We start from the raw sequence: 119,001 nt of genomic DNA, 5'->3' as shown, positions 1-119,001 counted from the left end.
AGGAGGGGCTAGCAGATTACCATAAATTTAGCAGCTTCCATTGGTCATTAGCCCAGGTACAGCTTAGATGGGTCCTTTGTGCAGGGTCCAACCAGGCTGTAAACAAAGTGTTGGCTAGGCTCCTTCCTCCCCTCCCTGGCCTCCCCTCCCCTTCTCTTCTTTCCTTTTGGCAGTGCTGCGATTGAACCTTGCATATGTAGGCAAGTGCTCTGCCACTGAGCTACACCCCAGCCCTGCTAGGCTGCATTTTTATCTGGAGGCCCACCTGGGAACAAGTCTCTTCCAAATCATTCAGACTGTTGGCAGAATTCAGCCAGGCATGGTGGTGCACACCTGTAATCCCAGGGACTCTGGAGGCTGAGGCAGGAAGATCTCAAGTACAAAGTCAGCCTCAGCAATTTAGCAAGGCCTTAACAACTCAGCGAGACCTTGTCTCCAAATAAAATATAAAAAAGGGTTGGAGGGGCTGGGGAGATAGCTCAGCTGGTAGAGTGCTTGCCTTGTAAGCACAAGGCCCTGGGTTCGATCCCCAGCACCAAAAAAAAAAAAAAAAAAAAAGGGTTGGAGATGTGGCTCAGTGGTTAGATGCCCCTGGGTTCAATCCCTGATTCCTAAATAGGAACAACAATAAAAAAAGATTATTGGCAGAATTTGGGGATCCATTCCTGGGGGCCTGGCTCTTGTGCTGGCTCTCAACTGCAGGCTCCTAGACCTGCCTGCCCGCAGCTCCTTGCCCAGAGTTTCCTAGCATGGCTGCTTACACCAACCAGCCCACAAGAGTTTCTTACCTACACTCTCTTGGAAAGACCTTTTCATGATTAAATCAGAATAATCTCTCTCTCTCAATTAACTTGGACTCAGCTGATTTGGAACCTTAATTACATCTGCAGAATCCCTCACCGTGGCCATGTTTTACTGGCTCTGCCCACACTCAAGCGAGGAGATGTGGAAGGTTATGAACACCAAGGAATGGGGATGATGGGACCACCCTAGGGTCTGCCTACCACAGAAATATTCAGATCAATACAAGCAAATGAGGGCGGAGTTACTGTGTAGAGGAAGCAGCTCCCAAGGTTGAGCTGGGCAGCCTGGTGGGAAGTGGAGCTGGGCCTCCAGATGTAGATACAGAGCTGCTGCTCTCTCCTCTGCATTCTCACTTGAACTTACTTATTCACATTTGGAGCTGGGGGCGGGGAGTGAACTGAGGGTCTTGTGCACGAGAGCAACCCTCTCCTTTTTAAAAGAGCTTTTTAAGGCCAGGTGCAGTGACGTGCATCTATGATTCCAGTGACTTGGGAGGCTAAGGTGGGAGGACCGAAAGTTCGAGGCCAAGTTGGGCAACCTAACAGACGATCCTGTCTCAAAATAAAAAGTAAAAAGGACTGGAGATGTAGCTCAGTGATAGAGTGCCCTAAGTTTGATTTCCAGTAAAAAAAAAAAAAAAAAGTTATTTCCTTCTTCCCTCCACATCCAAGATTCTAAAAGAATCAAGAAGCCAGTACACTCCTGTGATCCCAGCAACCTGACTTGGGAGGCTAAAGCAGGAGAATAATAAGTTCAAAGCTAGCCTTAGCAATTTAGTGAGGCCCTAAGCAACTTAGTGAGACCCTCTCTCAAAATAAAAGATGGGGCTGGGGATATAGCTTTGTTGGTAGGTGTTTGCCTCGCAAGCACAAGACCCTGGGTTCCACTCAGTTTTTAAGCACCTGGGTGCTCAATCCCTGGTACCAAAAAAAAAAAATCTAAAAGATTCACTATTCAATTTGTTTCAATTCACTCTCATTTTTCACCCAACTAATATTGTGCATAATAATAAAAGTATTAAAAGTCAAATAGTACTGCAAGGCTTGTAATAAAAATATAAATTTCCAGGTTAGGGCTGTAGCTCAGTGGCAGAGCACAAACTCCTGCCCTGATAAGAGCACGGCAGATGTGGGCTCCAATCTTTGCCAAGCCACTTCCCACCTCTCCCACCCTGTTTCTTTCCCTGTAAAATGGTGGCATATGCCTATAACCCCAGCTTCTTAGGAGGTTGAAGCAGAGGGGTTGGAAATTCAAGACCAGACAGGACAGCTTGGGAGACTCTGTCTCAAAATAAAATATAAAGGGCTAGACGGGGGCTGGGGAGATAGCTCAGTTGGTAGAGTGCTTGTGTTGTAAGCACAAGGCCCTGGGTTCGATCCCCAGCAGCACCAAAAAAAAAAAAAAAAAAAAAAAAAATAGAGCTAGATAGAGCACTTGCCTAGCCTGTGTGGGGCCCTGGGTTCAATCCCCAGTACTTTAAAAAAAAAAAAAAGCCATGACACGGGATTGCTCCGAGGATTGCTCCGAGGACGCGGCAGGAATGCAGGGGGATCTAGTATTGTAAGACGCGGCTTCTGCCCCAGCCATCGGACAGGAAACCGTGGCTGGAGGAGTTCTTGAGGGATAAGGGAAATTTGAACAGGAAGCAAAAGGAAAGGGTGTTATAGAAAACAACAGAAGTGCAGACTGAAAGGCAGGATGCTCGCGGCGTGTTTGAGAACAGTAACGGGAGGCTGATGTAACCTGAGGGTCAGGTTCGTTTTAGAGGTGGGAACTCCGGTGGGGTTGGCAGCGGTGGAAAGCCCTGCCAAGGTGCCAGGGTGCTGCTGTGGGGCGGGGTGAAGAGCACCCGCAGCACATGAGGAGCATTTGTTTTTGAGCAGCAGGCAAAATGGATTCAGGGGAGGGAAGACCCAGGTGTGATCAAGCTTTGCCTGATGCTCCAGACTCGGTGCTGAGAGTTTGCAGAGGAGTGACTTAAACAGAGCCTCAGTAAGAAAGAGTAAAATGGAGCTGGGGTGGTGGTGCCCACCTGTAATCCCAGGGACTTGGGAGACTGAGACAGGAGGATCAAAAGTTCAAGGCCAGCCTTAGCAATTAGCAAGGCCCTGAGCAACTTAGCAAGATCCTGTCTCAAAATAAAAAAGTTTTGGAACTTAGTGGTGGAGCACCTCTGGGTTCAATATCCAGTACAAAAAAGAAAAGGAAGAAAGTTTGAGGCCAGCCTTGGCAACTCAGAGACAGCCTGTCTCCAAATAAAAATAAATAGGGTTGGAAATGTAGCCTAGTGGTAAGAGTGCCCTGAGCTCAATCCCCATTACCCCCCACTCCCACGCAAAAAAGTAAAATGTCCTAATCTATGATTTCCAGCATTATAGAACTGATACGGTGACAGTGAAATACAGGAAAAGAACTGGGCCAGGGCTGTAGCTCAAGGTACAGGGCTTGTCTAGCATGTGCAAGGGCCTGGTTTGATTCCTAGTATGAGAAAAAAAAAATAATTAAAATGTTTTACAAGTAGTATCAATGTGACTTGGTCACCATTTGGATATTGGAGGGGGAAAAATCATCAACAGTGCGTCAATAGTGTCTGAAGTTTGCAGATGGATGTCTGGGGGATTGAGGCGCTTGTGATAAGGAGGTGGGTGGTGGGATTGACAGTAAAACATGCAAGGGACAATTCTACTCTGCAGAAAGAACATGCCAGAACAGTGCTGTCTCCAGGATATTAAACCTCTGCCTGACACTCTTCCTCCAAACCGTCCGCCTGTTTTCAATCCTCTCTCCCTTCAGGCCACTCTCTCAATGATATCTCCCCTGATCAATAATAAAAGTCCCCGAACTCCCCCCACCCCGCCCGGCTTACTTTTCTCTATAGCATTTAACACCTGGCCACTGTGTGTAATTTATTCACTAATTGATAGACAGCCTAATGTGACGACCATGGAGGAAGCAGCATTCAGGGGGATCTTAAAGTTGTGTTAGAGAGCTTAAGAAACACAACTAATAGGGATATAGAAAATAAATCAAAGGCGGGAAAGGGAATTATTTAACACCAGGAGAAACTAGAAAAGCACTGCTAGAAAGGCAGTGTCATCATAGATCCCTATTTGATTCAATAGAGAAAAATACAATAATAATATATTCACTGAATAATAATTCGCCCACAGAGGAGCAATGAAAGGACTGGTCACACATCAGGGTACCTGTCAATCTCATTTTCTCTGAGAGTTTACCCACTTACCGACTTGTACTTGTATCTGAGCAGATTGCTCTTTTTTTCTTTTTTTTTGGGGTGGTGGTGCTGGGGACTGAGGTGCAGGGATGCCTTACCACTGAGCCACATCCCAAGCCCTTTTTATTTTATTTTTATTTTTTGCGGTGCTGGGGATTGAACCCAGGGCCTTGTGCTTGCGCGACAAGCACTCTACCAACTGAGCTATCTCCCCAGCCCTTTTTTCTTGTTTTGAGAGAGGGCTTTGCTGAGTCGCCAAGGCTGGCAATCCTCCTGTCTGAGCCTCTGGAGTTGCTGGGATTAGAGGGATGCGTCCCTGGGCCCAGCAAGGAGGTCAATTTTTGTGCTGCTTTTAAGTTGTCAAAGTTGTAGCCGCTTGTTATGACAGCAGAGAAAACAAACAGCCAGGGTGGACAGTTCCGTGCCAGTTTAGGCTTGCGTCACACTAGCCCGCCGGCCTCAGACACACACGGCGCCTGCTGTTGTTCGTTGGCTTGTTTTTGCTGGGGAGGAAACGCAGGCGTGTTTGCCGGGAAGCACTCCACCACTGAGCTGCGCCCCCAGCCCTTTTTTTTTTTTTTCCTTTAACTTTTGAGACAGCGTCTGACTGAATTGCACAGGCTGGCCTTGAACCTGCCATCCTCCCAATTACTATGTGTTTATGTATCAGTTTAAAAATAAATTTAAAGCCAGGCTTCTCTCCAGAGGAGATCTCCCATGAGACCCTGTCTCTAAGTAAAACACAAAATAGGGCTGGGGATGTGGCTCAGTGGTTGAGTGACCCTAAGTTCAATTCCAGTACCCAAAACAAATAAACAAACAAATAAATAAATTTAATTTTAAAGAGTCCTGTTGGAATCAAGACCTCATTATTTACAGCAGCGATGTTCACAATACACCATTGAGCCAGACGCAGGAGCATGCTCCTGTAGGCCCAGCTATTTGGAGTCTGAGGTAGGAGAATTGTGTGAGCCCTGGAGTTCAAGACCAGTCTGGGTATCATAGAGAGATCCCATCTCAAAAATAAACACAGAGCAGGCACAGTGGAACTTGCCTATAATCCCAGCTACTTGGGAGACTAAGAGGAAGATCGCATGTTCCAGCCTGTTTTAGTCAGCTATTTTGCTGTTGTGGCTAAAGGACCCAACCAGAACAACTATAAAGGAAGAAAGGTTTATTTAGGGGCTTATAGTTTCAAAGGTCTCAATCCACAGACAGCCAGCTTTATTCCTCAGGTCTCCAGGTGAATCAGAACAACATGGCAGAAGAATGTGGCAAAGGAAGGCAGCTTACATCATGATCATAAAGCAGAGAGAAAGAGAGAGAAAGAGAGAGAGAGAGAGAGAGAGAAAAGGGGGATCTCCACTTGCCAGATATGAATATATACCCCAAAGTCATACCTACCACTTTAGTTATCACTCAGTTAATCCCTATCATGGGATTAAATCACTGATTGGTTGTGACTCTCACAGTCTAATCACTTCTCCTCTGAACCTTCTTGCATTGTCTCACATGTGAGCTTTTGGGAGACACCTCACATCCAAACCAAAACATTCCGGCTCTGGCCCCCAAAAGTTCACAACCATCTCAATGCAAAATACATTTAGTCCATTCCCAAGAGTCCCCATATTCTCAACAGTTCTAAGATTGCTGAAAGTTCAAGTCCAAAGTCTTCTCTGAGGCTCAAGGCAATCTCGAATTGTAAAATTAAAAGCAATTTACAAGTATCCAATATATACTGGTACAGAGCATACATTTACATTCATAAAATTAGGGCATAGAAAGAAGGGATAGGAGCAAAGCAAGGTCGAAATTCAGCCAGGCAAAAGAGTCCTGCAGCTCCACCTCTGGCATCTGGGGCACATGGCTTCCGGATGTTCTCTCCAAAGGGCTCCTGTAGCTCCGCCCCTGTGGCCTTGTTTGTTGAAGCCCAAGTGGCCCTTCTATTGACTTGTCTCTGCTCAATTCCTGTCTCTTTCCTAGGACAATGTTCCGTGTTACTGGCATTTCTTAATCTCAGGGGTCTCCACTGCAGCTTCAGCTTCCTCTTCAAATCTCCACTTTGCCTTCTCGGGGGGTGCCCACAGGGACTCTGACCCCATTGCACTTCGCCTGGCCTCCCAGGCCTTCCTTTGAAATCCTGGTGGAAGCCTCCATGACCCCCTAACTCCAGCATCCTGCATTCCTGCAGAACCAGCACCATGTGGTTGATGCCAAGGTCTGTCACCATCTTGAGCAGCAGTAAAGCCTCCAGGTACCCTGGTTGCAGCAGCCTCTGAGTGCCTGGGTGGCTGAGCACATTGAAAAAACTTCCTCGGCCCCTTGTGCAAGAAGGTCTCCTCACTGGTCTCTTCTCAAGAGAATTTTCACCTTTACTCCCTTGAGCCTGAGATGGGTGTGGTCTTGACAGCTCCTGAGATGCTCTCAAGCCATCTTTCTGATCGTCTCTGGGCAAAGTCTTTAGCATTTCGTTAGTGGCAGTGTTGTCTTTAACCACTGCATCTTCCTTAGCCCCAGATTTACTCCTGCCTTTCGAGTTTAAGTTTTTGAAATCTTTCTGTTTTGCTTTCTGCTCCTGATAATCACAATAAATTTGCCTAAAAGCCACCAGCAATACCCATGCCACCACCTGAATGCTATGCTGCCTAGAAATTTCTTCTGCCAGATTAAGAAGTCCATCACTTTTAAAATCAGTCTCATAGAAAGTTTCAGGACACAGGCAAAATGCAGACAACTTCCCAGCCAGAATATAACACGTAAAAATGTGGCAGAGGTAAGCAGCTCACATCATGATCATAAAACAGAGAGAGAAAGAGAGGGGGGAGGGTCTCCACTTGCCAAATATAAGTATATACCCCAAAGCCATACCCCCAATTCCCACCTCCTCCAGCCATACCCTACCACTTCACTTATCACTCAGTTAATCCCTCATGAAATTAAATCACTAATTGGGTTAAGACTCTCACAACCTAATCACTTCTCCTCTGAACCTTCTTGCATTGTCTCACGTGTGAGCTTTTGGGGGACACCTGACATCCAAACCATAACACAGGCCCTCAGATTACTTAGGGAGACCCTGTCTCAAAACAAAAACAAAAGAGCCAGAAGTATATCTGAGTGGTAGAGTGCCCTTGGGTTCAATCTCCAGTACTGCAAAAATAAATAAATAATATATAATAAAATTAAAAACCCAAATGCACCATTAATCTGGCTTTTCTTTCTTTCTTTTCTCATTCTTCCCAATGTTCCTGCCCCTAAGGCTCTGGATCTCTGCTTAAGATCCAGGGGCAGTCAATAAAGCCTGCTCCATCTGCTCATCTTCCTCACACTAAAAGGTAACTTCACACTTAAACTAGGACTCGAGTGAACTAAAATCAGGTTTCCAATATCACCAATTCTCTCTTTTGCTTGTCCCTTCTCCTGCAATGGTCTCACCTTTAGAGAATATTAAATCTATCCCCTGTATCAGAGAGAAAAAAATTCAGAGGATTGTAATTGATGGGTCAGTGCCCAGGACTGGTACAATGGGAGATAGGGTGCTATTATTGGTTCATCTTGAGTCAGAATTCTAGCCCTGGATCAAACAATGATGGCCAGGTGGCAACGTCAAGGACTCCAGAAATGGCCAATGGTGACCACCATTGTGTTTCAGGTCGATCTCTGAAGGAGTAGAATGGCCAAGAACTCAAGAAATCTACTAGTCATCCAAAACTGTCACCACCCACTACCAATCTTAATCCCTCTGTAATGTTTGTAATGATTCTTTCTCAATTTCCTGTTTAAAGAAAATCAGTGGGGCTGAGTGCAATGGTGCATACCTGTAATCCTAGCGACTCTGGGGACTGAGGCAGGAGGATGGCAAATTCAAGGACAGCCTCAGCAACTCAGTGAGACCCAGTCTCAAAATGAAAAATAAAAAGGACTGGGATGTAATTCAGTGGTAAAGCACCTCTGGGTTAAATCTCAGTTCAGAGAGAGAGAGAGAGAGAGAGAGAGAGAGAGAGAGAGAAGAAGAAGAAGAAGAAGAAGAAGAAGAAGAAGAAGAAGAAGAGGAGGAGGAGGAGGAGGAAGAGGAGGAGGAAGAAAATTAGTGGATTGGGGATACAGTTCAGTGGTAAACTCCTTGACTGGCATGTGTGAAGCCCTGGGTTCAAACCCCAGCACCCAATAAATAAATAAATAAATAGATAAATAAATAACTATTACAGGAGGTCACTGTTTTGGATTGAGAGTCTGCACTGGGCCCTAGCAGACCAAGCTAAAAATCAACATGGAGTCACCTTACCAAGCTAAAACTAAGCTGTTTATCTGACCTTCCAAGAAATCAGGATTACAAAGGTAACAGCTAAATTTCCCAAACAGACCAGTTTCAATTGAAATGATAATGGTTACACAAAAAAGTAACCTGAAATAATCTGATGCTAACTATTGCTCTCTCTACTCCTGCCTTATAAGGAAAGTAATTTTGAAATGACCAGTCTGATTTTTGTTCTTTAGTTTCTTTCTTCAGCCTTTGTCTGTAAAACACTCCTCTTCCACTCAGTCCAACAGCACATAGTCTATTTTATGGAATGAAGTGTTACCCTGTTCTAGAATAAAAAATAAAGTCAATTAAGATGTTTGAGCTATATTGTTCTAATTTTGTCCTTTGATACCTTTACAGGCTCTTCCCCTCTCTGCTCTTGATGCTAGAGATTGAAGCCAGGGTGCTTTACCCTGTGTCTCTAGTCCTTTTTATTTAATTTTAAAAAGTTTGAGACAGGGTCTTGCTAAGTTGCTGAGGGGCTCACTAAGGTTGTTGAGACTGGCCTGAAACTTTTGATCTTCCTACCTCAGCATCCTGAGTTGCTGGGATTACAAAGCGCGGGCCACACGCCCAACCTATAGGCTCTCTTCTGCTGCTTAACCTCTAAATAATGTTGAAAGTTACATCCTTATTCCTTTTCTTTTCTCACTCTTATTCATTCCCAGAAGAGTTATCTCACTCTTTGGCAAACGTTATGGTATTCTCCCAAACATTAAACCACTCCAAAAATTTAATCTAATTTCTTCATGGTAATTCCATTCTCTTTGTCTGCAATTTGGGATGAGCAGGCCTAAACCAGATAAAACCGGTAAGATTCAAGATGTTTGCTTAGACTTCTGGGAAAGAAAAATTACTCTTACTGTCCATTGCCTGCTGGACTGGGAAAAGGAATCAGTTGCTGTAGCAGTCATTTTGTGAAATGAGGGGAGCTAGTTTAAGCATGAAGTCAACAGTGGGGAATGTTGACTCACTGCAATGAGTTAGAAATATCTGGGTTCCAAATGACATTGTTGGGCCAGGGAATCTACCCACCCTGCCCTGCCAGTGGACTTTGTGAGTTGATGCATTTCCATATTGCTTCAGCCAGTTTCAATAAGGTGCCTGTGACTTGGACCTGAAAGCATTCTACCTCATTTACACTTACAACCATGAATTTGTCAAACACTCTCCTGGCCTTACAGATTTACAAACATTTCCCAACCCTGCTACTCCTTTTCATGGGTTCCCCACAATTTTCTTACTTAAGAAAAAAGAAGTGGGTGGTTTCTATTACACCAAACTCTTGTAGACTGCAGATAGAGTAGTGTGTGAACAGTGACTCTCATCACCGGCTACTATCTACCATCATGGTAGGTAACAAACAGAACTACTTTCTTACAGTGTGAAACAATGAATAATGTGAGTAGAAGCCCAGTCAATGGTGAGTGAAAAACTGTCCACAGAATATCACTCCAGGGTTTGGTATTCACTGAACAAACAGACCTAGGAATTGGGTGTCAGATCCCGTTCTAGAGCCCTTGGTATCTAGGGGCTGGGGATGCCGCTGGGTTGGTAGAGTGCTTGCCTCAGGGCTCAATCCCCTGCACCACAAAAATAAATAAATAGATATCTAGATAGATATGATCTAGGTCTGCCCTCTGGAGCTCAGAACTCAGAAAGAATGGGGAACAGGTAAGTGTTTTGTCAGACACTGTACAAAGTGTTTTAGGGAACCATCTCTTTTAATCCTTACCAACTGTAGGATGTTCTCTCAAGAGAGAATCCAGGGATGACAGCAGCCTAAGCCCAGCAGTCTGGGCAGTGCAAAGAGCTCTGGAGAGCAGATCCTGACCCTTGGTTTAGGCTTGGTCATTGTGACCTTGCGCAAGTCATGGTCTTGCAGCTCCAAGGCCATAACCAGTGTCTGCAGAATGGGGTTTTCCCGACGCCCCGCTTCCTAGGCTTCCGAGGCTGCCTTGGGTGTTAGTTGCAGGTTCTGTGGCAAATAAGGATGGCTGGTGACTGAGACCAGTGGGAGGGGTATAGTGAAGTCAGTAAGGAGGGGTCGATGAAGAAGGGGGTCCTTGGGGCGAGAGAGCAGTAGATACCCACTTTCTTCCCCACCCCGCCCTCTGCTCCCCTCATCCCTGCTCCAGCGCTGCCACCCCGACAGTCTCCTGAACTCCAGAGGTCCGCATTTCCTCTCCCGCGCCGGGCGCCTGCACTCCGCTGTCCCAGCAGCGTGACTTAGGTTCCCACTCCTTTGGCCTGGAACTCGCAGAGCTGGTCTCAGCTCCTGTCCAGTCTCCCCCTCAACCCGTCACCATTTGGTCTGCGCCGCCTGCATTCTCTGTGTGCCGGGCCCGCCCGCACTGCGGGGAGAGTCCGGGAGCCGCCCACGCCGCTCCCGGCTCCGCGCTGTCGTCTCCCTGGGTCGCGCGCAGGCGGCGAGGCGGTGCGAGCCGGAAGGGCGGCCATGGCGCTGCTCACCGGGAGGTAGCGGGACTGGGCCGGGGAAGCGGAGGGACCGCCATGGCCCGGCGGCGGCGCCGCGCCTGCATCGCGCTGTTCCTGGTGCTGCTCTTCGCCTTCGGCACTCTCATGGGCCTGCGCACGCTCAAAGCTCCGGACGGACTACCCGCGCTGGGCCCGGGCCTGGAGCTGGCGCCCTTTGAGCGACGTGCGGAGGGAGCCCCCGCGCCCGCCGCCCGGGCCCCGGCTGCCCCCGCCGCTCCGCCGCCGCCGCTGCCGCCCCGCACCGCAGAGCCCCGCAGTTCTCCCGGGCCGGTCCCCGCGGAGGCCGAGCCCGCCCCCGGGCAGAGTCTGCGCGTCTACTCGGACCTCCACGCCTTCTACTACTCGTGGTACGGGAGCCCGCGGCGCGAGGGCCACTACATCCACTGGGACCACGTCATGGTGCCGCACTGGGACCCCAAGATCTCGGCCAGCTACCCCCGCGGCCGTCACAGTCCCCCAGATGACCTGGGATCCAGCTTCTACCCAGAGCTGGGGCCCTACAGCTCCCGGGACCCCGACGTGCTGCGGGAGCACATGACCCAGCTCAAGGAAGCCGCCATCGGTGAGCTCCCCCCCCCCCCCCCCCTGCCGGCCTGTCCCACAGCCTCCCTGCTGTCCCTGTCACTGGGCCTTTGGTTTTATTCAACCTCCAGCTTGACTTTTTAGCCTTTCCTTCCCACTCTTACCCGGACCCACTATGCGACACCGCTCCTTCCTCTTAGTATTGATTGCCTTCCTGGGCCCTTCTGACCCCCAATTCCAGAGCCCTTCTATAGGGCAGAGCTGCTGGGAGTTTGTACCAGAGCTGTCCTGGGTAGGGACAGCAAAGAGAGGGAGGCAGAGACTTCAAATCTGTTGGGCTTTCAGGTTCCAGGGAAGTGAAACCTGGGTATCTTGGTTCCTCAGGAGTCTGGGGTTCAAAGGAATAGAGCGTGGGACGGTCTCTGCTTTCACAACAGGTGCAGGGGAGAGCAGCAGCCCTTTTTGCTTTTGCTGACTGTACAGGAGAAACTTTGCCCATTTGTATGATAGACCCTGCTTGGGGCGAGAAGGAGCTTTTCATCAAGTGCCTGTCTACAGGACAGGCTCTGGGAGTCTCCTTTGTAGGTTGGCATGGGAAGCTCACTTGGTTCAGATTTTGGCACTAAATTCTGATACATTTTACAGTACATTTTAATATCATACCTGGACATGGTTTGTGAAAGAGGGGGGAAATAGGGAACGACAAAGAGGGGTGAGAAGAATACAAAGATAAATAAGACAGGGGCCATCCTTCAGGTTTACAGTCTAGAGACATAGTCACAGTAAATGCCCCAAGAAGCACCAAGATGCATTTTTGCACAGGGCTCTTCTCCGTGTGGGACCTCAGAGATCCTCTTCTTGGGAGGTAGGACTGGGGCTTCTGGGTGGGTGTGGCATTGCCACCCTCTCCACTTTGTTTTGCTATTTGCGGATGGAACCAAAAGTCGTCTGACCTGCCTGGTGCTCTATAGCTCTCCTGGCCAGAGCGATTCAGCACTGCAGGCATGGACAGCTCCGAAGCTCAGGGATTGGTTTTGCAGGAAATGAACCTGGCAGGTTTTCATGAATTGTTTCTCAGTTGAAGATGATCTGTGAGGAAAGAGAAATCTGTTGAGGAGTACTGTACCTTTAAAGTGGCTTCTTTGTTGTGTTTCAGGCGTCTTGGTTCTGTCCTGGTACCCACCTGGTATGGCTGATGATAATGGGGAACCCTCAGATGACCTTGTACCTGCTATTCTGGATGCAGCCCATCAGTTTAACATCCAGGTGAGTCTCAAGGAAGAGGTCATGTGCTCTCATTCTGGGGATTTCCCCTTCTCTGCCTACAGGGTTAAAGCCCTAGAGAAGTTCTTGGCTGTAGTCCAGTGTGGTAAATAGGTAGCAAGTGTGGTGTTGGGGAGGGTTCTCCTAAGCATTACCTGTGTCACACTTACTTTCCTGAATTGAGAAAACTAAATATAGGACAAATGGGAGACTAAATAAATGCCACTTTTTAATTAAATAATAATAGAAGTTAATTCAGTGGCAGAGCACTAGCCTAGCATGTGTGAGGCACTGGGTTCAATCCTCAGTACCACATAAAAATGAAACAAATAATATAAAGGTATGCCATCTATCTACAACTACAAAAAAAGAACAATTGAAGAAGTTAATTTGGAGATCCTGACCTTGGATAAGGGGTAGGCAAGAGCTAAGTGGATCTGCAGACAGAATTCTGGACCCAACTCCCTGGCAGACGGGAGTGCTGGGCCTCACAGAGTGCAGCACAACACAGGTCATCAGCTGGCAGGCTCACCTTCAAGTGGAAGGACATGAACTAAGCACAGTTATTTCACTAAATGTACCAATTAAGTCAATCTCCACTTCTGTGGCAAAGAGAAATGACAGAAAGGAGCTACATGCCCCGTTCCTGAGTCCACCACTGACACATTTACCAGATCAAGGCACATTTGCCCATCGACACAGCTTCCCATTGTTTCAGGCAGTTAGTGCCGATCACTTAGAGCTGGTACACAGGTTGAACCTGTTAGCCATCCTGTGGCAGCCCACCAGAATGGTTCCTAGATGCCCAGTTGTGGAAGGTGGGGAAACTTCTTGGCCTTCCTTTTTTTGGTCTACAAGGGTAATGGCAGTCTTAACTCTATCATGCCCACCACTGCCAGATTTTCTCCTGAACTCAGCCTCTCCTACAGACGTGGTTGGAGCATGAGCCTTATTTGTGGTGACCCCTGAACAGATACTCTCTTGACCAGTAACTCCTCTGTTTATGGCAGGTGGCTTTCCATATCCAACCCTACAAGGGCCGGGATGACATCACTGTACATGACAACATCAAGTACATCATTGACACGTAAGGCTGCTCTGGGGACTGGAGTTTTGATGGGGATCAAAATGGAGAGAAAGGGATAGAAAGTTTGGAGGGCCAGGTCAAGAGATACAAGGGTCAAATGCAGGTATTCCCAGCAGCTGTTTTGCAGTAAGAAATTACTGGGCTTAGCTGGGTGCAGTGGCTCATATCTATAATCTGTCACTTGTAAGACTGAGGCAGAATTGCAAGTCCAAGGCCAACCTCAGCAACTTAGTGAGGCCCTGTCTTAAAATTAAAAAATAAAGTGGGGGGGGGCCTCTGGGGATGTAGCTCAATGGTAGTGTCCCTGGGTTCAATCCCCAATAGGAAAGAAATTACTGGCTTGAAGTCAGACAACCTGGGTTTCAATTCCAGTCCTGTGGACTCTGTGATCAGAGGCAAGCTGAATCTGTTAGGTACCTTTCCTTTGGACTTCTCGGTTTCCAGAACTGTGAGAAGAAATGTTTAATTGAAAACAAGTGTGTTTGTTGGGGGTGGGGTGGTGGTGGTGCTGCTGGGATTGTAGCATGTAGCTTGCTTAACACATATGAGACCCTGGGTTCAATCCCAGCCTCCCTCACCCCAAAAGCTCTGCAAAGATGGGGGCGGGGGGAATTCTAGAGGACTGGCAAATGCCAAGGCCCTAAAATGTGACAAGCCTAACATGACAGGGAATAGAAAGGCCAGATGGGTAGTGGAGATGGGTGAGATGACAGGAGTGGTGGTAGGCAGGGTCAGATCAAGCAGGTGGGGTCTTATAGGTAGTGATAAACTTGCAGTCAGATCTGGTTTACACTTTAAAAATAAAGACTGTATTATAAGAGGGCAGAAATGGAAGCCTGGTCAAGAGGTTAAATGGCTAGTGCTGCAGTCCATATGAAAGATGGTGGTGGTGTGCCTTGGGTGGGGAAGTGAGGTTCAGTAAATGGCAGGGCTGGGGAAAGGCAGTGAGGAACAGGTTCTTGCTTAGAGGTTTGATAAGTTCAACTGTGTAGACTAATTAAATCCCAAATTGTGCTGTGCACACTGAGAACAATTCCACCTGTGCTGCTTCTAAGGTTGTGCTAGTTTCTTGCATCCAACTCAGGATCTTTCCTCCTGCTCCTCAGGTATGGATCCCATGGTGCATTTTACCGCTATAAGAACAGCATGGGCAAGAGCCTCCCGCTCTTTTATATCTACGACTCATACCTGACGTCCCCTGAAGCCTGGGCCCACCTCCTGACACCAAATGGGCCCCACTCAATCCGCAACACTCCCTATGATGGGGTCTTCATAGCACTGCTGGTGGAGGAAGGCCATACCCACGACATCCTTGCTGCAGGATTCGATGGCATGTACACCTACTTTGCCTCCAATGGTTTCTCCTTCGGGTCCTCCCACCAGAACTGGAAAGCTGTGAAGAACTTTTGTGATGCCAATAACCTCATGTTCATTCCCAGTGTGGGGCCTGGCTATATTGACACCAGCATTCGGCCCTGGAACAACCACAACACTCGGAACAGGGTCAATGGCAAGTACTATGAGACAGCCCTGCAGGCAGCCCTAACTGTGAGGCCTGAGATCGTCTCCATCACCTCTTTCAATGAGTGGCATGAGGGTACCCAGATCGAGAAGGCCATTCCCAAGAAGACACCAACACGCCTGTATCTGGACTACTTGCCTCATCAGCCCAGTCTGTACCTGGAGCTGACCCGCCGCTGGGCAGAGCACTTCATCAAGGAGAAGGAGCAGTGGCTGATGTGAGGGACCCATGAACAAGAGCATGAGGTGCTGGTGTCCAAGCCTCACTGGAAGATGTGTCCATGTGGCTCAGCTAAGGCTGTAGGCGCTCACTGGTCCCCAAGTTGGCAGCTGGGTGCTTCTGGGTGGGCCATGAAGCCAGGGCCCCTGTAGAACAGTCTGTTCCTCAGGCAAGCAATGCTGGGGTGCTCTGCTGCGGTGGAAAGTGAGGTGCTGTTCCCAAAGGAAGAGTAGAGGCTGGCATGTGACTGTACTTGGCCCAGGCAGCTCCATACCCTCAGAACACTTTCATATATCCTCTTCTAGCTTTGAACTCTGCTGCAGGTGGTGGCTGTCTAGTGGAGTCACCTAGTCACTGCTCTTGGAAGGATTTCAGGGTTTTGAGCTAGCATGCACTCTGCTCCCATCTGCCAGCCTGTCCTCTCTTCAGGCTTCCTCCCCACATTGTCTTCTTGGAAGACAAGCAACCACTTCTGAGACTTTCTAAAAGGGAACTTACAGGAACAGGTTGAAGCTCCTCCCAGTAGATTCCTGAACCCAATTACCAGGAAGTCATCTTGAGCATTCACACATTTATTCAACACCCACAAACTGAGCACCTTACTATGTGCTAGGTGCTGGGGAAAACTTGAATGAGGAATAGCTCCTGTCCTGAAACTTACAGGAGCCAGCTTTTCTTATTTGGTGTGGCCTTGTAGCTAGTGCTTGGGCACAGTTTTATGTTTTTCTTTTTGGCAGTTGTACCCAGTGCTGACAGTTCGGTTCTTTTTCCTCAAAGAAAATACCTCTGTGCTCCAAAGCCTATTTTTTTTCTGGGATGAACTTTCAGTTCCAGGCAGAGTACTAGATACCTTCTCCTTTAGCTGCCTGAACTGAACAAGGTCCACTTGTCAGAGCTGCTTTCAATGCTACTGTGATTTGTATTAATGAAATTATCAAGCAGTATTTTCAAGTTCACACTCCTTTTGCCCTCAAGACCTGTTTCTGACCTCAGTCAGATTCTGGACAAACTGACATACGGGCTGGACTGGCTAGTTTTAGCACAATGAAGAGTGGGTTTGCTTAAGAAATTACTAGTTTACCTAAGATTTCTAGGGGGAATAGTTAACAAACCAGTGTTTATTCACAAATAAACTAATATGCTAATTGCATTAAAGCAGGACCCTGGAACACCTTCTTGACAAGGTTTTTAGAATATACTTGAAATAATCTATGTTGGAAACTCCAAAAGTGAAAGGTTTATAACACTGAACACAATTCTGAGAAATAGATTACAAGTGCAAAGAGAAGGAAGTGGACCCTAGGTCATCTCGAAAACATTTAACTTCAGTTAGATAACTGGCATTAAACCTATCGGACAGGTGAGCAGCTTTGGCCACCTAGCTTGTGACTTAGTTGGGGAAACCAAGATAGGCAGGGACATTTGAAAGTGCTGTAGCAATTTCATTTCATACACATACAATATGAAAAACACAGTAGGGCCAGCAGGAAGGGGCAGCCACCCTCACATAGATGATTTAGTTCTTTTGAAGGCTAATCTACAACAAGAGCCATAAAAGCATATATAATTTTGACCTAGTAACCTTACCTTAAGGAATTAAGTCAAAAGGAAAATAAACCATTTACAAATACGTTTAATAGCATTTTTAATAGTAAAGAAAAACAAAGTTCAAATGCCCAACAATAGTTATGTTTAACATTTGGTATACATATGAATAAAAATAAAAGGCTGCTGAGTAAACACTGGAGTTAAATAAAGGCATATACATATAATTAACTATAATTTATTTTATGAATAAATAAGAAAAAGTCACTGGCTAAAAAGGATTTGGTTTCTAATATTATTTAATTTGGAGTCCCCCACTCCCCAGCAAATTTCCCATTAGGCCAAAATGACAACTCTCCCTGCCAGGCATCACAACATACCATACCACTGGCCCCACAGATTTGGAGGAAAATGTTTGGTCTACGGTTCTACAATCTTTATTCTAACTTGGTTCCAACTTCAGGAGCAAACCCTTGCTTTTGGTCACCTGACTTCTTCTGGTACTGGTGATTAAATCCAGGGGTTATTAACCACTGAGCCACACCCCTAGTCCTTTTCAGATTTTGAGGCAGGTTCTCACTAAGTTGCTGAGGCTGGTCTTAAACTTGTGATTCTCCTGCCTCAGTCTGCTGGATCACTGGGATTACAGGCTTGAGCCACAGGGACCAGCTTGCTTTTCAATTTAAAAGAGAGAGGGAGGGAGAGAAGAAACTTATCAGAATTAAGGCCACCCTAGGAATGTTCTTAACCTCTTTATTCAGCTTTTGGCTGATTTTTGCAACCACAGAATAAATATAACCTTCCCACAAAATGGCAGGCTAAACCAGCAGGTTCTGGAAAGATGTGTTGCCTAAAGGGTAGGGCTAGTGATGTGGCTCCAGTGGCCTCTGCAAATGAGGCCTTGCCAACAACCAGGGGGTAGACACATAGTATCCAGCACCGTCCTTGGGTCCTTCTCCTGATTTTCACGGGCAGGACCTGTGTGAGGGGAGTAACCCGTACTTCTGTTGGAGAATGGCTGTAGTGCTTTCCAGGGCACTGAGGAGGATACAAAGGACAGTTACAATCTGACTTCTCAAAGCCCTGAGTCTACCACAGCCTGGTGACCAGAGATCTCTCAACTTACTAGTCTAATGTTCTGTTTATCAAACACTTAATGAAACCTAAAAAAGTCAGCAAACACCAGCAAATTTAGTTCCACTGCACCTGCTACTTCTCCATGCCTATCAGCACCCCCTCATGACAAGACAGCAGCGATAACGTCCATTTTGTCAAAGCTGTTTTTCATCTTCCTAACCTCCCTCAAATTCTATTCCTCAACTTACCAGCCTGGACGAATGATGCCAAACCTTCCAGACACAGATAAGTCAACCACAGTAGAACCGAGGCGACACTCAGGGCTCTGACCATCCCCAATTGGTCCCCCATCAATGACTAGGGACAAATGAGGCCAAAGATCTTGGAACTCCTGTGGAGGCAAAGGAGGAGCATGGTCATAATCTGGCATCTGCAATGAGGTCACACTGCGCACATGGCTCATAAATAAGACACAGGCTTGAGTTTTAAAACAGGAAACATATCCCTCTGGGTAGAGGAAGGAGGCCCACTTAGTTAAGGTCAGCAGTGCAAAGGACCCTGTGTTAGCACCTAGGACACTGCATCCTTTAGAGTCTGTAGCATTCCTGGGTTAGTATCCCATGCAACATCTGTCTAGAACTTAAAGAAAACCTTGCTGTGCCAAAAGGAATTTTCATGCATTGCTTAATTAGGGATGTGTAAGTATGACTGGGCTAGTGATGTGTAGGAGTTAAGATGGGTAGGAGTTAAGATGTGGCCTTAAACCCTGGAGACTGTGCAACACATGCAAATCATATTATCCAGGCCTATAAAATAAGGGGGCTGGACTAGATGACCAAGGATCCTTCCAGCTCTAGCACTCTGATTCTGGACCTTAGTGAACTCTGGATTAGGGCAGGGAGAGGAAAATAGATACATGCCACTGCACTCAATCCTTGGGGTATGGGAAGGATACTCCTACCACAACTGTGAACTGGATCATTAACTGAACGACAGCTTTTTCCACCCCCTAGTGAAGACACTGCAGTGCAATTAGGACTGGGAATTCAGGATGGGGATCATAAATGCCAGTTATTGTTTTGGATGGGTCTACTCATTGCTGACAACATACAGAGCCCATAACATCTTATAGCACACCATATTTGTGTTTAGTAAGAAAAGTGAAATTTGCATCCTCATCCATTTTTATTTTTTCCTTTTCTCAGTACTGGGGTGCTTTATCACTGAGCTACTTGCCCAGCCCTTTTTAAAATTTTGAGACAAGGTCTGGCTGTCTTTAAGGTCAGGCTAGTCTTGAATTTGCAATCCTTGTGCCTCCAGAGTTGCTAGTTTACAGGAATGAGCCACCACACCCCACTGTGTTCTTATTCATTCTGATCTATGTAGCCAAAACGGGATTAGGATTGATCCTTTCCCTGACCTGGCTTGTGGCAGAATTACAAGAGAAAGATGCAAGCTTTAACCTCATCTACCTACCTACCTTCCTTTCTTCTCTTCTCTCTCTCCCCCATCATACTGCTCTTTAGCTCCCTTTTTTGTTGTATTGGGGACTGAACCCAGGTCCTTGCACATGTTAGGCAAGGGCTCTACTACATCCCCAGTCCTTTTTAAAAAATTATTTTGTCTTGCTAAGCTGCCTAGGCTGGCCTCAATCTTGCAATTCTCCTGGCTCAGCCTCTGGAGTAGCTAGGATTAAAGTTGTGTTCCAGGAACCAGGAACTTGGTTTCTTCATCTTTTTTTTGTTGTTGTTTTTTAAACAGCACTATTATTATAAAAAGACTTACAGTCTAACTCTTTTTTTTTTTTTTTTTTTTTTGGGTGCTGGGAATCAAACCCAGGGCCTTGTGCTTACAAGGCAAGCACTCTACCGCCTGAGCTATCTCCCCAGCCCCACAGTCTAACTCTTTAGTCTCCAATAACTGCTTACAAAAATAAAAAAACAATGATTTTTTATTTATCATAATCTTTCTTATTACAAGACAACACGATGAAAACACTAGTTCTTCCCTGGCCTCTCAAACTTTGAGATAAAACCTTTCCATGTTTCAGATGCCCTCCCCCAACCCATGCCTTCCCTCTGCTGGACCCAAAGAGCAACTCTCCCATTGGTTCAACTGAGTGTTTGGTCTGTTGGGGTTAAGTACCAGGTGACTCACCTCAACATTCAGAGAACTGGCTTGGGAGCTGAGGTTGGCACTGGTGAGAGCAAGAGGTCCCCCAAACATCTGAGCCAAGTCCTGCATGAAGGCATGGTCAGGAATCCGGATACCTACAAGCTATGAAGCAAGGGTAAAAGGGGGGGATCAACAGGAAGGTTGGAAAGGGTAGGGGTTACCTCTGGTCTGGATCCCAGTGAAAGCAAAAATGGCCAGGAAGTCTGGAGAAAATTTGACTTACAGGGGTAAAGGGGTTCAGGTCTTTGTTGAGCTCTTCCGAGCGTTCCATCACCAGGGTCACTGGACCTGGCAACAGGTCTTTGAGGAGTTCCTCTGGCACTCTCACTTGGCAATACCTGGGAAACAAAGCAGCGAAATCCACTCAAAATGAAGAGCCACTGGTGTGGTTCTTTCCCAAACTCTAGGCAAATCCAGGAAAGGGGGTTTTGGGGCCTACGATGGGATCTGCCTGTCTCCCTGCTTCCCCTCCCGGAGAAGGGAGGTCTCAAGAGAGGGACCGCAGGCATGGCGTCCAGTGCCTGTCTCAGGAACTTCAACAGCTGTATGGCAATATCAAGCCCAGCGTTTTATCTTCTGCAACCCACTCGCTGCTAAATTAAGCTACCTTGTTTCCTTTCCCCCCCGTGGCCTCCCCATGCGCACAAAGGCGCCAAGAGAATAGGGAACTGCCTGCCTCTCTTGTTCGGGGCATGGCATACGTTAAGTGCTCAGTACACATTTCCAGTTCCGGATTCCTTGGTGAGCCAGGACAAGCCCCTCCCGCTCTCAGCGCCTCAGTCTCCCAAGCCTGTCACCGGAAACCCCTCCCGCGGTGCCGCCCCCAGCGGGGCCGGGTCGGGGCGGCCTCACCTGTAGACGTCGGCCACGCGGCCCAGGCATACGGCCAGCGGCTTGGCCTCGCTGCGGCCCTTGAGGCGGTACACTGCGTCCAGTGCCGTCGAACAGCTCGCCGAGCAGGCCAGGCCGTACAGCGTGTCGGTGGGGACAGCCACCACGGCGCCGGCGCGCAGCTCGGCCACGGCGGCCCGCAGCGCCTCGGTCCAGCCAGCGCGCTCGGGGCTTGCGGCCCGCACGGCCCCATTCCCCGGAAGCCGCAACAGTCGGGCCCCCGGCGCCGCTAGAGCCGGGCTCGGCGGGCGGAGAAGGCGTCCGCTGCGAGCGGAGCCCGTCGGCCCCTCGCCCAACCCTATGCTGGCAGCCACTGCGGCCCTCAGCCCCGTGCACGGTCGCGCAGGAGACATCCGCCCAGGCCTGCTTCCGGGAGGAAGTGACGCATATAATCAGTTTCCGGTCCGGGAGGCTGGGCCCCACCTCCGCGCCGGGCAGCTTAAAGGGACCGCGACCCCCAGGAGGATTGAAGGAGACCGGTGGGGACGGGGCGGGGCGCAGCTTTGCGGAGCCCTAGCGCAGCGCTGGGGAGGGGGGGCGGCCGAAAGGGGGGCGGTGGTCGGGCCGCGCAGGCGGAGATGGAATGGGGCCCGGGCTCAGACTGGTCACGGGGGTGAGAGGGGGCCCGACGGGGCGGGGGGAAGGGGCTCGGACCCCGCGCAAGCGCCGGCCCTGACCATCTGTCTCGCTCTCTCCCGGGCAGGGAGGCTGCCGGCGTGGACCGCGGGAAGGCGGGGCTGGGGCTCGGCGGGAGGCCACCCCCGCAGCCGCCCCGGGATGAGCGCGCCCAGCAGCTGCTGGACGCGGTGGAGCAGAGGCAGCGGCAGCTCCTGGACACCATCGCCGCCTGCGAGGAGATGCTGCGGCAGCTGGGCCGCCGGCGCCCGGAGCCGGCTGGTGGCGGGGTCAGTGCCCACCCCGGGCTGGGCCTGGGGGGTGGGGTCTGCCCACTTGCTAAACTGACCAAGCCCTAGCTTCCCCTGGAGGGTGGAAGAGCGTCCCCAGCGCTTTACCCTTAACCTCCTTTGGTCTGGGAGAGGTTTTGAAAAAGTTAAGTACTTGATCCAAATGCCATATCTTTGCGGGGCCTAATCCAAGGCCTTTCCTCCCAAGCTCACTTTTTTCCCTTGTGTTCCAATTAGAACGTCTCAGCCAAACCCGGAGCGCCCCCCCAGTCAGCCGTCTCCACCAGAGGTGTCTTTCCAAAGGATGCTGGTGATGGAGCTGCGGAACCTTGATCATCCCCGAGCTGGGCACCCTGACTTTTCTCCCTCCCCAGGGCTGGTGGCTGGACTCTGAATAACTCCCTTCAGTAAAGGGGCCAGTCTTCACTGAGTGTGGCTGATACTTGGCCCTCAGCCTGGGGTGGCAGCTCTGCTAGCAGCTGGGTTCACTCCTACTTTATCCTGGCTGAAGGCAGTGCTGGGCTTTGAAATGTAGCCAATGAATACCCAGTCAGATTACTCGGATTTGGGCTGACCGGCAGTGCTCGCCAGAGTGGTCTGGCCTGCTTTGGGGGTTCCAGGTGGTATTACATGTCCATTTCATGCTTTGGGGGCTCTTAGCCCCACAAAACACTTTGAGCAGAGCCTTGATTAAAAGGAAACCTGCAGACTCTCCTGGTGACTGACCTTTCCTTTCTGTCCCCTCTCCGAGACTGATGACCGAGCAAGGGGGAGTGATAGAAAAATGTCATCCACAGGCAGGGGTGGGAAGAAATGCCACAGATACTACCAAATTTAAATAAGCATTTAATTAGGATTTCATTAGTATTTAATATTGCTTTTTCAATTCCAAAAAGTTAAATTTTCACTTCTTAGCAGATATTTTAAAGTACAATATTAAGTTTATACAAAATGAGCAATTAAGCAAACACCATTATTTCACATTCTTCAAAAATACAAATTCATATTTATTCTTTTTGGGTTTGGAGGTTTCTTCCTTTGGAAGTACTGAACCTGTAACGTTTTCATATCGCTCAGTGGAAGTCTATTGTTCCCATGTTTCACACTTAAATAAATTTGATAGACTTTTACATAATCCAAATAAAACTATTTGGGATTTAAAAAACTGTCATCAAGACTACCGGCCAATGATTAGTGTGTGTCAAAAGAGAAGGCTCTTGGGGGCTCTTGCCTTTCCTGGCTAGAAGATCTGAGCCAGAAATCCAGCAAAAACCTGTTTCCAGCCATCTGCCCCGAAAAGGGCCTAGGGGCAGTTCACAGGAAAAGGGTACAGTCACTTTGAACTCTGAACCCACCCCTACTTTCTCCAAAACAACTGAAGATGTAGACTGTTGAGTCAAACAGCCCTTGGGAGGCCTGAGAACATGAGGGAAAGGGCAAGAGAAGCCTCTGACTTGGCACCACTACAAGGACAAGGATATTGCAAAAACACCCCTGGGTTTTGGTGAAAAAAGATTTTTATGAAAAATTTTCCCATAAGAAAAAGTAGAAACTGCATTGAGCTGAGAAAGTGACATGACATTATCACCCAATTTTTTGGCCCAGCAGGCACACCACCAAAAGGGCAGTGTGTGGTTTTAAACCTCACTTCCAGTAAAAAAAAGCTTGTACTATGTACACCTTGACATAAAGATCCAGTTTAATTTGCATTTTTCAGTGCAGACTGAGAAGTCCTCTGGATCAGGAGTAACAGAAATGCCCAGACTGATCATCAGCTCCCCTAAAGGGCAAAAGAAACAACAGACCCTTTTCCTCTCTGCCCCAGGAATATGCAAGAAGAAACAGGCTAAATGGACTGACCAATCAGAAATATGTATTATTCGGTTTTGTTGCCAACCCGCTCCCCCAAATGTTAAGGATTGGACAGTTTCCCCCTCCGTATTAGCAGAACCACTTGCACATTATATCTGTGAAAATTTTTCTGCTTTGGCTGAAGTGTATTTAAAACTTCTCTAGTCTATAGCCTGAGAATTGAAGATTACATGGGAGGAGGTGAGGGAAGAGGAAGATAATGGATAAAGTAGATTATTAACTGTTTTGTTTACTGGATTTAATGAAGGCTGGAAGCCTTTTTTTTTTTTTTTTTTTTTAAAGAACCAACAGAGGTGGTATGGGGAGCAGTACAGAAATGGCTCATGTTGACCCCCCCCAAACATATTTCTGATTGGTAATATAAGAAAACTGTAAACTCTTGAGCAATATTGTAGTTCTACAAATCAATGGTTCCTGTGACGCTGGAGAAGTTTTTAAGATTAAGGACAATGGATGTGATTACAAATACAAAAGTCTAGAAGGTGCCAGGTTTCTACCTAGGAACAACCTGTTCCTTCCTTTCAGGCATCACTTGATAATGGTGAAGAGGGGAAAGATGGCAAGGGACCAAGAAGTGGTGAAAAAGGGCCTCAACAGTCGGCAGAAGAAAACACCCACAGCAGTTCTTCCGAGAGCCTGAGGGGGCGCCAGGGCGCAGGGAAGGCTTGCATAGATTGAGCAGCTGCTGGGGATGCATAATAGTGTTTCCCTATGGACAGCCTCATAGCACAGGGCTCATTGAGCGGAAAATGTGGCCAGGCCGGGGCCACATGGGACAATGACCGTCAAGCTACACATATTGCACCAAGGTAAGTGCTTTTCTTTTCACACCTCAATTTAACTTTTTATTCTGAGCAAAAAATAAAACTTTGTGAAAAGTATATATATGTATATATATACACACAACAGAAATTGCAGCAATTGGGTTAAAGATAAAATAACCTAAAGTGCTTTTTTATTTTATTATTTCTTTAATATACCAATATGAGGTTCTGCAAACTTGTCCCTCTGGATACATTCAGCATTATACAAAATCTCTCAGGAAAACCCACCTACCCTCCATTATCCCCATCAGTCCACTGCCTTGACCCTGAAAATAAATCTCCAATCTCCTGACTCTCCCAGAGGTGGTGAAGAGAAACCCCTTGCCTTCCACTCACAGAGGTCTTCACCTCTCAAGGTCTCTCCTGGGCTCTGTACCATTACCTCCTTCTAAAGGCAGGTGGAATTCAATAAATGACACCACTCCTGTCACCAAACCAGTGATGCCCTGTGAGATTGGCCAGACCATGTCAGGAAAGACTGGGTCACCTTCCCAATGCCCAACCTGCCTGTCTGGGAAGGGCCAAATTCACTAAGGCAGTTTGGTGGTGCCAGTTAGTTTCCTACCACACCTCCTAAGCCTATGAGCTCCACTCCCTAGTGCTGACAGTACCCTTTGAAGGAGCAGTCTAACAAGATGATAGCAGGAACTGGAAGTATTGGTCTACTGGGTGAAATGGTTAATGTTAGCCATGGGAAGGAAAAGAGGCTTGATTCCGCCTGCTAGAACTCACCCTTTGTAACCTTACCCTAGGTTCATTCCCTGGTTCCGGAAACTATACCTTTCCTGAAGGTTCTTTCTGGCTCCACTTTGGCCAGAAGCCTTCTCTTCTCCAAGGTCATTGGCATTAGAGGCTAAGTTTATAAAAAGAGGATGGGGAGAGAAAGAGTTCTGGATGAAGACAGAAGGAAAGTCTATCTGCCCTGTGGAATAAACCTGCTCTGCACAACCACTTGTAGCATCTGATTTTTCAAAAGCTGATCTGATAGTCTGTCATTTAAAATCACCCATAAAAGGCAGATACTTCAACTTCTACAACTAGAAAAATCTGTCAACCAAAACACTGTTTTAAACTGTTTCTTCACCGACTTCCAAGCTGTAGAGTGAAAAAGCCACTAACCTGGGTAGGGCCCCAACATGAGTACAGCCCTGGCTAACCAGGAAGAAGCAGTATTTTAGCTTCGGATGCTTCACATGTCCTTTCTGGGGCTCCTATTTCCCACCTCAGTTCCCCGATAGGCAAGTGGGAGAGTCATTACTACTCTCTGATACACACTAACTTTGGGGTCCCACTTGCTGCTCTCTCAGAAGCTGTAGAGAAGATCACAAGGGCCATGCTCAAAGCTTCCTATGAGGCCCAGAGACAGCCAAGGACAACCCATGCTCAGCAGCTGGATTCCCCGGAGTGGTAAGCAAAGAATCCTCCTGTCTCATTAATTTCTGCTGGGGTCAATGGTTGCCAAAACCCACCAGCATTTTGGAAAGGCATGCAGAAGGTCACATAGAGATCCATTGTCCCGGCTAGACTCCTAGAATGAAATCAGCTGCTTAGTGAAGCCCTGTTTCTCCTCATGGCAGTAACAGCACTCCACTACCACCTACCTCCCTCTTGTTCACACTGAAGGTGGGGCCCCTGGCTCTAAGGTAAGTTATCTGCTCTGGGCACTTTCTTAGCTGGCTCTGAGTCACAGCTCAGACAGCAGGAGTGACCAATGCAGATCTCTCCTGTCCTCTTTGTGGAACCCTGCTCTTTGCTGAAGGGAGGGAAAGGGTTCTGGGCCATGCTCAATAGCCTGATGAGAGACACTTTCCATTCTAGTGTGGATTGTATTTTATGTTTTATTTTAAGAGGCAATGACTTGAAGCCAAAGGCAGACAGATGGATATACTTCTATACACAAATCAAAAAAAATTTTTTTTTCCTATAACACAACTTAATTAAACATTCCAAATGAGATAACTTATTGCAACATTTCAGGCTTTTTGGTGGAAGGGGAATTTTTTATTTTGTTTTACCCTGAGTAGAAGATCATCGTTTTTTTGTTTTGTTTTCTTTTCTTTTTGTTTAGAAATCACATGACTAAGCTGAGCAAGTCACATCCTTGTTTGCACTGTACTAAGCTGTATGCAAAATCCAGAAGGCGAGGGCTGGAGAAAGGAGAGGGCAACCAAAAACCTGGCTAGAACCTGGAACCAGAACACCTGGCCTGCCAATTACCTGCCACCTCATATACACTCCCTTCAATTTGCACCTTCTCCTGATAAGCAAAATGCAGCCATTCTGCTGAGGAGGAAAATGCCATTAAAAGGAAGGCAGACCACCATCTGGCAACTGGGCGTAAGTTACAAGTACACTCTAGCACAAAAGAGGGAGGTTCCCCAAGGAAAATTCACTGTGACCTGCAAGCCCTGGCGAGCAAACTGAGATGGAAAGAACCAGGAAGGCAAAGACTGACTGTGTAGCTAGAGCCTGCTCCACACACACCATGGACACATCAGTCAACTATTTGCCTGGGCTCCATCAGAACCAGATCATCCTACAGCTGGTGGACCAGGCTTTAAGCTGCCCGTCTGTGCTGAGCAGGCTGCAGGACAGTCCCTGCAGTATCCACCCTGAGCTCCACCGACACCAAGAGCAAACAGCAAAGCCATCTCACCTGAACCCTGTCCAACTTACAGCTTCTCACTTGCCCTTGCCACTGCCCACTTTGATGGAGTGAGGGTCTGGCCTTCTGAGCAGGAGCCTCAGAGTAAAAGACACACAGGGAGGAGGAGCACCGCCAACACACTGAACTCTACTGCCCATCCACAAAGAGCCCAGTGCCAGTGCTGGGCAATACCAGATTGATGGAAACCACACCCTTTCATTTAGAATTTTTATGCATACGAGTAACCTTAATTTCCAAGTTCACATGACAATAAGCAAAAGTGACATACAGTGCAGCCAAACAGTTCATTTATAACTTAGCTTTTTTTTTTGTTTTTTTTGTTTGTTTGTTTTTTTTTTTTCCAAAGATCAGTTCCTTAAAATGGATGTTCCTGGGATGTGAATAAAGAAAATATGTCTGAAAGGTGAGGCTTTCAAACAGCAGATTTCTTCATCCTTCTGATTTCTGACCCCATAATGGCAGGCATCACACCTCATGCTTCCTGCTTGCCCTCTTCCTGGAGGTGAGCACACAAGGGCCCTTCACTTGGAGAAGCTGGTTGGGCCCATCTCCTCCTCCCCCTGCAGTAGTGCTTCAATGGGAATCAGATTGGACGGGGTGTCCAGGCTCTGGAGGGACAGGAACTCTGACACATCCATGGCACTTAATATTTCTTTCTGAGGGTCTGAAGGAGCCTTGGCCTATCTGCTTTGCTCACAGGAAGAGGGTCAGTGGAGGATGATGACAGGCGACAGGGGTGAGGAACAAGTATGGGGTGGTAGCTGTGGGCTGGGACCATCAGGAGGCTGGGGTTCAGCTCTGGAGGAGGGAGAACCGCCCTTTCTCCAGTCAGCCGCCCACTACTTTGCAGAGTCCCGGCACGCACACTGACACTGACACGCCTCCTCTTGTTTGATGATGATCACAGGAACACTGAGGCCAATCTGCTGGACAGAGCTCCCTGCGAGAGAGGCGAGAGAGACTGCTCTTCAAGTAGCTGAGGGTAGAGGCGTGAGGGGCAGAGGGGTGGACGGCCTAGGTGGGGGCTGAGTGCTGGAAGGACGGGTGCCACCCTCCAGGCTTTGTTCTGCTTTAAACTGGACCAGGTTCCTTCTCAGGGAAAAAGCTCTGACACCCCCCATCCCTCCAAGACGAAGCTTCTTCCTTAGAGGGCCACAAATCCCACATAGATCTGCACCTTCCTTCTCTGCTGTGCCTCTAAGCCAGGCATGGTTGATGACTCTCTTATCCTGACACCTTCTTCATACCTCTGGGTCTCTGGGATCTTCCTTTTGCCTAAACTCCCCCAAGATCATTGTTTTTCTGCAGAACTCAGGCTCATCTTTCAACACCCAGCTAACTCCCCTCCTCTTGCTGCCCAGGTAGTGTTTCCCTGCAGGCTGTACAGAGGGCTGGTTTGGGGGAAGTGTTCCAAGCTGCCTGGCACCCATGCCCAGCACTGCTGCCTTCCACCTGTGGGCCTCTCCGTAGGCACAGGACCTGTTCAGACTGAGTCCCTCAGGCCATCTCGCTCCTGTGTGGCCCCAGTGTCTGACACGTGGTAGACAGAGTGGCTTTCCATTTACATAGCCAGCCTGGCATGAGTACCCATTCATATTCACTCTCATTCTCTCTCTCATGTGTGCTGTGCACATACACACTCTGAATTCAGCCAGGCTCTGTGTCTCAACAGAGATAAAGAACAAGGAACAGGAGAACAGGGTGGGGCCAAGGAGGCCTGGTACTCTGGCTTTCCCACAAGTTCACTTATAACCTTGAGGGAGTCATTTAATTTGAGTCCCAGTTTCTTAATCTATAAAAGAAAGAGTTTAAAATAAAAGAATCTTGCAGCTATACATTAGACTCTGACCCAGATGCTATTTCTTCCTTATTGTAATTAGAAAAGATTCCAGTGAATTAACAACTGCCCTCTTTAGCATTAACTGTGATTCAAACTTTTTTCTGGTTATGTTTAAAAGGTGTATCTGAAAGGAAAAGAACTGTAACTAGGTAAAACATCAAGGCACCCAGAGAATTGGCTTTCTTTTAAAGCTGACATAGAATTACATACCTGTGCTACTGGCTACTGGTACTGCAGTGGTAAAAAACACCTTCTCAACTTTAGATGCTTGTTGCTGGGGGGAAAAAAAAAAATTACACTTATGGCCAGTCAAATATGGCACACATCCAAGGTCCTGAAGCCTCCCATCCAAGAGGACAGAAACCCTTCAGTGTTTAGGGAATTTTATACTGAGTGATGTTCTGTTTGTGCTCTGACATGAGGTCACTGTACTGTTTGACATTCCATCCTGACAATGTAGCTAGCTAGCTGTCTCCCAGCTGCCTAATCCAGTGGGTTCTGCGTATTCAAAGGCTTCTCTAACGTTGCTTTTTCTCAAGCTGATGGTCTCAGGGGGAGCTCTGGGCTAACTTTCCCTCTAAGCTATCCACCCCTCTACTCTATCCTGTCAAAGCCAGAAAGTTCTTTTTTTCCTCTCAGGGATTAAGATGCATGCTAAGGAAGGCTAAGGCTTCTTCTCTTGGGCACATAGCACTGACCAGGGAAGTTCAAGAATAGGCCCTAGATTCAGCCACACCTGATTAGAGTCCAAGCTCTGTCACTTATTAGGTATTGATATCAGGCTAGTACTTCAACGTTTATTTATTTTTTTTGGTACTAGAGACTGAGCCCAGAATGCTTTACCACTGAGCTACATTCCAGCCCTTTTCATTTTTTGAGACGGGGTCTTGCTAAGTTACTAAGGCCGGCTTTGAACTTGCAATCCTGCCTCAGCCTTCAAGTCTCTGGGATGACAGGTATGTGCCACCATACCCAAAGTAGGGATGATAACTGAAGATCCTCTCAAAAGACTCTGAGGATGGAAGGAGATGATGCACGTAGAGTGCCTGGGTCACGATGAACATCTGGAACGTCAGCAATCTGTCTTGTTACTAAGGAGGACTATAAAACTGTGCCCAGGCCAGGCACGGTGGCGCATGCCTGTAATCCCAGTAGCTCGGGAGGCTGAAAAAGGAGGATTGCCAAGTTTAAAGCTAGTCTCAGCAATGGCAAGGCACTAAACAACTCAGTGAGACCCTGCCTCTAAATAAAATAGAAAATATAGCTGGGGATGTGGCTCAGTGATAAAGTGCCTGAGTTCAATCCCCAGTACCCCACCTCCAAAAAAAAAAAAACCTGTACCCAGAACATCACCTTTATCACATTAGCATACTTCCTATTAAATTGGCTACGGGGTTTCTGTATTCTTTGTTTTTAATCCCTTTAAAAAAATGCCTCAAGATGAGTCTGGAAGAAAGTGAAAGCTTCTGGCTAAGTTACATGAGATGACACTATAAAACAAGTTGAAAACATAAGACCCCTATTAAATACATGAAAATGAACTCTGTGGAAAAAGAATGACACTAGTTTCATGCAGTTCCACAGGGCAAGTCTGAGGGGTGGGGTGGGGGGAACACAAACTACATGGAGGCAGACTGGGTCACCACGCTGGAAAGGCCTTTTCATGACTCTGCCTATCTGTAATGGAAACAGGCTGCCTTGAGAAGTGGCTGGCATGCCATTTCTGAAATTGGTGTGTTCATACTATTTAGCCCTGAGCTACCTTTCTAGTTTGTCTATATCCACCAGCAAATTCTCCTACCTGCTATATCCTTTTCTCTACTTAATTTCTACCCCTATGTTAAGGCTCACCTGCTCTGTGTGGCAACCCAGTGGAGCCCCTTAGTGTCTGAATCCCTCATCTAGCAGCACAATGTAATAACCAAGAGCACAGCTTGGGGTGAGTCTGCCTGTGCTTGAATCCCAGCTTGGCCTCTGCAAGCTGCGTCACATAACCTCTGGAGCTTAGCCACCCACTGCTAAAACCATACCTGTCTCCTAGGATTGCTGGAATATGTTAAGTTCTTGGTAACACAGTGTGTGACATACAGAGGTACATACAGAGGCAGCAGAAACTTGCGGGGGAGGCAGGTAAAGGATAAATGGGCACTATCTGTTCAATAAAATCTAAAAATCGTGTAATTAAAAATTATGTATGTATATAAGTGAGGACTGGCACATGTTAGATCTTCAATTTATACAAATCTTAGTCCAGTGTGGTAGCATGTGCCTGTAGTCCCAGCTACTGGGAAGCTAAGGCAGGAGAATTGCTTGAGCCCAGGAGTTCAAGATCAGCCTGGGGGAAACACAGTGAGACCCTGCCTCAGGAGAAGGAAGGAAGGAGGAAGAAGAAAGAAAAAAAAAGAAAGGAAAAGAAAAGAAAGGGTTCAATAATAAGAGTGTTATTTTTTTTTAATCACTGTTATTGTCATTTGGCACTTTACTGGTAATATCAACTTTCTTTTAGGCATTTTAGCAACTTTAACCTGAATGTAAGTCTTTATGAAAAATGAATCATGTTTCTCACTTTTCTGCATGTGTCAGAGAATACAATGTGTAACCAGGTACACACTCCGCTCCCAAAGGACACTGAAGTGAATGAGTCATCAAGACCAAATGCTTCCTTAGAAAATGGTTGCAGCTGGGCATGGTGGCACACACCTGTAATCCCAGTGGCTTGGGAGGCTGAGGCAGGAGGATCACAAGTTCAAAGTCAGTCCTAACAAAATTGAGGTGGCTAAGCAACTCAGTGAGACCCTGTCTCTAAATAAAATACAAAATAGGGTTAGGGATGTGGCTCAGTGGTCAAGTGCCCTGAGTTCAATCTTTGGTATCTGACCCCACTCCACACACCCCCTCAAAAAAAAAAAAAAAAAAAAGAAAGAAAGAAAGAAAATGGTTGTAAGGGAGCTGGGGTTGTGGCTCAGTGGTACAGCACTTGCCTAGCATGTACAAGGCCCTAGGTTCAATCCCCAACGCTGTAAAAAAAAAGAAAAGAAAATGGTTCTAATGGTTCTAGGATAAGCTCTGGGAGCCACAGATTATTTGTTTGACTTGGTCATTGCTGTCTAGTTCTATGTGACTCAATCACATCAGTCCCTCACATCAGTCTGACTCTACCTTGGGACAACCCGATTTTCTGAAATATTTTTGGGCCTCTGGAGTCTTTTGATTGCTTTTCTGTACTAGATGATGTGCTTAGACTGTAGGAATATTCTTACCTGCTGCTAGGTAAACTTAAAAGATATGTTTTTCTGCCTCTTCATCACAGGTACTGACCACAGCATTCCCTGGATTTATACCATTTGATTATAGAGAAAATGACTACAAGGGAGAATTACACATTTCAGGGTGGATTTGCTAGCCACTTCCTTTTTGCAATAAAAGCCTCTGAACACATCTCCTATATAAGTACACTTCACCCCACTGGGTATATTTACATGGAATACTTACAATTTGTTCTTGGTTTTGTGGTGAACTCGTGGCACCATTTAATATCCATTGTAAGTTCTGTTCTCCCATAACTAGGCTGGGCTGCAGGATAGCCGTGTTGGGAGTTGGGGTAATAGTTATGGTGGGATTATTAGTTAGGACAGAGTTGGCACCCAGAGGCAGAGTCTGGACCATGGCTGGCAAGGGCTCAGTAGTACTTTGTGGTGGGGCTGGTGCTGCCATGGCCGATGCCGCCGCTGCTGATGCAGGAGCCCCAGCAACAACGGAAAGTCCTGGTACGATGGGCTGTGGTGCCTGGGGATGCGGAAGAAACTCTTGATGATTAGCAGCAAACTGCGCGCTGTGGGGAACAGGCACTTCTGGAGGTTGTAAGAGAGCAGGGGGGTTGCCAAATGCAGCTTGCTGGGAACCAGGTCCTAGGGAAGGAGCAGGTGGAGGAGCGGACGGAGCTGAGGCTGGCAGCAGAGGCTGGGGTGGCTCGGAGAGGCCAGGCTGCAGTACAAGCGGAAGAGATAAAGATGCTGAATTTCCTGCAGGTGGTGGAACATCACTGACTGATTCTGCATCACCATTAAAACTTTCAATCAAGGCAGCTGGCAAGAAAAAGAAATAGAAACATATATCCATATCCCAAGCCTCACATGAGCCACAAAAACACACATTATGGGCTAAACAAGACAGTGACGGTCCATTGCAGCCAATTCCTTTACAGCTAGTAGGCTAGCTTTCTGCTTTCATTTAGTGACACCTCAGGTCAAAGTACCAGATTTCATGATCAACCATACTTCCTAAATGTAATGACCTAGTAAAAGTTTTATGATTTAAAAAAAATGTGTACTAAGGCTTTTCTGAAAGACTAGGCATCCTTTTCTGGACATGACTAGTGAATACATTTTGCAATTACTGTGAAGCTTTATAGACAGATTCCTGGAAAGCCTGGTTTGTGGGTCCTACTCATGTATGAACAGGGTATCACATCTAAAGTAAAAGTTCACAGCTCCTCCTCTTTTTAAAGTCAACAAGAGATTCTGGAAAAAGAAACCTTCTTCTTCCAGAGCCAAGAAAAGTTACAAGAACAGATGGAACTGAACTGAAAGGCCCATACTTCTCTGACCCTTCAAAGAAGATCTGCTTCTTTTAAGCTAATTGAAATATTTCATTCTGCCTATAATTTGGTATGTCAACAAGTGAACTCACTTTCCCAGGGCTGAGATGTGAGCAGGAAGAGAGTCTGTGTAACAAACCTGTCTGCTGAGGATCTTCCTGAATTGCTGTATCATCCGAATTCTGGAACATTGATTCAAAGATGACTGCTGGTGAAATTGTGCTGAGGTCCTGGCCCTGTGTCTGATTGAGACAGACAGAGATGTGAGACTCTCCATCCTGAGACAATTCCTCACCACTAGAGAATATATTTAGGGTAGCAGAACTAGAATGATCTTTTGGAATGCTGTTTCTACCTTCTCATATTTCAAAGTGACATGCATTTTCCTAGAACTTAGATACTGATGATATGGGTCTTTAGGAGCTAGCAAGCTACAACTTGTAGGCTGATCTTCTGTTTTTATAAATAAAAGTTTTACGGGAACACAGGCACACTTGTTCATTTACAGATTACGATGATTTCATGATACATCTGCAGAGCTGAGTAGTTGTGATAGAGATCATGCGGTCCACAAGTTCCAAAATATTTACACCTGTCCTTTACAAAAAAAGCTTGCCAATCTCTGTTCTAAAAGACAAAATCCCACAAAAAATGGGATTATATAATATCCATTACTGCTATGGCTTGTCCTCTCTGAAACTCATGTTAGAGTTTAATTCCCATTATGAGGTATTAGAGGGTACCTCATGATGGTGCTCAGAGGGAGAGCCTTTGGATGGTGATTAGGATTAGACAAGGTCATCTGGGTGGGACCTCCATGATTAGATACTAGTGGCTTTACAAGAGGGAAAGAGACCAGGATATACAGACACACACACTTCCTGTCACCACATGATGCCCTGCACCACCTCAGGATTCTTCCAGCAAGGCCATCAACCAGAGTGGGCCCTCGACTTTGAACCTCCAGAAGCACCAGCCAAAGTAAAACACTTTTCTTTAAGAGTCTGGAGCTGGAAACAGTGGTGCATGCCTATAATCCCAGTGCTCCAGAGACTGAAGCAGGGGGACTGCAAGTTTGAGAGCAGCCTCAGCAACTCAGCAAGGCCCTACACAACTTAGTGAGACCCTGTCTCAAAATTTAAAAATAAAACAACAAAAGAAAAGGACTAGGGATGTAGCTTAGTGGTAAAGCCTCCTGGGTTCAATCTCCACTACCAGAAATAAATAAACAAATAAAACTTAGTCTGTGGTACTGTGTAATTACCAACAGAAAATAGACCAAGACAACTGCCCTGCAACTTGCCTTTCTCAGGTAATAATGACATTCTGTAAATTTCTTTCAGGGTCTTTACATATTATCTGTGATATTCTAATATGTACACATGGTAAGAAAGCAAACAATAAAAAGAAACTTAAATAGTGATACCCTTATGCTTAATAAAAGCTAGCAGCACTTAAAAAACAGGGTGGAAGTGGGTGGGAGAGAACAAAGCACAATGCCCCAAGGGCCTAATTACTGATACGCACTAAATAAAATGACCACTCTTCATTTTGGTTAAGGGAAGGGGAAAACTGTAATTCTTTTCTCCACAATCCACTTAAGCCCTGGCACTGCAGAAGTCCAGCAAGCAAGAGAAGTCAGCGAAGCTGGAGGCTATGGCACACAAAGCAGATGCACCCCAGTCGTCCACAGGGCTTCAGCTGAATGCTGCCTGGAACTATGCAGGCCAGGATCACCAGAGCTCAAGAACAGGCTGAAATCTGGATTTTTATGTGAAGTCTACCAACTTATGAACAAAAGCAAGTAACTGAAAATAATCTAAGAGCACTGTAACGACCACCTAAACTATCTTCAGGCTAGACCGCCCCACTGCCAACTGGAGTTTTGGGGTTGTTCTGCAACAACTCTGCTTCTGGGAAGAAGAACTCAAGGAATGCTTAGGACTTGGTAGAAGCATGGGAAACTGAGGACAGCTCTCCAATCTGGAAGTCCTGAGATGAAGCTGTTCATGAGAGCCAAGAGGGACCAATTGATTGTGTAAATTGTTTATAAAGGAATCCTTTTTTTTTAAACAAGTTATTATTTTCTCCTTATATCAGGTATCTCCCATGGTGACCCGAGGACTCCAGAAAGCTCCTCAGTCACATGTCACAGTCCTGACCAGAGTGGATGCCCTAACTTGTCACAGTCCTGACCAGTTAAATGTTAAAGGAATATTATACCCAAAATCTTAGGTTAGGTAACTTGTAGGGCATCTAGGCCACCAAGCATGTAAATTTCTTTCAGAACATTAGTTCTGAAATAGGAATAAAGTGAAATATGCATAAAAATCATATGAAGTACTTATTTAATCTTTGTTTAAATTTAATATTTAATCTCTTTGTTCTTCAGATTGATCTGTCTTCAACTTAACAAATCATTCCTTCTTTCCTTCTGTTTTGGTACTGGGTATGGGACCTAGGGCCTCAAACAGGCAAGACAAGCACTCCACCACTGAGCTACATCCCTAGACCTTTATAGTATTTATTTTGACACAGGGTCTTGCTAAGTGACCCAGCCTGTCCTCCAACCTGGGATCCTCCTGTCTCAAGCCTTCCAAGCAGCTGGGAATGCAGGTGTGTGCAACTGTACCTGTTGGTCTGTTGGTTTTTGAACCAGTGTCTTCACACAGTTGCTTTTTATATTTTATTCAGTGTTTATATTTGTTTTCTGTGGGAGGGCTGGTTTCATAAGAGCAACTCTGCCATTACCAGACAGAGAACCAAGGCCATGGGGTGCTTATGTAAAACTGCAGTTCAGAGGCCATTCAGTAGGTTTAGGAAGAGGCCCAAGAACCTACATTTGTAATTAGCTTTGTAATTACTTTTTTTTTTTTTTTTTGAGATGGAGTCTCCTTATGTTGTCCAGGATTGTCTCAAACTCCTGGGCTCCAGTGATTCTGTCTCGGCCTCCTGAGTAGCTGGGACTATAGGTGTGCACTATCATGCCCAGTTAAGAACCTGCATTTTAGGATGTGCTGCAGTTGACGTCACTAACCACACTTTAACAAACACTTTTTCACAGTATTCCTAAATCCTTCAGTTTTTATTCAAATACTTTCAATTACATTTATTCATTATGTATACAGTGACAGAAAATCTAGACTAAGCTATATTTATTTTCCAGGAAAAAAATCAAACTCTAAATTAGTGTTGGCAACACAGGAAAATATTCAGATTCTATGAAAGAAGACCACATAAACTCAGACTCAATGCAGTGGTTTGTAAGAAATATCATGGAGTCATGGAAATGGCAAACAACTCCCTATTGGTGTGAATCAATGCAATCAGATTGAGATATAGTGGGTTTGTCCTGTAACAGGGTCCTCTATGGAAGGTTCCCTTCAAAAACCCATTAAGGTGAGTTTAAAGGAGGAAAAAGACTAAGCCTGATCAGTCAGATAGACTTTGAGAAAGTCTGGAAATTGGATTTTCTGGCTACATCTTACAATGCTAGACTTCAGGCTCCTAAAGGACAATCCACACCACCTTTGTTACTGCTATCAGCTCAGCACTGGCACAATGCCTGATTAAGCAGCATTCAATAAATATTTGCTAAATGAATAAAAAAAAAAAAAAAGAAAGAAAGAAACTTTATGGGGCTAAGAGGCTATCAACTGAGTGACCTGGGTCCAAAGGCATTAGGTAACAGAACAACCTCTCATGATAGAACTCTGATCAGCAGAAGGAAAAAAAGAAATCCTAAATTCAGTGATTAAACACAATGAAATCTAGAAGACTTCAGTCTGGACTTCCTCAATTACCCGCCAAAGGGAGTGCTTGATTCTTGCATCTATTTTTCTAGCACCCACACCCCAGGTACACTTACTGTATTGGAATTTTCTTGCAGTTCAGAATCTGTGGACAGAAGGCACAAGTCACTCAGGTAAAGTGAGTGATTTGTATCCTGAGAAAAAGAAAAAAATGTGAATTAAGTAACAAAACTCATGCTTTATGTAGCATGTTGCATAATAAAACACTTGGTTATAAATTCCTTAAGGTTCTAAATGTCTGTGTGTTACTTGGAGAGTTATGAACCATCCAAAGAAATGGCGAAGTAGATTATTTCACTTTTAAAAATCTCCATATCCTTTTTTTGGAAGGGAGGGCACTGGAGATTGAATCTAGGGGTGCTTAACCACTGAGTCACATTCCAGCCCTTTTAAAAATTTTTATTTGCTTCTTATTTTGAGTCAGGGCCTTGCTAAGTAGCTTAGGACCATACTAAGTTGCCCAGGCTGGCCTCTGAATTATGATCCTCTTGACTCAGTCTCCTGGGCTGCTGGGATTATAGGTGTGCACCACCATGTGCCCGGCTAAAAATCTTCTTAAGAGAACCTCTTAACATTTCTTAAAGATGGTTAATAAAGAATTTTTTAATTATCTTACAACACAGGTTCCAGAGTAACAAAAGCTATGTCAAATTCATAATATTTGTATAATCTGTCATTTACAAAGTGATATCACATAATTCATTTGCTTTCCATATAAAACTTGGAAGTATTATTCTCTACCCCCACTTGAAATATGAGAAAATTAATGCTATGACAATTGGAGTGATATGTCCCAAACACAAGCTAATTAGCATTAGATAAACCTAGGGCTTCTGACTGAAAAGTCAATGCTCCTTCCATTATACCATTGTGTCTCCAACATGGGTACCTCAGAGTTCCTTACTCAGAACAGTACTGAGGAGTAAATCTTCAAATTCTGTTGCCCAGGCTAACTCTGAGTTCTGGATTCTAGAATGTCAGTCTCAAGTCATACGCTTTAGGTGGTAACCCTGCTGACCTCAAATGGATCAGTCTCACTCGAGCATGCACTCAACCAGTACAGGGGTCCTCCCTTATCCACAGTTCTGCTTTTTATGTTCAGTTACCCAGGGGCAACTTTGGTCCAAACATGTCAAATTCCAGAAATAAACGACTTGTAAGTTTTAAATTGTGCATCATTCTGAGTAGTGTGATGAAATCTGTGCCATCCATTTCCGCCCCCTTTAGCCAGGCTGCACACTCTACCTGCCTCCTAGTCACTCTGTAACCCTCTAGGTAATGAGATCAAATGTTGCAGTGGTACAGTGCTTGCAGTCAAGTAACTCTTATTTTACTTAAAAATGGCCCCTAACACAAGAGTAGCAATGCTGGCAATCTCACTACAATATGTTGTTACTACTGTTATATTATTATTGTTGCCAATTTCTTAACTGTGTCTAATTTATAAATTAAACTGTGTCTAATTTATATATGTGTAAGTACAGAAAAAAAACATAATATTTATAGAGTTCAGTGCTACCTGCAGTTTTAGGCACCCACTAGATATCTTAGAACATGTCCCCAAAAGGTAAAGGGGGACTACTGCACTCACTGAGCATCTAAGATGTATTAGGCGCTGTTCCAGGTCTAGGAATACAATCGTAAACAAAACTGAGTCTCTGCCCTACTCAGCTTACACTCTAGTGAGGACAAATAATAATAAGTATACAGTATGCACGATGATGAAACTGCTGTGGAGAGTAAGAGGAACAGGGAATGCAGGGGTAGTTGTTCTTGTATTAGATGGCTAGGGAACGCCCCTCAGATAAATGAGATTTGAGCAAAGAGAACACTGGGGGGCTGGAGTTATGGCTCAGTGGTGGAGCGCTTTCCTGGCATGTGTGAAGCCCTGGGTTTGATATCCAGCACTGCATATGAATAAATAAAATAAAAGATTCATTGACAACTTAAAAAAAAAAGAGAGAGAGAGAACATGGGCCATGCATGTATCTGGGAAAAGTCTTCCAAGCAGAGAGTACAGCAAACCTGGTGGTAGGAGTGGGCTTTCCTTGGTTCAAGGAACCAAACAGAGGACAATATAGTTAATGCAAGAGGAAGAGAAACAGATGAGATCAGATGAGTGATAGGGCCAGAGACCACAGGACCACTCTAAGATTTTGATTTTTTTTCTAAATGATACAAGAAGCTTTATGAGCAGGCAACATACATTATCTGTGTCACAGTCTAGAAGACTGCTCTGGTTGACTGGGGTGGGAAGTGGGAGAAGAGGAGAAAAGGCTTAGCAAGTTATTTCATTAATCCAGGCAAACAGCTGTTGAATGAAACAATCAGAAAAGTGATTAGATTCTAGATATATTTTCAAGGTGGAGCTGATAGTCTTTGCTAGTGGACATCAGGTGTGAGGAGAAAAAAGGAGTCAGGAAGAACTACAAGAATTTGGGGGGCTGGGGAGATAGCTCAGTCGGTAGAGTGCTTGTTCCATCCCCAGCACCCAAAAAAAAAAAAAAAGAATTTGGGGTTGTAGTTCAGTGGTAGAGCACTTGTCTAGCATGTGTTCAATTCTCAGACCTCATATAAATAAAAAATAAATAAATAAAAAGGTTCATTAATAATAATTAATAATTAATAACTAAAATATATTAAAAAAAGAATTTTGGCCTCTGTCATTAGAAACATAGTTGCCATTTACTAAGATAGAAGGACTGCAGAAGGGACAGGTTTGGACATGTTAAGTTTTAGAAGAGCAGATATTATCTGGGTGGAGGCGTTGAGTAGGTGGCTTAATATGCAAGTGTGGAGATCAGGGAGAGACAAGACTCAAGATATCAACATAGGACTGGAAGGCAACACAGATGGCACGTAAGGCCTGAGATCAGGAAACATCCCTCTACTGGAAAATGACCAAGGATTCTGAGAAGATGGGCTCTTAGGACTGGTCACTGATGCACTCCAATGCTCAGAAGTTGTTGGCAGTTAAATTAGCCATGCTACAAAAATGAGAAAACTGATTTACTTAGTAAATGCAGTTTAGTACAGAAAGACTCCCAAATTTAGATTTTTTTATTTGTCTTTTATAGATGAAAAAACTAAGGCACAAGAAGTCATTTGTCATGTGATTAGTGACTGAACCTGGATTTGAATCCAGGCAGCTGTGCTCCAGGGGCTGCCCTCTTCACAGCTAAGGTTATTCTATCTAGTACAACACAGGGGTTAAGAACCAGGTTCTGGAATCACACTGCCTGCCCAAATTAGACTAATTATAAGTTCTGGATACTTAGGCAAGTTATTTAATTTCTCCTTGCCTCAAGTTTCTTAATCAGTAATATGGGGATAATAGTAGTAACAACCTCATAGAGTTCTTGTAGATAACATACATAAAAGCACTTAGCACAGTACCTGGCACATATTTAACATTCAATAAATAATTAGCTATTATTACTAATGAAACTTGGGGATAGGGGAAAAGTCCTTTTAAAAGGATCCTTTAAACTTTAGAAACAAAACTCTAAGTTTTGTTTAAAACTTAGAAACTATAGAATTAGAATATGCTGTCTCTCCCAAAATAAAAATCATGCTACATATTTTAAGAATATTCCAAAGAGGGTCAATGAATTTGCAAGAGAGACCCAGGCTGGAGACATCAATGTGGGAATCAAAGGCAATAGAGATGGCAAATGAGGCCTGAGAGTAGAGGAGATTCCCTCTCCTGGAGAATGAACAGGGATCCAGAGAAGATGGGGTGGAAGAGTGGTGGGGAGGTGGAAGTGAGGAGGAAAAGCTGCTAAGCCAATAATCCAGGTTGGGCTGGAGGGGAAAAAAAAAAAAAAGTGGATTGAACAAAATGTAATCAGAATAAATCATCAGATTCTACATATATTCTTAAGGTACAACTGAAAGACTTTGCTCTATCAGCTTCAGTTTCTTTTTTTTTTTTTTTTTATTAAAGTTTAATGAATACTGTGTTTAATTTCTCTCCATATTAACTTCCTGTATGTGTAGTGTTTTAGTCTTTAATAGAACATGTTGATGAAACTTAATTTCTTGTTTATTCCATTAATAGTTCATTATTTTAATTGAAAATTAGTTGATAGTCATGTAGAAATGTTTTAATTTGTTTTTTATCAGCTTCAGTTTCTTTATCTATAAACAGTTAAGACAATAATGGCACTTTCCAGGCTTAATAGGTCAGTGCTTAAAACCATATTAGAAGTAACAACGGTTAAATACTGATCTCAAGATCTTTCTGGAATGGAGCTTTCTGAAATGGAGCGGGTAGATTTAGGGGACCAGGAAATAAGAAGGGTCCTGGTAAAGAAAAACAAAACCACCTAAAACTCCTCAGAGGCTTATTCTGTGGCTCAGTGTCCTAAGCCAGTCACTCTCAAACACTTCAAACAGGCCAGGGCAAGGGATTCTTCTCTAGACTCTTTGCTTGGCTCTCCAATGACAAGTTGTGTGAAGTCACATAAATTTATGTCCCAAACTCAAGTATATATTTGCCACTTGATAGGTACAAATGGGAAGATGACACTCTCTTAGAGCATCTGGTTGACCCTCTGAAAGCCACTCTGAGACCTCACAGTTCATGGGCACCTTCTTCCATCAAATCTGATGGAAATGAGGCAGAGCCAAAGAAGAGACTAAAGGACAGGATGTCTGGTGAGATTTCTGGCTTCATCAGTACCCTATTGCAAAGTCATAGATCTTGACCTTGATTTCTTCCCTCTAATAACAAATATATAAAGAAGACATTTCAACCTTTTTTTTTGGGAGGCACAAACAATTGCTGTTTTGTGGTGCTCAGATCAAAACAAGAGACAAGAACACTGCGCACCTCTGATCCATTGTGTTGTGGAAGTGCATTGTATGAGTGTCCTTTGTTATCGTGACCTTTCATGTGACTTTTGAGACTGTATTGAGTGCTGAATGTTTTCTCACAGCCATTACTGGGACAGAAGAAGGGTCGTTCACCTGCAAGAATGACAAAGTAGTATTAATTTCACCATAAACTCATTTCGTTGGGTTAAGAATCTTACCTTTCCCTAACAGAGGGAAGTAAATATTCTTATGAGGGTTCTGGTAATAGCTATTTTTTTTTCCCTGCGATGCCAGGGATTGACCCAGGACCTTACTGAGCTATATCCCCAGCCCCTGGGAATAGTAGGCTCACTCCCCCTATCTAGTTTAACAGGTCTCAATGGAAACACAGATACTTAGTTTCAGGCTTGATGAAGGTTAAAATGAATTATAGAAACCAGCCTCAACTCACCAGTATGTGTACGAACGTGAGTTTTAAGGTGGTGGCTCGCTGCAAATGCTTTTCCACAGCCATCGTGATCACATCTAAACAAGGTGTTGAAGCAAAGAGAAACAGGAGTCATTAGCTAAGAGACCTTTGTCCTCAACATCTCTTGTAAATGCAAACTAAAACATTTAGAACACTAAGATTAGATCAACAAAACTGGTTTTAGAGATGGCAATGATGGGAAGTCCCTGAAAAATAAGGTGGCACATTTGGGATCAGAAGCAGCTGATAAGTTTTTCTAGTCCTTTTACATAAGGTACAGTTGAGAACATGACACAGAAGTCTTCTGGTTAATTACTTAAGAGAACTCTACTGACAGTGAGAGCCCACACAGAAAATCTACAGTCAAAGAAATGTTACAAATACCAAGAGTGGGTAAAGAGGTCCTCATGTACGCACAGGCTTGAAATATAACCTTAGAACACAATCCATTAGAACAGATCAACTATAACCCATAATCTTCAGTGGACAGACCCACTGCTTTCTCTTTTACTTTCTTGATGACACAGGGGGTTGAACCCAGGGACTTGTGCATGCTGGGCAGGTGCTTTACCACTGAGCTACATACACCATCAGCCTCCCTTTTACTTTCTTGATAATAAAAGCTAGAAGTAACCTTTCCCTCCTTAGAGCTACTAAGGCAAGTAATTATCTATGTGCTTCTTTTATAGCATCTTTCAATTCTAATCTTGTTTTTCTCTCTGTGTTTACGTTGATTATCTCTTCTCCTAGATAGCAGACTCTCTGAGGGCAGGGTCCAAGCGGCCCTTCATGTTAGCTGTCGTTTTTGCACACAGCAAACATTTAATAATTATGTATATTGACAAATCCATTTTCTTATACAAAATATCTTATTTCTTCAAAATAGAAAGCTTCTCTAAGGCATTTTCATTTTTTAAATTACATATAATCATCATCATCTAAAGTCCCATCTAATATTCATGAAAAAAAGTTTTAATCATCAAAAAATACATGCATGTGCACAGATTGAAATCATAATCCCCTTGGCAGCCTATGGGGTCGGGGGCAACCTAAGCTTCACAGCATCTGCAGAGTAACTAACTAGAATTTAACCATTCTTATCTTTAAAGGGGCCATGACTCCGTACCTCTGTAATTTAAAAAGTTAGTTCTGTTTAATTGATATCTGAAAGCTGACTCTATCTGAAGACTTTTTAGTTGTTTCTAAGTATTCTGATGAGATGAATGATTTGAGAATAGACAGGTAGCATATTTAATACTCTGAATATAACAGTAATATTTCCTGCCAAAATTCAAAGACATTGTTTATGGGAAATCTTTGGCAACACATTTATATTACATTAAGGGGGATCCTTACAAAGCAATCATCTCATAAAAATGTCATATAACCACATGGTGTTTCTGAACACCTACCAAATGACTGGAACCACAAGTTATGAACAGGGAAGAAAGCAAATTAAAAAAAGTCCCTCCTTCAGGTTTATAAATTCATTTCATGAATATATATGTGTATATGCACACTGACATTTGTGCACATAAAATGGATGGTCCCATATGTGTGTGTATACACATGTGAGATATTACAAAGCAACAACTGAACAAGTAACAAAATACAATACTTGACCACTAACTTAAGCATTCCTACTCCTCACTTTCCCTTTATCTCCTTCTCCCTACCCACTTCAATTATTTTGTTTTTTGGTACTAGGGACTGAACCCAGGGCTTTGCACATTGAATACTGAGCTACAGCCTCAGTTCTTACTTCATTTTATTTTTAGGGTCCCAGTAAGTTGCCAAGTCTGCCCTTAAATCTGCAATCCTCTTGCCTCAGCCTCCCAAGTAGCTGGAATTACAGGTGCCCACTACCATGCCCAGCTCTCACTTCAGTTCTTTTTTTTTTTTTTTTTTTTTTTTTTTTTGGTGGTACCAGGGATCGAACCCAGGGCCTCATGCTTGCAAGGCAAGCACTCTACCAACTGAGCTATCTCCCCAGCCCCTCACTTCAGTTCTTAGGTAGGTATCCCTCTTTGGTGCTCAAGCCTTGGACAATATGTACTAATTTGTGCTTCCTCTCCACCAGGCCAAGGTTGTTAAAAAGGGCCTGAATCTTAGTAGTTCCCTAGCATTAATAACAGTATCTATCATGTAAGTGAGTTCAACAAATACTTCTTGAAAATAAAGGGGAAAAATAAGGCAGAAAAGCCATCAACCACAGAGTAGGGGTGCTCCTGGAATCCAGCTACACTCCTCTAATCTCTGGCAAATGGTTACAGCTATCCTGGGGTGAGCTAACATTGCCAAAGAAAGAACTAGTGAAGGGAGTTTTCTTTCTGCTTTGAAATATTCCTAGAGTATATCAAGACACCCAGCTGAAACCTGGTTAGTGACAAATAGAAAACAGTAAGACTTACCGAAATGGCTTTTCTCCTGTATGGGTTCGAATGTGCTTCCTCAGATCACTGAGTGTGGTGAAGTATTTGCTGCAGCCTTCAGATTCACAGTTAAACGTTTTCCCTGTGTGAAGCCTCTGATGTGCTTTCAGCCTGAAAAATATTCCAGAGAAATGCCCGTTGGCACAATGCAGAACCTCCTCATGCCAGCTTAATATGCTTCAGGATCAAGTGCATGAGAATTATGTACCAATTGCATGTTAGTGTGCTAAAATTTTCACCTGAGGAGAAATTCAGAGAAGTAAATAACCTAACAGTATGAGTGTTCCAGAGACAGTTACACAACCTCTCTGTGCTTCCACAGCTGCTGGGAGGACTAGCACTTAGAGGAACAGTGTGTGTTTTCTTTTTTTTTTTTTGGTATGAGGAATTGAACCCAGGGCACTTAACCACTGAGGCATATTCCCAGCCCCTTTTTGTATTTTATTAGAGACAGGGTCTCACTAAGTTGCTCAGGGCCTTGTGAAATTGCTGAGGCTGGCTTTGAACGCTCAATCCTCCTGCCTCAGTCTCCTGAGCTGCTGGGATTACAGGTGTGCACCACTGCACCTGGCACAGTGTATGTTTTCTAAATGTTAGTTATTGTTTTCTCTGTTATTTTATACCTAATATTAGAGACTAAGTAAGTCTCTTGATAAAAACATGGAAAGAGAAATAGACATCAAGTGAATGATTCCCTATCTCTCAGAGTAGAAAACAGTTACCTTCAAAGTAAAATAGGAAATGAAAGTACAGAAGCCTTAGTATGAAGATCCTGCACCAAGGGGAAATATTACTCTATGCCAATTACTAAAATTCTAAGGCCAGAATGTCACTTTATGAGATGCAAATCTAAACACAGATGTACTGTCATGTCCACCCAAACCAAGACACATTCATCTTTAGATAACGAACTCTGCTAGTGAATTTTACACACTTGAAGTATAACTGTGCTCTCTGAAGCCCTAAAAGTGAAACATTTCTCCTGTGCAGAAGCTCTGAAGTCATGAGGTCAGAGTCAGAGGCTGGTGGCACTGTGGAGGAGAGGCTGACCTGTACAGTGTGTTGAATGCCTTCTCACAGCCCTGCACATCACACTCAAATGGCTTCTCCTTCGTGTGCACTCGCACATGGATCCTGAGGCTGTAAGAGGTGAGGAAGGCCTTGCCACAGCCCTCCTGATTACAGACGAAGGTATACTCCCCTCGGTGAGTCTTCTGGTGGGTGCGCAGGTTGCCTGCTGTGCTGTAGGTTCGGGGACAGCCTTCAAAGGTGCACTGGTACCGCTTTACCTGGCAGACAGGGGACATCTCATCAATAGGACAAAAGGGCCACCCAGGGCTTAACTCCCCCTGAGCTCAGTTCCTAGGAGATGCAGACAACACAAACATCAACATAGAAAACAACCTTTAATGGTAAAGTGTGGAAACCCTCTTGTTGATCAAATTACATCTGAACAATGCATAATGAATAACAGGGAAGAAATAGGCTTGTATGTAAATGAATATTCTAAATGAATGTAAGGGTGTTTTTAGACTCTGGTATATATCTATCCATCAAAGAGGAACACACTCTTATACTTACCTGTATTCGTATAAACTCTTAACTTCATTTTAAAGTTTGATTTAAACACTTAAACACCTGGTGTTTTATCTTCATTACAACTGACCAATGTTAAACTGAGTTTAAATTATCTTGAAATTTATTAAATTAACTATCAAACACTATATCCCTAGGTAGTTTTTCCAATGCATATTTCCAAGTCTACAAGATGAAAAAAAAAAAGTATCATGAATTTCTTGGAATATTTGGAAATGTGATATTCCTTAAACTGCCAGTTTCCTTTTACCACCAAAATTGTTTTTCATTTATGCAGTACTGGGGACCAAATCCAGGGCTTTTTGTGTGCTATGCAAGCACTCTACCACTGACCTATCAGGTCAGTCTTACCTTTTTTTTTTTTTCTAATTTTATTTTTAGACAGGGTCTCACTAAGTTAGGTGGGCTAGCCTTGAACTTGGGATCCTCCTGCTTCAGCCTCCAGCGTCTCTGGAATTATGGGTATGTACCATCATGCCCAGAACAAGTATTATCCACTCTTTAGCTTTTAACATTTTCATGTACATAAACCTTTAATTCTGAATTTTTCCCAAATCTCAGTCCACATCTCCAACTACAATACACTATTACTACTATACATTAGCCATTCATTCAATAGCTACTGAACTATGGTCTCAGGTAACATATTTCATAGCACAGATAAACTGAATAGGACAAAAATTTCTGCCTTGAAGGGAAGAGCCAGTGGTAAAGAGGCAGACATGTGTGCAAACTATTTCACCCTGTGCTGAGCTTTCAAGCAGATATGTACATAAGGTACTCTGAGAACATAAAAAGGGAACTTCTAACACTTCTCAGAAAGAGTGGGAATCAGAGAAGGACAAGAAGTCAACATACGCTCTGAAGTAAGAATGTCTTTCCACCTGTTAGCTTCTTTTGGGTGAGCTGAAAAGGCATCCCTCAGACAAAGCAGGCAGAAGGGTATTCCAGAAAGAGGGGACAGCACGGGAACTGCATGATGATGAATGAGGTGATGGTACAAGCCACAGACACTTGTAGCATGTGACAGACTGGCAGGAGACAAGTTAAAAAAAAAAAAAAAAAAAAGGTGAAGCCTTCCTACATAAGACCTACAGGAGGTCATCAATGGGAGTCACTGACAGGCTTTAGTCAAGATAGCAATACAATCGGAATTCGGATTTAGGAGAGGTCATTCTGATAGCCTTGGATAAGACAGTTGGAAGATAAGAGCAACTAAGAGAAGCAGGGAAAGAGATGAGAAGAACATAAACCAGGGAAATGACAGTGGATATCACAAGAGATGAATCCAGAAGAAACTGAAAGAGCTAGAATGACTGGTTGTAACAACAACTGGGTGCTGAGGAGGGGGAACGGTGGAGAGATAAAGCAAAGACTAACCTCCAAGATTACAGCTTGGATGACTAGATGAATGGTCAGGTTACCAAAATGAAGTTGGGTAGACCAGAGATGATGAACTGGGCCCGGTGGAAACACTGGTCATAAAGTACACAGTTGGACATACAGACTAGAAGCTATGAAGAAAGTCTATGGCAGGAACCTTTAGTACCAGAGTTATAGCTGACTACCTGTAGACTACAGTAGGCTCAGGTTCAAGTTCTGGCTCTGCAATTTATTGTGTAATCTTAGGAAAATTAATCTCACTATGCCTCAACTTTCATATTTATAACATGAAAGAAATAAAAACGAAAATCTATCTTTTTAGGATTGCTGTGAGGATTAGAAATCATTTGTGTAAAGCACTTTAACATAGTGACTGAACATACTAAGTACTCAGTAAAATAACAGATCTCATAACAGGACAAAGGACAGGCCCTGAAAAAAGCTACCAACATTTAACATACTAGTAAAAGATGAGAAGTCCTTGATAGGTAAGTAGGAGAAAGAACTGGGGAAGTAGGAAAAGACAAATGTCACAGAAACCATAAGAACAAGAGTCTCAAGGGAAAGGGAACGATCAACATGTCAAATGTCAGAGAAAATAAGGAAGATAGGGATTGGGAAAACAACTGGATCAGTAGCTAGAAATTAATGACTCAGCAAGCCTAGTCTGCAAGGTTGCTAGAAACAGAAATCTGGATTAAGGTGAATAAAAGAAAGGAGACGTGAAGGGAGAGATTAGGGTTCATGGGTAGTCACATAAGGGGACTTCGGAGTTGATGACTTCTTTTCTTTTTAGTAGACTAGTTCTTGAGTAGATCTGGAGGAAGAAAAGTCCTGGAAGAAAAAGAAGTTGAGGATCTAGGAAGGGACACAAAGAAGAGAAAGATACAATTTAAAAGCCTGGGTGGGGGCAGGCACAGGGGCTCACACCTATAATCCCAACAATTTCAGAGGCCGAGGCAGGAGGATCAAAAGTTCAAGGCCAGCTTAGCAGTTTGGAAAACCCTGTCTCAAAAGAAAACATAAGAAGAGCTGGGGGTGTACTTCAGTGGTTGAATGCCTCTGGGTTCAATCCCCAGTACCAAAAGAAAAAGAAAAAAGAAATCAAGTCTGGGTGGGGTTGAGAGCTATAACTCAGTGGTACAGTGCTTGTATAGTAGGCACAAGCCCTAAGTTTGATCCACAGCACTGTAAAAAAAAGGAAAAGAAAAGGAAAAAAGCCTGTGTGGAGGCAGAAAGACTTAGGTAGGAGAGGGCCAGTCAATTTCAGAAAAGAGAATTAAGAAAAGGAGGGATTTGGGCTGGGGGGATACCTCACCTGGTAGAGCGCTTGCCTCGCAAGCGCAAGGCCCTGAGTTCGATCCCCAGTACCAAAAAAAAAAAAAAAGAAAAGGATGGATTTGCCAAATAGTATATATCAAGGCTCTGTGGGCTTTATGGTCTCTGTCACTACTAATTCAACTCTGCCATCACAAGTTAAATGAACTGTTCAAGAAAAAAAAAAAAAAAATTAAGGACACTGAATTAATTTCATGTGTAATAAAATATTATTCTTTTGATTTAAAAAATCATTGTCCAATCAGAAAAATGAGAAATTATACTCCATTTATGTATGATTTATCAAAATATATAAATGTATTCTACTTCATGGACAACTAATTAGAACAAATAAAAATTTTTTTAAAAAATGTAAAAAACATTCTTAGCTCCAAAGCTGTATAAAAACAAATAACTGGGGGCTGGGGAGATAGCTCAGTTGGTAGAGTGCTTGCCTTGTAAGCATAAGGCCCTGGGTTCGATCCCCAGCACCCCCCCCCCAAAAAAAAAAAAAAAAAAAAACTGGATGGATTTGGTCCGTGAGCCATAGTTTGCTAACCCCTAAAACCTGCAGCGGTGGAGAAGACAGGCACCCTGACTCCTCTAAACTCCCCTGTCCACTTCCTCTCTCATCCATCCAACCCCTAACACGACCTTGCACAAGTCTTCAGCTTTCTTAGGCAAGTGCTCTCTAACCTAATACCTTTTCCACTGCCACAAAGGAGATGCTCCACGGAACTGAATTATTCAACTACTCAGTGTCTCGGGTTTTTTGTTCATTTGTTGTTTTGTGGTACTGGGCATTCTATCACTGAGCTACACCCTCAGCTCTTTTTATTTTTTGAGACACAGTCTTGCTAAATTGCCCAGGCTGGCTTTGAACTTGTGATCCTTCTGCTTCAGCCTCCTGAGGTGCTGGAATTAAAGTCATGCTCACACACTCGCCTTCCACCAGGCAGTTCAAAAGAACCTAGTTTTGAGGTTGATAATTCTAAAATTCTAAATTGATAATTCTAAAACAGTGTTCTGCACATGCCACCTCTGTTCAAATGACAAGTCTCAGTTCTTTAGCCTGATACTCAGGCCTCTTCCATGGTCTATCATATTACTCAGTAACCAGCCAAAGACAGGCTGTCTAAGCCTGCAAGCAACAGCATACTGGTTCCCCAAGTGCAACTCTGAATACCCAACTCTTGGCCTTTGTTCTCTCCCTGACCTCTGCTGGAAAAGCCCAGTTCCTTTCTTTACTTTTTGGAGTCTCTCTATTCCTTTAATTCAAACCTCACTATCTCCAGGGTCCTCCACAATCACTCCTTGTCTACAGATGGTGCCTTTCTCTAAAAGGCAATAATAAATCTATGCCACTCATTTGACACTTAGCTTATATTGTTAATTATCCACTTATGCATATATTCTGATGTCTCATCAAGACCAGAAACTTCTTTGGTGCTGACAGATAAGAGATTTCAAAATAATTACTGACCAGTAAGGAGAACTGGGACAGTGGATGCTGCAGTAACGGAGACTGTATGTCTCAAACATAAAGCATAAAACAATCATGGTGGATAAGAGCAGAATTTCACTCTGAAGATGCTCCCACAGTGCTAACTTTGTAAAAGGAATTGCAATAAATAATTAACTACCCCTCTGTCTCTGCCCTGCTCCCATCTGAGTTTTTGCTCTTAGCCAGTTCATGCTTCTACTGAATGTTCCTTCCTCAAAGGTCCGCTTCCCTGATGGTCCTTACTCCCACCTCAAACTACAACAGGTATCCTTGTTATAGGTTCTCACAGCTTCCTGCAGTCAGTCCTCTCCATCTATGGGTTCTCTTCATTCCTGAATTCAGCTAACCACAGACTGAAAATATTCCAAAAAAAACCTAACTATGTCTGTACTGAACATGTACAGATTTTTTTCCTCCTCATCATTCCCTAAACAGGACACTATAACTATTTATATAGCACTTATATTTTTAATAGCTTTATTTTATTTATTTCTATGTGGTACTGAGGATCAAACCCAGTGCCTCACACATGCTAGGCAAGCGCTCTGCCACTAAGCCACAACCCCAGCCCAGCACTTATATGTTATTAGGTATTATAAGTCATCTAAGGGTGATTTAAACTATATGGAAGAATGTATGTAGGTTAGATACAAATACTACACCCTTTAATATAAGGGATGAGCATCCATGGATGGGGAAAGGGCAAGTGTTTCCAGACCCAATCCCCAATGGATGATGAGTGACAATTCTGTTTCCTTAAAGAACAAGACTATGATGAAATAATTAAATAACTAAGTCATTTACGTCACTAGCTTTAATTGCTAGGCACAACAGTATTTGGAAAACAGCAGGTATTAAACAAATTTCTGTTGAATTAAATGAATGAATGGCTACTTCTCAGATGGGCTGTAAGTTCCATGAGGGCAGGACCATGTTTAACTTGTTCACTAACAACAAAATCCCAGAGACTAACCTTGTGGAGAAGTGGCACTCCATTTGTTATTGGTTTGGTTTTTATAATTGTTTTGTAGTTGTAGATGAAGAGAATGCTTTTGTTTATTTTTATGTAGTGCTAAGGATTGAGCCCAGTGCCTCACACATGCTAGGCAAACACTCTGCCACTGAGTCACAACCCCAGTCCACTCCATTTGTTGTTATTATTATTTCATTTTTTGCAGTACTGAGGACTGAACCCAAGGACTCACACATGCTAGGCAAACAGTCTATCACTGAGCTACATGCCTTTTTCATTTTTATTTTGAGACAGGGTCTCCTAAATTGCTAAGGCTGTCCTGGAATTAGCAATCTTCCTGCTTCAGCCTCCAGAGTAGTAGTATAGCTATGTACCAACATTCCATTTTTATTTTTCAAATAAACAAAAGAAAATAGCAGCAAGGACTATAAGAGTTTCAAGGAGGGTGGCTAACAAGTCAAATGTAGCAGAGATAATTGGTAAAGTATTTCTCAGTTTTAGCCGACTCGAAGTCATAACCATCTCAGAACAACTAGTTTCACTGGAGTGGTAAGGAGAAGCAGCCAGAATGTGAGGTAGTGAGTATAAACTCAACTTTCAATGAAACATGGCTGAGAAGAGAGAGACAGAATAGAAACTTAGGGGAGAACACATACTAGGGAAAATATTTGTTTTTTAAGGTGCATTAGACAGCTGACTGACAAAGCTAATGCCTGCTCCCTACTACTAACCTGAATAAATGAATAACCTCCCAGTTCATCTGAAAGAGACAGTAAATCAAAGTCGCTATTCTGTGTCTTTCAGAATTACTTTAAAATAGTACCAAATTAAAAAAAAAAAAAAAAGAAACTTAAGCCTCCTCAAACTGGATAAGAACAGGAAGTCACAGAAAAACATGCATACAGGTTTTTATGATTACAAAGAAGTATCTGGTACCTTTTACAGTTAAGGTTTAGCATTCGTGTATTTAAAAAATTATGTTCTGGGAATTATATTGTGCTCCATGCTAGAAATATAAATAAAATAGCCCTTGCTCTCAAGAAGCTAAAAATGAAAAAGAGAACCAAACAGATAAACATAAGAACAACATGGTTTGAGAAGCTGAACCTACGATGATGTTCAGCACGCTAGGGAAATACACAGAACAATGGCACTCAGACTCAGAATGGCTAAGACAGACTTTTTGATGGAGTTGACACTGAAGCTGAATTTAAAGGCTTCAGAGAATGGTGACATAATAGTTTGCTTATCAAAGTGAAAGACAATATGAAAATAATGTCACTGAAGACTCCACTGAATATAAAGAAAATCTGTTTCTTGAAGAGAGCTTAAGATTCTAAGCATAACTTTAATTTTCCTGTGTGGCCTCAAACAGTGGCCAATTACTAGGCTAACAAGCACAGGAATACAGGGTAGTCTGGCTAAGGATAGAGTCTAATGCTACTAATAAGCAGGAAGTGTGAATGTTCAGAGATCCAATATTTGATTCACCAAGCGTTCTAAGCAGTTCTAAAATAGAGAAATATTTAACAAAGATGACTGTCCTGTTAAGTCAACAGAATCAGAGATGGAAAGGTGAATGAGATAAATGAAAAATTAAACACTAGAACTCCAGGAAACAAAAGCTTTAAAAAATAAGAAAAAAAAAAAAAAAAAAAAAAAAAAAAAGACAGGGATTCTGCTGCAAAGAGAAAAAAAAAAAAGAGACTGGAAGCCAAGAAGTGAGACTGAGAGAACTATATCCTACACACATTTGCAGCCCCTTATTCAATAAGGAAAGGGAGTCCCTGATTCTTAGCACTGAGCAAATGCCCTTTCCTCCCCTTCACTGCTGACCTCCCTTCCTCTCCCTGACACCAACACCTTTTCCCATACTGGCACTGGTCTCATTCCTTCTACTCCATAATGCACAACCAAAATGCTTGAATCAGAAACATAAGAGTTCTGACCTGACCCTGTTTCTTCAACGGTCCTCCCATCACCCACCATCACAGGTGAATTCATTCATTCACCATCCACCAGAGCTGTTCCTAAATCGCAACCCTCTACTCTTACCGAACTAATGACATCCCGTGCCCTTTCTTTTCTCAGCCCTGTTCACAGCCAACAGATCTCAGCGGATAATTCTCCCATCTTTGCAAGGAGTGGTGTGTTATGGCATCCTGCAGGCCCTCAGTTCAAACCTCAGTTCCACTGCCTGACAGCTGTTTCTAAGCCTTAATTTTTCATCTGTAAAATGGGAACCAAGAGTACCTATTTTATAAATATGTTATGAAAGTGAAATACAAAACTATATTAAAACTCCTCAAGCAGTAACTGGTACACAGCAGGTGCTCAATAGATGTTAGCTCTCTCTCTCTCAGTCTCTCTCCACTGCCAACACATCATTCTTTAGCTGTAAGAGCCCCAGTGTGAAGCTAGGCACAGTGGCACACACCTGCAATCATGAAGCTGAGGCAGGAGGATCATGAGTGCAAAGCCAGCAGCAACTTAGCAAGGCCCTAAGCAACTGAGTGAGACCCTGTCTCTAAATAAAATCTAAAAAAGGAATGGAGATGTGGCTCAGTGGTTAAGTGCCCCAAGTTTAATCCCTAGTACCAAAAAAAAAAAAAAAAAAAAAAAAAAAAAAAACAAAAACCTCAATGTCCATCATAGAAGTAACTTAGTAACTTTCAGTAGCCAAAACTTTTGACTACAAAAGCCAAAGGTAGTCAAAGGTAGCCAGGTATAAGGGCAAAGATTATCCGTGGCAATGGCTAGTGTTCCAGAAGACCCATACGGAACCACATATGCTCTCATTTCAAAACACAGTTATAAATGGTGGTAGTTCAGTCAGTAATCCCAGTGGCTTGGGAGGCTGAGGAAGGAGGATTGCAAGTTCAAAGCCAGCCCCCACAATTTAGCAAAGCCCTAAATTTAGTGAGACCCTGTCTCAAAATGAAAAATAAAAAGGGATGGGGATGTGGCTCAGTGGTTAAGTGCCCCTGGGTTCAATCCCAGTACAAAAAAAAAAAAAGTGGTAGTTCAGCTAATTAGAGGCTACCAAGACTACTACTACTGTTTTTTTGGTACTAGGGATTGAACCCCGGGATACTCAACCACTGAGTCACATCCCTATCGCTTTTTGGTTTTTAGTTTGAGAAAGGGTCTCGCTAGGTTGCTGAGGCTGGCTTTGAGCTTGTGATCCTCCTGCCTTAGCCTCCTGAATCACTGGGATTACAGCTATGTGCCACTATGCCTGGTTGCTACCAAAACTTCTGTGGGCTATCCTGATACCCAAAGAAAATTTATAAACTTGTCTAAAGGAGAAAAGCACCCCACAAAGAGTTCCTGACAAAATCATCCTAACATTTTAACTACTTCTCAAACTGAGATTACCTCTATACCTCCTCTGAGAACCACAGGGGTCTATGAGAAAGAGAAAGCAAATGAACATTCAATGAACAACCACAAAGCAGGAGGCATTATGTTCAATGTTTTATGCATATACTGTTGTATATTTTTACAGGCATAAATCTCATTTAATTTTCACAGAATTCAAGCAGATATTTTTATTTCAATTTTACAAAAGAGGAAACAGAGCAGTCTGCCCAAAGCCACATGGTTGGTATATAGCAGAACAAAGATGGAACCCAGGTTAAAACTATACCGTCACAGAAGAAACGATTTTAAAATGAGCTGGATTTAAATAAGAGGACGGGAGGTTAAACTAAAATTCAAGCATTTTCTCCAATGTCTAAACAACAGCAAAAATTTAGCAAGCCCTATGTAAAATGTAAATCTGAGAACTAATTCCTACAGCAACAAGTTTGAAAACCAGTATGTACATGAAAACAATCTCATCCTTTTCCTAGCCAGTGGGTCTTAGTGATAGAAATGTTGATGACAAAGAAGAGGTACATAATAAACATGCAGACACGGAGGGGGCACACAGAAAAAATGGTTTCATATGGTGGTAAATGGAAAACGCATTCTTCTCTCGATTCATACAGAATCTCACACAGAGTCATTATCAGTTTATCAATGTCCTTACTAGCTTCCAAGCCTCCGAGGGCAGGGACTATTTCTTTGTGCTTCCTGGTACTTGACAAAGGTAGATAAGTTGAAGTTTACAGTGGGAAATGAATGGATCCTTAACACTAGACTTTTAAGGACAGACAGTCTCTGACTGTGCTAGTTCTGAATGGCAATTCTGCGGGTGTTCAGAAGGGGACCCTTGAATAAATGTAATCACAGTATGCGAAGAATGAAAGGTGGGTGGTTCCCCTCTGGGAGAGTGAGGAACATGATTTGTCTGAGTACATCACTCCACTGCCTAAGGGATTTATATTGAGGGATAAGATTGGAACTAAGTCTCCCAACATAAAGGACACATTGTGAATTCAAGACTCTAGAGTCAAATTTTCTCCCTTACTCTTTTTTTTTTTTTTAATATTTTTTTAGTTGTAGATGGACACAATACCTTTATTTTATTTATTTATTTTATTTTTATGTGGTGCTGAGGATTGAACCCAGTGTCTCACTTGTGTGAGGCTAGTGCTCTACCACTGAGCCCAAACCCCAACCTCTTCATTACTGTTATAACTAAAAAACATTTTCAGGCTTAAAAAGAAACATGGGAAGTGAGTGGTGCACACCTGCAATCCCAGCAGTTTGGTTGTCTGAGGCACAAGGTTGGCAAGTTCAAACCAACCTTAGCAATGAGAGCAGGGAGGGAGGGAGAGAGGGAGGGAGGAAGGAAAGAAAGGGGGGGTGAGGGAGATAGGAGGGAGGGAAGGAAGGAAGGAAGGAAAAGGGGGAGGGAGGGAGGAATAAAGGCAGACAGAAAGAGAAAGGGTGGGAGGAGGGCAGAAGACAGGAGAAAGGGGGGAGGGAGAGGGAGAGGGAGAGAGAGAGAAAGAAAAAGAAAGAGGGAGGGGGAAGGGGGAGAAAAGGAGGAGGAGGAGGTAGAGGAAGAAGAAAATAAATCTTTTGGAAAATCACTGACCATATCATTCATTTCTTGTGTGTCTAGAAGCAATATAGCATCGCAAAACATCACTGTAACTGCTTTTTGGCAGAAAAGGATATTCTTTCCCAATCAATGCACTGCAATACTTTGGTGCATTATGAAGAAAAGATTTGGTATGTGATTCCTGGGTTTCTTTATAATTATTCACCAACTGTTCAAGAGAAAAGCAGGAAGGTCAGTTGCCACAGAAGACACATTATATTCACCCAGTGTGGTTTAGACAGAGGTAAGTGAAGTCCTGGCAAGTTCTCTGGGAGGGCACAAGGGTAACAGAGTTTAGGAAAACGGACTGCGTAAAACAACTAAATGAACAGCTGCTTAGAAACCTGAAGTACAGGCCTGGTGAAGTGGCACCTGCCTGTAATCCCAGCAACTCCGGAGTCTGAGGCAGGTGAATCACAAGTTTGAGGCCACTCTAAGCAACTTAGAGACCCTGTCTCAAAATAAAGCATTAAAAAAAGGGCTGGGATGTAGCTGAGTGATAGTACCAGAAAAAGAAACAAAACAAAACAACAGCAAGAAAACCTCTGAAGTAGAAAAGGCCTAAAGGAGAAAACCTTAAAAATGAATCTGAGCAGAGTGATAATATCTTTACCAGAATTTCTCAAAGCTACCAAAAGAATAGGGAGACAGGAGTAGAAGAGAAAGTGGAGGAAGTAGAAGTACAGGAATCTACAGTGTGAAATCAAGAGTCAGAATGACCGCTGTGGGAGAAAAGATGGTACCTGTGGCAAGGTTCTGGTTGGCTTATTTTATTTATTTTTTGTACTAGGGACTGAAGACAGAGGTTCTTTACCACTGAGTTACATCCCCAGTCCTTTTCTATTTTGAGACAGGGTCTCAAATTTGCAATCCTCCTGCCTCAGTTCCCTGACTCACTGGGTATTACAGACATGCACCACTGAATCTGGCTGTTTTATTTTTGAACAAGACAAGCATGAGGGGAAAAAAAAAAAAAATGAAGCAATAGGTAAGCCAACTATACCCCACAGGAAACAATGAAACAATCAAGGGTAAACAGGAAAATCAGGCTAACATCTGACTAAGAAAATAAGCTGCTTAGGAAGCCAACAAGACTAACTAGTTATTAAACGACTTTTTTTTTTTTTTTTTTGGCAATACTAGATTGAACCCAGAGCACTTAACCACTGAGGTACACCTCCAGTCCTTTTTATTTTGAGACAGGATCTCACCAAGTTACCCAGATTGGCCTCAAACTTGCTATCCTCCTGCCTCAGCCTCCAAACTTGCTAGGATTATAGGTGTGCACCACCACACCAGCTCAAATGATTTATTTTCTCAAGAGTAGCACCTCTGTGTGGAGATGCAGGAAAAAAATGAAGTTTAATAAAAAGGGGAGAAGCAGGAGTGGCTAAGATATCATGAAACTGTTACCAAATAAATCAGAAACAAGCTGGGCACAAGCCCAGCACAAGCCTGCCACAGTGTAATCCCAAAGGACTCACAAGGCTGAGGCAGGAGAATTGAAAGTCTGAAGCCAGCCTGGACAAGTTAGAAAGACCCTTAAAAAGGACTGGGGATATAGCTCCGTGGCAAAGCACTTCGAGTTCAACTCCTAGTACCACCAAAAAAAAAAAAAAAAGTCATAAAAACAGGCCTCTTCAAGGCAATTAAATAGATTCAAATGTCAAAATAAAATCACTGTCACATCATAAGCTAAGATAAGATGGCACTTCAGGAAGGCAAATGTTTTGAATGTCTGGTTATTAAGCAAGATTTTCAAAAACTAAAGCCATTGATGCTTCTCCCTCAATCCCCATCCAATCCCACACCTACCAAATTCAAAACTTGTCTATACATTCTTCCACACAGATCTCATGGATGAATTGAATCCACGGTAGACTAAACAAAGTGCTCATGATATCCTTGACCCTGTCCTGTTCAACATGATTATCAATGACCTGAAGACATGAATGACAAACCAGGTTTGCAAATGGAATAAAACAATTTGCAAATAGTACAAAGTGAGAAAATGCCAGCTAATATCACTCATTGCATAATCATTCCCCATCGTCTTCTCTTCTGCCTATGTCAGCATTTCTCGAAATGCTCCACTGATCCCTGAAAATGAGACCTGAAAAATGGCTTCCCAAGTTTATAAAATTTGGAAAATTCTACATTTTTTTCTTTAAGAGCACATCAAAGGTTCTGAGAAGTCCTGCAACAGACCTCTGTCTTGGTTTACTTAAATGTTTCCCAAACATTTACTCATGAAGTATTTTCATACAGTAATCATTAATTGAGGATGGCCAAAAGTTAAGTCCTAAATCATGCTCAAACTTACTATGCTAAAAAAAAAAAATGGGACTCAGTTCCCCTGAGCTATTGCCTCAACACACTTCTGTCAACTATCAAACTTACAAAAACAAAACAAAAAAAAACTAAAAAACCAAACTTGATACTTCCTGCTTCCTGCCTCCTGTTTCCTCATTACCCACTCACTTCTTCATCACCCAAAACTCTGGCTTCAGCTCAGTGCTCTACTGAAAGCATTCTTCCTCTTCTTCTTTTTTTTTTTTTTTTAAAGACTACATTTTGATTCATTGTACACAAATGAGGTACAACTTTTCATTTCTACAATTGTGCACATGTAGATTCACATGGTTTGACACTGTTTGTTTTTATGACAACTACACAACTGGCAAATATAGTGACTTCTTTTTGTCTCCTCAATCCTTCTGGCGGAGGTCACATAGGAATATTCACCTTTCTTGACCCCCCCTCTTCCCTTAGCTTTCCTAACACTGCATTCCATCTCAGACTACAGTAAAGTTCTCTGGTTCCTCTTTCTCTTTCCAATCATTAAATTCTGAGACCAACTATTAACTTCTCCCTTGAGTAAACTGCCCACAGTGTGAACTAATTTCACATCAACTCCTTACTTTGGACCTACATTTTCAATGGGCTTTTAACTTGCTCTTGTTACTTATCTCCAAGGACTACACATTTAATCACTCGAAAGGAACTCCTCAATTTTCCCACCAAACCTTTTCCTCTTCCTATCTTGACTCCCACTAATGGAATCACCATTTACTGGTAAGGGACATGGAGAGTAGAAAGCAGAGTTAGCCACTTTCTCCTCAGCATGCATACAATCTGAGCATGAATGTGAATATACTTTGGTTAAAGTATCTAGAGCATAGGGAACTTGACTTCACTCTTCACCAGCTCCACCAATCAGCTGTGCTAAGATACAGAGGAAATTCAACACACTTGGAAAAATGGATGAATCTTTTCAATCAAAATGATTCAAAACTTTTGAATCACACCCAATTCATGGCTCATTATTCAAACTCCAATACCATATCAAGTTCTCTCATATCTCTTTAAAATTGCTATTGATTTTTTTCCTTTATCAGAATGAAACCCCAAACCTACACTACAAGTGTCTCCTAACTGGACTCTAAGTCTTATGTTTCCCTCTGCCTCCAAGCTATTACTGCTGTCAGAACACTCTTTCTAAAATGCTACTCTAACCACATCACTCCCTAGCTAACATACCTCCAATGGTTTCCCAATATTTTCAGAATACAGTAGAAACCATTAGCATGCTACTGCTGCATTCCAGGTTTGGATTTTGCTATCTTTTCATCCTTATGGCCTCTGTTCCCTATCTTCCAGTCCAAGGGTCAGCACACTACTGTCAGTATGCCAAATCCAGCCCATCTGCCTGTTTTTGTAAATAAAGTTTTATCAGAACACAGTCAAGTTGAGTGCAGTGGTGCACACCTGTAATCCCAGCAATTTGGGAGGGTGAGGCAGGAGGATCACAAGTTAGAGGCCAACCTCAGTGACTTGGTGAGACCCTGTCTCAAAATAAAAAATATAAAGGGCTGGGGATGTAACTCAGTGATACAGCACCTCTGGGTTCAATCCCAAGTACCAAAACAAAATATGAAAACAACAATAAAACACAGTCACGCTCATTCACTTATGTATTATCTAAGGTTGCTTTTGTGCTGCAATGGAAGAGTTGAATAGGTGCAACAGAGACAATATAGCCTGTAAGGCCTAGAATATTTACTATTTAACTTCTTACAGAAAAAGGTATATGAACCTTTTTCTCACAGGATAACTGGCTAGTCCCTAAAAACGGTCTGTATTTTCCACCTTTATTTATTTGTTCATGCCATTCTCATCTCTTGGAAGGATCTTCCTCTGCTTTCCCCATTAAGTGTACACATTCTTTAAGAAGAGCTTTAATGCCACCTTTTTCTTGAAAAGTTGCGTGATCCTAAAGGTGAGTTTCTCTGTGCTCCCAATGCAATATCGGGACCTTTCCTTCACATTTACCACATTATACCTAATGTTATGATGACTGTTATAAATATATTTCTACTTCTATATTGTAAATCGTCACAATCATTTGCAACCCCACAGAGCATAACAGCACCTTGCTTTATAAATATTTGCTGAATTAAAATGAACACCTACAAGTTCAAATACTGGGCTGAAACCGGTGAGAACAAATGTAGTAGGGTGTAGAGCTTACACGCAGGCCTCTGTATCCATCTGAACAAAGCTCAACACCTGCACTCACGAGAATAATACAGAATACAGTTTCTCCATCCCAGCACTGTTAACATTTTGGGCCAGGAAATTCTTTATTGCAAGGAACTGTCCTGTGCACTGTAAAATGTTCAACAGCATCATTAGTCATTGGATTCCAGGGTACCTCCCCAGTTTGAACCAAAAATGTCTCCTGGGTGGCAAAACTGCCCCAGTTGAGAACCACTATTCCACAGATTTCCAAGTATAAGCTAACGGTAAGATTTTTTTGCCAATAATAAAGACTACATAGTAACTGTAGTACAGTGTCCAGGTTAAGAGATAAGAGCCACAGAGTATTCATTGCTAGTTGACTCACACTTTGAGATTGTGCTCAACTCTGGATTTTAAAAGGACTTTGGAAAAGTGGAGTTCATTCAATTAAAGGTGACCAGGCCAATGACAGACTGGAGGCAAATGTCACAAGAGGGATATATTTAACCGAATGGAAGTGGTCAGCCTGTACAACAGATGAAGAAAAACCCACAATCTTTACATAATCTAATGGGCTGTCCTAAGACAGGAATGTTATTCAGGAAAGAAGATCTAGAACTAGTTGGTAGCCCCTGCAGGAAGGCAGATTTTGGTTTTATAGAAGCAAAAGCTTTCTAACAATCAGAGTGGCCAGCACATGTATTGGGCTGAGCTGTGAAAGACTGTGCTTTTGTCATTCTGTAAGTGTTAAGCACTGACCAATGAACTGATGTCAGAAATGCTATCAAGAGGTTCCTGCATGGGGTAGGAGGTAGGACAAGATCTCTAAGGTTCCTTCTAGCACTGAGATTCCAAGTCTAGAAAAGGAAAAGTCAAATGCCATGAATAAGCCATATGCAGAAGCCACATGTAATTTCAAGAACTTAATTATGGCAAAAAAAGAAAAAATATCTTCTCAAATAATTTACCATATTTCTGCGCAGTAGCATCTTACATTTAGCACCCAGCACTGCCACTATCAGTGATCTATTTGTTCTAATTAAGTAATATTCCTGGATAAAGTTTAGTTTTGTTATTTTAACCATTTTTTTTTTTCTTTTTTATGGTACTGAGGATTGAACCTGTGGGGCGCTTTCTCTGAGTTACATTCCCAGTCCTTTCTGAGACAGGCTCTTGCTAAGTTGCAAAGGCTAGACTTGAGCTTGCAATCTTTCTGCCTAAGGCTCCAATGTTGCCAGAATTACAGACATGAACCACTGTGACCAGCTTAGTACTTTGAATCCATAGCTTTTATTCTACGTATAATCACCACTAGTACAATTGGTAAAAAAATGCTTTACAGTTTTCAAAGCACCCTGACGTGCATTACCTCACATTACCCAGGTATGAGAGTATCCTACTCTCATTTGCTGTCTTTTGTCTGAATTTCTAATAAAATTAAGATAGCCTTTATTATTCATTAAACATTCTCTAAATTAATAAAGCATTTTCCAGTAGATACTCAACTCCAAAATATACCATTTATAAACAACCCAGAGATAAGCCAAATCTAGTTATTACACTACTAGATAAGTCAAATTTAGCTATTTTAGCATCCAAAACTTGGATTTACTTCAGTAAAATTTTTCTTTTATTTATGATTTGAGAAAGAAAATTTGAAATATTATTATTTAGTATTCCTAAATTTCAATGTAACCATATAATCTGAAAGTTCTAGAAAGCAGAACAAACATGAAGCATACTATTGAAAGCAAAACGATTACAGGCCCTAAGCCCAGGGTCTCCTTTACTCCCCAGTTAAAACTGCCAACAAGAGTTGTATAATGAGTTGTCCCAAAGCCAAAATAGGCCCTCACCCACTGCTTTACTTACTTCTTTACGTTTTGTTTCCGGACATTCCGATTGTAGAGTAAGGGTTGCACCTTCAATATTTCTTGGCATGGGTGTGGAACCAGGGTTTATAGTCAAATGAATTTGATCTGGTGAGATAATGTGTTGCACATAACCCTGGGACATTGCTTCCTGATCAATTAGGTGGAAGCCCTCTTCACCCCCTACTAAAAAAGGCAAGTGTTCTCCACACTGTCCATCGTCATCTTCATCTTCCAAAGTGCCAGGGTCCTGCTCAATAAGAACAGTGGTCCTATCATAAACAGTTCCAGATGAGGAAGGCACCAGTCCGTTTGTATCCACAAACCTGAGCATCTTGTCATCGGGGGTCAGCTCATCTTCCTCTGCCTCAAAGAAGATGATGTTGTCGTCTGGACTGTGTTCCCCCATGGTTCAGTCGTACTCAGCCCAATCGTGAGAAATGGAAAGGTAATGAGCTTTCTGCAACAAACAAAACCAGAGTTAGAGCCACACCACAAGACCCTCCGGCCTCCTCAGCAACCTCAGGGTTCATTTTCCCTCTCATTTAAAGAGAAAATCAAAGCAAATGAAAAATCATCTTCCTTGTAAATAAACTTTAAAAGTTTAACTTTAATGCAGTCAAGTCATTTTTAAAGGAAAGCAATACTTTTTCCTCCCCCCAAAACTGAAGGAATAAGTGAGACCTCCTAAGTGTGCCTTTTTGGCAAGCAATTTGAAGATTGATCAAAACACCTAAAGAAGCAAACAGAACTGTGGCTACTTCAAAGCTGAGTTGCTATAAATCTTAAAGGAATCCCACTCAATATCGCCCAAATCAAACCATAAGCAGTACAAGGTCTCATGTAGTCTATGGCAGAAAAAGCATGGTTTGGATCCATTCATTCAGCAACAGTTCCTGGCTTTGCCCTTACTACTTGGGTCATTTTTCAGTGCTCATTTTTTTATGTGTACTATATGACTAGTAATTCCTGTTCTCTCAAAGTTGTTATGAGAAATAAAACAGATAATGTATGTAAAGCACAATACCTGAGAAATAGTACAGGACCAAGTGAGAATTCCTTCCCTCCTTCCTAGAACAAGTGTTTCAGCTTCTGGATGGAAGGGCTAAACCCCAATAAAGCACATCTAATGAATATCACTTTAATTATTTATCTCACAAAACAATAAGGTATGAACCTGAAGCTACGCTTGTAATAGTGGGCTCTCTGCTGGAAGGAAATGTTTTTAGCGTATTACATGACACTTCCTAGAGTTCAAGAAACATCAGTTAAATGAATGAAAGATATAAAGATATTCTCTCTTGAAAAGCCATATTCTCCCGGGAAGTCACACTCTCTTGGGAAAATATCAAATTTGAAGCTTTCATGGACTGGAATAGTGATTCTTCCTTCACCTGCAAACACATAGGTTCTACAAATGTGGGTTTGGCAGGCAGAACAGAGAATTTTAAAATAATCGGCACATCTCTTAGTTTTCAGTCCGGCTTTGCACTTTATCGTTCTCTTCTGCTGAGGATTAGAAAGTAAGCCTTTACGCAGTGGGGCGACCGAAGAGGTTAGTTACCAGAGACAGGTCAAGGGATCTGATCCGGGAGGAACCGGCCCGACCCCTTGCTCTGGCTTACGCAACCCCATAGATGCACATTTTGCCTCTTCTGAAAGGAGAGATAAGAGTACCCAGGGGCCCAGTGGACTGCCCCAGCACCTTTGGCGGCAAAGCGGAGACCAACTGTCCGGAACAAACAAGACCAAGAGCTTTGAGGGCAGCCAAAGAGGAGTGCGAACGGAGCACCCTTGAGAGAAGGCTGGGGAAGGGAACCTGTCTGAGCAGCACCCAGTCCAGGACTACACGGAAAAATCCCAAGACAAGTTGGGGGGCTACCAGCCGAACGAAGAGGGGCAGGGTCCGGGTCTCCATGGAAACAGGAAAGGGGGGCTGGATACCCATCCCCATGGAAACGGAGAAGGGGTGGGGTCCCTAGGTGAGCGGACGGGTCTCTACTGGGAACTGCTTCAGGAGGGAGCCTAAGTCCCCCTCCCCACGGGAAGTCCCGGCCCAAGCCAAGTCTACTTTCGCCTTTTACCTCCGAGGCTCCCGGCAACAGCGGCAGCAGCAGCTTCTCCCCTCCCCAGCGGCACCATGATTGCCCCCACCTTACCCTAGCGTCACTTCCGCTTCCGCTTTCCGGAGGAAGGAGGGGACAGCGGCTCCGCCCCTCTCTGGCGCTCCTGGTTGGCTTCAGCGGCCGGGGGGCCGAGCCTGAGCCTCCAATTGGCGGGCAAGGGGCGGAGCGGCGCGCCGCTGGACGTCGTCCGGGCTTGGAGTTAGCCCCGCGCGGGGAAGCGCTAGGGATGCTCGCCCACGGTTCCCGGCGTAAGGCAAGCGGGCGACGCCAACCGCGAATCCGAAGTTTCCTCAGCCCAGCCCGCGCCACTACTGCAGGAGCCCCAGTTCGCCGTCAGATTCCGGTCCCGGATCCGCAAGGGGCGAGCCTGCGAGGCTGTGGCGTTCTCGGACTTCCGCTATGGCACTCAGCGCCCCCTCGTCACCCAGCTACGTTAACAGAGCAGGAGGGTCCCGGAAAGGACCGGACCCAAGAGACAGAGCTAGAAGTATTCCAGAACCAGCCAGACGGGACGCTGCCCCTTCTTCCCCTGTCAAGCTTTCTTGAGACGCCGGCGTTCCTCTCTGCTCCCACTCCTGCCCAGGCGGGCAGTCCCAACTTTTCTCCTCCGCGGATTCTCGCGCCGGGACCAGTCAACGCCACCTACTGGCCACTCCTTTTCTTTAGTCATCTTACTGGCTCGGCTCTAATTCACTGAATTAACCAAGAAGTTAGTGGCATTCCAGTGCCCAAGAAGCGATTTTGCAAGTGCTTCTGTGATGCTCCTGTTTTTTCTAAATGCCTGTAAGATCTAGATGTGAGATTTTCCCATGAGATACTTCTCTAGGTTATTCAGAGTGGGACAACCCCTAGACACTAGGTCAGGGGCCAAGGAGTTCAGGCCATGGCTGTACCATCTTGCTTGAAAACTGCACAATGACTGTTACCCACCAGACTGCCAGACATGTCTTTAACCCCTGATTAGTTGTTTCAATGCGCAAGACACAAGGATCCAGCCGCCATCAAGACAGAAAAACATAACACAACAACCACTGTTAAAAATGTTTATCATTAAAATGTATCACAAATATGAGAGGAATGATGCATCACATACAGTTTGGAGGGCTTGCTGGCCTAGGACATTCCACTTGTTTCACCAGAACACCCAGTTCTTCAGTGTTTGCACTTTTAAGCCACTGCATTGCCCTCAGAAGCTGAGTGGCCAGCCTCAGAATTACTGAACCAGATCTGAGTAGGAAGGGAATAAAGTTCCATATGTATATACACATGTCCTCAGAGGGCAAAAGAATGATCTTAGGAGGCTAAAGCTTGTTTATCCAGAAGCATCCACCTACATACTTAATGTCCATTTCATTGTCCTTTCTGGACTTCAAAGTTTGTTCAAATATCTGATCATGAGGAGCTCAGTCCAGGCTACAGGGAAGGAATTGACTATGCCCTGGAGGCAGGCTGAGTAAGCACAAGTACAAAATTTTTTTAAATTAAAAAAAAAAAAAATAGAGATCTATCTGTGTTAAATAACTTAAGTTGAACATTGAACGTCAGTTTTATTGTGGATTTCTCTCATGTCTTCACAACTCAACACTGAATGTGCTGATCAATGATGACACAGGTGAGGGGAGGTCTAGGCTCAGGAGCTGCCATTCTTGCTTCCAGATGACCTCATGTGCTTTGAAGGGAGCTCCTGAGCTGCAACAGGTGGAGCTGTAAATTGGCTGCCCTGATTGAAACAAGGAAGGAGACAGAAAGGCTCAGAGAGGGTTGCAGAGGAACTGGTGAATAAACTCTTGAGCCTTCTTCTTCTCTGCCATTTCAGGCTTTTGGTGACGAGCTGGGTTTCGAAGCAGTAAGCTGCCAAATATGCTAGCTGCATGAAAAAACACAGAAAATAAATGATTCAGCAAAAAGAAGGTACCATATATTCTTGTGTTGATAGGAGTAGGAAGGAGGTACCCAAAGGCAATCTTTGCTTAAAAAAAATAACTATTTGAATGTAAACTTTTGCCAAAACTTGAAATTTTAGTTCTACTGTAATGTACTTTGGACCCTACTCAACCTCTTTTCTTCACAATGAGTCAGTCTGCAGTGATGCCATAGACATTTGGTCACTTACCTAGAATATTCTCATCCAAATGATTTTTTGCTGAATTTTTCAGTAATTCTTGCAAAAACGCCATCAAGTAGTTGAAGACATTTTTGTGGAATGTGGGAAGAGTAGAAATGACCTGAAAGAGGGAGAGTTGGAATTTGTCATTTTGTTCTTTCAATTATTTGTCAAGTTGGTTGCTGAACTCCAGGAACTGAGTATGTGATACATGAACATGCTTAAGACTATGCACAGAAAACTAATCACTTACCATTTGGCATAAGTACCAAAAAAGAGCACAGGTCAAACACTACAGGAATTTAGAGGTCAGATTTCTAACTCTATGCTCTCAGAAGACTTAAGGGAATATTTTGTTGTATCTTTTTTTTTTAAATATTTTTAATTGTAGATGGATACAATACCTTTATTTATTCACTTTTATGTAGTGCTGAGGATCAAACCCAATGCCTCATACATGTGAGGCAAGCGCTTTACCACTGAGCCACAACCCCAGCCCATGTTGGGTCTTGAATATAAGACAAAATTTGATTTGTAAAGGGAAGGGATAGGGTATGTGGGATAGAAAAAGTGTTTAAAAAAAAAAAAAAAGGCAAAAAGAAGGAAAACAGTGAAATAAGCAGAGAGAACACGTGATACATCAATCTTGGAAGGAACATAACCATTTTAACAGGAGCAGTTGTTCAGGCTAGAATTCAATAAATAGCTATCTGCACATCAGACTCAGCTGGGGAGTTTATATAAAATGTATAACAAAAGTTGTGATTCAGTGGATTTGGGGTCAGGCTCTGGAACCTATATTATTGGCAAGTTTTCTCAATTATGCTGTCAATACTTGTTGTATAAGTGAAGTGTTTGGGTAAATCACAGAAAGTCTTAAATATTTAAGAAAATCATTAAATGACAATGGAGAGCCAAGTGTGATTTTTTTAAAATATACTTTTAGTTGTAGAGGGACATAATGCCTTTATTTTATTTATTTATTTTTATGTGGTGATGAGGATAGAACCCAGTGCCCTGCAAGTGTGATTTTTGACCAACATGATGAGAACTTTAGAATACTGTATGCTTTGGATGACAGTATGCAAAACTGTCAGCAGAGGGGACTGAGTGAGAGAACTGAACCCAGGTAGCCAGAATGAGAATGGAAGACAGAGGATGAGGGACAGATCAATGGACCCAGGCACGAGGGAGGTAAGGAGGAGGAGGAGTCAGAAATGACTCAGGTTTCAGGATTGAGTCACTGAAATTAAGGGTGATGCTATTAAAAGAAAAAGGGACTCAAGAGGAAGAACAGGTTTGAGAAGGAAAGATACGCTATTGAGTTTCTAAGACTTGAGCAACTATGCCCAGAGCCATCAGGCCTCATTCCCTGGGGCTAGCAACATGTATGTGCTGGTGCTCAGTGCTTCCCCTTACCTGTTTGCTTGCTGTGTAATTGCCAGAACACTCCAAGCAGTTATGGTAGGCACTGTAACAGACAACAGGCTCTGGCAGACTCTCCAGGAAAAGCAGCAAGGCTTCAGCTACGGAATGATTGCTAGCAGCTTTGGCCCATCGTTAAGGAACAGGTGATGATGTTACCCATGGTTAGAAGGCCCAGGGCAAGCACATGCTAGAAGTACATGCTAGCACTGTTTGGTCGGGCTTTGTGTTCAGAGCCAGGATGCCAGCCTAACACCTGGAAGGGGCCTACACTGTTTGTCAGGTGAGCCAGGCCCTCCCGAGTTCCTGCTATATTGGTTGCTTAAGGCTGTAAAAACTTCTGTGTAAACTTTGAGTAGGAAAAATATGATGGTTGAGGACACAGTATCAGACCACAAACCTTAAAAAATATTCTTCTCTTTTCTCACCTCTCTCACTCATTTTCACACATACATACGCACAGAGCTGAACGTCTGAAGGATACAGAGGTTATCAATCATTCCAGTATCCAGACAGTCCCTGATATGTTCAAATTCTGATCTCAGTCCTGGCTGCTGAAACAGATCTTCCTGCAAGGAAGAAAGTCACAAAACAATTACTTTCTCAGAAAATCAGCAATGATTTCTTGTCCTAGCAGTATCACCAGAATACAAAAAGAAGCAATGTAGAGAGACCTCTGAATCATCCTGGTTGACAATATGATTTAGGTTGATGTGGCTAATGAATCTTCTCAGACATGGTTTTGCAATAGGTCTTTAGACATCTATTATAAAACTACGGGTAGGGCACACTGCTCAAGACAAGATCCAACATAAGAGAAAACTTAAAAGCAGCTGTTTCTGGCAAGTGCTATGAAGGGATTAACAAGAAAAAAAAAAAAAAACACTGAAAAAAATGTATCATGTGTAAGGTGGAGAAAGCTAAAAAGGTACTGTACCAAAAAGATTATGGCAATAGAGGTTATTTCCATTAGTCTCAGGATACTTTACATTCATGTTTTATAAACTGACAACATTATATAACTGTGTTAATAGTAACAATATTAAATGTATTGCTCAGGCTGGGATTGTGGTTCAGTGGTAGAGCGCATGTGTGAGGCACTGGGTTTGATTCTCAGCATCACATAGAAATAAATAAAGAAAATAAAGGTCCATCAACAGTTTTTAAAAAAAAGTATTAAAAAAAAGTCCTTTTTAAAACAATTTTTTAAAATGTATTGCTCAAAAGTTACATTTAAAAGGAGCTCCCTGTGGCTGGGGTTGTGGCTCAGTGGTAGAGCACTTGCCTAGCATGTGTGAGGCCCTGGGTTTGATCCTCAACACCACATAAAAATAAATAAATAAAGGTTTAAAAAAATGCAATAAGCAAATAAATAAATAAAATAGAAGGAGCTCTAGAGAGAAGTTAGACTAGCAAAGTACTCAAGAATGTGACTGCTACAGCCAGATTCCTAACCCTGCCAAATAGTGAATTTGGGGACCTTAACCAATTTATTCACTTTTCTGGGCATCTGTCTCCTCATTTGAGAACTATTACAAGAATTCAATGAGGCAATGAGGCAAAACACTTAGAACAGTGTTTGGCATATTGCAATACTCAAATGTGAGGGAAAAAAGTGAGAACTGAATATCATAAGAATGTATGCTGGTAAAGTGCTGGCTTAATATGTGTGAGGCCCTGGGGTTTGATCTGCAGCACTGCAAAATTTTTAAAATGTATGCTGTGGGATTACAATTTGTGTAGGTTTCTGTGAAACCTATATAGACAGATCAAATTGACCAAATGACCCATGAAGCTTGCCCAACTTAGCCTAGAAATCAAGTCTCCAAATTCATGGGGGTTCCATTTGGTTCTCTGTCTCTGCTTGGATTGACAACAACTTAGCCCCTCCCATTCCCAGAAACTGATGAAATTTCCCACAAAGGAGACATCCCAGAAGGCCTTCATATTGCTTTGGAGCTGGAGGACCCCAGAGGCCTGGGGAGGAACGTGTGCTGGGAGGTTTACTCTGTGAGAGGCTGCTTCCACCAGGGTAATCAAGTATGCAAAACTGTGGCACGAAACATGGCATAAAACTTCTCATTCATTCCCTGGGGAAGACCAGCTCTTCACAGGCTCCCTACATTTCCAGCAAGAAGTTCTTGGGTCTAATAGTCTTCCTCAAGGCAGTTTGGCCTCAGTCAGGCCTGACTGCTTAGCCATACCTTACCTGCTGGATAGCATTTCGGTACAGGTAATCCACCATCATCCAGAGCTCTTTGGGGATTTCCATGGGTCTCTCTAACCGGCTTCCATCATCTTCAGTCTGCAATGGCATCAGAGTCTGAAATTAAAGAAAAATCATGACAAGGTGACCCACAATGGAACTCTGCCAGGCTGGCTTCAGAAAAAACACAATATGGGGACAGCAAACCCATGGAAGAGGGAAGCATTTCAATGCCTCTAACCAAACATTGCACAGGCAAAAATGAAATCAGGTGGGACAAAAGGTGGCTTCTGAAAATTGGGAAAGGGTTATGGCAAGCAGTTTCAATGAATCAGGTGAAATATGCACCACTTTCTTAGACAAAAATCATGCCTGTAACATTTCACTGTTAGAACCAGAAAGAGTGTGGTCTGGTGAGGAAAGAGCACACACTTGGGAGTCCAAAAATCTGAGTCCAAGGTCCAGGTCCACTATTGACTCACCATGTGACCTGTGACAAATCACTCTCCTTGATTGGATCTCTGTTTTCATCTACATAATGGAGAGGATAATTCAAGAGTCCCTAAATAAAAAAAATGCATTGGGAAAAGAAAGCATACATATTATCATAAATCTGCCCCAAACTAGTTCAATTGCATTAGAATTCTCTCCATAGGAGCCTTTTAGATCTTAGCAAATTTAGTTTAGGATGCTAATCTACCAGGTAATGATTTTTAAAAAATGAATAAGATCAGGGAAGGTCAGGGAACTTCCATTATCTTAGGATTTATGGTTGAATTTATTTAATATACTGTTTAAACACTGAATGTTTAACCCTCGCCCCCCAATTCATATATTAATTACCAATGTGATGGTATTTGGAGGTGGGATTTGGGGATATGGTTATGTCATGAAAGTTGTATGGCTATGAAGAGAATTAGTATCCTGTAGAGGACCCTGGAAATCTCCCTCATATCCTATGCCATGTGAGGACCCCATGAGAAGATGGCTCTCTATGAACCAGGAAGTGGCCTTCACCAGGCACCAAATCTGTAGGTGTCTTTATCTTGGACCTCCCAACCTCCAGAATGTGAGAAGTAAATTTCTGTTGTTGACAGGTCACCCATTCTAGGATGTTCTGTCAAAGTGGCCTGAATGGACTGAGACATCTCCAGCCATGTTTTGCAGCTTTTCCCATCAAGAGGTGGAGTCTTTCCCTGCCCCTGGAATCTGGGTTGGCTTCACAACTTGCTCTGGCCCATAAAATGTGGCAGAAGTGGTACTATGTGAGTTTTGGAGCTTATAACCACCAAAAAACCTTATACCTTCTGCTCTCATGCTTTGGTCACCATGTGTAGAAGGCTGACCTAGCCCACTGAATGATAAGAGGCCACGTGCAGAGAAGGGCCCAGAGAGCAGCCAACACCAAGACATGGAGGGAAGCCACATTATCAGTCAACCCTCTCACCATCACCATTGCGTCCTAATTACGATGGCACAAGCGAGCCTAGACAAGATCAGCAGAAGAAACCAACGGCTCACTGTTGTTTTAATTTCAGGGTGGCTTGTGGCACAGCAATATATAACTGACACACTGAGCAAGTTCTAGGAAGCTGAAGAATTCTTAATTCCCTAGGCAGGTAAGCATCAGAATATCTTGTTTGGCTTGGCTGCACCACACAGTTCTAGATGTTTCCTTGTGGCATGTTACTTACCAGCTCACTAACAGTTTCAAATGGTAGGTCCAAGATTGGTTCCCTCATGTAGCACAGTGTATGAATGGGGGACCCGAAACAGCTGGGCAGGTAGTTCCCAGACACAGACAAAAAGTAATCTTTTCCCCTGTCCAAGTGCAAAACCAAAATGTCCTCAATTTTATCTTCACCCGAGTTGAGTTTTGTAGCTGTTGTCTTATTTACAAAGAGCTCCAACTCAATCTCAATGTCAGAATCTGCAGGAAAATTGAAAAAAAATAATGTTGGCTAGGGAAAGGCCAAGAGGAAAGGGGGAAAAAAGATGGGGGGAAGAGAGTAAGGCATAAAGAATTAGGAAAAGGAAATAAAAAGTATCAACCCACAATAACTATCTATGTGCTCAGCACTCAGGAGACACTAGAACAGGAGTTCATAGTCCAGCTGGGAATATGGAAACAACAAACAAAAGCATCTGAATAGACAAATGCTAAAAAACTCAAGTGCTGAATAGTACCTATAAAACAACAAGAAGGCATGAATCAAAGAATCTTCCTTGAGTCAAATAAGATGAAGACACCTGATCCAGTAGAATGTGATGCAGTTATCTATCAGCCTGTGAATTGTCCACAAAGCACCCTTAATCTTTCTGCCACACAGTCACTTGCAGAGTGCAAAGGAGAAGTCAGGTACATCCCAGAACCAGACTCAATATCTGAATTGCTACCCCATTATCTTTCTCTAGGAGAACAGATCATTGGGAGTTGATTACACCAAGATAGACAATAGAAACGGCTCCCTGGTGGCAGCACCTCCTTTATAGTAATCTAATGTTGACTCTGAGAAATTATGGGATGTATGCCTGGCTGAAAGTATTTTTAAAACTGAACACATGCTCCTTGTCACTTTATACTTTATTTATGGATGAGTTCAGGTATTGGGTTTAAAATAAAAGTTTCAAATAGAGAACAAAACACTCAGAAGCAAAAAGCTTATTTTAGGAAAATGAGCAAAAATAAGATAGGACATTCCCCAAACCAAAACCAGGAACCTGGAAGAGAAGCTTTACCTGGCAGGAGGAATCCTCTGCTGGGGTTGGCATTCAGCCACTGCTTACAGAAAGATTCCTCACCAGGTTTGTTGATGAATTCAAACTGACAGGGTACTTGTCCATTATGAATCGTAAAGGATTCTATTTGCAATTGCATGTACTTCACATTCTGAAAACAGAACTGAGAACAAGCCCCCAACCAGTCAGAACCAATGCCCACTCCCTGGTCCCCTGCCTGGCTACCCCAAATGGATAATCCTAGCCTTGCTTTAGGTTTTTACCTCAGAAGACAGAGATACTACTAAAGATCAGCTATCTGTGTTGAACCCAAAACTCCAAAAACATGTAAATTTCCCAAAGGAATCAAAGTTTATATCTTCTATACCCATAACCATTTCAAAAATATGCTTTTACAAATTCCACCCCTTAACATGAAGCTCAAGTTCACTCTTCCATGAAGGTGGACATCTATAGCATTAAACATACCTTTACCATAGCCTCCATTCGACCGACTGTGTGGTATGCTCAACTTTGAATAACCTAGGATGCAGTTCTTTAGATCTAATTGGACTTCCCTACTGCCCATCACTTTTCTATGCATTACTTTTCTATGTGAAAACAAAAAATTCAGAATTGATTTAATCTTAAAGTAAATCATCAATAGGAAGTCAATTGCATTGCAAGAACACACATTAGTTATTCTAAAATCAAACAAAGCACATTTTGGATCATCTTCTAGTTTAGAAGATGAAGACATGAACATAACCTAAGCCAACAACCTCTCTCTTCTCAGCTAGCAGTATCAGCCTTGCTTTATCTAGAAACAACCTCTCCAGAATGTCTAGACTCTAACAGCCTCTGGAAATTCTGAGGTTTAGTAAACAAGGGAAATTTAAGTACTAGGAATAGAAGAGCCCAGTACTAATTTTTTTTTGGTACCGGGGATTGAACCCAGGGGTGCTTAACCACTGAGCCACATCCCCAGCCCATTTTTAAATATTTTAATTACAGACAGGGTCTCACTGAGTTGCTAAGTGCCTCACTAAGTTGCTGAGACTGGCTTTGATCCTCTTGCCTCAGTCTCCTGAGCTGCTGGGATTACATGCGTGTGCCAAGGTGCCGGACCCATTACTAATATTCTTAACATGTCATTCTTACCTCTCGCTTGGACAGAGACACAGACGGAATGTTGGCATTCTCCATCTTATCCAGGGAGCGAACAATTTCCTCCAGAGTCTTCCGGTATAGTTCTTCATTTATGACCCTCACCTGGAAGGGAAACTTCAGAAACTGAGTGCCAAGGCTTCTACCCACTTCCTCTTTTTTGGTATAGAGGGCATTCACAGCATTAAAAAATAGCAGTTGATAACTAAATAAATTTAGTTAATTAACAAAGAACTTAATTAGCAATACACTTAGAAGGAACCTCCAGCTGTGGTAAAAAGTCATCTGCTTCCTGAACAGCAGAAAGAAGACATGGGAGTAAAAGCTTGTTGGCAGCTAGTTCTGTCATGGCTGACCCCTGGCAGAAAGAGGCTCAGTGCCTAGCTCTACGCTGCTTGCTGCCACCCACAGGCTAGCAGTGGGAAACTTTTTTCTAGAGCTCTGATTTAAAGCAGTGTATCTGAAGCTTTTTTAACCCATGCTCTATCAGCCAGGAAGATTCTGTCAGGCTCTTTCTTCTGTATTTTGAATTATAAACACATTTTTTTTTCATTTTCCAATATTGATTAATTATAATATTCATTAGACTTTTCTCAAACTACTCACACCCTTGGATTCTGATATGCTTCTACCCATACCTTGAGAATTGGTAATACAAACAACTCAGAAGTCACTGATGGAGAAATATCAATAGATAATGAATGAAAACACGTTTGAAGTGGGCATGGTGGTGCACAACTATAATCCCAGCAACTTGGGAGACTGAGGGAGGAAGATCACAAGTTTGAGGCCAGCCTCAGCAACTCAATGAGACCCTTAGCAATTTATAGAGAGTATCTGTCTCAAAATAAAAAAGTAAAAAGTGATGGAGATGTAGCTCAGTGTAAAGTGCCCCTGGGTTCAATCCCTATTGTGTGTAAATAAATAAAATAAAAATTAAAAATACAATTTTATTCCCTTTTGAGATGGGGGTCTCATTACATTGCCCAATCTGGCCTTAAACTCCTAGGCTCAAGTAGTCCTCCTGTCTCAGCCTCCCAAGTAGCTGGGACTATGGGCACATTCCACCATGCCCAGCTAAAATACAATTTTCTTTGAACCACTAATGTCATTTCATTCTATAGAGATCCTCACACATACACAAAAATATATGTTAAGGACATTTACTATAGCACTGCATATAGTAGCAAAGCTTTGGAAACAACTTAAATGATCATCAATGCATTAATGGCTTATCCATACTATGGAATGGTCTGCAAACTTTAAAAATGATGAGGAACCTAGACCTTTACTGATGGAAAGATTACCTAAGACATATTCATTGGGTGAATGTTCTCAGAACAATGTGTACAATGTGATCTCTTTTCCAAAAGAAAGAAAAAGAGGGGAAAAAAATATTCTGTTTGTTGTACCCAGAATACTGAGAAACTCACTTGCAAATGAATAAAGGTAGGTCTGCAACAATACAGCCCAAAAAGCAAAAGGAATCTTCCAAGTATGTGGAAGTACACAGAAGTATACCAAATTATTAAACTAAGACAAAATTTAAAAGGCATGTCCTCATTTTCAAGGGTGGTGGTAGAGACCGGAAAGACAAAAAGTAATCCTGATGTGAAAACAAATTCCCCAGAGATTACAACGGGCTCTAGCTGCCCACCTACCCCAATGTCAAACATGGAGCTGACAGGCTTGTGGTCACTGGTTTTCAGGGCCATGTGGCTCTGGTAACTCAGCTGAATGATGTTCTTCCCTTTCCAGAGGACCCGGTCACACCAGGCAGGAGCACGACACTTCTCACTGAAATGCAAAGTCCACGCTGGGGAAACTCACACCAACTACAGCAGGGCCCACTGCCTGGCTAGTGCTCTGGCTCAGGCAGGGAACAAAGAGGCAGAGACTTTGTGTCCATGCAGTCTAGTGATCTGAGACAGCAGAACAACTTGGGCCCACCACGGAATAACATGTATCCTGTGGTTATCATCCAAAGCAACTCTGAAAGGTCAAAGTCAAACACAGTTCAGACCGATTCTCTGTTCTTCATCCTCCTGTGAGGATTAGGAGAGAGTAAAAAGGCAATATGAGAATAAGCCTCTGTGATCCTTCAAAGATGGAGGTTAAGGGAATAGGCCGAATTCCTATTGCTTGGGTTCAAGTCCTGCCTCCACTCTTTGCCTGTTTGGTAAGGTTTTTGTTGTTGTTGTTATTTTTAATTTTGTTTTAGCTGTCAATGGATCTTTTATTTATTTATATGTGGTGCTGAGTATTGAACCCACAGCCTCACACATGCCAGGCAAGTTCTCTACTACTGAGCCACAACTCTAGCCCCTCAGTAGGCTTTCTGATTTCTCTATGCCTCAATCCCAATCTCATAAAATGAGGATAATAAATAACACCTACCTCAACAAGTTGTTGAGAGGATTAAATGAGATAATAAAGTGTATCAAATAGTGTGTGGCACATAGTAAGCACTAATAAAAGATCCTAAGTACTGTGTAATATCAAGAACAAGCTAAATTAGTTGGAGTCATCTCATCACCCTAAGCTCAGCTGAAAAATAAATCAGTATCAAGACTTATGGGGCAAAGCATATGGCAGTCAAAAACAAAATATTTGGGAAGGCTGGCTGCTTTGTTAGCAGATACCGACAGGAAATGTTTGACCAGAGTGGAAAACATGGGGAAAGAGTCAAAGGAAATTTATGTCCTTCTTAAGTCCATGAGGACAAGTGCATTCCAGAATTCCTGGGTTTCCATTTGCTCAACCCACTGAAGTGACCTCTGACCTACCTGGTGTCCCAGTCATCGGAGCCAGTGTCATACTTATAGGTAGGCTGGAATGTGAGCTCACCCTCTGTGAAGCCTTCAAAGACAGTCTTTGCAGCCACCTGAATTTTCAGCTATATAAAAGGATGGAAGAAAAAAATAACCTCAGAATAAAAAGTCAAACCTTGAATTAGCAGAGAAGAGGAAATCAATTTGGAATCCAAGTCCTCAAAGGAAGAGGCCCCATAAGAAAACCACATTTTATGACGTAGCTCAGTGGATGAGTGCCCCTGAGTTCAATCCCTGGTACCCGCCTCCAAAAAAGAGGAAAGAAAACCACAGTTTGTAAGACTTTGAATAGAAGCAAGCTGACCATTACTTCATATAAGGCTCTTTTATAAGAGCAAACCTGTATCCCAGGGGCATGAGTACCACCTTACCAAGATGTCCCTAAGAAGACTAGGTACCACACAGCATAGTTTTTCCTTCCCAAGTATCAAACACTTACCTGTGCAGCACAGTTGCTCCAAATATACAGAGGTAAAGCTGTGTTGTCAAATTGTGTTATGTGAACTGGGGGAAGCTCTATGCCTTGGTTTCCCCATCTGTAAATTCTGGGGTTTGTAATAGACCCTACCTTATAGGATCATTAAAAAAATCATCCGTCAATCTAAAACAGTGCCTGACACAATTTGAAAATAGCATCCTTCCTGTTGTATTAATTCTAGGACCTCTTTTTGGATCACACACTCAAAGTGATAAAAACCACAAGTGCTCCTGCCTCTTCCTGGACAAATAAGCTTGGCACTGCATGGACTGGTGGGGAACTGTCAGCTCTAACATGGGGGACAGGGTCAATCACCCCTTACCAACTTCCTGACAGTATTATTCTTTAAAAACACTATTAAAGAAAAAGCAGTAGGAAGATAAGAAAAGTCTAGGTATGAAAGCAAGTTGATGGTTCTTGAACGGTACTGGTAGACCGTAAAGTCATCTGGAAACAGATAACACACAAAATGGGTGTTATTACTTCAGGAAAGAAATAATAGAATAAGGTGAGTGGAAATGGGCATCGAACTGTAAGGGAAACGGAATGTCTCAGTCCAGAAGACAGAGATGTGGAACACACTGGGTGAATACTGATGGGGCATTAAGTAGAACAAAAGTAACTTGCTAAGGAAAAGAAATGGAGAGGGGGGAAAAATGGGTCAATAAAAAAATGATTCCATAATGAAAGACACTGCGAAGTTGGTTCTTTTGATTAATCTGCACTGTAGAAGAAAAAGAAAATAGAAAGATTTAGATTAATGACAATGACCTTAGAGATTATTTAAAGAGGGGACTCAGACTAAAAAAGAACTTTAATATTCTGAACAATTCTGACCACTTGAACAGGTTTGAAATCTGTTGAGAGGAGTAGCCAGAAGAAAGTAAGAGAGAAATAGACTTCTCTTGTCCTAAGAAATGGCTAATGCTATGAGAAAGAAATGCTAAGTCAAATCATGATGGAGAAGAAGTCACAGACTGGCTCCTGGAGAAGAAGAAGAAAGGCCCTTAGAGCTGTCATTCACACTGGAGAAATTTAGTGAGAAGAAAGACAAAGGGAGCGGGAGGTTTGTTCTAAAAATTAGGAAATCATCTTAAAGATACAAAGTACTTTCTTTACAGAACTTGCTTTCTTTACTAACATCTGTCAACTTCAGACCTCATGAATGAATGAAAGAGAACATGCTCTTGTTCCCAAAGGAGACAAGGTGTCTCGAGGGAGGAATCAATGGGGAGACCGCTTTCAAAGAGAGAAATGCAGATGAAACAAAGAAGTGACTGGACAACATCAGGTCCTCAGGGCAGCCTCCCAAGTTGGAGGGAAGAAGTTGAGGGTTGGGAGGCCAAGCTTTCCTGTGCCCTTAGAGTGGGGAGCAGATGCCTGAAGAGGACACAGGTGGCCATCTGTACCTGATCATATGCATACAGGGTTTGAAAGGCCTTCTCTTCGATGAGTTTTTTCACTTTTTCAACATCCAGCTCTTCTATCCTGTAGTTGAGGTCCCCCAGCCACAAGATCACACTGTGAGGACAGAGCACAAAGGTAACAGGGTTTAGGTGGGACTTCAATTCATCCTCTCCAGGTGCTTCTGACATAAGGTCCCTAAGGCCCAGCCTCTTGGGAACTGGGTGGGGAAGTGACCTAGCTGTTCCAGAAATTTTTGTCTCTTGCCCTCACATCCAATACCATGTCTAACATGCTGCCTCCTCAATTATCTTGGTCCAAGTTCATTATAAACAGCCTTGAGTTCTCCTTGACTATTTTATTCTTATACAGTTAAAAAGATAGTCTAAAGATCTAAAAGCAAGATAAAAATTCACCCCTTTGCTAAAAAGGTCAAAAATTAAGAGTCATGCCAATCATCCAGGGACCTCCAAACCAGGTTGTGCCTTCATGCCACCTCTGTCTCTATGTGTATCCTAGTCCACAAAACACTCTCTCCACCTTTGTTTCTAGATTGAACTCCTCTGAAACAAAGCTCAGTCTTTAGACAGGAGCCTGGCTCTAACTACCACATTACTGATTGGCTTATTCTACACTCCCGGGCAAAGGGTGACAGGTGGTTTATTGTATCTGCTGCTTTGCGAAAAAGCAGACTGAAGGCTCCCTGATGACATCACACATCTCGTGAAATCCAACGCTCTATCTGAAGTCAATAAGCATGTCATTGGAGAATCTGCACAGCAGTATACACACATCCAAATAAATGCATCCCAAGCTAAGAGCAGACCACAGACACTCAAGCTGCAGTCTCACAAACTAGGACGCTGTGGTTCACCAGTGTGACGAGCTCAGCTCTAAGACACACTCCCTGCTAGGGGTGTCAGGAGAGGACCTGGAAAGAAGAGCCACCCTGTCAGCCTCCAGAACACCCACAAGCTGGGGACAGCTCCACTGCCACAGGTGAGGTGAGAAGCATGGCTGTTTATTCTCTGGCAGGCACCATGATCCCAGTGGCTTCATCCTCTTTGTCAAAGAAGTGGCAAAAGCTTCCACTGTTACCATAAAGTGGGAAATTCTAAGGTTTTGAATTCAGAATAGCAAATTTTAGATATAAACACAATAAGGATAATGAACAAAAACTAACACAAGATGCTCTAAGCAGCTGTAACTACAGCTTTGTAAAGCTGAATCAAGAGGAAACGAGTTGTGGGAGGCAAACAAGCACAGTCTAACTCATTTACACAAGATCTGGAAAGAACAGACATCAAATCCTAAAACATACTTCAAAAACTGTTAGAGATGCTTCTTGCTCTTTGGTTGCTTTCTTCACAATGCTGGGTCAAGGCAGATCCATATCAAAATAAACACTATATTCTTCCATGGACAAATGATGCTTGAGCATAATTCTAGAGGTCTGTCAGATGGTAAATCAAGAAACTAAAGACTTCCAAGAGATATAATCCACAAGTAACCAAGAGCTCGCAGATACCCTCACTCCAGCAGTCATCTCCCCAGTAAGACACAGAGCCTGCAACTCACACACAACAAACTGTACGAAGCAGCCCAGACTCACTCGTGCTTGCTGATAGTGAGCGGGGGGAGGCTTGGGTCCACCTGACAAAACTGCATTCGAGAACAAATGTCTTTATAGTCTTGGTTCCTCCTTTCATACTCTTCTGTGTGGGCTGCCAAGTGAGAATTCACAACACAGATGCTGGTGTTGTGCAGCTGGAACCTGATCGCCACGCCTCCTTTGTTACCCTATTAAAAGGATCCCCAAAAATCCAATTCACAACTTAATTATGTTAGTCATTTAAAGCCACAAAATTTTAAAATGTTTATTTTAAAATTGTTTTCATAATGATCCCGTGAGGTTATTATACTGAAAACAATTCCATGAAGGCAAAATGACAGCCAGTCAGTGGGAAGCTGAGTCAGAGCCTGGCTCTCTCAACCTAGTCTTCTTTTCTCTTATCGCAGGTGAGCCACAGGCTCTCCCTTCCTCACACAAGGTTCAGATCTTCAGGAGAACCTAAGAACAGGACTCTAGCAGCCTCAAGAAGAAGAGGAAATTGCAAAGGTACTATCAGTGTCTTTGTCTTCCCTGGTAACCGAACATAGTTTCTACATTCATAGGTTAAATGGCAGGATCAACTAGAAACTCTAGCATTCAGTAAATACAGATTAGTGCTATTCAGGAAAGTTATCTGACAATTTACTACTGTGTGATTTTTTTCTGCCATATATACACATTAAGTCGTAGATGGACATAGTACCTTTATTTATTTTTATGTGGTGCTAAGGATCGAATCCAGTGCCTCACACATGCAAAGCAAGTGCTCCACCACTGAGCTACAACCCCAGCCTCCTACCATATGATTTCTAAACAACCTATTCAATCCAGCCTTGCTTGAGGGTAAAGTCATCTTCAACACTGGCACTCTCAAACTAGGACACAAGTGGTCACTGCATCTTGAGATGTTGACTCAAAATTTTAGGGGTCAAGGTCCTTATGTGTCAAATAGAACAACCAATAGCTTACCATCCTTCCCATGATTCCTGTTCCAACAGTCTCAGCTTCCACTTCTGAGATATATGCTGCATGTTCTTGTTTGACATACAATAGCAGCATAATCCCAACCAGTCGGATGAGCTTCACCTGAAAAATATTCCAGTCATGGCATCAGATGGAAGTTGCAAACTGGAATAAAAATCCCAAAGGAAAATCTGGCTGAGAGTATTAATATATCTCCTTCTCCATGCCAGAACACAAGAGCTCGCAAGCACCAAAGCCCTACATCTTTCCCACCCAGAGGTGCCCCTTGGAAGGATATGGAACTGAAAACAACAGCATAAATAGGACTGGCTTATAATAAAGATGATGAAAAGGATGAGAAACTATCTTAGACTTTCCCTATGCAGTGATGTAAAATTAAAAGGTTCTTGACTCCTTTCTTACCTTTGCATATTTGGCATCTGGATGAAGACCCTCTGACACAGCTTTAAACCATTCTTCTTCCTTTGGGGTATCATGAAAGAAAAAAGCTTCCTTACTCAAGTCAAGTTCCTGGAACCTATGTGGAGAAGCAACAAGTTAATAAAGAAAGGCAATATGAAAATAATACATTCTTGAATTGGTTTAGGTGCATAAATACTAACTGTCTAAGCTAAACTGCAGGACCTTCAGGGGGGAAGACAGATAAACACTCTGAGCCAAAGAACTAAACACCATGGAACTCACCAGGTGCTGTTGCAAACATCAGCCCATTTTCTCTTCATGACCCAGACTATGAAGTAATTTGGTGGCATCCCCATTTTACATCTGCAATTACTATTTCACACAAGCCCAAGTGGCAAACTGAGATTCAAACCTAGGTCCATGTAAATTCCAAATTCTACTTCTTTCCAATATACCAAAACGGCTTCCTTTGCTGCCACTCCCCACTAACAGTGCCCAGTAAGTGATGAAAGAAGAGAAAGGGTTTAAAAAAAAAAATGACTAGTTGGGTGTAAGAGTGCACACCCTCCCAAATACTCGGAGGCTGAAACAGGGGAATCTCAAGTATGAGGCCAATGTGAGGCCAATCTGGGCAACTAAGTGGGACCCTGTCTCAAAAATAAATTTAAAAATTAAAATAAATAAGTAAATAAAGGCCAGGGATGTAGCTCAGTGGTGGAGGACTCATGGGTTTAATCCCCAGTACTTAAAAAAAAAAAAAAAAAAAGGCTAATCTATAGGACTTATTTTAGCTAACTTTTCTTCCCTGGCAAAAGGTATTTTTGCTTTGTGACCAAAAAAGTGTTGAATGTCTAAGTAATGAAATTCAGTTCAGGATGCACTGATTTTAATAGATGGCTACCCTAAAAATTAAATATTAGCATTTCAGTGCCATGCACAGCACTCTGCTGGACCTTTGTTTACCAGCAAGAACATCAAATAGAGAAGCAGTCATTAAACACATACTCATTTTTCAATTCCTTCACGTGCCATGAAGACCCACTACATATCCAAGACCCCATCAGCACAGCTGTATGTACATTCTGGAGAAAGGAGACACCCAGAAGAGAAGCACTTACCCTACACAGTACACATCTGGGGCCTGGATACCGTGGCTCAGCCAGGGGCGGAGGCATTCTTTAGGGGACTGTCCATTCACATTGTAGGTGCCGACAAAAAACCTGTCATCAAAAGAGTTGATCAGTGACCTGGAAGCACCATGGTGATGACAGGCGAAAACATTTTATGCTGATTTTGCCTGGTTTCAGTCTCTATGGAGTGGCATTTTAAGACATACAAAGTGTCATATTCAACCAGGACCAGTGACTAGGAGTCTGTCATGATGCCTGTTACTTTAAAAAAAAATTTTTTTGGACACAATACCCTTATTTTATTTATATGTGGTGCTGAGCATGGAACCCAATGCCTCACACGTGCTTGGCAAGCGCTCTACTACTGAGCTACAACCCCAGCCCCTACCTGTTACTTTTGTGATAACAATTTCACACAACACAGGCCCGCTCATTTCCCTTCAAGAGCCATTACTGGAGCCATCATCCACAAAATGATTATTTACCCTGAGTATGCTACTGAAGCAAGAGATGCCTTGGTAACTACTTTTGGCAAGAAAGCAACATCAGTGTTCAAAAGGTTACTTCTTTACCATAACTATTTATATCCCTAGAAGCAATGTTATTTTGTCTTAACATTAAAGATCCAGCAGAATTCTTCAACCTTTAATCATTTAACTTTTGGCAATCCTGTAAAAAGATCGCCAAACATCAACTGACTGCATTTTAAAGGATTTTAAAGGCCCACAATGACCAAGGGAATATAAGACCTGAGACTGATACACAAACCTCAGCTATCTCTTTCTTCTGTGTCCATTTATCTCTGCAAATATTTCAGTAGCTGTCTGCCAGCTGTCACTCCCACTGCACCATACCATGGTGCCTGACCAGGAGAGACACGGAACAAATGCCTATTGAAGAGTGAAGGCAGTCGTGCATGTTGAAAATAACAGGAGAGAGTCTGTAGAATGATTTGCTTCAAAATCCATAGTATGGAGGAAAGTGCTTAAATTCCAGAGAATGAGCATTTTGCTTTGAAAACTATCTGTGAGTGACCCTGTTAGTTACCTGAAGTTCTGGATATAGGTATAATCCTCTTCTTTCTGTATTAGATGTGATTTCACAATTGTATCTCGCAGTCCAAACTTCTGCATTGATAAAATATGAGCCTTGTCTGATACTGTGATAGTGGAGGAGCGAACCATGTCAGTGATTTCAGACTTGGATTTATTCTGTCTGGAAAAAATAAAAGCATTTTTTTTCATATTTTGATAAGTTCTCCATGACAAAAAGACTATGAAGCTAGAAGTCCCCACACACAAGCATCTGGCTCACAGAAAACTAAGGAAGTCAATTTTGCTAAAGAAATACTATTTCTATGGGGAATTAAGTGAACTTATATATTGTTGATTGCATAGTATATTGGTCTAGAGACTTTTTTTTTTTTTTTTTTTTTTTTTTTTGCAGTACTGGGGATCGAACTCAGGGCCTTGTGCTTGCGAGGCGAGCACTCTACCAGCTGAGCTGTCTCCCAGCCCTCAAGAGACATTTTTGAAAATAGAGTCAAAGAGTCTTAGACTAGAAGGTGATCTTGAAGATACATCTGATCATTCATTCATTCTTTTTTTTTTTTTTTCTTTTTGGTACTGGAGAATGAATTCAGGGGTTTTTAACACTGAACTATACCCCCCATCCTTTTTATTTTGAGACAGGGTCTTGCTAAGTTGCTGAGGCTCACCTCGAACTTGCAATCCTCCTACCTCAGCCTCCTGAGTGGCTGGGCTATCATTATACACTTACTAATTTTGACTACGTAAATATACCATGTACATCAAGATGACTTGCATGAAGTGAGAAGGACAGATCTAGCTACAACTAAATTTTCAAGTTTGCTTATTGCTGCTTAAATGCTTAATTAAAATACTGACATAAGTTAGAAAAGCCAGTTTTATCTTGACAGTTTTATGGATGATTCTGGCTACTATCAGAAGGGGGCGCTGGAGCACTGACTAATGCACAAGGGGAGGGGGTAAAAAAGGAAAAAGAAAGAAGTATCTTCAGCATCAGAAAACTCCTAAAAGAATGAGAGGGAAAAGATCAAATGTTTCTAATTTTCTACATTCCCAAGCAAGGGTTAGAATGCCAAGTTTCAAATCCTAGATTAGTCACTTGCTAGTTCTGGGATCTTGGGTGACTTATGTAAGTTCTTATCACCTGAGTTGCCTTAGCTGCCAAATAGAGAAAAGCAGTTAGCCTGTAGGTTTAAGATAGCCCATGTAAGAGGATGAAGCTGGTGTGTACAGTAAGGGCTCCGTAAACATCAGGTATTAAGGACACGTCCTAGGCATGCTACCTGAGCCAACTTACTTCACGTGCAGTGGTGGCCTCGGTTCTCTAGCGAGCAGAACCCCAGTCCTAAGAAGTATAAGTGAAGGGAGAGCGGCATTACCTCGGGAGCAAGCTTTCTGGTTTATCCTGAACCCCGGAGCTCTGGTCCACAAGTAGACCTTTCTCATTCAGCCTTGAACTGTTGAAGTTTGAACCACCTAAAGAGGAGGAGAAGGAATTAAAACACACTAAGTATATGCTTTAACATACATACCATAATTTCCCCAATGACAGCCTAGGAATTACTGGTAGTTCACGAGGTGCTTGGAAGCACTGGAAAGGTCCATGCTAGTGTCTGGGTGAAGGTCCACAGGGTGGATGGAGAGAAAATGTACTTCACCAGGAAGTCTCTACTGCTGACTAGCGACTCTAGCTACTCCAACTCCCTTTATAGTAAGAATAAAATTCTAGGGGCTGGGGAGATGGCTCAGGCGGTAGAGTGCTTGCCTTGTAAGTACCAGGCCCTGGGTTCGATCCCCAGCACCCAAAAACAAAAAAAAACAACAAAAAAAAAAATTCTAGGGGGCTGGGGTTGTGGTTCAGTGGTAGAGCATTTGCCTAGCACATGTGAGACACTGAGTTCCATTCTCAGTGCCCATATAAATAAATTAATAAAACAAAGTCCATCAACATCTAAAAGTTTTTTTTAAAACTCTAAAATATGAAAACCTAAGTTGTATCATATGCTTTATTATTCACTGATCTTCTGCCTCTCAAATAAGCCACCCTCTTTTTTATTTATTGGGGGCAGGGTACTGGGGATTGAATTTACCAATGGGCTATCTATATCCCCAGACCGTTTTATTTTTGACTCTGAGACAGGGCCTCCCTAAGCTGCTTTGGGTCTCTCTAAATTGTTAAGGCTGGCCTGGATCTTGCGTTCCTCCTGCCTCAGCCTCCCCAGGTGCTGGAATTACAGGCATGTGCCACCATACCTGGCGCCACCCTCTTTTTATCTCAATAATTTGACTGGTCCTCCTTTGTTATGGGTTTACTGTAGAGATCAAACAAGTTGACGTGTAAGAGTAAGCACTTTAATAGCCACCCAACAGATCATAAAATAGAAGCTAGTGATCTTACTACCATCTGCAAGTCCGACTGCAGCTCCACGGAAGAGAAAGGCAAAGGTCAGAGATCTAAAATTGGAAAGGGCCTAAGTGCTCTGGGAATGAGAAGTGTTTGTCATTGTCAACAAATTGCCTTGAAAACCAAAAAGCCCAAGGACTCGCAACAAGAAATATTTGGGGAGATTTGTTAAACCAAGACAAACCTAAAAAGGAAATTAATCTGCCAAGAACTTCTTTCTCCCTTAGAAGCCAAAATTCTAGTCAACAGGGAACAAGACAAAGCCACAGAGAGGCGACATCAATTCACAAGTTATGGGAAGAAGACTAGAGGCGTGAAACACTCCTGAAGAATTCTGCTCTGACGACGGTTAATAAACATGGATTTCTCACAGATTTTATCATTGTTTACAATAGTGTGTGTTTATATGTGCATTTGTATATCTTGAACCAGAAAAACAAACTTTTCAAAAGTAAAAATAAAAACAGCTTTTTATTTTATTTTATTAACATGAAGACAGCTACACTTCTGTGCCTCCAATCAATCATCGAATGCTGGGAATGTTTATGTCCCTCCCTTCCATATGTGGAAACCATAAACCCCAAAGTGATGGTATTAGGAGATGGGGCCTGTGGGAAGTGTTTAGGTCATGAGGGTGGAGCCCTCTGAAATGGGATTAGTGCCCTCATAAAGAGCTGAGGAGGCAGAGTTCCTACTTTTGCCACAGAAGGACACAGAAGAGGCAGTAAAATCAGGAAGTGGGCCCTGGCCAGACAATGAATCTACTGGAGCTTTGGTCCTGTCCAGAACTGTGAGAAACAACCATCCAGATTATATATTTTATTATAGTGGCCTGAAAGGACAAAGACATGAAGGTCTTTCAATTTGGCTTTGGAAATGCCTCTCAAATCCATATACTCCTATCTCCAATGTCACTGCAGCAGTCCAGGTTACCAGTACTTCAACTGAACAACCACAAAAGCCCCAACTAGTCTCCCTGCCTCTTTTCTTACCCCTCCCTCTCCAACCCAAGCTCTACATTATGGAAGGATTTTTTTTTTTTTTCAAGTAAATTTGCTCGCCTCACTTTACACTTTTTAAAGACTCCTACTGAATAAACCCAAATCCCTTCATATGGTTGCCAAGGTTCTTTCTTGTCTGGATGCTGCCACCTATCCAGGCACATCACTCATCAGTTCTCTGGCCACTACCTGCTAGATGCCAGATTGTAAGCATATCAAGTCACTGCAGCTATGCAGAGATCGCATCAGAAACTTCCATCTTTCTAACTCGTTATGTGTTGGCAGCTAACTCCTATCCATCCTGTGAGCAGGGGTCAGCAAACTTTTTCTAAAAGGGTCAAAGAGTAAATGTCCTAGGCTTTGCAAGCCTTACAGCCTGTGTTGCAACTGCTTGGCTCTGCAATCAGAGTGCAAATAAAGTTTTATATGTTGACCCTGAGATGTGAATCTCCTATAATTTTCATGTGTCACAAAATGTTTCTTTAGTCTTTTCAAACATTTAAACATTTGTAGTTGCAGCTATTCAGGAGGCTGAAGCAGGAGGGTTACTTTAGTTCAGGAGTTTGGGGAAGACCGGGCAAAATAGAGACTGTCTTATAAAAAAAAAAAGTAAAAACCATTCTTAGCTCACAAGCTGCACAATGGCAGGCAACAGGCTGGGATCAGTCACAGCACTGTGAGCCAACCCCTGCTACAGCGTGCGTTTTAGAGGTCACTTCTTCCCAGGAGCCCTTCTTGCCCCTTCCTAGACCACGTCCACAGCTCCCTCTACCTCTCCATGATGGCCTCGACTGCTGCATGCTGCTTTTTCTCCCCAGTGGACTGGAAGTTTACTGAGGATGAGACTACACCCCACAGATCAGTCTAGCACACCACCCAGTGCAAGCGGCGCAATCACTCAATGACTCAACAGAAAACACTAGGTGTGGGTCCCTTGGAAAACACTAGGAGCTGGTCCCACAGCTCAAACTATGGCATTCTTCTGGGATGTTTAAAGTGATCTTCCCATTACCTTCAACATACAATGAAAACAAGAAAGGGAGAATTCGAACGGGTTGTGTTGAGAGTCCCATTGTCCCATGGTTACTTAAAAATTACTTCTGGAAACCAAATGCCCAGCTGTATTCTACTCTCTTGCTTTATGAAGCTACAAAACTTAGAGAAATAAGCTTTTGAGTTAGTGAATGGCATACCAGGTCACCTGTTAGAATGTCTGAAATTTCTAAAGTGACAATACCAGTTGCTGAGAAGGATAGAGACCAACACTCATTTCATTGCTCACACACATAGAAAATGTCATGGTTACTCTGGAAGACAATTTGGCACTTTCCTCCACAGCTTAATAGTCTTACCATTTGATCAAGCAATCACACTCACAGGTACCTATTAATATGAAAATTAATGTCCACATAAAAAACTGCACCCAAATATTTACAATTGCTCAAACTAAAAGCAATCAAAATGTCTCTCAATAGGTGAATGGATAAACAAACTACAGCACATCCGTGTAAATAAATATCTTCAGTAATAAAAAGGAATGAGTTATCAAACCACAAAAAGACAATAATGAATCTCAAATGCGTATTGTTAAGTAAAAAGTCAGTCTGAAAAGACCATATGCTATATGATTCCAGTTATATAACATTCTGGGTAAGGCTAAGTATCTTAGAGATAGCATACCGACACGGTAACCAAGGGTTGTGGGGGTGGGAGGGGCTAAATAAATGAAGGACAGAGTATCTCTTAGGGCAGGGAAGCTATTCTGGAAGAAACTAAAATAATGGATACATGACACTATCTATGGGTTTAAAAAACCTAAAGGACTTTATTGCACAAAGAATGAACCTTAATACATGCAATTTTTTCAAGAGATGGGATCTCACTATGTTGCACAGACTGGCCTTGAACTCTTGGGCTTAAGGGACGCTCCTGCCTCAGCCTTCCAAACAACTGGGACTACAGGCAGTTTCCACGGCACCAGGCTCTAACTTACACACATTTCAAAAAATTATTTCGTATTTAGCATGTGCAAGGCCCTGATTCCCAGCACTGCAAAAACAAAACAATACAAAAACTCATTTAGGAAATCAGGGGATGTAGAAAATGACAAAAGAATCCAACTCTATCACAAATGTATGAAACAAACACACTGAAAGGGGTAGGGGGGAAAGTTCTTAGTAACTTTGGCAATGAGTGGAGTCTGTAAGACTAACCAGCAAATGGAATTGTATGTAAGCACTGTGCTCCAGTTGACTGCACTGTCCCATGGGGGTATGAATTAACAATTCTGAACCCACTACACATGTACACTGGTTTGAACAATAGCATGAATGGACTGTGGATGGTGGGAGACAGGTGTCCCACTGTTGGAGTGGGAGGTTCCAGATAAGCAAAGGGAAGAAACTAGAATAATTCATGTGGCAAGGGATTAGAGTTGGAGACATCTTATGCATTCATATTCAGCTTGATATAGAAAGGGTTACATGTAAAAATATTTATAGATACGTTTATATAAATAAGCAAGAATATACATACATATTTCGTGGCTCTGTCAGTTGAGAGAACCCAGAAGCAAGAACACAACAATGAGCACACTCTAATACCCAGATCTTGGTTTCTTTCTTCCTTGGGATTTTTGTTGTTTGTTTTTGTACTGGGGATTGAACCCTTGACCCCTAACCACTAAGCCACACCCCCAGCCCTTTTTATTTTGAGATGGGAATCTCAATAAATTGATGAGGTTGTCCTCAAAGTTAACGATCCTCCTGCCTCAGCCTCCTGAGTTGCTGGGATTACAGGTAGGTACCCTGTGTCTGGCTTCAGATTTTGATTTCTAATACCATTCTCCAATAAAAGGATCTCAGTTACTAGGAAGCATGACTATTTTAGGACTGGAACACGAACATACAAAATGAGCCCAAAACATCTTGCAGTGCCAAAAAGTAAGACAGTGCTGAAAAAAAAAAAATCCCCACCCAGCCACAATAATGAGGATATGTTAAAAAGACACAGCAGCCAACTAAACAAGTGCAAGAGCTCCCACTGGGCAAAGTGGGAACAATCTAAGCAATAAAATAAATAAAGTAGCAATGGATTATAAGTCAATATGTAAAATAAGTATTCGTCAGTCCATTGGTAATAACTGAACAAAAAAATAAACAGGAGAGAAGAGACAACTCTTTCATGAAGAATTCCAAATAATTTATATAAATAGCTCATCTTCGAGGAGGTAGAGCACAACCTCCCACTCCTTAAGTATGGGCTGCATACATGACTTCCTTCCAGACTACAGTATGGAAAGGGGAAAATGAAAACATTACAGGGGAGAAATCTGACAAACACTTCCTTGGCCAGGTGGTCAAGTCTCACATCAAACAGAGTAAGTCATGTTAGAATGTACCCTTGGTGTGACCAAGGAGAACGAAACTTCACCTCTGGGGTCCTTCCACAGTCTAATGAGAAACACATCAGATAAATCCAAATGGAGGGTCTTGATCAGTACCCTCAGAACTTTCAAGTTCATCAAAAACAAAGGAAGTCTCAAACAGCCCCAGCCAAGAGCCTAAGGAGAAAGGACAACTAACTCTAATGTGGTGACCTAGATGGGACCCTGGAACAGAGAAGTACATTAGGTAAAAACCAAGGGAATGTGAACAGGCTGTGCACTTCACATCCCAGTCTCTTCTCAACCCCTGCAATCAGCCCTGTCTCCACTGCAACTGCTTCTGCCAAGATGCCCATAACCTTCTGGTGCCAAATCCAATGGTCAGTTCTGTTTTCAGCCTAGTTCACTTCCACCTCTTTCCAGTACTTAATAGAAGATCACTTTACTTTCTTTAGTCCAGGAAGGCTCCTTTCCTTCTCCATACCCTGCCCTGACATCCCCAGGAAGATCCCAAGCAAGGTCCCAGACTAGGACTTCTCTAACTTTTCCTCATCTCATGACCTCATAGCCTCAGGGTTTTCAAAACCACCAATATGTCAATCACTCTCAACATTACATCTCCAGCCTGGACCTTCCACCAGAGCTCCAGATTCTTATGCCTGGCCTCCCTGCTCTACCTTCTTCATCTCAGTTAAATGTCACCATCATTCAACCGCTTGCTCAGACCAAAAACCCAGGAGCCACCCGAGACGTTTTCCTGCTCACATCCACATCTAATTCATCAGCAACTCAGGCAAGTTCTACTTTCAAACATATACCCTGAAGTTCTTGCCGCGCCTACAACAGCAGCTTCCTGTCTTGTGTGCTCCCATGCACACGCCCCTACAGTTGGTGTCCCCAATAGCAGCCAGAATAAACTTTGAAAAAAAAAAAAAATCACATCACTATATCAGATGAAGGAACTTCAAGTAGCTTCCATCACCTTGAGAATAAAATCCAACCCCCTAAACAGAGTTTATGAGGACAAGGCCTCTAACACCTCTCCGACCTCACTCACTGAGACCCTGCCACACTTTGTTTTTTGCTGTTCCTGGAGCATGTCAAGCTCATTGCCAACTCAGGAACTTTGCTCTCGCTGGTCCCTCTGTCTGGAATGTGCTTCCTCCAGACCCCCATCAATCATCCCCCTTCATTTCAAACACCTGAAGCTGATTCTGACGCCATGCGAGGCCCCACCGCCTCACGTCACTCCAAGCCAGTACTCCAGAGCTCTCTCAGTTCACAGTACCCTCCTGTCTCAATTGTTTTTTCAAGACACCTTTAAGCCATAAGAAATATCTAACAGTCTAAAGTAGTTAGGGTCAAATAAAAGTAATATGTATTTAAGTCTTCGGAACTTAGTAGCAGTTTGAAAAAACGACCATGAATAGAAAAAAAAAAAAAAAAAAATCCTTCCATTTCTCTCTTTTTATGTACTGAGGATTGAATCCGGGTCCTTTATCCTTGAGCTAGATCTTAGTCCTTTTTATTTTTTGAGACAGAGTCTTCCTAAATTGCTGAGAGCCTAAGTTGCTGAAGTTGGTCTTGAACTTGTGATTCTCCTGCCTCAACCTCCTCAGCCGCTGGGATTACAGGCATACACCATCATACCCAGCTTCCATTTCATCCTAACTACAATTCCCAGGCTGGGGATATAGCTCAGGGCACTCGTCTAGCACCTCTGAGATCCAGGTTCCAACCCCAGCACTACCAAAACAAAACAAAACAAAACAAAAACAAAAATTAACTGCAGTTATTCACCAATGTATGCCTGTTATACTACACACTTCTCAAATCTTGGAATCGGGTGGACCTCCCACACACAATAATTCACACGGTTTAAGCACAGAACAGACTGAACATATTTAATCCAAAATGTCTGAAATCCAAAACTTTTTAAGTGCCATCATGATGCCACAGTGGAAAATTCTACACCACCAAATTTTGTTTCAAGCATGAAATTATTAAAGATATTGCACTAAAAAATTACCTCCTGGCTATGTGCATAAGATGTTTATGAAACACAGTACATTTCATGTTTAGACTTGGGTCCTATCCCCAAAGTATCTCATTATGTATACGCAAATACTCCAAAATCTAGAAAACAAATCCATTAACTGAAACATTTTCAGTCTCAAGCATTTTGAATAGGGACATGCATTAAATCACAGCGGCCACCAAAATCCCAAGTTTGTAAAAATATGATCTCATCATAAGAATGCAGCACTGTCCACTGTTGAAACTGTGAGCTAGTGGTTCCTGTTGACCCTGACATTTTTAAATCTCCCACAATGTCCCTGTGAGGATCACTGCAGAGTCTCTGTGTTGTTTAGCACACGGTGTGGGAACTACAGCCCAGCTTTTAAAATTTTTATCTCTTAGAACTAGTACCATCTGAAGGGCTGTGGGTGTGGCTCAGGGGTAGAGCACTCACGTGCATAAGGCCCCGAGTTTGATCCCAGCACTGCAAAAATAAAATAACTAGTACCATTTGATATTAAATCACATTTACAATATACTTATTTATTTATCTATTTATGTATTTACTAATTACTGGATGCCATTCTCACTAAAAGTTGTACCCTGAGGCGACGACTGGTTGTCTTCATGCCATTTCCCCAGGATGCATCCAGTGTCTGGGGCACAACAGACACTCCATGTACTACAGACATGAAAGAATCAGGACACTACCGTCGAAGTCCACTCTACCATCATCTTCCTGTGTGACTTGAGAAGTCACTTCCTCTCTTTGGGTCTTAGTTTCTTCATCTATAAAATAGGGACTTCAACATAAACAGTTTTGGGGGCTTTAGAACATGCAAAGGCACCTATGCTTTTCAAAGGAATTATGAGTGCTGTTTCCACATGTCAGTGCTTTCTGAGGACATCCTCAGGATTTTCTTTCTTTGGATACTTCCTAACTGCCAGGTTGAAAGGACATCTCCAGGGCACAAGTGATCTGTCCCTGTGGATTCGGCTTATGTCTGTGGGTAGGAAGCTACCAGTGCGGAAACCGCCTTGCAGGCCTGCATCTTGCCGATACTCTCACATGAGACCTCTCCCTGGGCTCAGTCCAGCAGGGACTGGAACACGACTCTTCAGATGGAAACTGTAAGGCATGATGTGGGGAATTTTCAGCCACAGGGCAGTCTTCTCAGAAAATCCCCAAAATCTGGCACGGAAGCTGGTTGTCAGCAGCTCTTTACCAAGTTTACCATTACGAAGTGTCATGATTCCCTCCCTGGCCACAACTTCCTGTCCTTTCTCCTTTCCTGCTTCCCTACTCCACTCTGCCCTTTTTTCCAACCTCAGACCTCCAACCCATTGTCACTCAATTTAATAGACGACTTCTGGGATCTTTCCTTTCTTCTTACATCCTGTTGTCAAGCCTATGAATTCCCTCTGCTGAACACTTTTAAATCTGACCCTTGTCCCTATCACTACTGCCATGCCTTAGTTCAGGTCTTCAGTATTTCTGCAAAGCCCAATTAACGATCTCCTTACCTCCATCTTCACCTTCTCCAATCCAGCCTGCCAACATCTAGAAAACACAAATCTAAGCACTCAATAATTTATATCACTTTTGAAATAAAACTAACCTCTGAGTTACACACAAGTCCTCTGTAAACAGCTGCAAATGCCCCTCTAGCCCCCTTCCACCCCCACTCCAACCTGTGCTCCCCGACCCCCCAATCCAGTCACACAAATTTACCTTTCCAGATGTTGCCTCCTCATCCTACCCCTGATCCTGGGTATATTTTTACACTTTGCAAAGTTGATCCTGAATATATCTGAACCTCCCACCATCATGTGGTGAACTATGAACTCGACCTTCAACTTCAAGGCTCAATTCAGGAGTCATCTTCAGAAAGCTGTCTCTGGCCCTCTCCTTACAGTCTCACAAAGGACTTATTTCCGTCAAGGTATTCTTAATAACGGAATCATAACTGGGTTTAACTGTTTTCAAAACCTTACCTCTTTAGCGATACCACAAGCTTTGGGGGAGTAGGCTCCAATGTCTATTCTCAGTGGCTCCTGCTTTGCCAAAATACAGGGTCCATACTAGGCAGTCATGAAATGCACACTTAACAAATAGCCTCAATTTTCTTCTCATGCTCAGGTCATTTCTCAGTGGTGATTTCTGGGTGCATCCCCCATGACCACCTTTCATGCCTACAACTAAAGGCATTTCCCAGTAGGAAACTACCTAGTAAGTCAATCACAGTAAAAACTCCAGCTTAAAAAGCGGAAACAGGAAAAGACAGGTGGGAGCATCTCAAGAAAATGGAAGGGAGATCAGCAGAGTACAGGAACGGGACCAGAGGAGGGAAGTAGGGAGGGAAGGGGGATTTACTGGGGAACAATATTGACCAAATTATACTAAGATGTGTGCATGTACAAATGTATAACAATAAATCTCACCACTGTGTACAATTATAAAGCACTGATAAAAAAATATGAGGGAAAAAAGCCTCCAGCTTGATCTCAATGTGAAAAAAGCACAGAAGTGCTGGAATTGTCTTGCAATTTCTGCGCTTTGCACTGCACACCTTAGGGATTCAAAACTCCTCTCACATGCCTTGCTAAATGGACAGTGTTGGCTCCTGAGGCTCCTTTTTAGCCCAAGCAGCAGTGTAGCCTGAAAGAGCCCCACAATCCCTTATCCAGAACCCTCTGAGCAAATGCATTTTGGAATGAATTTGGGGGATTCTTAGAAAGATAATATACTACCTATACCATATACCATATACTATATACTACCATATACTACAATACCCCCATATACTACAATATACCCCATATACCATATACTACAACAACCCCAGCAGAATACAAGGCATGGTATAACTCATGAATAATGACACTTAGTGGGAAAATAAAGTCTATAAATAGTTTCATATCAGTAAAAGCAATTCTTAGTGCCAAACTGAGCCCAAATTAAGCTTGGGCCAAACATACAAGAAAATCATTTTCAGCCTTCAGAGCTTTCCGGAGCTCAGAACTGCCAACAAGTCACCAAGGATGGCAGCTATGAGTAAGCCCTAATGTACCCATACCCACTAGCAAAGACTGGAGCATAAGTCTACGCTCATCTGTATCACATTGATAACCACACACAAGTATTACATAGACACATACTGCTATGGTTTGGATGTGGCTTAACCCCAAAGATTCACTGGAAGCTCAGTTCTCCATGTAGCAATGTTGAGTGATGGTGGATCCTTTCAGAGGTGGGGTCTATGGGGAGGTAATTTAATCAATGAGAGTGGTGTTCTGAACTATTCAGGGTTCTTGTAGAATTTCCCTCAAAAGTGAACTGTTATAATCTAGGCACAGTGGTGCATACCTATAAACCCAACAACTCAGGAGCCCGAAGCAGGAGGATTGCAAATTTGAGGTCAGCCTTAGCAACTTAGCAAGACCCTGTCTCAAAAATAAAAAGGACTGGGTATGTAGCTCAGTGGTAAAATACCCCTGGGTTCAACTCCAGTTCTAAAAAAAAGAGTAAGCTGTTATAGAAAGAACAAGGCTGCCCCAAATCCTCTGACTTCCTGTCTCGTGGTGTGGTCTCTCCCACGTGCACTGCTCCCACCGTATGCCATCCACCACAAGGCCCTCACCAGAGGCTGAACAGATAGGGTAGCTGGGTCTTGAACTTTTACTCTTCAAGACTGCAAGCTAAATAACCTCTCTTAGCACCATGCAGCATCAGATGCTTTGATACAGCAAAAGAAAACAGACTAGGAGACATAAACACATAGAAAGTCTGGATGGGAATCCACCAAAGTGTTAATGGTCATTTCTCAGTACTGGGATTTGGAGTCAGAGACTTAGGTTCTATTTCTGGCCCTGACTTTTACTAGCTGTGGGACTCTGGGCAAATTGGGCAAATCTAACTTCCCCAAGTCTCCGCTTCCTCGTCAGAACAAAGTTATCTGCCTCCTATAGTTGCTGTCTTCTTCTCCCAGGGTTAGCTTTAACTTGAGGCTATCCTTTACTCCATGGCAAAAGGTGCTCTAAAAGCCAAACCAGACCTGAGAAAGCTCCAGACCTACAAAACAAAGGTAGAAGGCAAGGACTTAATTTCAATGTCTTAAGGCCAGCCCTACCAATGATGTGGGACTCTGCTTTTTGATGCAAAGAAACAAACCAAACTCAAACCAAAATAAAAATACCTGCTTCTTTCTTATTCTTTTTTTGAGGTACTGGGGATTGAAACTCTACCACTAAGTCATGTTCCCAGCCTTTTTTGTTTTTATTTTAAGATAGGGTATTGCTAAGTTGTCAAGGCTGGCCTCAAACTTGTGATCCTCCTGCCTCAGCCTCCCAAGTAGCCAGGATTACAAGCAGCCTAGCAAAATATCCCATTACTTTTGAGAACTGTCTGAGATGCAGCATTGTGATTTATTAGTTCAGTGATTCCTTCTGTCTCTAACTTTTGCTCCATTTCCTCCTCTGGGACACTAAGTTACTTATTGATACTCTTGAAGATCTAGACCAGTGCTGCAGAACCATTTTTGATAACAAAGTGTTCTATAACTGTGCTGTCCAATACAGTAGCCACTAGCCACATTTGAACACCCCAAATATGGCTAAAGCAAATAAGAAACTGAAATTTTTAAAAAATTAAATTAATTTTAACTAAATTAATTTAATCAGCCACACATGGCTAGTAGATCTCTTACTGGACAGTGCAGGTCTAGGCCTCTGTACTAGAGGACTGCCGGCCATCATGGTTCATGGTGAACAGAGCTGCCAGCTCTGGATGCGCTCAGCCCTCCACTGCTGTGCTAGCTTTTTATTACTGTGACCAAAATACCTGACATGAACATCTTAATGGAGGAGAGATTCATTTTGGCTCACAGTTTCAATCCATAGTCAGAGGGCTCCACTACTTTGGGCATAATGCAAGGCAGAAAGGCATGGAAGAGGAAAGCTGCCCACTTCCTGGCAGCCAGGGAACAGAGACAGCATGAGAGGAAGGGACCAGGAAGAACATACAGTTCCCAAGAGCACATCCCCATGGACCCACTTCCCTCCACTAGGTTCCACCTCCTGCAGTTTCTGTCACTCCCAGTGTCCACTCAAATCACGAATCCCAAGTGGATTAACCCACTCATAAGTCCAGAGCCCTCGTGATCCAATCACCTCCCCAACGCCCCACCTCTGAACATCACCACACCAGAGTCAAGCCCTCAGCACATGAGCCATTGGGGGACGTTTCATGACAGACCATAATGACCGTTTACGGGGCATTTCTATTAGATCTTCCGCACATGGTGGGTCCTGGGTAAAAATGTGGTCATACGTCCACGCCCATCCCGGGAGCCCTCCCTTCTGTGACCAGCACTGTCGTTCTCCCATGGTGGGTTTGCAGTCCTGCCATTCACTCACCCCTCTTCTTGGGCCCCCAGAAAGAGTCAGCCAAGGGTCTCCTCTTTCTCACAGCTACTGTCCTCCAGGCCATCGCCTTCTTGTTTGCTACCTCCAATCTCCCAAATAAGAAAGGTCCTCCTACTTCTTACTCAATGCACCTCCAGACTTGGCCACATTCTACGCACTACCTACAGGTTAAGGTCCAAACTGGTTCAACTAGCAATGAGGCCCTTTGCTACTGGCTTTACTCCACCACCCAGACAGCCCAATCTGAAAAGACAGGTTCCCCAGCACACACCCGCTCTCTTGCCTCCCCAGGTACATCCTTCTTGCTGGCAAACTCTCAGCTCCTTCATGAAGCCACACTAAACTGCATCTGTCCTCAGGAAGCCTTGCTTTATTCTGAGGGCTTTCTTGTCCGTGTATCTTGTTTGACACTTTAAGAGACATTTGAGTGTTCTGGAAAAGCCTTAGGCTTTGGAATGAAACACAGTGGGCTATTTTAGTGGTGCCATTCATTACCTTAGATAAAATTTCAAACAAATGACTTGTTTCCTCTTTTATAAAATGGGGATGATACTACCACACTTCAGAGAAGCCCAAAGTAAAAATTCCATCTATGTGGGTCAGGAGCCTAGCACCCTGCCTGGTAACAGCATGCTTACTCCTGCTGCTTTAAAAATAATGATTACCATTTATCAAGCACCTTTTCAGAGCTAGGTACTATGCCAAATGCTCCATGCATTGTTTATGATTATTGTTCTCATTTTACAAATAAGGATACTGAGGCCTAGAGCAGACATGCCCAAGGACACGGAATCAGTAAATGGCACAGTTGACACTAAAACCCAGATCTGCTTTGATTCCAAGGCTCCACAACCTTCCCTTTTGCAAATATGAGCACATCATCATCAATAAAATTAAAAATTCTGAGGGGTAAGGACTATAACAGAAGGATAACAAAGCAAAAGCACCACCGTGGTCTCTACAGGATGTGTGGTGTAAGGTCACTGCAGGTGGAGACCATGCCCTACCCTTCCTGAGCATCTTCTAGACAGGTCTGGGAGGAGGTGCCCCTCCTATCCTCCCAGGCACCACCCCTTGCATTCCATTTTCAGCACACTAGAAGAAAATGCAAAACACCACAAACGACGTGATCTAAAATGCCAGCAGGGTTAAGTGGGTTGATTCAATGCTTGCCAGTAACATCATGCTGTCCCGTGTCACTAGGGGGCCATCCCAAGGGTTCTTAAAAATAAAGATGGCAACACCCATCAGCAAGAGATCCACTCAGTTCACAGGGAGGTAACACACAGATCCAACTACTCGGAATCTAAGTTGGGCTGTGTTGATGACAAGGAGAAATATGCTCATGAAAAATATGAATGGCAAACACTGAGGTCTCACTATATATGGAACACTGCTTTCGTTTCTTTTCACAATTTCTCTGTGAGGTAGGTGCCACATGTCAGACCAAAAGTAAAACAGAGAGGTTAAACAACTTGCCCAAGCACATGGAATAAGTAATGAACAGCACAGCCTCATTCAAACCCAGGGCATGAGAGAGGAGAGTCTGTGCTCTCAAACAAAAAGCTTATCACTCCTCAGAAAAAGAAAAGGGCTCAGAAAGCAGAAGAAATAGCCGGGCACGGTGGTGGATGCCTATAATCCCAGCAGCTCAGGAGGCTGAGGCGGGAGGATTGTGAGTTCAAAGCCAGCCTCAGCAGCTTAGCAAGGCACTTAGCAAGTCCACAAGACTCTGTCTCTAAATAAAATACAGGGGCTGGGGATCAGTGGCAGAGCACTTGCCTAGCATGTGTGAGGCACTGGGTTCAATCCTTAGCACCACATAAAAAGAAACCTATAAAATAAAGGCATGCTGTCCATCTACAATTATAAAAAAAATTAAAATAAATAAATAAAATATAAAAAAGAGCTGGGATGTGGCTCAGTGGTTAAGCAACCCTGGATTTAATCCCTGGGACCAAAAAAAAAAAAAGCAGAGGAAATAACTTCAGCAAAAGCATCAAGAACCAGCACTATGGTTTGTACAGACAGAAGTAACAGCAAGTAAGATAAGTACAAGTGAAAAGTTATGCTTGAGAGGCATTTGAAGTCATAATAAGTATAGGGTTAGGACTTGAGCATTACATTCAAACAAATGACCCGAGTTCTATTTTCAACTCTGTCACCAACCACGTTGAGTGATCACAGGCATGTTACCTATCCTCTAGGAGCCACAGTCTCCCCAAATGAAAAATGAAGAATTTCTTTTGGAACTTTATGGCACAGTGTAAGGCCAACAGACCCACAATAAGTACTTAATAAACTGCAACTGCTAATAATGCTACTAGTGATAACAATAACAAATTCAGGAACAAACTGCAAGACTGAATGCCATGAGGAGTTTAGATTTTACTCTTATAACGAAGGGAAGCAAAGTGTTTACATGGTACTTGGTACACCAGGAAGGGAGCTCTTGAGTTCATAACACAGAGCACCAGATCTTAAAAAGAATGGAAGGAATCCATTTTTCCCACTTCAGTTTTGCCACTAATCTAAATAGTTCTGTCATTTTTTTGTTTGTTTGATTCTGGTGCTGGGAACAAAACCCACTGCCTTATGTATATTCTGTAATTTTCTTAATCAAATAACTAGCCAGGTGCAGTGACACACACCTGTAATTCCAGTGGCCTGGGAGGCTGAGGATCAAGAATTCAAAGGCAGCCTCAGCAAAAGAGAGGTGCTAAGCAACTCAGTGAGACCCCGTCTCCAAATAAAATATAAAACAGGGATGGGGGTATGGCTCAGTGGTTGAGTGCCCCTGAGTTCAATCCCCAGTACCCAAAAATAAATAAATACATCAAATAACTATGCTTAATTTTCTTTTTTACATTTCCCAGTATCTTCATGGCTTAAAAAATAAAAAAAGTACAAGTACCATATGAGATGGGCACAGACATCTCTTAAAAACACATCTTGTGCGGCTGGGGCTGGGGCTCAGTGGCAGAGTGCTTGCCTAGCACTTTTGAGGCACTGGGTTTGATCCTTAGTACTACATACAAAAATAAGTAAACAAAATAAAGGCATGCTGTCCATCTACAACTACAAAAAATAAATAAATAAATACATCTGTGCCCTGTATACCTGTGAACCCTGGACTCAAGATCTGATCTGCAAATATGACCTGCTTAGCTTTCAAGGAGGAAGACTATAGAATAATTTGCAGCAACAGGTCAGGGGTGATAGGATATTGGAGAGATGACTCTTTCCTCCAGGTTCTCCCTTCAGTGGGCCTTCCGTGAACTGTCTGTGGTCTGGTGATAAAGCCGAAAGAGAAGTGGGCAAGAGCAAACCAAGACCAGAGGGGGAAGGGAGCGCAGAGCACACTCAAAGAGGAAAGGGGCAGAAGTTGTTCAGGCTATGCAGCACTTCAGGCTACAAACTGTTTTGGTCTCTACAGTTCAACCAAGATAGACCTTCTCCCCACTCCCCACTCCCCACCCCCAGTGCTGGGACTCAAATCCAGGGCTTTGCACATGCAAGGCAAGTGCTCTACCACTGAGCTTTATCCCTCGACCAAGGCAGACATTTTTGGAGCACCTACTTATATATAAGACATTAAGCTGCCTTTGCCTTTTTTTTTTTTTTTTTTTTTGCGCAGGTTTGAACCCAGGGGTGGTGCACTGCTATTGAGCTACATCTCCAGACCATTTTATTTTTTGAGACTGGGTCTTGCTAAATTGCCTAGACTGGCCTCAAACTTGTGATCCTCCTCCCAGAGACTCCCAAATAATAGGCTGGTATTTGGGAAGGAGAGGAGATACAAAATGCTAAGAGCAGCAGATTCAACCTTCTAAAAACACAGCTGAATGAGAAGTTAACGAAGAGATGAAAAAGTACAGGGCTTCATCCAGAAATAATAAGTAGTCAAGTTTGAAGTAAGAGGAAATGCAGGTGAGTTGTGGCAGACAAGACTAGAGGGGGGGGGCTGAGGCCAGGCTGTGCAGGACTTGAATGTCACACTAGGGAATTTGAACTTTATTCTATAGGCAACAGGGAATGGTACAATATGCAAACTCACATACAAAAGAGTGGGATGTGATAGAAAGTGTATTCCAAGGAGATCCTTAAGGGAGAGAAACACAAGGTTAGGAAGAAAGCCACTGCAGTTGTTCAGGTAAAAGTAAACTAACAGACACGGGGATTTTGAAATGCGGGCAGATAGAAGCAGTACTTTGGAAAAAGAATAGCCAAAATTTGCTTATTAGACATAAGAGGATGGAGAAAAGTAAGGATAACTAAGGTTTTTAGTGACTGCATTAAGAGAAAAGAAACTGGAGTGAGGGAAGGAGTAAAAAAAGGTACCAAGTGTAATTCTACTGGAAAGAAACCACCTGGGAGAGATCCAGAAGAGGACAGCCAGGTTCTAAACTCTTGGGACTGGGCATTTTCAATGTCTAAGAGCGTTTCCCAAGTAAAATCACCCTTAAATAATCTAGCTTTGCTAAAAGTATTGTGTGACCTTCTGGGAGGCAAACTTTTACTCTGATTTTATAGATATAAGAGAAGACAAAGTCATGCCTAATATACCAAAGAGCAACTGTGAAAAGACAAAAATATCCAGGCTACTTAGACATACACTTTACTTAAATCCTCATCATCACTATTCATTCCAAGAATGAGTCTCTTTTCATTCATATTTGCTAGCTTCAGTTCACATATGGATCAGCAGTAAAATCTACAAAGTTGTTACAGTTATAATTTTTACTTTTGCTTTTATTTATTTATTTTTGGGGGTTGTTGTTGTTGTTACAATATATTTAAGGAAACAAAAAAAAAAAACATGTAGGTCAGTCAGCTTCTATGCCCAACACTGCCTTTCTGTTAATAAATATTGATAATTCTCTCTTTCTGAAACACCCATCCCTGAGGATTCTTCCATTAAAAGCTCCACTCCTACATAAAAGTTTGTGGATCACCTCTCTTGTGACAGACAACCACTGTACAATTCCAAATCAAACTGTTTTGACAAGGGAAAAAAGTCTTCAGGGGATTCTTCTGTATTAGAAACAAACACAAGTTTATACGGGACAAAGAAGGAAAACAGAATAAAAGGGGGAATAAAAATTAATACAGATCTATTTAGTTATTTATTTATTGGTACCAGGGATTGAATCCAGCCCTTTTTTTTTTTTTTTTTTTTTTTTTTTTTTTTTTTTTTTGCGGTGCTGGGGATTGAACCCATGGCCTTCTGCTTGCAAGGCAAGCACTCTACCAACTGAGCTATATCCCCAGCCCATTTTCCCAGCCCTTTTTGAGACAGGGTCTTGCTAGTTGCTTAGGGCCTTGATAAATTGCTGAGGCTGGCTTTGAACTTGTGAACTTCCTGTCTCAACCTCCTAGTATTACAGGTGTGCACAACCACCCAGTTCTGTTTTGTTTAAAGAAACATGTGACTCAAATTAATTTGTTTAGAAAGCCTGCAGAGTTTACTATAAAGGTAGAAATGATAGATATTTCTACCTCTAAGAGAAGCAAAGGCAAATTCATCTTCTTCATGCTAAAAGGATCAGCAGGTCACACAGGTTTTACTTACTAATACAGACAAAGCAAGATGAAAGAAAGAGAAAGAAAACCAACCCATAGGTTATTTTTCTAAATTTCTCTCTGGCTCCTGCTCTGGTAATCTAGTTTACCCTTTATGTTACCCCAAGATATAAATAGCACTCATTTCCTTTCACAGGCAAGATTTGATGCTTTGTTTCCTGGGTCCAGGCGAAAAAATACTCATAACACATTTCATTCTAAATTTGAGTTACTATAAAGCTGGCTCACTTTGAATCAACTATGAAAAAAAAAATTCAAAATACCAACATTTGTTTGCTACTGTCATTTGTTAAATTAGCCCTGAACAGCCCCCATGGGACTTCTGAGTGACTGTTTCCTTTCCAGTGTATAGATTAGAATCCTCCAGAACACAACTCCAGGTCTTTGCATGGACCCAGGATGAAATGTAGGTGGGCTTTTTACACAACAACTTGATAAGTACTGAGCCCTATTAAGGATCCCCCAAGGGGTTTTCAACTGGGTAAGTGGAACTTCCGTTGCTAGATAATGATAATGAGGCATTTCCCCTAAGTCAGACCCCATTCTGTTTAAAGAAAGAAAAGGCTACCAAAGTTAAAAGAAATAAAATAAGCCAAGAAGCAGAAAAGCTCCTGCCTAAAACAGCTACCAGTGTAAAGCCAATGAAAGGTCTTAGCAGTTGAAGAAATAACAAGAATCAGGTGAACAGGCTGCCACTCAACCAGAAGCACTGTCTCACTTCAACATCACAACTTGGCTCCTAGATACCCACCCCAACCCAAGACATGAATTCCAGTCGGAAACTAGTTTCACTTCATTTTTCTACTATGATTTCTACCCACTTCAACCTAATAGTCCTGAATTCAGCAGAGACAGATCCAAGAAAGGAATGAACATTTTGGAGACAATCACTAAAGTGAGAATTTTCCTTTCTCTACCAAGGCAAAGGTGAGGAATGAAGACCTTCACCTCAGCCCCCACACACGTAGGCCTTCCAGGTGCTCTTGCCCTTGGCTCACCCTACAAGGACGACTGTCCTGCTGGGCTGACCCTGTGCTTTCTTACCCCCATGGACTATCAGACCCCTCTCTGCTAGAGTGCCAGCTCCTGGGGGTTGCCTTGTACTATTGCTGTGTGCCACAAACAGCATTTCAAAAAAAAAAAAAACAAAAAAAAAAAACAAAACTTTCCTCTGGGGTTGGCTATTGGGGAGTGGGTATTTCAATCATTTGCACATAGAAGAACCAAATCCACTACCTGTTTCCCTTGGGGCCTGGCTCTACTAGAGCATCCAGAGTTGGCCCAAAGGGTTTCTCTTATCTGTTGTAGAAGCAGCAACTCTCAGCTGAAGCCAGAGCAACTCTGGAAATAGAAATGACCCAACAGAAATGCACGTTTGGTACCATTTGTACCAATTTTAACAAGAGTAAAATAGCAGTTATTAGTCTAATCCCACTTGCTCTGTGTGTTTTGATAGGGACAAATTCTTTTAAATTAAAAGTAAAAACAAAACCTTGATAATAATTCCTCTTCAGCATATGGTTAGTTTCCCTTTTGTGAAAGGAAATGAAAGATTCTGCCATCCTTGCACATTTCTCTTGCAGGGGCAGATAACAGGCTTCAGAGCTAGCTCGCCTGATGTCTCACCAAAGATATCCCTCTACTAAGGGAATGAAGCACAACAGTCTGGCTCTGATATGCAGATGGAAAAGACAGATCTCACCTCTTTGTGCTGCCATTGGGCCTGTTGTCCACCGATTATCTGGATTCTGGCAGCCTCTTGTGAAGGGCAAGGAGAGGATGTGCTCTTACTCTTAAACTCTCACCCGTCCCAGTACCACAGCCCAGAATGTCATGGAAACTGAAGCAATAGCTGTCTCAAGACCGGTTCTTCAAGTGAACTTTGAGATAAGCCCAAGAAAGATGCAAACTATCAGCACCATCAGGCGCTTCAATCGCATCTTGTGGTGGCTGCAACGAAGGAAAAGCATAAGCACTGAGGAAGTCCTCTGCTCGCCTAATTTCCTCTCATTTTACAAACTCTTGTGCAACATGTCACTCTCCCCACCCCTCATAGTTTCCAAGCCTTGTAAGAGCAAATGGAGTGCTGACCCACACTTAACACTGCTACTTGACAGCCTCTTCATCCCTGGCAAATGACTGAAAGAAGTGGTACAAATGGGTATTGGTGGCTATGCCAAAGCTCACATGAAACCAGGGCCTCATGGTCACACCCAGGGGGAAGAAAACACCAGCAAGCCCTTGCAGAAAATCCTGAATCTGGACAAAAAGACAGGTCCTCCCAAAGCACGGGACTGACCCAAATTTCAGCCCTGAGCCTCCTAAGCTCTCTCTCCAAAGGACAACCTCCAGCTCAACAATTAGTCTTTTGTGCTAATTATCCACCAGAGGCTGGGTGGAAAAAACCTAGTCCCTTTCACCTGTAACCTCATCCTGGCCCCCAGTGGCAGGGTGGACAGGACTCCAGGGGACTCCAGCTCTGTGCACAGCTCAATCTATCGCTGGGGCTGGAAACTAAGACATGCACCTCATCCAAAAGAAGTCTCCGTCAACAGCAGTGCACACCCCCACAAACATGTTCGCCCCTCAGGAAGGTCAAGACTGATGCGCAAGCTCAGCTGGAGAAACTGAGGCCCCGAGAGGAGCAGCGAGCGACCCGAGGTCACACATCGAGTCAAATGGTATTTTATTAAAAAAACCCGCCTCTGTATTCCTGGGCACACCATTCCCACCGACCTGCCCTCATCATGCCCAGCTGAGAATAACATCCCCACAGGGCTTCAGCCCGTGTCCCCACCTCCATAGGGTCGGCACCTTAGTCTCGCCCCGTGCGCCCACCCGCCAACCCACAGGCCCTGGCCACCCGATGGCACGGCAGGACCACCCACCGCTGCCCCCAGTCCGGCTTCCCACCGCCCGCCCGACCTGCAGAGTCGCGCTCCCGAGAGCCGGCGGCGGCGGACATTTCCCTGCCTGCTTCCTCAAGCTCTTCATCTCGCCGCCCGCCCCGAGTGTGCCGCACCCCCATCGGGCCCGCCCCCGCGTGCCACCTCGGCCAATCGAAAGTTTGTCTGCTCCATCGCCCCGCCCCTAAATAGAATGAAGCCCGCCCCCTGAGGCGGGACCTGCTCCAATCCCCACCGCTCCTTTGGAGACGGATACCTGCCTTCGCCAATTGTACAGCTCGCGGGCCAGGTACCCGGGGCCGAGTTCCAATCGCGCAGTGTCGGTGAGTCAGACGCCTCGGGTTGCGCGCACCTGTATCTGGACAGCCACAGGAACTCAGGATCACGGGTCGAGGGGTCGAAGCCTGGAGCAGAAAAAAGGAGCGCAGTCTGAGCCACGGGCTTGGAAAAGCAGCTGCACTTCTGTATGATTGTATTCTCTGGAGAATCTCCAAGCCCGTTTCGCTCGTTCACAGCAGGGATACGAGGTCGAGATACGATAGGTGTAAACAGAAGGCAGAGACCCCCGCCATTCCTCCGATCTCATAGTAACCACGTGCTAAGATTACCTTCTTCATCCTCTCAACACACTTTATGAGATAGCTCTGTGCATCCGTTCAACAAATATTAAGTGCCCATTACGTGCCAGGCTCTGTTCTAAACAGTCGTGATAAAGTTGTCAATACAACCCAAACTCACGGCCCCATGGTGCCTTCCTTTCTTCAGTGTGATCTCTTCAATGCCTCTCCAGTCCATCCATTCTTCCCCAGTTTCATCGCCAGGACCCTGGTCCAAGCCTCATTTTTTATGCCTGAACCACTGTGATGCATTCCTATTGGTTGCCCTGCCCCGTACTCTCTCCTTCCACACCCGTTAGCAGAGGAATTTTCTTTTTTCTTTCTTTCTTTCTTTTTTTTTTTATTTTCTTTTTTTTAGCAGAGGAATTTTCTAACTTGCAAATATTGCCTTATTGCACCCCAGCTTAAAACTCTTTAACAGCTCTACACAAGCTGTAGGACAAAGTCCAAGTTTTTAGTTACTTATTTAAAACTCTTCATGAACTGCCCTCTATTGGCCTCTCCTGGCTCAGTTCTCTCCATACCTTCCAAGCTCAGTACCCCCTCCCACTATCATCCCCTTTCCTCTCCTTGTATGCTTAACTGGGAAACAAACAAACAAACAAAAACACCTCTTGTTCTCTCTTCTAGTGTCATCTTTAATACCATCTCCTACACAGAGCCTTCCCCGAGCTGTTTATGCAGAGAGGGAAGCACAAACCAGAGAAGTACCATAGCAAAATGCTCAAGGGCTCAGGTTCTGGAGTACAACTAGTTCATCCTGCCTTATCCTGGTTAACAGTTTCCTAGCTCTGTACCCAGCTATGTACACTTACCCTCTCTGATACTCAGTTTCATCATCTGTAAAGTGGAGACATTTATAATACCCACCTTATAAAGTTATGATGAGGGTTAAATAAGATGACGTGTGAAAGGTCTTAGAATACGGTTTAACACATGTTTAGCAGTGAATGTTAGATATGATCTATACACAAAGGGAATAAACATTTGCTGAGCTCCGTCGATGTGATGGGCACTTTTGAGACAGCTAAGTTAACCCTCAATCTTGTGAAGTTAAAAATACCAAGAAACTGGGACTTTAAAAGTAGATCAGTTTTCAAGGCTATGAAATTAAGGTAGCACACCAGGAAATGGGAGGTTGGAAAGTCAGTTCATACCAGGAAGCCAGGACCAAGGAAAACAAAGCAATGAACTGAGTTATCAATCAACTCCACTAAGACAGAACAATAGCTTGCCTTGCTCCAAAACAGTATTAGGGCTTTTCCCCCATGGTGAGGATAGTCACTAAATAACCTGTAATTACCTTTTCTTCATTAGCACAGTAATGATCACACCTGGAAGCACAGACCTAAGATGATAATGAGACATGGGTCACATGAAGAGGGATGCAGGATGAGAGAGCATGCAGATATAGCTGAAACTCCACCTCTGCATGCAGTGACATCAAGAGATCTCATCCCTGACTACCATAGAAGCATTATAAAGCTACACATTCCTATACCAATTTGCCTTTATCTGATTCTTCTGATAGAGAGCAGGAGAAACCTCTACAGGGTCAATAACATTTTCATATGTTACTTTTTTGGGGAGGAGGGTATTAGGGATTGAACTCAGGTGCATTTGACCACTGAGCCACATCCCCAGCCCTATTTTTTGTATTTTATTTAGACACAGGGTCTCACTGAGTTACTTAGCACCTTGCTTTTGCAGAGGCTGACTTGGAACTTGCAATCCTCCTGCCTCAGCCTTGTAACTGCTGGGATTACAGGTGAGTACCACTATGCCTGGCTATTATATGTGTTACTTTTAATTTCCACAATCCCATGAGGAAGATATTCATTACATATAGAAAATAACAAAAACTAGGTTCAGAGAGGTAATATGACTTGCCCAAAGTCACACAGATGGATTTCTTCTCTCTCTTTTGTTGTACTAGGGATTGAACCCAGGAGTACTGTACCACTGAGCTATATTCCCAGTTTCCACCTTTTTTTTTTTTTTTTGTCTTTTTTCTTTTCTTTCTTTCTTTTTTTTTTTTTTTTTTTTTTGGTCTCACTAAATTGTCCAGGCTGGCCTCAAACTTATGATCTTCCTCCTCCACCTCCTGAGTTGCTCGGATTACAGGTGTGCACTGCTTTACCTGGTGTAGAGAGGATTTCAAACTCAAGGGGTTGTGAAGATTCAAAGCCTGTGCTCTTTGCTATGCAGGTTGAGTACCCCTGATCTGAAATGCCTGGGACCTTATACGCCTATACATATAACCAAAAGGTAATGTTATACAATGTTTTTAATAATTTTGTGCAAGAAACAAAGTTTCATGGTTTGGGATTTTTCTACTTAGAGCATCATACTGGCACTCAAAAAGTTCCAGAGTTTGGAACAATTTAGATTTTTAATTTTCAGATTAGGGATTCTCAACCTGCATCACTACTATTATCCCTTCTACAATCACTACTGATAATCATGAAATAGATGATCTTTATTGTTTTTAAGATTTAGAGATAAATTGTCCCTTGCTTATAGAATAAATTTTAAACTCCTTAAGCAGGCCTGCAAAGCTATATAATCTTGTTTCTGTTTCCTTTCTCCCCCAAAGTCAGTTTGCATCCAAAGCCAGTCCCCTTCCTAGAATACCTAAGGAAATAGTCCCCGGGCTTCACCCTCCACAGTGGAACCAGCATAGAAGGAACACCCTCCCCTGTTCCCAGAGAGATAAGATGTTAGGGTGACAGGAGTCACACCCAAGCCCCAACACCTGGTGGCTCGAATTTGCATGTTCTGTAGCTGGCCCTCTGTTCTGTACACAAATTTTCCTTTACTTGCCTGGCTGATCACAGATCTAAACAAATTTTGTCCTCTTACTGCTAGGGCAAAGCTAGACCATGTTCTCAGCTGCAGGGGAGGACGTGGCAGGGTTCGAGGGCACAAGACCCCATACAACAGACTTCCTTTGATTCTAGCTGAGGGTTATGGAGAAAGGCAGAGTGGGTGGGCCTGCAGAAGTTGCTGCCACCTTCTAAGAGGTTCATCATGAGAGTCACAAACTACCTGTGCAGCCCTGCACAGAGCCAGGAGGGCAGAGGGACCCTGCCAGAGTTAACACTCAGGGCCAGAAACCCTAACCAGAAAATCAAACTGTAGTTGGCTGGTGGGCTAAGGGAACTGTGGCTCCATGCCGGCAGTATTTAGAGGGCACAGCAATTTCAGAGTGTGAGTCCAAAGGGTGGAAGTCAACTGGAGTGGGTAGGTCAGTACCCCCAGCCAACAACTCTTCCAGGAGCTGGGGGTCTTACCTACCTGGACAGGCCCTGGCAACTTCCTGGAGGAACATCCTGGTGTGTGAGCCAAAGGGTAGTTGGAATAGAAGGCTGAGCTCTGCTGTGTCCAGCTGAACGGTCACATCTGAGCCTGCACAAAGGAGGCAGGAAATAAGCTGTTGGCTGCCAGCAACTGAATACTTGGATAGATCTTAAGGGTAGAGTCCCCAGAATGGAGAATCAGAATTCCAGGCTCCCAAAAAGCCCCTGTGGCCTTAAGCAACTCACTTAGAGTTGCTGCTGGCACAGTAAAAGGGCCCTTTGTATCCTCTGTTCCAAATTAACATCATCTGCACTTTATAGGGAGGTAAGCCAAGGCTCTCAGAAGCCGCTGAGCCTCACCACTGCAGGACTGGACGGAGCTGGCAGAGACAGATTCTCTGAACGGGTCGTGTCTTCCCCTCCCAGTGGAAGGAAAAGCACATACAGTCCCCCTCTGAGGGGGACTGGGCATCAGTTGATCTACCTGATAGTGCCAGGCATAGTACTAGGCACCGCCGATACCATGGTGAAGAAAACAGATGCTGGCCCTTCTTCAGGGAGCTAGTCTGGAAGTCACCTTGTTTGTGGCATATGGCCAATTCCCAGTGGCACATGGTGAGCACTCAAAAACATGCTGAATTAATGAATGAACAGAAGCAACTAACAGAGCAATTACAAGTGTGGACTCCCAGGGTCTGGATTCTGAGTTTGAATCCAGGTTCCATCCCCTGCTAAATTATTTAATTTTTCTAGGCCTCAGTTACCTTGCCCATAAAATGGGAATAAACAGTGGTAATCTCATAGAGTTTTGGTGAAGAAAGCAAGATATGATGTATATAAAGCTTTCAGCATGTTACCTGACACGAGGTAATCCTTGATTATATATTGGCCTCTAGTATTATTATTGTCTAACAAAGAAGTCAGACATCAAGTAAATCAATGCAAATCGTCAAATCCCTGTCAGTGACAGGGGACTGGCAAGGGCCAGAAAAAGAAAAAAAATTACAAGCAATTTCAGGGTTCATCAAAGCCTTCCTGGGAAAAGAAATGGGTGACCTGAGCCCTGAAAGATGACTAGGAAGTGCAAAGAGGTGTGGGGCTTTCAGGAAGAGGGAACTCTACTGTGAGAACACGTGACGTTCAAGGTGATGGAGAGACACAGAGGGCGTCTAGTGCAGCAGGCAAGGGAGAGAGGATAAACATAAGCCCGCAGTCTTCCCTGTAGTAAGCAACCCTCTGTACTCTGACTTCCAAAATAGCCCATCGTGTCCTATAAAGAATTGAAAGCTGGGGACTCAATGGGTTGACATCATCCCTGCTTTATAGAAAGCTCCCTGTATGGCCTTACTTGCCACAGTAAGGACATCAGGGCGTTGTTACGTCATGCATTCCTCTCTCTACGGATCCTGTACCGCCTGCCCCAACTGGGACCCAGACTGAGAGGACCACTCACCAAGGATGTAGAATTCACCATCGGGGGACACTGTGCAGGAGGGAAATGAGAATGTCTTTAGCAACTGAGCACTGCTGCCCCAATGTCATCCTTATTCCCACTGCCCGCCCCCAACAAGGGCAGAGATGACTCAGGGGACACCTAGAAGAGAGGGGGTCATACCACCCAGCTCCCTGTGGCACCTTCTTCCAGTGTAAAATCCCTTGAGACTGGCACTATCTGGTCCAAAGAGACATCGTCCCCGGTAATGGCCATCCTCCGGTGCGTATACAGGAAGAGACTGAGGGCAGGAAGCGGAAGTGAGGACAGGGTCCACTGGCCATGCCTCAGGCTCATCTTGGAGGCCTGGGTGCTCATGCTGTCTTGTGGTTCCCTAGGGCAGTTCTGGTGGGGCCCTGGCACACTCCTCAGGCCAGCTGTGCTCAGGGTACCTGTGGAGACTGCAGTTTATGGATGAGGTCACCAAAGCAGAACTTTTCTCACTTTGGGGAGTCCCTGCTGTGTTAGTGAAATGTATCCGATCTGTCCGTGGTAACTTTTAGTGCTGCAGGAGACGGCCACAATGCAACCACCACCCTCTCTTCCCCAACCTGTTTCCCCATCTCAAAATCTAGGATGGTGGATGGAAAATCCACCTAAGGTCCTTCCCTCCCAGCTCTGAGGTCCTGAGGTTCACTCACTAGCTATGAGGTTTTTGGCGAATGTTACTTACTCTCTGCTCCAGTGAATTGTGCGGATGTCACCAGGCAACACTGCCTGAGAACCTTCGATGTGCCTCACAGTGTTTAACTCCTTGGACGTGCACTGACACCTTTTTTTAAAATGGGGAATGAACCTAAGGACTCTCTACCACTGAGTTACATCCCAGACCTTTTTATTTATTTATTTATTTTGGGTCAGGGTCTCACTAAATTGTCCAGGTTGGCCTTGAATTTGCCAATCCTCCTGCCTCAGCCTCCCAAGTAGCTGGGATTACAGGTGTGCACCAAAATCTTTTTAAATTTTTTCCTGGTGCTGGGGATTGAATCCAGGGCCTCACCCATGGTGAGCAAGCGCTCTATCATTGAACTCTATCTTCAACCCCACTTTTTTTGTTTTGTTTTTGTTTTTGTTTTCTGTACGGGGGATTGAACCCAGGGGTGCTTAACCACTGAACCACATCCCCAGTCCTTCTTATTTTTTATTTTGAGACAAGTGTTTTGCTAAGTTGCTCAGGGCCTTGCTGAGTTGCTCAGGCTGGCTTTGAACTCACAATCCTCCTGCCTCAGCTTCCTAAGTCGCTGTGATTACAGGCTTGTGTCACCAAGGTCAGCTCACTTGAAACTTTGATCTGGACAAATTGAGGTAGAGAGGTAAAGCAACTTGCTTAGGATCACAATGTCTGATTTGAACCTAGGCAGTCAGGCCATGAGTTCAAGATCTGGCTAGATGTGCCTCTTCAACAAAAGCCTCCTCATCACTTCTTGAGGATCTAATACATGTGAAGGGCTTCGAACCTGGTGTTTAAAGAATATTAACTATCAGTATGATCATTATTCTAGAAGATTCAGAGCTGAAGAAATGATTGAAGCTCAGCTGGACGGTACAGTGGAGACTAACCCCAAGTCCCAGACAGGCAGGGCCTGAACCCCTCACTCACGCGTGTTCCTGGCCTCCGTGCTCCAGGCGGTAGCGAACAAGCCCCAGCAGGCGGCTCTGCCGACTGCCCCCCTCACACAGCACACCTTGTACTGCCTGCTGCTCAGAGTCAAGGAGAAACGGAAACTGAACCGAACCGAAGCCAGGCCTCTCCCCGCCCACCCAACCCCACCTTCCCTGCTCTTCTCCTGCTTCCCAGGCTCCCTGGGTGACCGTGGTCAAGTCACTTCACCTCTCTGAGCCTTCTACAAAATGGGGATAATAATCCCCAGCTTCACAAGGGGTTGAGAAGCTAGCTGCATACTTAAGAGTCCAGGACTAAGTGAGTATTTAGTAAATATTGGCTTCCTTCTCCTCTGACAGCTCAGAGGAAAAGGGAAGAGAGTGGACAGACACCTTGACACCCTCATTTGACCTCCCATGGCCAGGGCTAGGAGCTCAGAGCCGGGAAGGATATGATCACGCAATATTCCCCCTCAGCCAGAGTCTCCTGGATGGCCACAGACTGGTCCATGCTGGCCCCCGCTGAGCAGACTCTCCCTGGGCAGGACAGATGGGATCCCCCTTTGGTCAACAAGTGACCGATGAGTGACAACTGCTTCAGGGGGCTGCAGGGTAGGAAGGAGGGGTTTTGGGGAGGGAGAAGGGGAGGGGAGGCCTGGTCCTCCTTCTTCTCTTTCCACTCTCTTAGCATAGGCCTTTTAAAGCTTCTCTGGAGAGGATGCCCCATGCCTTTGGCCCTGGCAGGTCTGCAATTCGCTGTCCTACCCTTTATCTGGGAGGGTCTCTATTGGTTCCTAGTTGGGGCCCATCTACTTGTTGGAAATGGGATGTCTGGTCCCGTTAGGAGAGACGGAGACTTTGTTCTGTGGCTCCTGGGGCAGGGCTTTGCGTCTGTTTTGGGGGAGGCACTATTGATCCTCTGGGAGATGTTGATGATGTATCCGAATAAGCTGGGGGTCATCTCCTTACTCTCAGGTAGAAAGGGTCCTATCCAGGAGAAGGAACCCAGTTGTTTCTCTTTTTTCTTGGAGAGGGAAAAGTGGCCCGTTGCTTCTTGCCCTCTCCCTGCACAGCAGGGCCCGTTGCATCAGCCAAGGCAGCGGGGTGGGGGGAATGTCCAGTCTCATGGCTGCAGGGCAGGGGTCCCAGCTGTCAGCTTACCCACTCCCTCCCACCCCACACCTGCTCCCAGACCCCTGCCATTGCCGCCTACCTCCTGAGCTGTCACTGCTGAGAGCGCGGAACTCTGCGGCCTGGCCCCGTCAGCGACTACATTTCCCAGCGGCCCCCGCGCCATAGGATGGTCCCCAGCCTGCAAGTCCCAGCATGCCTGAGCCAATCATGGGGGTTGGGTAGGGGGAGCTCCCCGCTCCCCGCTTCCCGCTCCCATTAACCCTCTAGGTCCTGAGATAGGCTGAGCTCCATATTCCCGAAAGGTTTTCTTATGAATGTCTGTCTCATCCTCAGACCTCAAAGACAGGGGGTCCAGGGCTCACTGGGCCCGGAAGGGACATGGTTATATCTACCTTAAGGAGAAAAAAAAAAAAAAAAAAAAAAAAAAAAAAAAAAATATATATATATATATATATATATATATATATATATATATATATATATATATATATAATTTCCTCCTTAATTCTACACTCCAAGAGAGGCAGCTCTGACCTCTACTGAAATTCTTCATCCCCAAATAATGACCTTGTCTTAGTTTAAAGGAGGGAGAACAAGATTATGAGGAGCCAGTATCTTCATTTTCCTGGTGGAGAAACTGAGGTTCAGAAAGGTTAAGCGATCTAAGGCCTACAGCCCAGCAGGTGGTGAGACTGGGATTGAGCTGAAGGCCTCACTCCAGCTCCTGGGCCATTAAATTGCCCCAGGGCCATGTGTCCTCCCTCAGTCGCTCATGGCCCTTCTTGCCCACAGGAGACTGAGGATAAGGATGTGAACATCAAGTGTGTGACACTATTCACACGTGGTACTGTTGTGACTGTCACCAGGCTGTGTGGGAGGCCTGCGTTCCTCAGCTCTCAGACAGCCCTAGGCTGGACTTCCTTGTTCGCAAACCCCTTCCCCTGATTCCTCTGGCCATGTGCCCTTGGCAGAGACGTTTCTCCTTTTAAGACTGGAGTTCTGAGGTGAAACTACATTCTGTGCTTCACCAATTTCTTGGTTCTTGTCTTGCAGATTTGAAAAATACACAGACAAGGGAAGGGAAAATTGAACAGAGTAGGATTTATTTAAATTAGATAGAACTCCCATGATGTAGGAGGGAATTGGTAGGTCGGGTTAGAGGCCTGGTGCCTTCTGGGAAACTGAGGCAGCATGAAGACACCCCCTTACACTGTAAACCCCAGTTCTTGCAATTAGGTCAGAAAGATTTCAGACATGTCGCTCAGAGTAACAGGCATGAGTTTTTTGAAGTATAGGAAAGGGGAAAGGGACACTCTGAAGGGAGAGAGTGGGTCCTCTCAGAAAGGAGAGGTTCAAAATGGTATGCCTTTACGCCATGTACAAACAGAGAAACAACATGTATCCCATTTGTTTACAATAAAAAATATATATATCAAAAAAAAAAAAAAAAAGAAAGGAGAGGTTCAGCATGCTTCTCTTCCGCTCCAGTTTTATTTAGGATCCCAGAGAAGTTTCCAGAAAGTCCTGCCCAAGTCCACCTCTTGACTTTTGACCAAAAGTAATATGACATCAGGCTTTCAAATCCCCATGGCCATGACAACTCTAGGTCACTTTGGCCTATGCAGCCTGGTTCTAATTGAATTCTTAACCATACATTCTTACAGAGTTTATGGTTAGGAGCAATTATCCTTATCTCCCTAAATTCCAGGATCTGGTCTGTGAAAGGAGTCACAAAGTTCTCCCACTTCAGGGTGACTTGGGTTCCTCTCATTGACATTATTTTGGGTCTGCGTTTCTCCTGTGGATAACAGGTAATTTACTAAGGAATGTGACAAAGCCTGTCCACTTAAACCAGGCGGAGCTGCAGGTAAATTTCTTCTTGGAAAAGAAAAAATTTGGTGATCAGCACAGTGGGTGCATTTTACAGAATTATTCTCTTCACCTGTGTTCTGTTCCCACCACTCACATCTGTGTGCTCCTTATCACTTTGGGGCCTTATTAATCCCATCTAAGATATTGAGTTTGCTCCAGATGGACAAAATGGGCAATAAGCTTTTCTAGGGTGGTTCTCTTTCAGTTTGCTGGCCATGTCACTAAGCTAAAATGTCCCTGAGGACTGGGTTGTCTCCCTCTCATTACCCCAACACAGTTTCTGATATGCAGTGCCCCTGAGATCACTTTTTTTTTGGTACTGGAATTGAACTTGGGGTTTTCCACCTCTAGCTACATCCCTAGTCCTTTTTTAAAAATTATTTTTATATTGAGACAGGGTCTCACAAAGTTGCCCACGCTGGCCTCCAACTTGTGATCCTCCTGCCTCAGCTTCAGGAGTAGCTAAGATTATAGGCATGAATCAACAGGCCTGATCCTCAGAACACACTTATTGAATTAGTGGATCTCTCAGTGAATTACTTCAGTGAATACATCTTATCTCAAGCTTTGGCCCAAACTGAAGGAGCAGCAGATGGGTCAGTGCTGAGAAAGGGGTGATTACCATGACTTCTAACCAGTCCCTTCCTCTTTCCCTAAATTGTGCTTTAATGACCAGTCCAACTTGCTTATGTCAACCCCTTCCAGCAGGTACACCTTTTCCCAGTCATCTCCTCTTGAAGTATCCACATCACAAATGGAACTCAAGTTTACTGAAATTCATTTTCAAACTCAAGTAAGGGGAAGGGAAAGGGGATTGATTCTACTCTGAGAGATCAGAAAGGTAGGGGTCATTGCAGGAAAGCAAGGGAACCCCAATTCCAACCCCATCTTAATGTCAAAGGCTGGGGAGGAGGACCTGAGACAGGTAATTGGTTTTACCTGTCGCTGTAGGATCTTGGGGCCTTTCTAATGAATGGGGGTCAGGCAGAATTTTGTTTTTGTATTTTTCACACAACCCCAGTCTCTTCTGTGGGATTGGAGCTAATGCCCTGTTTCCTTGGAGGATCCCATGTCCTAGGCCCTGGGAGGG

At 43.6% G+C, this 119,001-nt stretch overlaps 4 protein-coding genes and 1 long non-coding RNA gene across 7 annotated transcripts; 2 read left to right on the top strand and 3 right to left on the bottom strand.

Annotated features, from left to right (window-relative positions):
• The first annotated feature begins 10,670 nt into the window (after positions 1-10,670).
• On the top strand, positions 10,671-16,964 carry Maneal (mannosidase endo-alpha like). Of its 2 annotated transcripts, XM_047540127.1 has the most exons (4): positions 10,671-11,403; positions 12,520-12,629; positions 13,637-13,713; positions 14,820-16,964. In XM_047540127.1, the coding sequence occupies exons 1-4, from the start codon at positions 10,857-10,859 to the stop codon at positions 15,454-15,456; spliced, it is 1,371 nt and encodes a 456-aa protein (XP_047396083.1). In that variant the 5' UTR covers positions 10,671-10,856; the 3' UTR covers positions 15,457-16,964. The 2 variants fall into 2 exon arrangements, with proteins under 2 accessions (XP_047396083.1, XP_047396094.1); XM_047540138.1 differs by lacking the exons at positions 10,671-11,403; positions 13,637-13,713 and having other exon boundaries at positions 12,559-12,629.
• Positions 11,997-16,964, bottom strand: LOC124977003 (uncharacterized). Its single transcript, XR_007107092.1, has 2 exons — positions 15,394-16,964; positions 11,997-12,452 (listed from the first exon to the last, which is right to left on the bottom strand). It is a non-coding gene; the product is annotated as an uncharacterized LOC124977003 (long non-coding RNA).
• A 4,147-nt stretch (positions 16,965-21,111) lies between these two features.
• C1H1orf122 (chromosome 1 C1orf122 homolog) lies at positions 21,112-22,759 on the top strand. 2 transcript variants are annotated; one of them, XM_047540150.1, is made up of 3 exons: positions 21,112-21,621; positions 21,846-22,047; positions 22,285-22,759. In XM_047540150.1, the coding sequence occupies exons 1-3, from the start codon at positions 21,443-21,445 to the stop codon at positions 22,378-22,380; spliced, it is 477 nt and encodes a 158-aa protein (XP_047396106.1). In that variant the 5' UTR covers positions 21,112-21,442; the 3' UTR covers positions 22,381-22,759. The 2 variants fall into 2 exon arrangements, with proteins under 2 accessions (XP_047396106.1, XP_047396114.1); XM_047540158.1 differs by lacking the exon at positions 21,112-21,621 and adding an exon at positions 21,631-21,755.
• Positions 22,760-24,156: 1,397 nt separating this feature from the next.
• Positions 24,157-65,692, bottom strand: Mtf1 (metal regulatory transcription factor 1). Its single transcript, XM_047540113.1, has 11 exons — positions 65,622-65,692; positions 63,539-63,997; positions 46,430-46,668; positions 45,359-45,490; positions 42,930-43,003; positions 42,495-42,631; positions 37,717-37,794; positions 33,988-34,090; positions 32,744-33,336; positions 29,462-29,525; positions 24,157-28,351 (listed from the first exon to the last, which is right to left on the bottom strand). The coding sequence occupies exons 2-11, from the start codon at positions 63,944-63,946 to the stop codon at positions 28,251-28,253; spliced, it is 1,929 nt and encodes a 642-aa protein (XP_047396069.1). The 5' UTR covers positions 63,947-63,997; positions 65,622-65,692; the 3' UTR covers positions 24,157-28,250.
• A 987-nt stretch (positions 65,693-66,679) lies between these two features.
• Inpp5b (inositol polyphosphate-5-phosphatase B) lies at positions 66,680-116,174 on the bottom strand. Its single transcript, XM_047567458.1, is given in 25 exon segments — positions 66,680-67,530; positions 67,777-67,888; positions 69,187-69,314; positions 69,677-69,761; positions 71,402-71,515; positions 73,093-73,328; positions 74,138-74,300; positions 75,278-75,388; positions 76,945-77,080; positions 78,070-78,179; positions 80,002-80,113; positions 81,609-81,796; positions 82,578-82,694; positions 82,995-83,109; positions 84,113-84,214; positions 85,172-85,339; positions 86,553-86,649; positions 107,915-108,008; positions 108,010-108,299; positions 111,810-111,920; positions 113,265-113,294; positions 113,447-113,544; positions 114,904-114,998; positions 115,360-115,442; positions 116,119-116,174. Coding segments are annotated over 24 exon segments (2,985 nt in total). The 5' UTR covers positions 115,417-115,442; positions 116,119-116,174; the 3' UTR covers positions 66,680-67,414.
• Positions 116,175-119,001: the final 2,827 nt, after the last annotated feature.

The sequence above is a fragment of the Sciurus carolinensis genome, chromosome 1, assembly GCF_902686445.1.
Source record: "Sciurus carolinensis chromosome 1, mSciCar1.2, whole genome shotgun sequence".
Taxonomy (NCBI): domain Eukaryota; kingdom Metazoa; phylum Chordata; class Mammalia; order Rodentia; family Sciuridae; genus Sciurus; species Sciurus carolinensis.
Note: the sequence above shows the minus strand (reverse complement) of the source record. Positions and strands in the feature narration are given on the sequence as shown.

What these genes read in the sequence shown, in the direction of transcription:
- Maneal (XM_047540127.1), top strand. Translation starts at nt 10,857, where the DNA reads ATGGCCCGGCGGCGGCGCCGCGCCTGCATCGCGCTGTTCCTGGTGCTG. An exon ending in GCTCAAGGAAGCCGCCATCG is followed by an intron (nt 11,404 to 12,519) that starts GTGAGCTCCCCC and finishes GTTGTGTTTCAG; the next exon opens with GCGTCTTGGTTCTGTCCTGG. An exon ending in ATCAAGTACATCATTGACAC is followed by an intron (nt 13,714 to 14,819) that starts GTAAGGCTGCTC and finishes CCTGCTCCTCAG; the next exon opens with GTATGGATCCCATGGTGCAT.
- C1H1orf122 (XM_047540150.1), top strand. Translation starts at nt 21,443, where the DNA reads ATGCTGGCAGCCACTGCGGCCCTCAGCCCCGTGCACGGTCGCGCAGGA. An exon ending in AGGAGGATTGAAGGAGACCG is followed by an intron (nt 21,622 to 21,845) that starts GTGGGGACGGGG and finishes TCTCCCGGGCAG; the next exon opens with GGAGGCTGCCGGCGTGGACC. An exon ending in CGGAGCCGGCTGGTGGCGGG is followed by an intron (nt 22,048 to 22,284) that starts GTCAGTGCCCAC and finishes TGTTCCAATTAG; the next exon opens with AACGTCTCAGCCAAACCCGG.
- Mtf1 (XM_047540113.1), bottom strand. Translation starts at nt 63,946, where the DNA reads ATGGGGGAACACAGTCCAGACGACAACATCATCTTCTTTGAGGCAGAG. An exon ending in CACAACACAATGGATCAGAG is followed by an intron (nt 37,795 to 42,494) that starts GTGCGCAGTGTT and finishes TCTTTTTCTCAG; the next exon opens with GATACAAATCACTCACTTTA. An exon ending in CACAAAACCAAGAACAAATT is followed by an intron (nt 29,526 to 32,743) that starts GTAAGTATTCCA and finishes TTTTCCCCCCAG; the next exon opens with CAACAAGCATCTAAAGTTGA.